General features: G+C 45.2%; 3 protein-coding genes across 4 annotated transcripts in view; 1 reads left to right on the top strand and 2 right to left on the bottom strand.

The window, feature by feature from the left end:
* Positions 1-40,053: 40,053 nt before the first annotated feature.
* ndufv3 (NADH:ubiquinone oxidoreductase subunit V3) lies at positions 40,054-72,893 on the bottom strand. The gene is made up of 4 exons (XM_041210627.1): positions 72,778-72,893; positions 69,108-69,189; positions 59,860-60,642; positions 40,054-40,338 (listed from the first exon to the last, which is right to left on the bottom strand). Exons 1-4 carry the CDS (start codon positions 72,820-72,822, stop codon positions 40,151-40,153), a joined length of 1,098 nt encoding a protein of 365 aa, XP_041066561.1. The 5' UTR covers positions 72,823-72,893; the 3' UTR covers positions 40,054-40,150.
* A 267-nt stretch (positions 72,894-73,160) lies between these two features.
* wdr4 (WD repeat domain 4) lies at positions 73,161-84,956 on the top strand. 2 transcript variants are annotated; one of them, XM_041211651.1, is made up of 11 exons: positions 73,161-73,271; positions 73,471-73,509; positions 74,088-74,231; positions 74,358-74,514; positions 75,025-75,137; positions 75,868-75,928; positions 77,822-77,911; positions 78,529-78,596; positions 81,583-81,757; positions 83,105-83,174; positions 84,608-84,954. In XM_041211651.1, the coding sequence occupies exons 1-11, from the start codon at positions 73,192-73,194 to the stop codon at positions 84,781-84,783; spliced, it is 1,173 nt and encodes a 390-aa protein (XP_041067585.1). In that variant the 5' UTR covers positions 73,161-73,191; the 3' UTR covers positions 84,784-84,954. The 2 variants fall into 2 exon arrangements, with proteins under 2 accessions (XP_041067585.1, XP_041067586.1); XM_041211652.1 differs by lacking the exon at positions 73,471-73,509 and having other exon boundaries at positions 73,178-73,271; positions 84,608-84,956.
* Positions 84,957-117,290: 32,334 nt separating this feature from the next.
* The window catches only part of pde9a (phosphodiesterase 9A), a 58,682-nt gene continuing 31,793 nt past the window's right edge, over positions 117,291-144,179 (bottom strand). The window contains exons 6-10 of the mRNA XM_041211937.1: positions 141,721-141,834; positions 137,392-137,496; positions 132,424-132,552; positions 118,324-118,419; positions 117,291-117,341 (exon numbers count right to left, since the gene is read on the bottom strand). Coding sequence (XP_041067871.1) covers positions 117,291-117,341; positions 118,324-118,419; positions 132,424-132,552; positions 137,392-137,496; positions 141,721-141,834 — 495 coding nt within the window. The remainder of the gene's footprint in view (positions 117,342-118,323; positions 118,420-132,423; positions 132,553-137,391; positions 137,497-141,720; positions 141,835-144,179) is intronic.

Genomic DNA, 144,179 nt, shown 5'->3' with positions numbered 1-144,179 from the left:
TCACCGATATTACAGGCTCTCTGTTAGCCTAGTGCTGGAGAAACTGCCATTAGAGTCTCTCCCTTAGATTAGTACTGGGGTCACTGATATTACAGCCTCTCTGTTACATCAGTGCTGGGTCATTGATATTACAGTCTTTCTATTAGATTAGTGCTGGAGTCACTGATATTACAGTCAATTAGATCAGTGCTGGAGCCAATGATATAACATCCTCTCTATTAGATTATGTTAGATTAGTGTTGGAGTCAGTTGTATTACAGACTCCCTATTAGATTAGTTCTGGAGTGACTGATATTATAGGCTCTCTATTAGATTAGCGCTGGAGTCATTGATACAACAGCCTCTCTATTAGATTATGTTAGATTAGTGTTGGAGTCACTTGTATTACAGACTCCCTATTAGATTAGTTCTCAAGTCACTGACATTACAGCGCCTCGCTTAGATTAGTGCTGGAGTCACTGATATTACATCCTCTCTATTAGATTATACTCGATTAGTGTTGGAATCACTGATATTACAGTCCCTACCTTAGATTAGTACTGGGGTCACTGATATTATAGCCTCTCTATTACATCAGTGCTGAGTCACTGGCATTATAGTCTCTCTATTACATTAGTGCTGAATCACTGACCTTACAGTCTTTCTATTAGATTAGTGCTGGAGTCACTGATATTACAGGCTCTCTGTTAGTCTAGTGCTGGAGTCACTGCTATTACAGTCTCTCCCTTAAATTAGTAATGGGGTCACTGATATTACAGCCTCTCTATTACATCAGTGCTGGGTCATTGACATTATAGTCTCTCTATTAGATTAGTGCTGAATCACTGACATTACAGTCTTTCTATTAGATTCGTGCTGGAGTAACTGATATAACAGTCAATTAGATTAGTGCTGGAGTCACTGATATTGCAGCATCTCTATTACATTAGTGCTGAGTCAGTGATATTACAGTCTCTCTATTACATTAGTGCTGGAGTCACTGATATTACAGGCTCTCTGTTAGCTTTGTGCTGGAGTCACTGCCATTAGAGTCTCTCCCTTAGATTAGTACTGGGGTCACTGATATTACAGCCTCTCTGTTACATCAGTGCTGGGTCATTGACATGATAGTCTCTCTATTACATTAGTGTTGAGTCACTGACATTACAGTCTTTCTATTAGATTAGTGCTGGAGTCACTGATATTACAGCCTCTCTATTACATTAGTGCTGAATCACTGATATTACAGCCTCTCTATTACATCAGTGCTGGGTCTTTGACATTATAGTCTCTCTATTACATTAGGGCTGAGTCACTGACATTACAGTCTCTCAATTAAATTAGTGCTGGAGTGACTGATATTACAGGCTCTCTATTAGATTAGCGCTGGAGTCACTGATACAACAGCCTCTCTATTAGATTATGTTAGATTAGTGGTGGAGTCACGTGTATTACAGATTCCCTATTAGATTAGTTCTGGAGTCACTGACATTACAGTCCCTTGCTTAGATTAGTGCTGGAGTCACTGATATTACAGCCTCTATGTTAGATTATACTAGATTAGTGTTGGAATCACTTATATTACAGTCCCTACCTTAGATTAGTTCTGGGGTCACTGATATTATAGACTCTCTATTACATCAGCGCTGAGTCACTGACGTTATAGTCTCTCTATTACATTAGTGCTGAATCACTGACATTACGGTCTTTCTATTAGATTAGTGCTGGAGTCACTGATATTACAGCCTCTCTATTACATCAGTGCTGGGTCTTTGACATTATAGTCTCTCTATTACATTAGTGCTGAATCACTGACATTACAGTCTTTCTATTAGATTAGTGCTGGAGTCACTGATATTACAGCCTCTCTATTACATTAGTGCTGGAGTCACTGCTATTACAGTCTCTCCCTTAGATTAGTACTGGGGTCACTGATATTACAGCCTCTCTATTAGATTAGTGCTAGATTTACTGATATTACAGCCTCTCTATTACATTAGTGCTGGAGACACTGATATTACCGGCTCTCTGTTAGATTAGTGCTAGAGTCACTGATATTGCAGCCTCTGTAGTAGATTAGGGCTGGAGTCTCTGATATTACTGTCTTTCTATTAGATCAGTGCTGGAGTCACTGATATTACAATCAATTAGATTAGTGCTGGAATCACTAATATGACAGCCTTGTTATTAGATTAGGGCTGGAGTCACTGATATTATAACCTCTCTATTAGATTAGAGCTAGAATCACTGATATTACAGTGAATTAGATTAGTGTTGGAGTCACTGATATTACATCCTCTCTATTACATTAGTGCTGAGTCACTGATATTACAGTCTCTCTATTAGATTAGTGCTGAGTCACTGACATTACTGTCTTTCTATTAGATTAGTGCTGGTGTCACTGATATTACAGTCTCTCTATCAGATTAGTGCTGGAGTCACTGATATTACAGCCTCTCTATTAGATTATGTTAGATTACTGCTGGAGTAACTGATATCACAGCCTTTCTATTCGATTAGTGCTGGAGACATTGACATTACGGTCCCTTTCTTAGATTAGTGCTGGAGTCACTGCTATTACATTCCCTTTCTTAGATTTTTACTAGAGTCACTGACATTACAGTCTCTCTATTAGATTAGTGCTGGAGTCATTGATATTACAGTCTCTCTATTAGATTAGTGCTGGAGTCACTGATATTACAGTCTTGCTATTAGATCCGTGCTTGACACACTACTACTACAGTCCCTCTCTTTGATTAGTGCTGGAGTCACCGATATTACAACCTTTCTATTAAATTATATTAGATTAGTGCTGGAGTCAATGATATTACAGTCCCTCTCTTTTATTAGTGCTGGGGTCACTGATATTACAGCCTCTCTATCAGATTAGTGCTGGAGTCACTGATATTACAGCCTCTCTATTAGATTATGTTAGATTACTGCTGGAGTAACTGATATCACAGCCTTTCTATTCGATTAGTGCTGGAGACATTGACATTACGGTCCCTTTCTTAGATTAGTGCTGGAGTCACTGCTATTACATTCCCTTTCTTAGATTTTTACTAGAGTCACTGACATTACAGTCTCTCTATTAGATTAGTGCTGGAGCCATTGATATTACAGTCTCTCTATTAGATTAGTGCTGGAGTCACTGATATTACAGTCTTGCTATTAGATCCGTGCTTGACACACTACTACTACAGTCCCTCTCTTTGATTAGTGCTGGAGTCACCGATATTACAACCTTTCTATTAAATTATATTAGATTAGTGCTGGAGTCAATGATATTACAGTCCCTCTCTTTTATTAGTGCTGGGGTCACTGATATTACAGCCTCTCTATTAGATTAGTGCTGGAGTCACTGATATCACAGTCCCTCTCTTAGACTAGTGCTGCAGTCATTGATATTGCAGTCTCTCTATTAGATTAGTGTTGGAGTCACTCATATTGCCGCCTCTCTATTAGATTACCGCTGGCGTCACTGATATTACAGTCCCTATATTAGATTATACTAGATTAGTGACAGAATCACTGCTTTTACTGCCTCTCTATTAGATTAGTGCTGGAGTCACTGATATTACAGTCCCTCTCTTACATTAGTGCTGGAGCCCCTAATATTACAGTCTCTCTATTAGATTAATGCTGGAGTCACTGACATTACATTCCCTCACTTCGATTAGTGCTGGGGTCACTGATACTACAGCCTCTCTATTACATTAGTGCTGAGTCAATGACATTACAGACTTTCTATTAGATTAGTGCTGGAGTCACTGATATTACAATTAGATTAGTGCTGGAGAAACTGCTATTACAGCCTCTCTATTAGATTACAGTAGATTAGTGCTGGAGTCACTGACATTACAGTCCCTCCCTTAGATTAGTACTGGCGTCACTGATATTACAGCCTCTCGAATACATCAGAGCTGAGTCACTGACATTATAGTCTCTCTATTACATTAGTGCTGAGTCATGATATTACATTCTTTCTATTAGATTAGTGCTGGAGTCACTGATATTACAGTCAATTAGATTAGTGCTGGAGTTACTGATATTACAGCCTCTTTATTACATTAGTGCTGGGTCACTGATATTACAGGCTCTCTATTACATTAGTGCTGGAGTCACTGATATTACAGCCTCTCTATTAGATTGGTGCTGGAGTCACTGATATTATAGTCTACTAGATTAGTGCTGGAGTCACTGATATTACAGTCTTTCTATTAGGTCAGTGCTAAAGTCGCTGATATTACGGTCACTCTATTAGATTAGTGCTGGAGTCACTCTTATTTTAGCCTCTCTATTACATTAGTGCTGAGTCACAGACATTACAGTCTCTCAATTAGATAAGTGCTGGAATCACTGATATTACAGTCAATTAGATTAGTGCTGGAGTCACTGATATTATAGGCTCTCTATTAGATTAGCGCTGGAGTCACTGATATGACAGCCTCTTTAGTAGATTATGTTAGATTAGTGTTGGAGTCACTTGTATTACAGACTCTCTATTAGATTAGTTCTGGAGTCACTGACATTACAGTCCCTCGCTTAGATTAGTGCTGGAATCACTGATATTACAGCCTCTCTATTAGATTATACTAGATTAGTATTGGAATCACTGATATTACAGACCCTTCCTTAGATTAATACTGGGATCACTGATATTATTGCCTCTCTATTACATCAGTGCTGAGTCACTGACATTACTGTCTTTCTATTAGATTAGTGCTGGAGTCACTGATATAAGTCAATTAGATTAGTGCTGGAGTCACTGATATTACAGCCTCTCTATTACATTAGTGCTGGGTCACTGATATTACAGTCTCTCTATTACAACATTGCTGGAGTCACTGATATTACAGGCTCTCTGTTAGATTAGCGCTTGGGTCACTGCTATTACTGTCTCTTCCTTAGATTAGTACTGGGGTCACTGATATTACAGCCTCTCTATTACATTAGTGCTGAGTCACTGAAATTACAGTCTCTGTATTACATAAGTGCTGCAGTCACTGATATTACAGGCTCTCTGTTAGATTAGTGCTGGAGTCACTGCTATTACAGTCTCTCTGTTATATTAGTACTGGGGTCACTGATTTTACAGCCTCTCTATTACATCAGTGCTGGGTCATTGACATTATTATCTCTCTATTACATTAGTGCTGAGTCACTGACATTACAGTCTTTCTATTAAATTTTGCTGAAGTCACTGATATTACAGTCAATTAGATTAGTGCTGGAGTCATTGATATTACAGCCTTTCTATTAATTTAGTGCTGAGTCACTGATAATACAGTCTCTCTATTAGATCAGTGCTGGAGTCACTGATATTACATGCTCCCTATTAGATTAGCGCTGGAGTCACTGATACTACAGCCTCTCTATTAGATTATGTTGGATTAGTGTTGGAGTCACTTCTATTACAGACTCCCTATTAGATTAGTTCTGGAGTCATTGACATTACATTCCCTCGCTTAGATTAGTGCTGCAGTCACTGATATTACAGCCTCTCTATTAGGTTATACTAGATTAGTGTTGGAGCCACTGATATTACAATCCGTCCATTAGATTAGTGCTGGAGTCACTGATATTACAGTCAATTAGATTAGTGCTGGAGTCACTGATATTACAGCTTCTCTATTACATTAGTGCTGAGTCACTTATATTACAGTCTCTCTTTTACATTAGTGCTGAAGTCACTGATATTACAGGCTCTCTCTAAGATTAGTGCTTGAGTCACTGATATTACAGCCTCTCTATTACATTAGTGCTGGCGTCACTGATATTACCGGATCTCTGTTATAATAATGCTGGAGTCACTGATATTATAGTCAATTAGATTAGTGCTGGAGTCACTGATATTACAGCTTCTCTATTACATTAGTGCTGAGTCATTTATATTACAGTCTCTCTATTACATTAGTGCTGGAGTCACTGATATTACAGGCTCTCTCTAAGATTAGTGCTGGAGTCACTGATATTACAGCCTCTCTATTACATTAGTGCTGGCGTCACTGATATTACTGGATCTCTGTTATAATAATGCTGGAGTCACTGATATTATAGTCAATTAGATTAGTGCTGGAGTCACTGATATTACATCTTCTCTATTACATTAGTGCTGAGTCACTGATAGTACAGTCTCTCTATTAGATTAGTGCTGAGTCACTGACATTATCGTCTTTCTATTAGATTAGTGCTGGAGTCACTGATATTACAGCCTCTCTATTAGATTATGTTAGATTAGTGCTGGAGAAACTGATATGACAACATTTCTATTCGATTATTGCTGGAGTCATTGACATTACGGTCCATCTCTTAGATTAGTGCTGGAGTCACTCCTATTACATTCCCTTTCCTAGATTAGTACTGGAGTCACTGATATTACAGCCTCTCTATTACATCAGTGCTGAGTCACTGACATTACAGTCTCTCTACTAGATTATTGCTGGAATCATTGATATTGCAGTCTCTCTATTAGATTAGTGCGGGAGTCACTGATATTACAGTCAATTAGATTAGTGCTGGAGTCATTAACATTACAGTCTATTAGATTAGTGCTGGTGCCACAATATTACAGCCTCTCTATTAGATTAGTACTGGAGTCACTGATATTACAGTCTCGCTATTAGATCCGTGCTTGACACACTACTATTGCAGTCCCTCTCTTTGATTAGTGCGGGAGTCACCAATATTACAGCCTTTCTATTAAATTATATTAGATTAGTGCTGGAGTCAATGATATTACAGTCCCTCTCTTTGATTAGTGCTGGATTCACTGTTATTACAGCCTCTCTATTAGATTAGTGCTGGAGTCACTGATATCACAGTCCCTCTCTTAGATTAGTGCTGCAGTCACTGATATTACAGTCTCTCTATTAGATTAGTGTTGGAGTCACTCATATTGCCACCTCTCTATTAGATTACCGCTGGCATCACTGATATTACGGTCCCTATATTAGATTATACTAGATTAGTGACAGAGTCACTGCTTTTACCGCATCCCTATTAGATTAGTGCTGGAGCCCCTAATATTACAGTCTCTCTATTAGATTAGTGCTGGAGTCACTGACATTACAGTCCCTCGCTTAGATTAGTGCTGGGGTCACTGATACTACAGCCTCTCTTTTACATTAGTGCTGAGTCACTGACATTACAGTCTTTCTATTAGATTAGTGCTGGAGTCACTGATATTACAATCAATTCGATAAGTGCTGAAGACACTGCTATTACAGCCTCTCTATTAGATTATACTAGATTAGTGCTGGAGTCACTGACATTACAGTCCCTCCCTTAGATTAGTACTGGGGTCACTGATATTACAGCCTCTCGATTACATCAGAGCTGAGTCACTGACTTTACAGCCTCTATATTACATTAGTGCTGAGTCACTGACATTACAGTCTCTCAATTAGATTAGGGCTGGAGTCACTGATATTACCGTCAATTAGATTAGTGCTGGAGTCACTGATATTACAGGCTCTCTATTAGATCAGTGCTGGCGTCACTGATATTAGAGGATCTCTATTAGATTAGCGCTGGAGTCACTGATACTACAGCCTCTCTATTAGATAATGTTAGATTAGTGTTGGAGTCACTTGTGTTACAGACTCCCTATTAGATTAGTTCTGGAGTCACTGACATTACAGTCCCTCACTTGGATTAGTGCTGGAGTCACTGATATTACAGACTCTCTATTAGATTATACTAGATTAGTGTTGGAGTCACTGATATTACAGTCCCTCCCTTAGATTTGTAATGGGGTCACTGATATTATGGCCTCTCTATTACATCAGTGCTGAGTCACTGACATTATAGTCTCTCTATTACATTAGTGCTGAGTCACTGACATTACAGTCTTTTTATTAGATTAGTGCTGGAGTCACTGATATTACAGTCTCTCTATTAGATTAGTGCTGGAGTCACTGACATTTCAGTCTTTCTATTAGGTCAGTGCTAAAGTCACTGACATTACAGCCTCTCTATTAGATTAATGCTGGAGTCACTCTTATTATAGCTTCTCTATTACATTAGTGCTGAGTCACTGACATTACAGTCTCTCTGTTACATTAGTGCTGAATCACTGACATTACAGTCTTTCTATTTGATTAGTGCTGGAGTCACTGATATTACAGTCAATTAGATTAGTGCTGGAGTCCCTGATATTACAGCCTCTCTATTACATTAGTGCTGGAGTCACTGAAATTACAGCCTCTCTATTAGATTGGTGCTGGAGTCACTGATATTACAGTCTACTAGATTAGTGCCGGAGTCACTGATATTGCAGTCTCTCTATTAGATTAGTGCTGGAGTCACTGACATTACTGTCTTTCTATTAGGTCAGTGCTAAAGTGGCTGATATTACAGTCTCTGTATTAGATTAGTGCTGGAGTCACTCTTATAGTAGCCTCTCTATTACATTAGTGCTGAGTCACTGACATTACAGTCTCTCAATTAGATTAATGCTGGAGTCACTGATATTACAGTCAATTAGATTAATGCTGGCGTCAGTGATATTACAGGCTCTCTATTAGATTAGCGCTGGAGTCACTGATGCTACAGCCTCTCTATTAGATTATGTTAGATTAGTGTTGGAGTCATTTGTATTACAGACTCCCTATTAGATTAGTTCTGGAGTCACTGACATTACAGTCCCTCGCTTACATTAGTGCTGGAGTCACTGATATTACAGCCTCTCAATTAGATTATACTAGATTAGTGTTGGAGTCACTGACATTACAGTCCCTCGCTTAGATTATTACTGGGGTCACTGATATTGTAGCTTCTCTATTACATCAGTGCTGAGCCACTGACATTATAGTCTCTCTATTACATTAGTGCTGAGTCACTGACATTACAGTCTTTCTATTAGATTAGTGCTGGAGTCACTGATATAACAGTCAATTAGACTAGTGCTGGGGTCACTGATAAAACAGCCTCTCTATTACATTAGTTCTGGAGTCACTGATATTACAGGCTCTCTGTTAGATTAGTGCTGGAGTCACTGCTATTACCGTCTCTCCCTTAGATTAGTACTGGGGTCAGTGATATTATAGCCTCTCTATTACATCAGTGCTGAGTTACTGACATTATAGTCTCTCTATTAGATTAGTGCTGGAGTCACTGACATTACAGTCTTTCTATTAGGTCAGTGGTAAATTCGCTGATATTACAGTCTCTCTATTAGATTATTGCTGGGGTCACTCTTATTATAGCCTCTCTATTACATTAGTGCTGAGTCACTGACATTACAGTCTCTTAATTAGATTATACTAGATTAGTGTTGGAGTCACTGATATTACAATCCCTACCTTAGATTAGTACTGGGGTCACTGATATGATAGCCTCTCTATTACATCAGTGCTGAGTCACTGACATTATAGTCTCTCTATTACACTATTGCTGAATCACTGACATTACAGTCTTTCTATTAGATTTGTGCTGGAGTCACTGATATTACAGCATCTCTATGACATGAGTGCTCAGTCACTGATATTACAGTCTCTCTATTAGATTAGTGCTGGAGTCACTGATATTACAGACTCTCTGTTAGACTAGTGCTGGAGTCACTGCTATTACAGTCTCTCCCTTAGATTAGTACTGGAGTCACTGATATTACAGCCTCTCTAATACATCAGAGCTGAGTCATTGACATTATAGCCTTTCTTTTACATTAGTGCTGAATCACTGTCATTACAGTCTTTCTATTTGATTAGTGCTGGAGTCACTGATATTACAGTCAATTAGGTTAGTGCTGGAGTCCCTGATATTACATCCTGTCTATTATATCAGAGCTGAGTCACTGACACTATAGTCTCTCTATTACAATAGTGCTGAATCACTGACGTTACAGTCTTTCTATTAGATTAGTGCTGGAGGCACTGATATTACAGTCAATTAGATTAGTGCTGGAATCACTGATATTACAGCCTCTCTATTATATTAGTGCTGAGTCACTGATATTAAAGTCTCTCTATTACATTAGTGCTGGAGTCACTGATATTACAGTCAATTAGATTAGTGCTGGAGTCACTGACATTATAGACTTTCTAGTTGGACATTGCTAAAGTCCCTGATATTACAGTCTCTCTCTTTGATTAGTGCTGGAGTCACTCTTATTACTGCCTCTCTATTACATTAGTGCTGAGTCACTGACATTATAGTCTCTCAGTTAGATTAGTTCTGGAGTCACTGATATTACAGTCAATTAGATTAGTGCTGGAGTCACTGATACTACAGGCTCTATTACATCAGTTCTGGAGTCACTGATATTACAGCCTCTCTAATACATCAGTGGTGGGTCATTGACATTATAGTCTTTCTATTACATTAGTGCTGAAACACTGACATTGCAGTCTTTCTATTAGATTAGTGCTGGAGTCACTGATATTACAGTCAATTAGGTTAGTGCTGGAGTCACTGATATTACATCTTGTCTATTACATCAGAGCTGAGTCACTGACATTATAGTCTCTCTATTACAATAGTGCTGAGTCACTGACATTACAGTCTTTCTATTAGATTAGTGCTGGAGTCACTGATATTACAGCCTCTCTATTAGATTGGTGCTGGAGTCACTGATATTACAGTTTACTAGATTAGTGCTAGAGTAACTGAAATTACAGTCTCTCTATTAGATTAGTGCTGGAGTCACAATTATTATAGCCTCTCTATTACATTAGTGCTGAGTCACTGACATTACAGTCTCTCAGTTAGATTAGTGCTGGGGTCACTGATATTACAGTCAATTAGATTGTGCTGGAGTCACTGATATTACAGGCTCTCTATTAGATCAGTGATGGCGTCACTGATATTACATGCTCTCTATTAGATAAGCACTGGAGTCACTGATACTACAGCCTCTCTATTACATTATGTTTGATTAGTGTTGGAGTCACTTGTATTACAGACTCCCTATTAGATTAGTTCTGGAGTCACTGACATTACAATCCCTCGCTTAGATTAGTGCTGGAGTCACTGATATTACAGCCTCTCTATTAGATTATACTAGATTAGTGTTGGAATCACTGATATCAAAGTCCCACCCTTAGACTAGTACTGGAGTCACTGATATTGTAGCCTCTCTATTACATTAGTGCTGAGTCACTGACTTTACAGTCTTTTTATTAGATTAATGCTGGAGTCACTGAAATAAATCAATTAGATTAGTGCTGGAGTCACTGATATTACAGCCTCTCTATTATATTAGTGTTGGAGTCACTTTTATTACAGGCTCTCTGCTAGATTAGTGCTGGAGTCACTGCTATTACAGTCTCTTCCTTAGATTAGCACTGGGGTCACTGATATTACAGTCTCTCTATTACATCAGTTCTGGGTCATTGACATTATAGTCACTCTATTACATTAGTGCTGAGTCACTGATAATACAGTCCCTCTATTAGATCAGTGCTGGAGTCACTGATATTACAGGCTCACTATTAGATTAGCACTGGAGTCACTGAAACTACAGCCTCTCTATTAGATTATGTTAGATTAGTGGTGGAGTCACTTGTATTACAGACTCCTTATAAGATTAGTTCTGGAGTCACTGACATTACAGTCCCTTGCTTAGTTTGGTGCTGGAGTCACTGATATTACAGCCTCTCTATTAGATTATACTAGATTAGTGTTGGAGTCACTGATATAACAGTCAATTAGATTAGTGCAGGCGTCACTGATATTACAGCCTCTCTATTACATTAGTGCTGAGTCACTGATATTACAGTATCTCTATTACATTAGTGCTGGAGTCACTGATATTACAGGCTCCCTGTTAGGCTAGTGCTGGAGTCACTGCTATTACAGTCTCTCCCTTAGATTAGTACTGGGGTCACTGATATTACAGCCCCTCAATTACATCAGTGCTGGGTCATTGACATTATAGTCTCTCTATTACATTAATGCTGAGTCACTGACATTACAGTCTTTCTTTTAGATTAGTGCTGGAGTCACTGATATTACAGTCAATTAGAATAGTGCTGGAGTCACTGATATTACAGCCTCTCTATTACATTAGTGCTGAGTCACTGATATTACAGTCTCTCTATTACATTAGTGCTGGAGTCACTGATATTACAGGCTCTCCCTTAGATTAGTGCTAGAGTCACTGATATTAGAGTCTATTAGATTAGTGCTAGAGTCACTGATATTACAGCCTCTCTATTACATTAGTGCTGGAGTCACTGATATTACCGGCTCTCTGTTGGATTAGTGCTGGAGTCACTGATATTATAGTCTATTAGAATAGTCCTTGAGTCACTGACATTACAGCCTCTCTACTAGATTAGGGCTGGGGTCTCTGATATTACTGTCTTTCTATTTGATCAGGGTTGGATTCACTGATATTACAGTCAATTAGATTAGTGCTGGAGTCACTAATATGAGAGCCTCTTTATTAGATTATGGCTGGAGTCACTGATATTACAACCTCTCTATTAGATTAGGGCTAGAATCACTGATATTACAGCCTCTCTATTAGATTAGTGCTGAGTCACTGACATTACCGTCTTTCTATTAGTTTAGTGCTGGTGTCACTGATATTACAGTCTCTCTATCAGATTAGTGCTGGAGTCACTGATACTACAGCCTCTCTATTAGATTATGTTAGATTAGTGCTGGAGTAACTGATATGACAGCCTTTCTATTAGATTAGTGCTGGAGTCACTGACATTACGGTCCCTCTCTTAGATTAGTGCTGGAGTCACTGCTATTACATTCCCTTTCTTAGATTAGTTCTGGAGTCACTGATATTACAGCCTCTCTATTAGATTAGTGCTGGAGTCATTGATATTACAGTCTCTCTATTAGATTAGTGCTGGAGTTACTAACATTACAGTCTAATTGATTGGTGCTGGAGTCCCTGATGTTACAGCCTCTCTATTAGATTAGTGCTGGAGTCACTGATATTACAGTCTCGCTTTAGAATCATGCTTGACACACTACTATTACAGTCCCTCTCTTTGATTAGTTCTTATTACCGCCTTTTTATTAAATTAAATTAGATTAGTGCTGGAGTCAATGATATTACAGTCCCTCTCTTTGATTATTGCTGGAGTCACTGATATTACAGTCCCTCTCTTTGATTAGTGCTTGAGTCATTGTTATTTTGCCTCTCTATTAGATTAGTGCTGGATTCACTGATATCACAGTTCCTCTCTTAGATTAGTGCTGCAGTCACTAATATTACAGTGTCTCTATTAGATTAGAGTTGGAGTCACTCATATAGCCGCCCCTCTATTAGATTAGCGCTGGTGTCACTGATATTACAGTCCCTATATTAGATTATACTAGATTAGTGACAGAGTGACTGCTTTTACCACCTCTCTATTAGATTAGTGCTGGAGTAACTGATATTACAGTCTCTCTATTGGATTAGTGCTGGAGACACTAATATTACAGTCCCTCTATTAGATTAGTGCTGGAGCCATGATATTACAGCCTCTGTATTAGATTAGTGCTGGAGTCACTGATATTACAGTCTTGCTATTAGATTCTTGCTTGACACACTACTATTACAGTCCCTCTCTTTGATTAGTGCTGGAGGCACCGATATTACAGAGTTTCTATTAGATTATATTAGATTAGTGCTGGAGTCACTGATATTACAGTCCCTCTCTTTGATTAGTGCTGGAGTCACTGATTTTACAGTCCCTCTCTTTGATTAGTGCTCGAGTCACTGTTGTTACAGCCTCTCTATTAGATTAGTGCTGGAGTCACTGATATTACAGTCCCTGTCTTAGATTAGTGCTGCAGTCACTGATATTACAGTCTCTCTATTAGATTAGCACTGGCATCACTGATATTATAGTCCCTATATTAGAGTATATTAGATTAGTGATAGATTCACTGCTTTTACCGCCTCTCTATTAGATTAGTGCTGGAGTCACTGATATTACAGGCCCTCTCTTACATTAGTGCTGAAGCCACTAATATTACGGTCTCTCTATTAGATCAGTGCTGGAGCCAATGATATTACAGTATCTCTATGAGATTATATTAGATTAGTGCTGGAATGACTGCTATTACAGTCCGTCTCTTTGATTAGTGCTAGAGTCACTGTTATTACAGCCTCTCTATTAGATTAGTGCTGGAGCCACTGAAATTACAGTCCCTCTCTTAGCTTAGTGGTGCAGTCACTGATATTACAGTGTCTCTATTAGATTAGTGCTGGAGACACTAATATTACAGCCTCTCCAATAGATCAGTGCTGGAGAAACTAATATTACAGTCTCTCTATTAGATTAGTGCTGGGGTCACTGATATTACAGTCCCTCTATTAGATGATATTAGATTAGTTACAGAGTCACTGCTTTTACCACCTCTCTATTAAATTATTGCTGGAGTCACCGATATTACAGACTCTCTATTAGATTAGTGCTCTAGACACTGGTATCACCGCCTTGCTATTAGATTAGTGCTGGAGTCACTGATATTACAGCCTCCCTATTAGATTATACTAGATTAGTGTTGGAGTCACTGATATTACAGTCCCTACCTTAGATTAGTACTGGGGTTACTGATATTATAGCCTCTCTATTACATCAGTGCTGAGTCACTGACATTATATTCTTTCTATTACATTAGTGCTGAGTCACTGACATTACAGTCCTTCTATTAAATTAGTGCTCATGTCACTGATATAAATCAATTAGATTAGTGCTGGAGTCACTGATATTACAGCCTCTCTATTACATTAGTACTAGTCACTGATATTACAGTCTCTCTATTACATTAGTGCTGAGTCACTGATATTACAGTCTCTCTATTACATTAGTGCTGGAGTCACTGATATTACAGGCTCACTGTTAGATTAGTGCTGGAGTCACTGCTATTACTGTCTCTCCCTTAGACTTGTACTGCTGTCACTGACATTACAGCCTCTCTATTACATCAGTGCTTGGTCATTGACATTATAGTCTCTCTATTACATTAGCGCTGAGTCACTGCCGTTAGAGTCTTTCTATTAGATTAGTGCTGAAGTCACTGATATTACAGTCAATTAGATTAGTGCTGGAGTCACTGATATTACAGGCTCTCTATTAGATTATGTTAGATTAGTGTGGGAGTCACTTGTATTACATACTCCCTATTAGATTAGTTCTGGAGTCACTGACATTACAGTCCCTCGCATAGATTAGTGCTGGAGTCACTGATATTACAGTCCCTCCCTTAGATTAGTACTGGGGTCACTGATATTATAGCCTCTCTATTACATCAGTGCTCTGTCACTGACATTACAGTCTTTCTATTAGATTAAAGCTGGATTCACTGATATAACAGTCAATTAGATTAGTGCTGGAGTCACTGATATTACGGTCTCTCTATTACATTAGTGCTGAGTCACTGATATTACAGGCTCTCTGTTAGATTAGTGCTGGAGTCACTGATATTACAGGCTCTCTGTTAGATTAGTGCTGGCGTCACTTCTATTACAGTCGCTCAATTAGATTAGTACTGGGTTCACTGATATTACAGCCTCTCTATTACATCAGTGCTGGGTCATTGACATTGTAGCCTTTCTATTACATTAGTGCGGAGTCACTGACATTACAGTCATTCTATTTGATTGGTGCTGGAGTCACTGATATAAGCCAATTAGGTTAGTGCTGGAGTCACTGATATTACAGCCTCTCTATTACATTAGTGCTGAGTCACTGATAATACAGTCCCTCTATTAGATCAGTGCTGGAGTCACTGATATTATAGGCTCTCTATTAGATTAGCGCTGGAGTCACTGATACTACAGCCTCTCTATTAGATTATGTTAGATTAGTGTTGGAGTCACTTGTATTACAGACTCCCTATTAGATTAGTTCTCGAGTCACTGACATTATAGTCCCTCGCTTACATTAGTGCTAGAGTCACTGATATTACAGCCTCTCTATTAGATTATACTAGATTAGTGTTGGAGTCACTGATATTACAGTCCCTCCCTTAGATTGGTACTGGGGTCACTGATATTATAGCTTCTCTATTACATCAGTGCTGAGTCACTGACATTATAGTCTCTATTACATTAGTGCTGAGTCACTGACATTACAGTCTTTCTATTAGATTAGTGCTGGAGTCACTGATATAACAGTCAATTAGATTAGTGCTGGAGTCACTGATATTATAGTCTCTCTATTACATTAATGCTGAGTCACTGATATCACAGTCTCTCTATTACATTAGTGCTGGACTCACTGACATTACAGGCTCTTTGTTAGACTAACGCTGGAATCACTGCTATTACAGTCTCACCTTTAGATTAGAACTGGGGTCACTGATATTACAGCCTCTCTATTACATCAGTGCTGGGTCATTGGCATTATAGTCCCTCTATTACATTATTGCTGAGTCACTGACGTTACAGTCTTTCTATTAAATTAGTGCTGGAGTCAATAATATTACAGTCAACTAGATTAGTGCTGGAGTCACTGATATTACAGTCTCTCTATTACATTAGTGCTGGAGTCACTGATATTACAGTCTCTCTATTACATTAGTGCTGGAGTCACTGATATTGCAGGCTCTCTGTTAGAATAGTGCTGGAGTCACTGCTATTACAGTCTCTCAATTAGATTAGTACTGGGGTCACTGATATTACAACTTCTCTATTACATCAGTGCTGGGTCATTGACATGATAGCCTCTCTATTACATGAGTGCGGAGTCACTGACATTACTGTCTTTCTATTACATTAGTGCTGAGTCACTGAAAATACAGTCCCTCTATTAGATCAGTGCTGGAGTCACTGATATTACAGACTCTCTATTAGATTAGCACTGGAGTCACTGATATTACAGCCTCTCCATTAGATTATGTTAGATTTGTGTTGGAGTCACTTGCATTACAGACTCCCTATTAGATTATTACTGGGGTCACTGATATTATAGCCTCTCTATTATATCAGTGCTGAGTCACTGACATTATAGTCTCTCCATTACATTAGTGCTGAGTCACTGACATTGCAGTCTTTATATTGGATTAGTACTGGAGTCACTGAAATAACAGTCAATTAGATAAGTGCTGGAGTCACTGATATTACAGCCTCTCTATTACATTAGTGCTGAGTCACTGATATTACAGTCTCGCTATTACATTAGTGCTGGAGTCACTAATAGTACAGGCTCTCTCTAAGATTAGTGCTGGAGTCACTGATATTACAGTCTATTAGATTAGTGCTAGAGTCACTGATATTACAGCCTCTCTATTACATTAGTGCTGAGTCACTGATAATACAGTCCCTCTATTAGATCAGTGCTGGAGTCACTGATAATATAGGCTCTCTATTAGATTAGCGCTGGAGTCACTGATACTACAGCCACTCTTTTAGATTATGATAGATTAGTGTTGGAGTCATTTGTATTACAGACTCCCTATTAGATTAGTTCTGGAGCACTGACATTATAGTCCCCCACTTACCTTAGTGCTGGAGTCACTGATATTACAGCCTCTCTATTAGATTATACTAGATTCGTGTGGGAGTCACTGATATTACAGTCCGTCCCTTGGATTGGTACTGGGGTCACTGATATTATAGCTTCTCTATTACATCAGTGCTGAGTCACTGACATTACAGTCTTTCTATTAGATTAGTGCTGGAGTCACTGATATTATAGTCTCTCTATTACATTAATGCTGAGTCACTGATATCACAGTCTCTCTATTACATTAGTGCTGGACTCACTGACATTACAGGCTCTTTGTTAGACTAACGCTGGAATCACTGCTATTACAGTCTCACCTTTAGATTAGAACTGGGGTCACTGATATTACAGCCTCTCTATTACATCAGTGCTGGGTCATTGGCATTATAGTTCCTCTATTACATTATTGCTGAGTCACTGACATTACAGTCTTTCTATTAAATTAGTGCTGGAGTCAATAATATTACAGTCAACTAGATTAGTGCTGGAGTCACTGATATTACAGTCTCTCTATTACATTAGTGCTGGAGTCACTGATATTACAGTCTCTCTATTACATTAGTGCTGGAGTCACTGATATTGCAGGCTCTCTGTTAGAATAGTGCTGGAGTCACTGCTATTACAGTCTCTCAATTAGATTAGTACTGGGGTCACTGATATTACAGCTTCTCTATTACATCAGTGCTGGGTCATTGACATGATAGCCTCTCTATTACATTAGTGCGGAGTCACTGACATTACTGTCTTTCTATTACATTAGTGCTGAGTCACTGAAAATACAGTCCCTCTATTAGATCAGTGCTGGAGTCACTGATATTACAGCCTCTCCATTAGATTATGTTAGATTTGTGTTGGAGTCACTTGCATTACAGACTCCCTATTAGATTATTACTGGGGTCACTGATATTATAGCCTCCCTATTATATCAGTGCTGAGTCACTGACATTATAGTCTCTCCATTACATTAGTGCTGAGTCACTGACATTGCAGTCTTTATATTGGATTAGTACTGGAGTCACTGAAATAACAGTCAATTAGATAAGTGCTGGAGTCACTGATATTACAGCCTCTCTATTACATTAGTGCTGAGTCACTGATATTACAGTCTCGCTATTACATTAGTGCTGGAGTCACTAATAGTACAGGCTCTCTCTAAGATTAGTGCTGGAGTCACTGATATTACAGTCTATTAGATTAGTGCTAGAGTCACTGATATTACAGCCTCTCTATTACATTAGTGCTGAGTCACTGATAATACAGTCCCTCTATTAGATCGGTGCTGGAGTCACTGATATTACAGGCTCTCTATTATATTAGCACTGGAGTCACTGATACTAAAGCCTCTCTTTTAGATTATGATAGATTAGTGTTGGAGTCATTTGTATTACAGACTCCCTATTAGATTAGTTCTGGAGCACTGACATTATAGTCCCCCACTTACATTAGTGCTGGAGTCACTGATATTACAGCCTCTCTATTAGATTATATTAGATTCATGTGGGAGTCACTGATATTACAGTCCGTCCTTGGATTGGTACTGGGGTCACTGATATTATAGCCTCTCTATTACATCAGTGCTGAGTCACTGACATTATGGTCTCTATTACATTAGTGCTGAGTCACTGACATTACAGTCTTTCTATTAGATTAGTGCTGGAGTCACTGATATAACAGTCAATTAGATTAGTGCTGGAGTCACTGATATTACAGCCTCTCTATTACATTAGTTCTGAGTCACTGATATTACAGTCTCTCTATTACATTAGTGTTGGAGTCACTGATATTACCGGCTCTCTGTTGGATTAGTGCTGGAGTCACTGATATTACAACCTCTCTATTAGATTAGGGCTACAATCTCTGATATTACAGTCAATTAGATTAGTGCTGGAGTCACTGATATTACATCCTCTCTATTACATTAGTGCTTAGTCACTGATATTACAGTCTCTCTATTAGATTAGTGCTGAGTCACTGAAATTACATTCCCTTTCTTAGATTATACTGGAGTCACTGATATTAGAGCCTCCCTATTACATCAGTGCTGAGTCACTGACATTACAGTCTCCCTATTAGATTAGTGCTGGAGCCATTGATATTACAGTCTCTCTCCTTGATTAGTGCTGGAGTCACTGATATTACAGTCCCTCTCTTTGATTAGTTTTGGAGTCACTGTTATCACAGCCTCTCTATTACATTAGTGCTGAGTCACTGATATTACAGTCTTTCTATTAAATTAGTGCTGAGTCACTGACATTACCGTCTTTCTATTAGATTAGTGCTGGTGTCACTGATATTACAGTCTCTCTATCAGATTAGTGCTGGAGTCACTGATATTACAGCCTTTCTATTAGATTATGTTAGATTAGTGCTGGAGTAACTGATATATCAGCCTTTCTATTAGATTAGTGCTGAGTCACTGACATTACCGTCTTTCTATTAGATTAGTGCTGGTGTCACTGACATTACAGTCACTCTCTTAGATTAGTGCTGGAGTCAATGCTATTACATTCCCTTTCTTAGATTATTCCTGGAGTCACTGATATTACAGCCTCTCTATTACATCAGTGCTGTGTCACTGACATTACAGTCTCTCTATTAGATTAGTGCTGGAGTCACTGATATTACAGTCTATTAGATTAGTGGTGGAGGCACTGATATTACAGTCTATTAGATTAGTGCTAGAGTCACTGATATTACAGCCTCTCTATTACATTAGTGCTGAGTCACTGATAATACAGTCCCTCTATTAGATCAGTGCTGGAGTCACTGATATTACAGGCTCTCTATTAGATTAGCGCTGGAGTCACTGATACTACAGCCTCTCTTTTAGATTATGATAGATTAGTGTTGGAGTCATTTGTATTACAGACTCCCTATTAGATTAGTTCTGGAGCACTGACATTATAGTCCCCCACTTACATTAGTGCTGTAGTCACTGATATTACAGCCTCTCTATTAGATTATACTAGATTCGTGTGGGAGTCACTGATATTACAGTCCGTCCCTTGGATTGGTACTGGGGTCACTGATATTATAGCCTCTCTATTACATCAGTGCTGAGTCACTGACATTATGGTCTCTATTACATTAGTGCTGAGTCACTGACATTACAGTCTTTCTATTAGATTAGTGCTGGAGTCACTGATATAACAGTCAATTAGATTAGTGCTGGAGTCACTGATATTACAGCCTCTCTATTACATTAGTTCTGAGTCACTGATATTACAGTCTCTCTATTACATTAGTGTTGGAGTCACTGATATTACCGGCTCTCTGTTGGATTAGTGCTGGAGTCACTGATGTTACATCCTCTCTATTACATTAGTGCTGAGTCACTGATATTACAGTCTCTCTATTAGATTAGTGCTGAGTCACTGAAATTACCGTCTTTTTATTAGATTAGTGCTGGTGTCACTGATATTACTGTCCCTCTCCTAGATTAGTGCTGGAGTCACTGCTATTACATTCCCTTTCTTAGATTATACTGGAGTCACTGATATTAGAGCCTCCCTATTACATCAGTGCTGAGTCACTGACATTACAGTCTCCCTATTAGATTAGTGCTGGAGCCATTGATATTACAGTCCCTCTCTTTGATTAGTTTTGGAGTCACTGTTATCACAGCCTCTCTATTACATTAGTGCTGAGTCACTGATATTACAGTCTTTCTATTAAATTAGTGCTGAGTCACTGACATTACCGTCTTTCTATTGGATTAGTGCTGGTGTCACTGATATTACAGTCTCTCTATCAGATTAGTGCTGGAGTCACTGATATTACAGCCTTTCTATTAGATTATGTTAGATTAGTGCTGGAGTAACTGATATATCAGCCTTTCTATTAGATTAGTGCTGAGTCACTGACATTACAGTCACTCTCTTAGATTAGTGCTGGAGTCAATGCTATTACATTCCATTTCTTAGATTATTCCTGGAGTCACTGATATTACAGCCTCTCTATTACATCAGTGCTGTGTCACTGACATTACAGTCTCTCTATTAGATTAGTGCTGGAGTCACTGATATTACAGTCTATTAGATTAGTGGTGGAGGCACTGATATTACAGCCTCTCTATTAGATTAGTGCTGGAGTCACTAACATTACAGTCTATTAGATTAGTGCTGGAGCCACGATATTACAGCCTCTCTATTAGATTAGTGCTGGAGTCACTGATATTACAGTCTCGCTATTAGATTAATGCTTGACACACTACTATTACAGTCCCGCTCTTTGAGTAGTGCCGGAGTCATCGATATTACAGCCTTTCTATTAAATTATATTAGAGTAGTGCTGGAGTCAATGATATTATAGACCCTTTTTTTGATTAGTGCTGGTGTCACTGATATTACAGTTCCTCTCTTTGATTAGTGCTGAGTCACTGACATTACCGTCTTTCTATTAGATTAGTGCTGGTGTCACTGATATTACTGTCTCTCTATCAGATTAGTCCTGGAGTCACTGATATTACAGCCTCTCTATTATATTATGTTAGATTAGTGCTGGAGTAACTGATATGACAGCCTTTCTATTAGATTAGTGCTGGAGTCACTGACATTACTGTCCCTCTCTTAGATTAGAGCTGAGTCACTGCTATTACATTCCCTTTCTTAGATTAGTACTGGAGTCAATGATATTACAGCCTCTCTATTACATCAGTGCTGAGTCACTGACATTACAGCCTCTCTATTAGATTAGTGCTGAGTCACTGACATTACCGTCTTTCTATTACATTAGTGCTGGAGTCACTGACATTACTGTCTCTCTATCAGATTAGTGCTGGAGTCACTGACATTACAGCCTCCCTATTAGATTATGTTAGATTAGTGCTGGAGTAACTGATATGACAGCCTTTCTATTAGATTAGTGCTGGAGTCACTGATATTACTGTCCCTCTCTTAGATTAGTGCTGAGTCACTGCTATTACATTCCCTTTCTTAGATTAGTACTGGAGTCACTGATATTACAGCCTCTCTATTACATCAGTGCTGAGTCACTGACATTACAGTCTCTCTATTAGATTAGTGCTGAGTCACTGACATTACCGTCTTTCTATTAGATTAGTGCTGGAATGACTGATATTACAGTCTATTATATTGGTGCTGGATTCACTGATATTACAGCCTCTCTATTAGATTAGTGCTGCAGTCACTAATATTACAGTCTCACTATTAGTTTTGTGCTTGACACACTAATATTACAGTCCCTCTCTTTGATTAGTTCTGGACTCACCGATATTACAGCCTTTCTATTAAATTATATTAGATTAGTGCTGGAGTCAATGATATTACAGTTCCTCTCTTTGATTAGTGCTGGAGTCACTGATATTACAGTCCCTCTCTTTGATTAGTGCTGGAGTCACTGTTATCACAGCCTCTTTATTAGATTGGTGCTGGAGTCACTGTTATCACAGCCTCTCTATTACATTAGTGCTGAATCACTGATATTACAGTCTCTCTATTACATTAGTGTTGGAGTCACTGACATTACCGGCTCTCTGTTAGATTAGTGCTGGAGTCACTGATATTACAGTCAATTATATTAGTGCTGGAGTCACTAATATGACAGCCTCTTTATTAGATTAGGGCTGGACGCACTGATATTACAACCTCTCTATTAGATTAGGGCTAGAATCACTGATATTACAGTCAATTAGAATAGTGCTGGAGTCACTGATATTACAGCCACTCTATTAGATTAGTGCTGAGTCACTGACATTACCGTCTTTCTATTAGTTTAGTGCTGGTGTCCCTGATATTACAGTCTCTCTATAAGATTAGTGATGGAGTCACTGATATTACAGCCTCTCTATTAGATTATGTTAGATTAGTGTTGGAGTAACTGATATGACAGCCTCTCTATTACATTAATGCTGGAGTCACTGATATTACAGCCTCTCTATTAGATTATGCTAGATTAGTGCTGGAGTAACTGATATGTCAGCCTTTCTATTAGCTTAGTGCTGGAGTCACTGACATTACAGTCATTCTCTTAGATTAGTGCTGGAGTCAATGCTATTACATTCCCTTTCTTAGATTAGTACTGGAGTCACTGATATTACAGCCTCTCTATTCCATCACTGCTGAGTCACTGACATTACCGTTTTTCTATTAGATTAGTGCTGGTGTCACTGATATTACAGTCTCTCTATCAGATTACTGCTGGAGTCACTGATATTACAGCCTCTCTATTAGATTATGTTAGATTAGTGCTGGAGTAACTGATATATCAGCCTTTCTATTAGATTAGTGCTGAGTCACTGACATTACCGTCTTTCTATTAGATTAGTGCTGGTGTCACTGACATTACAGTCATTCTCTTAGATTAGTGCTGGAGTCAATGCTATTACATTCCCTTTCTTAGATTATTCCTGGAGTCACTGATATTACAGCCTCTCTATTACATCAGTGCTGTGTCACTGACATTACAGTCTCTCTATTAGATTAGTGCTGGAGTCACTGATATTACAGTCTATTAGATTAGTGGTGGAGGCACTGATATTACAGCCTCTCTATTAGATTAGTGCTGGAGTCACTAACATTACAGTCTATTAGATTAGTGCTGGAGCCACGATATTACAGCCTCTCTATTAGATTAGTGCTGGAGTCACTGATATTACAGTCTCGCTATTAGATTCATGCTTGACACACTGCTATTACAGTCCCTCTCTTTGAGTAGTGCCGGAGTCACCGATATTACAGCCTTTCTATTAAATTATATTTGAGTAGTGCTGGAGTCAATGATATTATAATCCCTTTCTTTGATTAGTGCTGGAATCACTGATATTACAGTTCCTCTCTTTGATAAGTGCTGGAGTCACTGATATTACAGCCACTCTATTAGATTAGTGCTGAGTCACTGACATTACCGTCTTTCTATTCGATTAGTGCTGGTGTCACTGATATTACTGTCTCTCTATCAGATTAGTGCTGAAGTCACTGATATTACAGCCTCTCTATTAGATTATGTTAGATTAGTGCTGGAGTAACTGATATGACAGCCTTTCTATTAGATTAGTGCTGGAGTCACTGGCATTACTGTCCCTCTCTTAGATTAGAGCTGAGTCACTGCTATTACATTCCCTTTCTTAGATTAGTACTGGAGTCACTGATATTACAGCCTCTCTATTACATCAGTGTTGAGTCACTGACATTACAGTCTCTCTATTAGATTAGTGCTGGAGCCATTGATATTACAGTCTCTCTATTAGATTAGAGCTGGAGTGACTGATATTACAGTCTACTATATTGGTGCTAGATTCACTGATATTACAGCCTCTCTTTTAGATTAGTGCTGGATTCACTGATATTACAGCCTCTCTTTTAGATTAGTGCTGGAGTCACTGATATTACAGCCTCTCTATTAGATTATGTTAGATTAGTGCTGGAGTAACTGATATGACAGCCTTTCTATTAGATTAGTGCTGGAGTCACTGACATTACTGTCCCTCTCTTAGATTAGAGCTGAGTCACTGCTATTACATTCCCTTTCTTATATTAGTACTGGAGTCACTGATATTACAGCCTCTCTATTACATCAGTGCTGAGTCACTGACATTACAGTCTCTCTATTAGATTAGTGCTGGAGCCATTGATATTACAGTCTCTCTATTAGATTAGTGCTGGAGTGACTGATATTACAGTCTATTATATTGGTGCTGGATTCACTGATATTACAGCCTCTCTATTAGATTAGTGCTGGAGTCACTAATATTACAGTCTCACTATTAGTTTTGTGCTTGACACACTAATATTACAGTCCCTCTCTTTGATTAGTTCTGGACTCACCGATATTACAGCCTTTCTATTAAATTATATTAGATTAGTGCTGGAGTCAATGATATTACAGTTCCTCTCTTTGATTAGTGCTGGAGTCACTGATATTACAGTCCCTCTCTTTGATTAGTGCTGGAGTCACTGTTATCACAGCCTCTTTATTAGATTGGTGCTGGAGTCACTGTTATCACAGCCTCTCTATTACATTAGTGCTGAATCACTGATATTACAGTCTCTCTATTACATTAGTGTTGGAGTCACTGATATTACCGGCTCTCTGTTAGATTAGTGCTGGAGTCACTGATATTACAGTCTATTAGATTAGTGCTAGAGTCACTGATATTACAGCCTCTCCACTAGATTAGGGCTGGGGTCTGATATTACTGTCTATCTAATAGATCAGTTCTGGAGTCACTGATATTACAGTCAATTAGATTAGTGCTGGAGTCACTAATATGACAGCCTCTTTATTAGATTAGGGCTGGACGCACTGATATTACAACCTCTCTATTAGATTAGGGCTAGAATCACTGATATTACAGTCAATTAGATTAGTGCTGGAGTCACTGATATTACAGCCACTCTATTAGATTAGTGCTGAGTCACTGACATTACCGTCTTTCTATTAGCTTAGTGCTGGTGTCCCTGATATTACAGTCTCTCTATAAGATTAGTGATGGAGTCACTGATATTACAGCCTCTCTATTAGATTATGTTAGATTAGTGTTGGAGTAACTGATATGACAGCCTCTCTATTACATTAATGCTGGAGTCACTGATATTACAGCCTCTCTATTAGATTATGCTAGATTAGTGCTGGAGTAACTGATATGTCAGCCTTTCTATTAGCTTAGTGCTGGAGTCACTGACATTACAGTCATTCTCTTAGATTAGTGCTGGAGTCAATGCTATTACATTCCCTTTCTTAGATTAGTACTGGAGTCACTGATATTACAGCCTCTCTATTCCATCAATGCTGAGTCACTGACATTACCGTCTTTCTATTAGATTAGTGCTGGTGTCACTGATATTACAGTCTCTCTATCAGATTACTGCTGGAGTCACTGATATTACAGCCTCTCTATTAGATTATGTTAAATTAGTGCTGGAGTAACTGATATATCAGCCTTTCTATTAGATTAGTGCTGAGTCACTGACATTACCGTCTTTCTATTAGATTAGTGCTGGTGTCACTGACATTACAGTCACTCTCTTAGATTAGTGCTGGAGTCAATGCTATTACATTCCCTTTCTTAGATTATTCCTGGAGTCACTGATATTACAGCCTCTCTATTACATCAGTGCTGTGTCACTGACATTACAGTCTCTCTATTAGATTAGTGTTGGAGTCACTGATATTACAGTCTATTAGATTAGTGGTGGAGGCACTGATATTACAGCCTCTCTATTAGATTAGTGCTGGAGTCACTAACATTACAGTCTATTAGATTAGTGCTGGAGCCACGATATTACAGCCTCTCTATTAGATTAGTGCTGGAGTCACTGATATTACAGTCTCGCTATTAGATTCATGCTTGACACACTGCTATTACAGTCCCTCTCTTTGAGTAGTGCCGGAGTCACTGATATTACAGCCTTTCTATTAAATTATATTAGAGTAGTGCTGGAGTCAATGATATTATAGTCCCTTTCTTTGATTAGTGCTGGAAACACTGATATTACAGTTCCTCTCTTTGATAAGTGCTGGAGTCACTGATATTACAGCCTCTCTATTAGGTTAGTGCTGAGTCACTGACATTACCGTCTTTCTATTCGATTAGTGCTGGTGTCACTGATATTACTGTCTCTCTATCAGATTAGTGCTGGAGTCACTGATATTACAGCCTCTCTATTAGATTATGTTAGATTAGTGCTGGAGTAATTGATATGACAGCCTTTCTATTAGATTAGTGCTGGAGTCACTGACATTACTGTCCCTCTCTTAGATTAGAGCTGAGTCACTGCTATTACATACCCTTTCTTAGATTAGTACTGGAGTCACTGATATTAAAGCCTCTCTATTACATCAGTGCTGAGTCACTGACATTACAGTCTCTCTATTAGATTAGTGCTGGAGCCATTGATATTACAGTCTCTCTATTAGATTAGTGCTGGAGTGACTGATATTACAGTCTATTATATTGGTGCTGGATTCATTGATATTACAGCCTCTCTTTAAGATTAGTGCTGGATTCACTGATATTACAGCCTCTCTTTTAGATTAGTGCTGGAGTCACTGATATTACAGCCTCTCTATTAGATTATGTTAGATTAGTGCTGGAGTAACTGATATGACAGCCTTTCTATTAGATTAGTGCTGAAGTCACTGACATTACTGTCCCTCTCTTAGATTAGAGCTGAGTCACTGCTATTACATTCCCTTTCTTAGATTAGTACTGGAGGCACTGATATTACAGCCTCTCTATTACATCAGTGCTGAGTCACTGACATTACAGTCTCTCTATTAGATTAGTGCTGGAGCCATTGATATTACAGTCTCTCTATTAGATTAGTGCTGGAGTGACTGATATTACAGTCTATTATATTGGTGCTGGATTCACTGATATTACAGCCTCTCTATTAGATTAGTGCTGGAGTCACTAATATTACAGTCTCGCTATTAGTTTTGTGCTTGACACACTAATATTACAGTCCCTCTCTTTGATTAGTTCTGGACTCACCGATATTACAGCCTTTCTATTAAATTATATTAGATTAGTGCTGGAGTCAATGATATTACAGTTCATCTCTTTGATTAGTGCTGGAGTCACTGATATTACAGTCCCTCTCTTTGATTAGTGCTGGAGTCACTGTTATCACAGCCTCTTTATTAGATTGGTGCTGGAGTCACTGTTATCACAGCCTCTCTATTACATTAGTGCTGAATCACTGATATTACAGTCTCTCTATTACATTAGTGTTGGAGTCACTGATATTACCGGCTCTCTGTTAGATTAGTGCTGGAGTCACTGATATTACAGCCTCTCTATTAGATTAGTGCTGAGTCACTGACATTACCGTCTTTCTATTAGTTTAGTGCTCATGTCACTGATATTACAGTCTCTCTATAAGATTAGTGATGGAGTCACTGATATTACAGCCTCTCTATTAGATTATGTTAGATTAGTGTTGGAGTAATTGATATGACAGCCTCTCTATTACATTAATGCTGGAGTCACTGATATTACTGGCTCTCTGTTGGAATAGTGCTGGAGTCACTGATATTACAGCCTCTCTATTAGATTATGCTAGATTAGTGCTGGAGTAACTGATATGTCAGCCTTTCTATTAGCTTAGTGCTGGAGTCACTGACATTACAGTCACTCTCTTAGATTAGTGCTGGAGTCAATGCTATTACATTCCCTCTCTTAGATTAGTACTGGAGTCACTGATATTACAGCCTTTCTATTCCATCAATGCTGAGTCACTGACATTACAGTCTCTCTATTAGATTAGTGCTGGTGTCACTGATATTACAGCCTCTCTATTTGATTATTTTAGATTAGTGCTGGAGTAACTGATATTACAGTCTATTATATTGGTGCTGGATTCACTGATATTACTGCCTCTCTATTAGATTAGTGCTGGGGTCACTAATATTACAGTCTCGCTATTAGTGTTGTGCTTGACACACTAATATTACAGTCCCTCTCTTTGATTAGTGCTGGAGTTACTGATATTACAGCCCCTCTCTTTGATTAGTGCTGGAGTCACTGTTATCACAGCCTCTCTATTACATTAGTGCTGAATCACTGATATTACAGTCTCTCTATAAGCTTAGTGCTGGAGTCACTGATATTACCGGCTCTCTGTTGGATTAGTGCTGCAGTCACTGATATTACAGCCTCTCTATTAGATTATGTTAGATTAGTGCTGGAGTCAATGCTATTACATTCCATTTCTGATATGTCAGCCTTTCTATTAGATTAGTGCTGGAGTCACTGACATTACAGTCACTCTCATAGATTAGTGCTGGAGTCAATGCTATTCCATTCCATTTCTTAGATTAGTACTGGAGTCACTGATATTACAGCCTCTCTATTACATCAGTGCTGAGTCACTGACATTACAGTCTCTCTATTAGATTAGTGCTGGAGTCATTGATATTACTGTCTCTCTATTAGATTAGTGCTGGAGTCCCTGATATTATGGTCTCTTAGATTAGTGGTGGAGTCACTGATATTACAGCCTCTCTATTAGATTAGTGCTGGAGTCACTAACATTACAGTCTATTAGATTAGTGCTGGAGCCACAATATTACAGCCTCTCTATTAGATTAGTGCTGGAGTCACTGTTATTACAGTGTTGCTATTAGAGTCATGCTTGACACACTACTATTACAGTCTCTCTCTTTGATTAGTGCTGGAGTCACCGATATTACAGCCTTTCTATTAGATTATATTAGATTAGTGCTGGAGTCAATGATATTATAGTCCCTCTCTTTTATTAGTGCTGGAGTCACTGATATTACAGTCCTTCTCTTTGATTAGTGCTGGAGTCACTGTTATTACAGCCTCTCTATTAAATTAGTGCTGGAGTCACTGATATCACAATCCCTGTCTTAGATTAGTGCTGCAGTCATTGATATTTCAGTCTTTTAGATTAGTGTTGGAGTCGCTCATATTGCCGCCTCTTTATTAGATTAGCGTTGGCTTCACTGATATTACAGTCCCTATATTAGATTATACTTGATTAGTGACAGAGTCACTGCTTTTACCGCCTCTCTATTAGATTAGTGCTGGAGTCACTGATATTACAGTCCCTCTCTTAGATTAGTGGTGCTGTCACTCATATTACAATCTCTCTATTAGATTAGTGCTGGAGACACTAATATTACAGTCCCTCTCTTACATTAGTGCTGGAGCCACTAATATTACAGTCTCTCTATTTGATTAGTGCTGGAGTCAGTGATATTACAGTCTTGCTATTAGATTCATACTTGACACACTACTATTACAGTCCCCCTCTTTGTTTAGTGCTGGAGTCACCGATATTACAGTGTTTCTATTAGATTATATTAGATTAGTGCTGGAATGACTGATATTACAGTCCCTCTCTTTGATTACTGCTAGAGTCACTGTTATTACAGCCTCTCTATTAGATTAGTGCTGGAGTCACTGATATTACATTCCCTCCCTTAGATTAGTGGTGCAGTCACTGCTATTACAGTCTCTCTATTAGATTAGTGCTGGAGACATTAATATTACTGTCCCTCCATTAGATTAGTGCTGGAGCCATGATATTACAGCCTCTCTATTAGATTAGTGCTGGAGTCACTGATATTACAGTCTTGCTATTAGATTCGTACTTGACACACTACTATTACAGTCCCTCTCTTTGAATAGTGCTGGAGTCATTGATATTACAGCGTTTCTATTAGATTATATTAGATTAGTGCTGGAGTCACTGATATCACAATCCCTCTCTTAGATTAGTGCTGCAGTCACTGATATTACAGTCTCTGTATTAGATTAGTGTTGGAGTCACTGATATTGCCGCCTCTCTATTAGATTAGCGTTGGCATCACTGATATTACAGTCCCTATATTACATTATACTAGATTAGTGACAGAGTCACTGCTTTTACCACATCTCCCTTAGATTAGTGCTGGAGTCACTGATATTACAGTCCCTCCCTTACATTAGTGCTGGAGCCCCTAATATTACAGTCTCTCTATTGGATTAGTGCTGGAGTCAGTGATATTATAGTCCCTCTATGAGATTATATGAGATTAGTGCTGGAATGACTGCTATTACAGTCCCTCTCTTTGATTAGTGCTAGAGTCACTGTTATTACAGCCTCTCTATTAGACTAGTGCTGGAGCCACTGAAATTACAGTCCCTCTCTTAGCCTTGTGGTGCAGTCACTGATATTACAGTCTCTCTATTAGATTAGTGCTGGAGACACTAATATTACAGTCTCTCTATTAGATTAGTACTGCAGTCACTGATATTACAATCCCTCTCTTAGATTAGTGCTGGAGTCACTGATTTTACAGTCTCTCTATTAGATTAGTACTGCAGTCACTGATATTAGAATCCCTCTCTTAGATTAGTGCTGGAGTCACTGATATTACAGTTTCTCTTTTAGATTAATGCTGGAGTCACTGATACTACAGCCTCTCTATTACATTTGTGTTGGAGTCACTGAAATATTACAGCCTCTCTTTTAGATTAGTGCTGGAGTCACTGATATTACAGCCTCTCTATTAGATTAGTGCTGGAGTCACTGATATTACAGTCTCTCTATTAGATTAGTACTGGAGTCACTGATATTACAATCCCTCTCTTAGATTAGTGTTGGAGTCACTGATATTACAGCCTCTCTATTAGATTAGTGCTGGAGTCACTGATATTACAGCCTCTCTATTAGATTAATGATGGAGTCACTGATATTACAGCCTCGCTATTAAATTGGTGCTGGAGTCACTGATACTACAGTCTCTCTTTTAGATTAGTGATGGAGTCACTGATATTACCGTCTATTAGATTAGTGCTGGAGAGGGAGGATTTATCCCTGAGTTATTTGGAACAATTAACTAAGGATAGGTTAATCGCATTAGCAGAAAAGTTGGAGTTGAAAGCAGGGGCTAAGAATACAGAAATTATTGAGGTAACAGCATAGCATCTGGCGTTGGAATTAGAAATAGTTAATCCAGATAGCAATTTAGTTAAATTAGCCAGAATTCAGTTGCAGATAGATCAGCTTGAGTTAGAAAGAGGTAGAGAAATCAAAAAAACTTGAACTTGGAAAAAAGGAAAAATAAAAACGGAAAGGAGAAGGCTTCAACTTGAATTCCAGAGAGAATGGCTTCAGCTTGAATTCCAGAGAGAAGGGCTTCAGCTTGAATTCCAGAGAGAATGGCTTAAGAGAAACTGTTTCAGTCAATAAAAATAATATTGCAGAGAAGAAACATGATTGAAAGAAACTAGCATGTTTTCATTGCCGTAAGACAGGGCATATAAAAGTAAATTGGTGGAAGCTGCATGGTAAATCAGTGTCAGTAACAAGGATGCCTAATGAGTCTTTAGAAAAGGATGTACCTGAAAAAGAAATGGGTGTTAAAGTGGTGTTTACAGTATAAGTGAAACGTGTTCCCTCAGAACCTACAATAATGGGGAACGAGGCTCAGGACAGTCAAGGGAATTCCTCCTTGAATACTGCTAAAGTGAAGCAGGTTGCTGAAGTTGTAGTGGCTTTGTCTCGCAGGGGGAAGTGTTCCCTTACTCCATCAGCAAAACAAATAAACAAATTAACGTCTTCAGAGCTACTGGGTCAGATCAGTCATTGATGGTAAGTGATGATACCATTTGTGTCCAAGTAGTTTGAAGAAAGAGAAAGTATTAATAGGGGATCTTTGTGGAATTTATGAACCTGCTCCCTTGTGTAAAGTTAACTTACAAAAGTGAGTTAGTAAGCAGAATTGTTACAGTGGGAATTGTTCTAAGTTTAGCTATGGAAGGGGTAGATCTTATATTGGGTAATGATCTGGCAGGTTTGCAATTCTTGCCATCTCCGAGAGTTTTGAGAGAGCCAGATGAGGTGAGAGAATCAGAGATTTTGCAAGAGGAATATTCTGGGCTGTTTTCCAATTGCCTAGTAGCTAGAGTCTGAGCTCATAAAGCAAGACAAGATGAAGTGAAAAAAACCACAAGCCCAGGACCAAGAAAAGTTCATATCAGAAATGCAGGAATGTCAGAGGCTGCGTGATCAGTTAGGCTTGGGTAAGGAAATACTGATCAGTGTGGAGATCTAACTTTCACTTGTTTAGATGGAGGGCATGAAATGATAGATGCCGAATGTCAACCAATGATGAGTGTAGGACTGAAGGGTCTCAAGATGGGCCAGTGATATGCTTGGAGTGTTTGTGACTACCTGAGGGAAATGCCTGTCTTGTGTCCACTGGCATTCTAGGAAATGGCCTACTCCTGCTTCTATGTTCCTAAATCTCAGGAGAAATGAATGCATTATGTCCTAGGTCCAATCATCTTTAGCTGCTTCATCAATGACCTTCCTTCCATCATAAGGTCAGAAGTGGGGATGTTTGCTGATGATTGCACAATGTTCAGCACCATTCGCGACTCCTCATATACTGAAGCAGTCCATGCCCAAATGCAGCAAGACCTGGACAATATCTAGGCTTGGGCTGACAAACGGCAAGTAACATACGCACCACACAAGTGTCAGGCAATGACCATCTCCAACAAGAGAGAATCTAACCATTGCACCTTGATATTTAATGGCAATCCTTCCCTAACAGCTCTGTTGGTGTACCTACACCACATGGACTGCAGCAGTTCAAGAAGGCAGCTCACCACACCTTCTCAAGGGGCAATTAGGGATGGGCAATAAATGCTGGCTGAACCAGGGAAGCCCACATCATGTGAAAGAATAAAAAAACAAATGAAATTGAATGCTATAATTAAGACCTTGAGTTATTTGATCCTTAGACCCTGCCTGAACAGTCTAAACTATTCAGTTGTAAAGTGCTTTGAGATGTCCAGTGATCATGAAAAGTGCTTTGAAATACAACTCTTCCTTTTTATTTTTTACCCAGAAAACATCAGCAGCGATTTATGAGGAAACGGCACCAGCATTTTGGTTCCTGAACACTCAAAGGTTTACAGTGGCAGCAAAAAATGAGTAATGGTTCATTGATGTTTTCAGACTGGAAGAAAGTTGGAAGTGGAGTTCCCCAGGAGCCAGTGACAGGACTCCTGCTCTTCCTGATTATATTGTTGACCGAGATCTTGCTGTGCAGAGCACAATTTCAAAATCTGCAGAGGATGTGAAACTTAGAAATACGGTGAACTGAGAGAAGGATAGTGTAGGACTTCAAAAGGATATCAACAGGTTGGTGGAATGGGCAGATAAATGACCACAGAGAAGTGTGAAGTGATGCATTTTGGTAGAAAGAACGTGGAGAGACAGTATAAAAGGGTAAAATTCGAAAGGGGGTGCAGGAGCAGAGGGGCCTGGGTGTATATGTACATAAGTAATTGAAGGAGGACGGACAGGTTGAGAAAGGGTTTAATAAAGCATACTGCATCTTAGGATTTATTAATATGGACATTAGCCAAAGCAGTCCATGTCCAAATGCAGCAAGACCTGGGCAATTTCCAGGCTTGGACTAACTAGTGACCAGTAACAGCCATGCCACACAAGTGCCAGGCGATGACTATCTTGAACAAGCGAGTATCTAACCATTGCCCCATGACATTCAATGGCATTACCATCGCTGAATCCTCCACTATCAACAACCTGGGGGTTACCATTGACCAGAAACTGAACTGGACTAGCCATATAAATACTGTGGCTACAAGAGCAGGTCAGAGGCTAGGAATCCTGCGGCGAGTAACTCACCTCCTGGTTCCCAAAAGCCTGTCCACCATCTATAAGGTACAAATCAGGAGTGTGATGGAATACTCCCCACTTGCCTGGATGAGTGCAGCTCCAACAACACTGAAGAAGCTTGACACCATCCAGGACAAAGCAGCCCACTTGATTGGCACCACATCCACAAACATTCACTCCCTCCACCACCGATGCACAGTAGCAGCAGTGTGTACCATCTACAAGATGCACTGTAGGAATTCACCAAGGCTCCTTAGACAGCACCTTCCAAACCCATGACCACTATCGTCTAGAAGGACAAGGGCAGCAGATAGATGGGAACACCATCGCCTGGAGGTTCCTCTCCAAGCCACACACCATCCTGACTTGGAAATATATTGCCATTCCTTCACTGTCACTGAGTCAAAATCCTGGAACTCTCTCCCTAACAGCACTGTGGGTGTACCTACACCACATGGACTGCAGCGGTTCAAGAAGCCTGCTCACCACCACCTTCTCAAGGGCTATAGGGATGGGGAACAAATACTGGCCCAGCCAGTGACACCCACACCCAATAATTAAAAAAATCTGAGAAGGATAGAGTAGAACATCAAAAGGACACAGACAAGTTTTGTTTCATGGGATGTGGGCATCACTGGCAAGGCCAGCATTTGTTGCCCATCCCTAATTGCCCTGGAACCAAGTGTCTTGCTGAGCCATTTCAGAGGCAGTTAAGAGTCAACCACATTGCTGTGGGTCTGGAGTCACATGTAGGCCAGGCAAGGGCTGCAGATTTCCTTCCCTAAAGGGGTATTAGTGAACCATATTTTTTTTTACAACAATCAATGATTGTTTCATGGTCACCATTATGGAGACGAACTTTTAATTCCAGATTAATTAACTGAATTTAAACTCCACTAGTGGCTATGGTGGGATTTAAACCTGTGCCCCCCCACCCCCATCCCCCCCACTCCCCAGGTCTCTGGATTACTATTCACTGACATTACCACCACACCACCATTTTCCCATCATTGGTGGAATGGGCTGACAGGTGGTAGATGATGTTCAATGCAGAAAAACGTGAAATGATTCATTTTGGTAGAAAGAACATGGAGAGACAATATAAAATAGGGACCCGGGTGTATATGTGCATAAGTCATTGAAAGTAGCAGGGCAGGTTGAAAAAACAATCAATAAAGTGAACAGTATCCTAGGTTTTATTAATAGGGGCATGGAGTACAGGAGCAAGGAAGTTACGTTGAAATTGTATAAGACACTAGTTTGGCCTCAGCTGGAGTATTGTGTCCAATTCTGAGTGCTGTACTTTAGGAAGGATGTGAAGGCATTGGAGAGAGTACAGAAAAGATCCACAAGAATGGTTCCAGGGATGAGTAATTTCAGTTATGAAGATAGATTGGAGAAATTGGGACTGTTTTCCTTAGAAAAGAGAATGTTGAAAAGAGATTTAATTGTGATATTCAAAATCATGAGGGGTCTGGACAGAGTGGATAGAGAGAAATTATTCCCACTCGTGAAAGGATTGAGAACCAAAGGGCACAGATTTAAAGTACTTAGTGAAAGAAGCAATAGTGAAATGAGAAAAAGCTTTTTCACGCAGCGGGTGTTGAGGGTCTGGAATGCACTGCCTGAGAATGTGATAGAGGCAGGTTTAATTGAAGGATTCAAAAGGGAATTAGACTATTATTTGAAAAGAAAGAATGTGCAGGGTTAAAGGGAGAAGGTGGGAGAATGGAACTAGATGAGTTGCTCATTTGGAGAGCCTGTGCAGATGGGCCATATAGCCTCTTTTTGCATGTAACAATTCTGAGATTCAAATGAGGGAGTCTTGCGTCTCCCTTGTCATTGGCTCTTGCAATCAAGCCCACAGGCATATAACCATTAGCTTCCAAGTCTCGCTCCTCCTCAAAGGAGGTGGTGCAATCAATGTGGTTGTCCAACCCCAATGCAACTCCTTTTCGATGTGCCAGCTTGCGCAGAGAGCAGCAGACTGCAATGACTGGGAGGCCATTGATGGCACATATTGCAGGGCTCCCCCACAAAGCATCAGAACCTCATTGTCAGAAGCTGAATTGCCAGTGCGATGGTTGCCCTTGTCGTCACATGGTAACAGTTGTAGGTTTTCTCTGTATCTGTGTTCAGGTTCTGCACAGATATAAGCAGCCTTTCCTTCAGTAGAAGTCCCTGGTCACCTAGGATCCATACACGTAGGCATTCAGATGGTCTGAAGAGCTAAGGCACCTAAGACTGTCTCAGGATATACGATTCACAGCAACTTCCTGGGAACCTTGCAAACACCTGGAGGTTTTCGGGTGATCACAGGCAATTAGAAAATTGAGCAAGTAGAACCCCTTCCTATTCCCCTTCATGTCTGACTGCTGAGGGAGACCTATTGCCACATGCATGCAGTCTATAACCCCCTGGACATGAGGGAATCCAACCATGATACTGGATCCGATTGCCCTCTCGGCCTGATTGGTGCAACAACTGATGTATTGCTCTGCACTGTGGAACAGGGCAATTATCACCTGCTTGATGTGCTGATGGGTTACTAACTGGGGATTCTCACAAATGTCTCCAGGTGATCCCTGGAACGAGCCTGATTTGAAAAAGTCGAGTGTCACGGTCACCATCACTAGCACAGGCAATGGGTAGCCAGCACATCCCAGTGACCGCAATCGTCTTATTCTGATCAGTGTCCACCTGTCCTGAGAGACAGCCTTCATTCACTGATGTTCCAATCTCTCCATAAAACTAAGCCTCTTTCTGTAAACCCTTTGAAGTGGGAGTCAGAAATATATAATTTTCATAATGTTATTGGCATTTATTATATAGTAATGCTGGGGTGTGTGTGTGGGTGTATGTGAGTGTGTGAGACTTAATTGAATTAAAGGCAGCTGGTCTGAAGGTTTAATAATCAGAAGATAAGCTAGGTTTGAAATGTTAAGTAGGTAAACATGGGTGAAGTTTTAGAATGAAAGGTGTAAGGGAACATTTGCATTTTTTAAATAAACCAGACTAGCTTGAATCCAAAGAGGGGGTGAAATGTTTCACCTAGCTAGAAGTTAAGAAACAATGTGTTTATTTTTCCCAAAGATTACTGATAAAATTGGTACTATGATAGATTTTTATTATTAGAGAGGTAAAGTCCAAAGACATAGTGCAACAACGGGAATTTGCATTTTAAGGGGAAACCTTTACAAAGGAGATGAGGTTGTGTGTAGGAAGAAGGAATTTTAAGATCTAACAAGTGTGAAAAGTCTCCAACATCTAAGCCTAAAGCTGCTATCTAAAGAAACTGAAGTTAAGAGAACTCATTTTGAAGTTGGCTGTTCAGGGAATTGTGTTACTTTGCCTGGGTCTTTTAAAATTTATGTGTTTTTACTGTTGCCTTAACGGATGTGTAACTGGGAGTTACATTAATTAGGGGAGCTAGGAGTTATCATAGTAATAATTTGTAAACCTATGTATGTGCTTAAAATCATTTTTTATTAATAAAGGTTTAATTTAGTTTTGTAAGAAACCTATAAGACTCAGTCATCTTATTACTACTGAATTCAAGGCACGCATCTTGAAATATACACAAATTGCAAAACAGTTGTGGCAGTTGTTTCAAGTTTCCCTTTGAGATTTGAGCAGCTCAGCGTTTACCATAACAGAGGGTAACACCCTCTTTGCCCATTTGCCTGCCTGACTGGCCCAATGCTTCTTCCTCATCTGTGACCCATCAGTGTCCTGCAGTGGTGTCCCTCTGTCTGCTGCTGCCCCTCCCTGAGTGGCTGATGCAATCCATCGCTCCTCAAACTCCGGGAACAGAACACCCATCTCCCTTTAGAGCCTTCACAGTGCAACAGCTCTGACCACCTTTTGCATTGCCTACACTGGGAGACACCCTTCCTTTAACAGTCCTCCACTATGGCCTCAAACTCTTCAATCCCTCTGAAGCTCCAGCCTTTGATTCTCTGACCTGAGCCTTTCTACTTATAAAAGCAGAAGTTGATGGTTTCCAGTTTCAGCCAATACTCACCTGTCGCTGAGTTATCAGCTCCTTTGAGTACTTGAGCCGCTGACACTCATACATTAAAGAATGCTCCAAGGGCAATAACAGACGGAAGGACCATCCCAACTCGTTCATAAACTGATGAACTCTCCCAGGGCACTAATAGACTGAAGAACATGGTGATAGACCTTCAGGTTGGGGGATCAATTTTTCTGTGAGGGGTTCCACTCTGATCCAGTCTCAGGGAATCTACTCTTGCTGGCCTGATGTTAAGGCTGTGGTGGAATTTCCTCAACATTATTTTAGTTCCAATGGTAGAAGTGTTTAATATTAGGAATAAAGGAATAAGAGGATGTCCTTCACTATCAACTCCCCTCTGCAATTCAATAATTCAAAGTTGATCTGCATCTTCATTCCATTTACACATCTTGCTTCCATACCCCTGACTATCCTTACCTAACAATCTTAGATTTGAAAATGTCAATTGACCCCCCAGCTTTTTGGGGAGACAGTTCCAGATTTCTACTCCACCGTGTGTGAAGTGCTTCCTGACAACACCCCTGAATGGCTCCTAATTTTAAAGTTCTGTCCACATGTTCTGGACTCCCCGCTAGAGGAAATAGTATCTTTCTGCCCTAACAAATCTTTTCAATATTTTCAACAAGACCCCTTCATCTTTTAAACACAAGGGGAAAAAGCCTCATCTGTGCAATCTGTCTGTGTAATTTCAAAGAGGTATATTGGACCTAAAACACTAATTCTGTTTCTCTCTCCACAGATACTTTTCATTCATTCATGGATGTGGGCTTCGCTGGCTAGGCCAGCATTTATTGCCCATCCTTAATTGCCCTTGTTCAGAGGGCATTTAAGAGTCAACCACATTGCTGTGGGTCTGGAGTCACATGTAGGCCAGACCAGGTAAAGACATTGCATTTCTTTCCCTAAAGCACATTAGTGAACCAGATGGGTTTTTTTTATGACAACTGACAACTGTTTCATGGTCATCATTGGACTTTTAATTCCAGATTTTTATTGAATTCAAAATTTGCCGTGATGGGATTCGAACCCAGGTCCCCGAATATTACCCTGGGTCTCTGGATTACTACTGGTCCAGTGACAATGAGATCTGCTGAGTTTTTCCAGCACTTAATTTTTATTTCAAATCTCCAGCATCTGCAGTATTTTTCTTTTATCTCATAATTTATCCTTTAGCTTTGACCTTGTTCTGGTGATTCTCCTCACCAAAGAAACAAAACACTTCAGACCTGATGGTGAGGCTCCATGAACAGGACACTGCTGTCCAGAGTCAGTCCATTACTAAACCTGTCAATTTAATATTAATGTATTCTAGCTATAGAAATCAGTCCATGTCCTGAGAGTTGCATCCCAGTGAGGGGCTGTTCCTCACAATTCTCCCTCCTGGGGGAGGGGAAAGAATTTGCCCTTTTTCCAGTGAGCAGTGGTATGGGCCTGGGAGGAGCTGCTCACTCAGCAACATGCAGAAAAATACTGAACCAGGAGGAAGGTTGTAGATATTAAACAGACATTTCAACATGTGATTTTTATTTAGATTTAGCTCTATCTTGTGTTCTGTATATATTGTTGCCTACTTGAGGCACCAGCTGACCACAAAGTGCGAAGATTCAGTGGCGAGGAGACATCCTTCCTGAGGAGGGCTGAGGTAACCTGTACTTTGCCATCTCCACGTCCAGATCTACAAAGGTTAGTGGAGTGTAATCATGGTGCTGCGTGTTCTTGTAGGAGGAAGTGTCCAACACTTCCACCTCGACAGACTCCTCGGCAGACTCTTGGAAAGGCTTTCTCACTGACTCTGCACAGATACAAAAAAAATTAACTTTCAGAAAATGTTCTTAACCGACACCGAGTATTCCTGCCCCTGGGAGTATCCCAGATTCCCAGAGTTTTTATTATTTATTTGTTCACAGGGTGTGGGCGTCACTGGCTAGGCCAGCATTTATTGCCCATCCCTAACTGCCCTTGTTCAGAGTGTCAACCACATTGCTGTGGGTCTGGAGTCACATGTAGGCCAGACCAGATAAGGACATTAGTGAACCAGATGGGTATTTTTTTTATGACAATTGACAATGGTTTCATGGTCATCATTAGACTTTTAATTCCAGATTTTTATTGAATTCAAATTTCACCATCTGCCGTGGTGGGGTTCGAAACCCAGGTCCCCAGGTCTCCAGAATACTAGTCCTGTGACAATACCACTATGCCACTACCTCCCCTCAGCTTCCCAGAGTATCCCTGCCTCCGGGAGGATCCCAGCTTCCCAGAGTATCCCTGCATCTGAAAGTATCCCAACTTCCCAGAATATCCCTGCCTCCAGGATTATCCCAGCCTGCTGTATCCTGTGTGTGATTCCCAAGCTGGGCCTGAGCATAAAAGAACACTAGAGGTGCCACCAATTGGCTTAGGAGGGAGCTGAGATGGATCATGTTGACTCTGCTCAATCTAGCCACAGTTGATTGATTCACCTTTCCTGTTGGGTTTTTGTTTGGTAGAAATTCTGCATTCTGGGGCAGCTGGGACCTGTACAAAATGAGCGGGTTGCACCTTACCAGGGCTGGGACTAACATCCTTGCAGGGAGATTTGCCAAACCTTTTGAGGAGGGTCTAAATTACATTTGTAGGGGGGTGGGAACATGAGTGGAAGCTCAGACTGGAGGGAAGCAAAACCGGTAACAGGAAGTAGAAAAGTAGTAAGAGAAATTAGAAGGCAGATGAAGCGAAGGCAAGCATCAAATAGGATCAGAATGCAGAATAATATTAAAAAGACAAAGTTAAGGGCACTCTATCTGAAAACATGTGGCAATCTCAACAAGGTAGATGATTTAAAGGCACAAATAGAGGTAAATTGGTATGATTTAATTGTCATTATGGAGGCACGGTTACAAGGTGACCAAGAATGGAAACTGAATATTCAAGGATATTCCTCATTCAGGAAGAATAGGTAAAAAAGAAAAGGTGGGGTAGCACTGTTAATAAGGGTTGAGATCAGTACATTTGTGAGAGACAATCTCAGATTGAAGGATCAAGATGTAGAATCAGTTTGGATGGAGCTCAGAAACAGCAAGTGGCAGCAAACATTGTTTATAGGGAGTGGTTTATGGGCCACCAAATTGTAGTGGTAATGTTGGGCACAGTATAAATCAGGAAATCAGAGTTGCATGTAGCATGGGTAAAACAGTAATAATGGGCGACTTCAATTCACATATAGTCTGAGTAAATCTAATTAGCACTAATGCTGTGGAGGATAAATTCCTGGGAGTGTACACAAGATGGGTTTCTGGAACAGAATGTTGAAGAACCAACTATGGATCGGGCTATTTTAAATTTAGTTTATGTAACGAGAAAGGACTAATCATTAACTTTGCTCTAAAGGAACCTTTCAGAAATAGTGACCATAAATCATTGAATTTTACATTAAGTTTGAAAGTGATATAATTAATTCTGAAACTATGGGCTTATATCTGAACAAAAGAAACTATAGTCATTTGGTGATTAGTACTTGGATATTGCTGAAAAAGGACGTTGTTGAAGCTTTTCGTCTTGCACTCATCAGGACAATTCACAAGAATACCAAATTTAATGGGAACAACAATTTCTACTTCATGAGAAGAAAGTGCTGATTAGTTGGCAAGTGGGCTCTGATTGGTAGAGGCATTGCCATGGAGAATGCACCAGTTAACTGATGAATAACATTTAATTGCCAAGTTTTGTTTAAACTCAAACCAGGCAGGCTGACTCTGATTGGTCAAGGCATTACCCTGGGGAATGAACCAGGGAATGGCTGTCACTTACTTATTTTGTTTAGCTCAAACAGGTGCAACAAAAGGACATGTTCTTTCTGTCTGCAAAGGACAGGGCCCTGTGTGTGAATATATGTGGCTTCCAGCACACGTAAGTGAGTCACACTGTGAGCCCAACTGATAATCTTAAATTGGTTGTCAGCATAATTTTTAGCACACTCAGGATTGTTTAGCAAATGCGGAATCACATCTAATGTTGGACACTGTGCTTTGAGTTTCGCAAGCACAGGCTAGTTGGGTACGGTCTGTACCCTGCCCGCTGTGAACAGCGGCTGTCTGATGCGATCCTCCAGTATTTGGGAGGTATGGCCTACATACCTCACACCGGCACTGGAATTCACGTGCCACGTTACTCATTTGTGTGTGACAGGCTTTTTGGTTTGATGGCAGCATCCTGTTAGTGCCGAATACCACTTGTGTTGCTGCTGCATCGTAGCAGTGTGAAATGGCTAGCTTCATCTGCTGCTCAAAATTTTGAGATACTTTGTCCTTCTGGTGTAATCTGAGATTAACTGGGCACGTTTCAGGACCAAATGTGGCAGTTTTAGGCCCATTCATGAGTTGTGTGATATACAGTGAGCAGCAATCTGATTGGGATAGCCATTATCCTACAGGTGCCTTACTTCAGCATCAAGCTTTCATGGTGAGCAAAAGGCTCAAACCCTATTTACAAGGTTGCCGATAAGACCAATCTTACAGTATGTGGAACTGTAGGAATCACAACACGTGTATTGACTAGCGAAGGTAGCCTTGGTAGACCGTGGTAGAGAAGCCCTTGGTAGATTTCTCAACGAGCACGTAAAGGAAAAGGAGGTCATTTGACTGCCCCATTTCAAAGGTGAACTTTAGCACAGAATTGAGCCTATTAAGGTGCGAAAGGAAATTCTTACATACCGCTGTGGATTCAAATATAGTAAACGTATCATCTAAATATTGGAAATACAGAAGGGGTAGGAAGTTGGGTGTCATTCCATCAAAGACATGTTTCTCGTGGAAACCAACGGAGATGTTTGAGAGACCTGGGCCTAGAGGGGATCCCATGGCAACACCATTTGGGCATACATGGTGTTGTTAAAACTGAATTCAACTGAGCACGCTGCTGAGTTCATAAGTTCAATGAATACTGATTCAGACAATGGCAGCATGTCTAGATCATCAGGATATAGTGCTGCATTGCAAATCTCTTTGGCTTCCTTTAGCAGTTCATTGATGAATAGGCTAGCAATGTCAATGAGCACATGGACACAGGATTGCTATTGAAATGCAAGGCTTGTGACAAGAAGCTTTGACGCGCATTTTCAGCATTGGAGTACTGCTTTGGGCTGCATTAGAGTGCTTAAGTTGGAGTTTGGTAATAAAGATTTTTAAGGGTGAATTTCTATCTAAAGTCTAGTCTTTCTTTAATTTAGAAATGAACTAAAAGTTGCTGTTTGGTTTGGGAGAAGGTGAGTTTTAGTCCAGCTTTGAAACAGGGGTTTTTCAGGCTCTGCTTGCAGCTGCAGCTAGTTAATTAGATAACTGACTTAAACAGGAGCTTTTCAGACAGCATAAAAGCAGGCCATCTACAGTGCTGTCTTGTCTGCATGGGAGTGCTGCTCTGGGCTGCATTAGAGTGCTTAAGTTGAAGTTTGGTGAGAGAGGGAGTTCACTGAAGAGGGAAGGAGGTGCTCCTTTCATTTTCTACCTTTCCTCAGAAAGAGCAGCAGCAGCCTTGGTAAGTAGGACCTGATGAGTATTTCTACGGCCCTTAATATTCTCTAAACTACAGAAAGTAAAAGTAAAGGGAATAATTTAAGTGTAAGTCATGGCAGAACAGCTCAGCCACACGGAATGCTCTTCCTGTGCTATGTGGGAAATCAGGGGCACTTCCAGTGTCCAGGGTGACAATGTGTGCAGGAAGAGTCTCCAGCTGCAGCTGCTCAAAATCTGCGTTTCAGAGCTAGAACTGTGGCTGGAGTCTCTATGGAGCATCCACAAGAATGACATCTTCCTGGAAACATGTACAGTGAGGTGGTCACACCACAGGTAAAGACAGCAGAGGCAGAAAGGGAAGGGTGACCACCCAACAGGGTAAAAGTACTAGGCAGGTAGTGTAGGAGTCTCCTGCATCTTTCTTTCTCTCTAACAGATTTTCCGTTTTGGATACTGCTGGGGGAGATTGTTTCTCAGGGAAATGCAGCAAGAGCCAAGTCCGTGGCACCATGAGTGGTTCAGCTGCACAGAGGGGGAGAAAAAAATGTGGAAGAGCAATAGTGATAGGGAATTCTATCATAAGGGGAATGGATAGACATTTCTGTGGCCGCAGGCATCACACCAGGATGGTGTGTTGCCTCCCTGGTGCCAGGGTCAAGGATGTCACTGAGCAGCTGCAGGACATTCTGAAGGGGGAGGGTGAACAACCAGAGGTTGTGGTCCATATCAGTACCAATGACAAAAGTAAAAAGTCAGATGAGGTCCTGAAAGCAGAATATAGGGAGCTAAGAAACAAATTAAAAATCAGGACCTCAAAGGTAGCAATCTCAGGATTACTCCCAGTGCCACATGCTAGTAAGATCAGGAATAGGAGAATAAGGAAGGATATACTTGCCATAGAGAGAGTGCAACGCAGGTTCACCAGATTAATCCCTGGGATAGCAGGTTAGTCTTATGAGGAGAGATTGAGGAAACTGGGACTGTATTCTTTAGAGTTTCAAAGAAAGAGAGGTGATCTCATTGAAACTTACAAAATTCTTACAGGGTGTGACAGGGTAGATGTGGATAAAATGTTTCCCCTCCCAGTGAGTCTAAAAACCAGACATAATCTCAGAATTAGGAACAGGCCATTTAAGACTGAGATGAGGAGGAATTTCTTTACTCGAGAGGGAGGTGAATCTTTGGAATTCTCCCAGAGGGCTGTGGAAGTTTAATAATTGAGCAGGTTCAAGATAGATATCAATAGATTGCTGGAGACTAATGACATCAATGGATATGGGGATAGTGCAGGAAAGTGGCATTGAGGCAGATGGTCAGCCATAATCAAATTGAATGATAGAGCAGGCTCGATGGGCTGAATGGCCAACTCAAGTTCCCATGTTCAGAGCCTCAACATAATGGCTCCCAAACTTTTCCAAGACTGGTGATTTTCCCCATTTCATGTCTGGGTCTGTTATAGGCTAATTGATTGAAATTGATCGACGCGATCAGTCAATAACTATTATCATTGTATGATGATACAAAGCTAGGTGGGAATATAAATTGCGGGAAGGACACAGAGGGAGGCTGCAAAGAGATATAGACAGATTAAGTGAATCGGTAATAAGATGGTAGATGCAATATATTATGGAGAAGTGTGAGGATGTTCACTTAGGCTGCAAAGCAGAATATTTTTTAGAAAGTGTGGAACTTATAAGTGTTGATGATGGGTGTGCTTTTACATGGAACAATAAAATGGCATACAGGTGCAGCAAGCAATTAGGAAAGCAAATGGCATGTTGACCTTTATTGCAAGGGGAATTCTCTTATTCATTTATGCGATGTGGGCTTTGCTGGCTGGGCCAGCATTTATTGCCCATCCCTAGCTGCCCTGGAGAAGGTGGTGGTGAGCTGCCTTCTTGAATCGCTGCAGTCCCTGTGGTGGGGGTACACTCACGGTAATGTAAGGAAGGGAGTTCCAGGATTTTGACTCAGTGACAGTTAAGGAACGGCAACATATTTCCAAGTCAGGATGGTGAGTGACTTGGAGGGGAACTTCCAGGTGGTGGTGTTCCCATGTGTCTGCTGCCCTTGTCCTTCTAGATGGCAGTGATCTTGGGTTTGGAAGGTGCTGTCGAAGGAGCCTTGGTGAATTCCTGTACTGCATCTTGTAGATGGTTAACACTGCTGTTACTGTGCATCGGTGGTGGAGGGAGTGAATGTTTGTGGATATGGTGCCAATCAAACAGGCTGCTTTGTCCTGGATGGTGTCAAGCTTCTTCAGTGCTGTTGGAGTTGCACTCATCCAGGCAAGTGGGGAGGATTCCATGACACTTGTGACTTGTAGATGGTGGACAGGCTTTAGGGGGTCAGGAGGTGAGTTACATATCACAGGATTCCTAGCCTCTGACCTATTCTTGTAGCCTGAAGGGGTTTGATAGGGTTGACGCTGAGAGGTAGTTTCCTCTGGTCGGGAGTCTAAAACATGAGGGCACAGTCTCAGGATAAGGGGCCGATCATTTAGGTCTGAGATGAGGGGAAATTTCTTCACTCAGAGCGTGGTGAATCTTTGGAATTCTCTACCGCAGAGGGTTGTGGATGCTCCATCGTTGAATACATGTAAGGCTGAGATAGAGAGATTTTTAGTCTCTCAGGGAATCGAGGGATATGGAGAGTGGGAGGGAAAATGGAGTTGAGGAAGAAGATCAGAGGCAGAATGTGCAGCAGACTTGAAGGGCTGAATGGCATACTCCTGCTCCTATTTCTTATGTTCTTATCATACAATTACCAAGACAGTAGAAGGCAAACTGGGTGGAAGTTGCTTTTCTTATTTCTAACACTTTATATATTGCTGTGTATCCCAGTGAGAATCGATGCCTTCAAGAAGGAAGGTAAAGCAGAGAAGAAACAAGGTCAGCAGAATAATCCAACCATCCTAGTCCTTTAAATCAGTCCAGATAATTATCAGCTACCTAATAATCAAATGGAGGCTCAGCAATTGACTGTCTGATGCACAGACAACTCAAGGATTTTAAACACATTATAATCAGCTCCACATCAGCAGATGGGCAAAAGCACGATGAGCTGAAAAAAAAAACTGTGCTACAGCACACACAGTGGTATATTCACTGGACATTATATCTGTGACTGTGCTACAGCACACACAGTGGTATACTCACTGGGCATTATATCTGTGACTGTGCTACAGCACACACAGTGGTACACTCACTGGGCATTATATCTGTGACTGTGCTACAGCACACACAGTGGTATACTCACTGGGCATTATATCTGTGACTGCTACAGCACACACAGTGGTATACTCACTGGGCATTATATCTGTGACTGTGCTACAGCACACACAGTGGTATACTCACTGGACATTATATCTGTGACTGTGCTACAGCACACACAGTGGTATACTCACTGGGCATTATATCTGTGACTGCTACAGCACACACAGTGGTATAGTCACTGGGCATTATATCTGTGACTGTACTACAGCACACACAGTGGTATACTCACTGGGCATTATATCTGTGACTGTGCTACAGCACACACAGTGGTATACTCAGTGGGGATTATATCTGTGACTGTGCTACAGCACACACAGTGGTATAGTCACTGGGCATTATATCTGTGACTGTGCTACAGCACACACAGTGGTATACTCACTGGGCATTATATCTGTGACTCTGCTACAGCACACACAGTGGTATAGTCACTGGGGATTATATCTGTGACTGTGCTACAGCACACACAGTGGTATAGTCACTGGGCATTATATCTGTGACTGTGCTACAGCACACACAGTGGTATACTCACTGGGCATTATATCTGTGACTGTGCTACAGCACACACAGTGGTATAGTCACTGGGGATTATATCTGTGACTGTGCTACAGCACATACAGTGGTATACTCACTGGGCATTATATCTGTGACTCTGCTACAGCACATACAGTGGTATACTCACTGGGCATTATATCTGTGACTGTGCTACAGCACATACAGTGGTATACTCACTGGGCATTATATCTGCGATCTCTGAAATCCTCCTTTGGATATTCAGTTATCACTGACCCAAGTATGAACTAGGATAATTCATTAAAACACTAGCAAACACTCCACTCAAATACATTCATGCAGACTGTGTCACTCCATTCAATATATTAGTGAAAACTGAGTTACGTCTTTGATATATTAGTGAAAACTGAGATACTCCATTTGATATATTAGTGAAAACTGAGTTACTCCATTTGATATATTAGAGAAAACTAAGTTACTCCATTTGATATATTAGTGAAAACTGAGTTACTCCATTCAGATATATTAGTGAAAACTGAGAGACCCCATTCAGATATATTAGTGAAAACTGAGTTACTCCATTTCATATATTAGTGAAAACTAAGTTACTCCATTTGATATATTAGTGAAAACTGAGTTACTCCATTCAGATATATTAGTGAACACTGAGTTACTTCATTCGATATATTAGTGAAAACTGAGTCACTCCAATCAGATATATTAGTGAAAACTGAGTTACTCCATTCGATATATTAGTGAAAACTGAGTCACTCCATTCAGATATATTAGTGAAAACTGAGTTACTTCATTTGACATATTAGTGAAAACTGAGTCACTCCATTCAGATATATTAGTGAAAACTGAGTCATGCCATTCAGATATATTAGTGAAAACTGAGTCACTCCATTCAGATATATTAGTGAAAACTGAATCACTCCATTCAGATATATTAGTGAAAACTGAGTCACTCAATTCAGATATATTAGTGAAAACTGAGTCACTCCATTCAGATATATTAGTGAAAACTGAGTTACTCCATTCAGAAATATTAGCGAAAACTGAGTTACTCCATTCAGATATATTAGTGAAAACTGAGTCAATCCATTCAGATATATCAGTGAAAACTGAATTACTCCATTCATATATATTAGTGAAAACTGAGTCACTCCATTCAGATATATTAGTGAAAACTGAGTCACTCCATTCAGATATATTAGTGAAAACGGAGTCACTCCATTCAGATATATTAGTGAAAACTGAGTCACTCCCTTCAGATATATTAGTGAAAACTGAGTCACTCCATTCAGATATATTAGTGAAAACTGAGTCACTCCATTCAGATATATTAGAGAAAACTGAGTCACAACATTCAGATATTTTAGTGAAAACTGAGTCACTCCATTCAGATATATTAGTGAAAACTGAGTTACTCCATTCGATATATTAGTGAAAACTGAGTCACTCCATTCAGATATATTAGTGAAAACTGAGTTACTCCATTCGATATATTAGTGAAAACTGAGTCACTCCATTCAGATATATTAGTGAAAACTGAATTACTCCATTCGATATATTAGTGAAAACTGAGTCACTCCATTCAGATATATTAGTGAAAACTGAGTCACTCCATTCAGATATATTAATGAAAACTGAGTCACTCCATTCAGATATATTAGTGAAAACTGAGCTACTCCATTCGATATATTAGTGAAAACTGAGTCACTCCATTCAGATATATTAGTGAAAACTGAGTCACTCCATTCAGATATATTAATGAAAACTGAGTCACTCCATTCAGATATATTAGTGAAAACTAAGTCACTCCTTTCAGATATATTAGTGAAAACTGAGTCACTCCATTCAGATATATTAGTGAAAACTAAGTTACTCCATTCGATATATTAGTGAAAACTGAGTCACTCCATTCAGATATATTAGTGAAAACTGAGTTACTCCATTCGATATATTAGTGAAAACTGAGTCACTCCATTCAGATATATTAGTGAAAACTGAGTCACTCCATTCAGATATATTAATGAAAACTAAGTCACTCCTTTCAGATATATTAGTGAAAACTGAGTCACTCCTTTCAGATATATTAGTGAAAACTGAGTCACTCCATTCAGATATATTAGTGAAAACTAAGTTACTCCATTCGATATATTAGTGAAAACAGAGTCACTCCATTCAGATATATTAGTGAAAACTGAGTTACTCCATTCGATATATTAGTGAAAACTGAGTCACTCCATTCAGATATATTAGTGAAAACTGAGTCACTCCATTCAGATATATTAATGAAAACTAAGTCACTCCATTCAGATATATTAGTGAAAACTAAGTCACTCCTTTCAGATATATTAGTGAAAACTGAGTCACTCCATTCAGATATATTAGCGAAAACTGAGTTACTCCATTCAGATATATTAGTGAAAACTGAGTCACTCCATTCAGATATATTAGTGAAAACTGAGTCACCCCATTCAGATATATTAGTGAAAACTGAGTCACCCCATTCAGATATATTAGTGAAAACTGAGTTACTCCATTCGATATATTAGTGAAAACTGAGTCACTCCATTCAGGTATTTTAGTGAAAACTGAGTCACTCCATTCAGATATATTAGTGAAAACTGAGTCACTCCATTCAGATATATTAGTGAAAACTGAGTCACTCCATTCAGATATATTAGTGAAATCTGAGTTAATCCATTCAGATATATTAGTGAAAACTGAGTCACTCCATTCAGATATTTTAGAGAAAACTGAGTTACTCCATTCGATATATTAGTGAAAACTGAGTCACTCCATTTAGATATATTAGTGAAAACTGAGTTACTCCATTCGATATATTAGTGAAAACTGAGCCACTCCATTCAGATATATTAGTGAAAACTGAGTTACTCCATTCGATATATTAGTGAAAACTGAGTCACTCCATTCAGATATATTAGTGAAAACTGAGTTACTCCATTCGATATATTAGTGAAAACTGAGTCACTCCATTCAGATGTATTAATGAAAACTGAGTCACTCCATTCAGATATATTAATGAAAACTGAATTACTCCATTCGATATATTAGTGAAAACTGAGTCACTCCATTCAGATATATTAGTGAAAACTAAGTTACTTCATTTGACATATTAGTGAAAACTGAGTCATTCCATTCAGATATATTAGTGAAAACTGAGTCACTCCATTCAGATATATTAGTGAAAACTGAGTTACTTCATTCGATATATTAGTGAAAACTGAGTCACTCCAATCAGATATATTAGTGAAAACTGAGTTACTTCATTCGATATATTAGTGAAAACTGAGTCACTCCATTCAGATATATTAGTGAAAACTGAGTTACTTCATTCGATATATTAGTGAAAACTGAGTCACTCCAATCAGATATATTAGTGAAAACTGAGTTACTCCATTCGATATATTAGTGAAAACTGAGTCACTCCATTCAGATATATTAGTGAAAACTAAGTTACTTCATTTGACATATTAGTGAAAACTGAGTCATTCCATTCAGATATATTAGTGAAAACTGAGTCACTCCATTCAGATATATTAGTGAAAACTGAGTCACTCCATTCAGATATATTAGTGAAAACTGAGTCACACCATTCAGATATTTTAGTGAAAACTGAGTTACTCCATTCAGATATATTAGTGAAAACTGAGTCATTCCATTCAGATATATTAGTGAAATCTGAGTTACTCCATTCGATATATTAGTGAAAACTGAGTCACTCCATTCAGATATATTAGTGAAAACTGAGTTGCTCCATTCGATATATTAGTGAAAACTGAGTCACTCCATTCAGATATATTAGTGAAAACTGAGTTACTCCATTCGATATATTAGTGAAAACTGAGTCACTCCATTCAGATATATTAGTGAAAACTGAGTCACTCCATTCAGATATATTAGCGAAAACTGAGTGACTCCATTCAGATATATTAGTGAAAACTGAGTCACTCCATTCAGATATATTAGTGAAAACTGAATTACTCCATTCAGATATATTAGTGAAAACTGAGTCACTCCATTCAGATATATTAGTGAAAACTGAGTCACTCCATTCAGAAATATTAGTGAAAACTGAACCACTCTATTCAGATATATTAGTGAAAACTGAGTCACCCCATTCAGATATATTAGTGAAAACTGAGTTACTCCATTCGATATATTAGTGAAAACTGAGTCACTCCATTCAGATGTTTTAGTGAAAACTGAGTCACTCCATTCAGATATATTAGTGAAAACTAAGTTACTCCATTCGATATATTAGTGAAAACTGAGTCACTCCATTCAGATATATTAGTGAAAACTGAGTTACTCCATTCGATATATTAGTGAAAACTGAGTCACTCCATTCAGATATATTAGTGAAAACTGAGTCACTCCAATCAGATATATTAGTGAAAACTGAGTTACTCCATTCGATATATTAGTGAAAACTGAGTCACTCCATTCAGATATATTAGTGAAAACTGAGTTACTTCATTTGAGATATTAGTGAAAACTGAGTCACTCCATTCAGATATAATAGTGAAAACTGAGTCACTCCATTCAGATATATTAGTGAAAACTGAGTTACTTCATTCGATATATTAGTGAAAACTGAGTCACTCCAATCAGATATATTAGTGAAAACTGAGTTACTCCATTCGATATATTAGTGAAAACTGAGTCACTCCATTCAGATATATTAGTGAAAACTAAGTTACTTCATTTGACATATTAGTGAAAACTGAGTCATTCCATTCAGATATATTAGTGAAAACTGAGTCACTCCATTCAGATATATTAGTGAAAACTGAGTCACTCCATTCAGATATATTAGTGAAAACTGAGTCACACCATTCAGATATTTTAGTGAAAACTGAGTTACTCCATTCAGATATATTAGTGAAAACTGAGTCATTCCATTCAGATATATTAGTGAAATCTGAGTTACTCCATTCGATATATTAGTGAAAACTGAGTCACTCCATTCAGATATATTAGTGAAAACTGAGTTGCTCCATTCGATATATTAGTGAAAACTGAGTCACTCCATTCAGATATATTAGTGAAAACTGAGTTACTCCATTCGATATATTAGTGAAAACTGAGTCACTCCATTCAGATATATTAGTGAAAACTGAGTCACTCCATTCAGATATATTAGCGAAAACTGAGTGACTCCATTCAGATATATTAGTGAAAACTGAGTCACTCCATTCAGATATATTAGTGAAAACTGAATTACTCCATTCAGATATATTAGTGAAAACTGAGTCACTCCATTCAGATATATTAGTGAAAACTGAGTCACTCCAATCAGATATATTAGTGAAAACTGAACCACTCTATTCAGATATATTAGTGAAAACTGAGTCACCCCATTCAGATATATTAGTGAAAACTGAGTTACTCCATTCGATATATTAGTGAAAACTGAGTCACTCCATTCAGATGTTTTAGTGAAAACTGAGTCACTCCATTCAGATATATTAGTGAAAACTAAGTTACTCCATTCGATATATTAGTGAAAACTGAGTCACTCCATTCAGATATATTAGTGAAAACTGAGTTACTCCATTCGATATATTAGTGAAAACTGAGTCACTCCATTCAGATATATTAGTGAAAACTGAGTCACTCCAATCAGATATATTAGTGAAAACTGAGTTACTCCATTCGATATATTAGTGAAAACTGAGTCACTCCATTCAGATATATTAGTGAAAACTGAGTTACTTCATTTGAGATATTAGTGAAAACTGAGTCACTCCATTCAGATATAATAGTGAAAACTGAGTCACGCCATTCAGATATATTAGTGAAAACTGAGTCACTCCATTCAGATATATTAGTGAAAACTGAATCACTCCATTCAGATATATTAGTGAAAACTGAGTCACTCAATTCAGATATATTAGTGAAAACTGAGTCACTCCATTCAGATATATTAGTGAAAACTGAGTTACTCCATTCAGATATATTAGCGAAAACTGAGTTACTCCATTCAGATATATTAGTGAAAACTGAGTCAATCCATTCAGATATATCAGTGAAAACTGAATTACTCCATTCAGATATATTAGTGAAAACTGAGTCACTCCCTTCAGATATATCAGTGAAAACTGAGTCACTCCAATCAGATATATTAGTGAAAACGGAGTCACTCCATTCAGATATATTAGTGAAAACTGAGTCACTCCATTCAGATATATTAGTGAAAACTGAGTCACTCCATTCAGATATATTAGTGAAAATTGAGTCACTCCATTCAGATATATTAGTGAAAACTGAGTCACTCCATTCAGATATAGTAGTGAAAACTGAGTTACTCTATTCGATATATTAGTGAAATCTGAGTCACACCATTCAGATATTTTAGTGAAAACTGAGTCACTCCATTCAGATATATTAGTGAAAACTGAGTCACTCCATTCAGATATATTAGAGAAAACTGAGTCACACCATTCAGATATATTAGTGAAAACTGAGTCACACCATTCAGATATATTAGTGAAAACTGAGTTACTCTATTCGATATATTAGTGAAAACTGAATCACTCCATTCAGATATATTAGTGAAAACTGAGTCACTCAATTCAGATATATTAGTGAAAACTGAGTCACTCCATTCAGATATATTAGTGAAAACTGAGTTACTCCATTCAGATATATTAGCGAAAACTGAGTTACTCCATTCAGATATATTAGTGAAAACTGAGTCAATCCATTCAGATATATCAGTGAAAACTGAATTACTCCATTCAGATATATTAGTGAAAACTGAGTCACTCCATTCAGATATATCAGTGAAAACTGAGTCACTCCAATCAGATATATTAGTGAAAACGGAGTCACTCCATTCAGATATATTAGTGAAAACTGAGTCACTCCATTCAGATATATTAGTGAAAACTGAGTCACTCCATTCAGATATATTAGTGAAAATTGAGTCACTCCATTCAGATATATTAGTGAAAACTGAGTCACTCCATTCAGATATAGTAGTGAAAACTGAGTTACTCTATTCGATATATTAGTGAAATCTGAGTCACACCATTCAGATATTTTAGTGAAAACTGAGTCACTCCATTCAGATATATTAGTGAAAACTGAGTCACTCCATTCAGATATATTAGAGAAAACTGAGTCACACCATTCAGATATATTAGTGAAAACTGAGTCACACCATTCAGATATATTAGTGAAAACTGAGTTACTCTATTCGATATATTAGTGAAATCTGAGTCACACCATTCAGATATTTTAGTGAAAACTGAGTCACTCCATTCAGATATATTAGTGAAAACTGAGTCACTCCATTCAGATATATTAGAGAAAACTGAGTCACACCATTCAGATATATTAGTGAAAACTGAGTCACTCCATTCAGATATATTAGTGAAAACTGAGTTACTACATTCGATATATTAGTGAAAACTGAGTCACTCCATTCAGATATATTAGTGAAAACTGAGTTACTCCATTCGATATATTAGTGAAAACTGAGTCACTCCATTCAGATATATTAGTGAAAACTGAATTACTCCATTCGATATATTAGTGAAAACTGAGTCACTCCATTCAGATATATTAGTGAAAAATGAGTCACTCCATTCAGATATATTAGTGAAAACTGAGCTACTCCATTCGATATATTAGTGAAAACTGAGTCACTCCATTCAGATATATTAGTGAAAACTGAGTCACTCCATTCAGATATATTAATGAAAACTGAGTCACTCCATTCAGATATATTAGTGAAAACTAAGTCACTCCTTTCAGATATATTAGTGAAAACTGAGTCACTCCATTCAGATATATTAGTGAAAACTAAGTTACTCCATTCGATATATTAGTGAAAACTGAGTCACTCCATTCAGATATATTAGTGAAAACTGAGTCACTCCATTCAGATATATTAATGAAAACTAAGTCACTCCTTTCAGATATATTAGTGAAAACTGAGTCACTCCATTCAGATATATTAGCGAAAACTGAGTTACTCCATTCAGATATATTAGTGAAAACTGAGTCACTCCATTCAGATATATTAGTGAAAACTGAATTACTCCATTCAGATACATTAGTGAAAACTGAGTCACTCCACTCAGATATATTAGTGAAAACTGAGTCACTCCATTCAGATATATTAGTGAAAACTGAATTACTCCATTCAGATGCATTAGTGAAAACTGAGTCACTCCACTCAGATATATTAGTGAAAACTGAGTCACTCCATTCAGATATATTAGTGAAAACTGAACCACTCCATTCAGATATATTAGTGAAAACTCAGTCACCCCATTCAGATATATTAGTGAAAACTGAGTCACCCCATTCAGATATATTAGCGAAAACTGAGTTACTCCATTCGATATATTAGTGAAAACTGAGTCACTCCATTCAGGTATTTTAGTGAAAACTGAGTCACTCCATTCAGATATATTAGCGAAAACTGAGTGACTCCATTCAGATATATTAGTGAAAACTGAGTCACTCCATTCAGATATATTAGTGAAAACTGAATTACTCCATTCAGATATATTAGTGAAAACTGAGTCACTCCATTCAGATATATTAGTGAAAACTGAGTCACTCCATTGATATATTAGTGAAAACTGAACCACTCCATTCAGATATATTAGTGAAAACTGAGTCACCCCATTCAGATATATTAGTGAAAACTGAGTTACTCCATTCGATATATTAGTGAAAACTGAGTCACTCCATTCAGATGTTTTAGTGAAAACTGAGTCACTCCATTCAGATATATTAGTGAAAACTAAGTCACTCCATTCAGATATATTAGTGAAAACTGAGTCACTCCATTCAATATATTAGTGAAAACTGAGTCACTCCATTCGATATATTAGTGAAAACTGAGTCACTCCATTCAGATATATTAGTGAAAACTGAGTCACTCCATTCAGATATATTAATGAAAACTGAGTTACTCCATTCAGATATATTAGCGAAAACTAAGTCACTCCATTCAGATATATTAGTGAAAACTGAGTCACTCCATTCAATATATTAGTGAAAACTAAGTCACTCCTTTCAGATATATTAGTGAAAACTGAGTTACTCCATTCAGATATATTAGTGAAAACTGAGTCACTCCATTCAGATATATTAGTGAAAACTGAATTACTCCATTCAGATATATTAGTGAAAACTGAGTTACTCCATTCAGATATATTAGTGAAAACTGAGTCACTCCATTCGATATATTAGTGAAAACTGAGTTATTCCATTCAGATATGTTTGTGCAAATTTTGTTCTGCCCCGCCCTATCAATTCAGTATTGTGCTAATTTTTGCAACTTTCAATATACTGTAAATATGCCCCAGCTTCCAGCTAGACTTGGAGGTATACCAGTCAAACTGCCAGCAGGGGTACAGGGAGCACCAACAACTGTTCCATATTCTCTGGTTTTTGTAGAGCCACAAGTACTACTCACTAAAACTACTTATTCCTTCACAGGATGTGGGCTTCGCTGGCTGAACATTGTACAATCATTAGCCAAGATCCCCACTTCTGACTTTATGATGGAAGGAAGGTCACTGGTGAAGCAGCTGAAGATGGCCGGGCCGAGGACACTACCCTGAGGAACTCCTGCAGTGATGTCCTGGGACTGAGATGACTGACCTCCAACAATCACAGCCATCTTCCTTTATGCTAGGTATGACTCCAACCAGCGGAGAATTCCACCCCCCTACCCAATTCCCATTGACTCTAGTTTTGCTAGGGCTCCTTGATGCCACACTCAGTCAAATGCTGCCTTGATGTGAAGGGCAGTCACTCTCACCTCATCTCGAGAGTTCAGCTCTTTTGTCCATGTTTGAACCAAGGCTGTAATGAGGTCGGGAGCTGAGTGGCCCTGGCGGAACCCAAACTGAGCATCAGTGAGCAGCTAGGTATTTGCTTAGCAAGTGCCGCTTGATAGCACTGTTGCTGACCCCTTCCATCACTTTACAGATGATCAAGTGTAGACTGATGGGGCAGTAATTGACCGGGTTGGATTTGTCCTGTTTTTTGAGTACAGGACATACCTGGGCAATTTTCCACATAGCCAGGTAGATGTTTGTGGATGTGGTGCCAATTAAGCGGGTCTGCTTTGTCCTGGACGGTATCAAGCTTCTTCAGTGCTGTTGGAGCTACATTCATCCAGGCAAGTGGAGAGTATTCCATCAGATTCCTGACTTGAGCCTTGTAGATGGTGGATAGGCTTTGGGGAGTCAGGAGGTGAGTTACTTGTTGCAGGATTCCTAGCCTCTGACCTGCTCTTGTAACCACAGTATTTATATGGCTAGTCCAGTTCAGTTTCTGGTCAATGGTTACTCCCAGGATGTTAGTAGCAGGGGATTCAGTGATGGTAATGCCATTGAATGTCAAGGGGTGATGGTTAGTGTTCAACATGGAGGAGCACTGATTCAGCAGCTGAGGGAGGGTGGTATGTGGTAAGCAGCAGGAGGTTTCCTTGCCCATGTTTGACCTGATGCCATGAGACTTCATGGGGTCCGGAGTCGATGATGAGGACTCTCAGAGCAACTCCCTCCTGACTGTGTACCATTGTGCTACCACCTCTGCTGGGTCTGTCCTGCTGGTGGGACAAGACATACCCAGGGATGGTGATGATGGTGGTGGTGTCTGGGACATTATCTGTAAGGTATGATTCCGTGAGGATGACTATGTCAGGCTGTTGCTTGACTAGTCTGAGACAGCTCTCCCAATTTAGCCCCCAGAAGTCAGTAAGGGGGACTTTGCAGGGTCGACAGGGCTGAGTTTGCCATTGTCATTTTCGGTGTCTAGGTCGATGCCGGATGGTCCGTTTGGTTTCATTCCTTTTTTGTGACTTTGTAGTGGTTTGATACAACTGAGCGGCTTGTTAGGCCATTTCAGAGTCAACCACATTGCTGTGAGTCTGGAGTCACATGCAGGCCAGATAAGGTAAGAATGGCAGATTTCCTTAGCTTGCCCGATGTCATCACGCACTATTTTGCTCTCATTCTGCCCTTTTTGTGCAATCCAGATCCTAATCACTCGCTGCATAAAAAAAGATTTTCCTCGCCTCCATTGCTTCTTTTGCCAATCACCCTAAATCTGTGCCCTCTCGTTTTCGTCCCTTCCACCAATGGGAACAGTTTCTCCCAATCTACTCTGCCCAGACCCCTCGTGATTTTGAATATTTTATTAAATCTCCTTTCAATCTTCTCTTCCCCAAGGGGAACAGTCCTAACTTGTCCAATTTGTCCATTTAACTGAAGTCCTCGTCTTTGGAACCATTCTCCTGAATCTTTTCTGCATCTCCTCTAATGCCTTCACATCCTTCCTAAAGTGTGGTGCACAGAATTTGATGCAATGCTCCAGCTGAGGCTGAACCAGAGTTTTATACAGGTTTAATATAGCTTCCTCCAATTTTTACAGTCACTCACCAACCGCCAACCCTCCCTCCCCCAACAACTGACTGTTACTGCTGATGTTACTATCTCCATCCAAAGAGCATTTCAAATCCCAAATGAAAGTTTATTCCTGCTGTCAGGCAAGAACTAAGCAAAACTCCAGAACATCTCAGCTTACCCACAGTGTACACGTTATGTGATTCTGACTCTCACTCTCCACAACTTGCCTCAGCATTCTGATGTAGGGTCATAGAGCTGAAACATTAACTCTCTTTCTTTCTCCACAGATGCCAAGAATTTCCAGCATTTTGTTTTTATTTCAGCAATCGTTCACCTCTGATTCTGTCACCCTCAGCCCTGTCGCTACTCAGGCACTGTATTAGCTCGACAATATCCACAAAAACCCCTCTGATACTAAAATTGCAAATGGCTGCTTAATTCTATACTCATTCTCTCATTCAGCTCACTGTTCCTTTAGACAGTGCCTGTCCTCTCAGGATTTTAAGAGTCTGTATGAAGTGCTTTCTAAATCTTTTTGAACATTCACTTTTGGATGCTGCCCTCACTCTTCCCTGGTGACCATCAGTGAATAGAGCCCACTCTGGAGGTAGAAACAGCTGAGTACCCTGTGTTGTCTCGGCTAAAGCTGGGGCAGTAGGTTCTGGAGTTCCCTTCTGAGCTGACACGTGCTCTGGATCCGGAGTCTCATCTTGTGCTGGGAGCACCCATTCTTTCGGTGAGCTGCTTACTGTGGTGTCTTGAGTTATGGATTTGGCTTTTGGTGGAGAACTTGCTCCTGGTTTTGTTACTGGAGTTATGGCTCCAGCACAGATTTCACTGCTTGACAACACAGGGCTCCCGTGTGTTGTTGATTCCAGATGGGCAGCTTGTGCTCCTTTCTCCTCCCCCTTGCCCAGCTCTGACGGAGCCGAGTTCTTGGAAACTAGCACTTTGACATCGCCGGAGACTTCCTGTGGCTTCCTGACCAGTTCTCCTCGGTATGCCTCTTCTCTTCCCCGTGTCCACTCAGCACCCCTGTATTGGGTGCAGGAAGCAGGATCACGCTTTGGAAATTCAACTGGAGTCTTCACAACATATTCAGTCACAGTTTCTTCATCCGAGTCTGAACTGGAGTCTGAGCTCGAGCTGGACTCTTCCTCAGCAACTGACTTATCAGCCACAGGTTCACTGATGGCATGCGAGTAATTGGCTGCCACTGACTTCTCCCCACCTTCTGGAATGCTCTGTGCAGACCAGAGTCTCTCTCCCAATAATGGCATTGGGCCAGGATCCTTCCTGGGAAAAAGCAGCACTGTTTTCTTGGATAAAAGGTTTGCTCGTTCTGTGCTGGTTATCTCTGAAGTTTGAATACGGCAATCTCTGTTCCTGATCTCAGCAGCCTCAGCTCCTGTGTGACAGACAGTGAAGGACAAGGGTCAGCACACAGCACTGCCATCTCATTGCTCAGCAGTCCAGCTCTATCTACTGCCACCACCACAGCTTTGTCATTTAAGGGAAGCACAAACAGGAACAAATGCATTCTTTTCTTTTATTAATTCACAGGATGTGAGCATTACTGACTGGACCAGCATTTATTGCCCACACCTAGCTGCCCTTGAGAAGGTGGTGGTGAGCTGCCTTCTTGAACTGCTGCAGTCCATGTGGTGTAGGTACACCCACAGTGCTGTTAGGGAGGGAGTTCCAGGATTTTGACCCAGCGACAGTGAAGGAGCGGTGATATATTTCCAAGTCAGGATGGTGAGTGACTTGGAGGGGAACTTCCAGGTGGTGGTGTTCCCATTTATCTGCTGCCCTTGTCCTTCTAGATGGTAGTGGTCATGGGTTTGGAAGGTACTGTCTAGGGAGCCTTGGCAAATTCCTCCAGTGCATCTTGTAGATGGTACACACTGCTCCTACTGTGCATCGATGGTGGAGGGAGTGAATGTTTGTGGATGGGGTGCCAATCAAGTGGACTACTTTGTCCTGGATCGTGTCCAACTTCTTGAGTGTTGTGGGAGCTGCACTCATCCAGGCAAGTGGGGAGTATTCCATTACACTCCTGACTTGTGCCTTATAAATTGTGCACAGGCTTTAGGGAGTTAGGAGGCGAGTTACTCGTCACAGGATCCCCAGCTCCTGACGTGCTCTTGTAGTCACAGTATTTATATGGCTGGTCCAGTTCAGCCTCTGGTCGATGGTAACTCCCCAGGATGTTGATAGTGGGGGATTCAGTGATGGTAATGCCATTGAATATCAAGGGGTACCGGTTAGATTCTCTCTTGTTGAAGATGGTCATTGCCTGACACTTGTGTGGGAGTGAATGTTACTTGCCACTTGTCAGCCCAAGCCTGGATATTGTCCAGATCTTGCTACATTTGGACATGGACTGTTTCAGTATCTGAGGAGTCGCGAATGGTGCTGAACATTGTGAAATCATCAGCAAACATCCCCACTTCTGACCTTATGATGGAAGGAAGGTCATTGATGAAGCAGCTGAAGATGGTTGGACCTAGGACACTACCCTGAGGAACTCCTGCGGTGATGTCCTGGAGGTGAGATGACTGACCTCCAACAACCACAACCATCTTCCTTTATGCTAGGTATGACTCTAACCAGTGGAGAGTTTCCCCTGATTCCCACTGACTTCAGTTTTGCTAGGGCTCCTTGATGCCACACTCGGTCAAATGCTGCCTTGATGTCAAGGGCAGTCACTCTCACCTCACCTCAGGAGTTCAGCTCTTTTGTCCATGTTTGAACCAAGGCTGTAATGAAGTCAGGAGCTGAGTGGCCCTGGCAGAACCCAAACTGGGCATCAGTGAGCAGGTTATTGCTAACAAGTGCCGCTTGATAGCACTGTTGATGACCACTTCCATTACTTTATGGACGATGGAGAGCAGACTGATGGGGCGGTAATTGGCTGGGTTGGATTTGTCCTGCTTTTTGTGTACAGGACATACCTGAGCAATTTTCCACATAGCCGGGTAGATGCCAGTGTTGTAGCTGTACTGGAACAGCTTGGCTAGGGGCACGGCAAGTTCTGGAGCACAAATCTTCAGTACAATTGCCGGAATATTGTCAGGGCCCATAGCCTTTGCAATATCCAGTGTCTTTAGCCATTTCTTGATATCATGTGGAGTGAATCGAATTGGCTGAAGACTGGCATCTGTGATGCTGGGGTCCTCTGGAGGAGGCCAAGATGGATCATCCACTCGGCACTTCTGGCTGAAGATTGTAACAAATACTTCAGCCTTATCTTTTGCACTGATGTGCTGGGCTCCTCCATCATTGAGGATGGGGATATTTGTGGAGCCTCCTGCTCCAGTGAGTTGTTTAATTGTCCACCACCATTCACGACTGGATGTGGCAGGACTGCAGAGCTTAGATCTGATCCATTGGTTGTGGGATCACTTAGCTCTGTCTATCATTTGCTGTTTAGTTTGTTTGGCACGCAGGTAGCCTTGTGTTATAACTTCACCAGGTTGACACCTCATTTTTAGGTGTGCCTGGTGCTGCTCCTGGCATGCCCTCCTGCACTCTTCATTGAACCAGGGTTGATCCCTGGCTTGATGGTAATGGTAGAGTGGGGGATATGCTGGGCCATGAGGTTACAGATTGTGTTCGAGTACAATTCTGCTGCTGATGGCCCACAGTGCCTCATGGATGCCCAGTCTTGAGTTGCTAGATCTATATGAAATATATCCCATTTAGCACGGATTACTAGTCCAGCGACAACACCACGAGAGAGAGAGAGAGAGAGAGTGAGCTAGCACAAGAGAGCAACTGTGAGGGGGTGGGGGAGAGAGAGAGAGGCTGCAAGAGAGAGAGAGAGCGTGAAGGGAGGCAGTGGGAGAGAGAAAGAAGGCAGTTGATAAAGTGCCATGCAGGAGATTTATTAAGTAGGTGGAAGCCCATGGACTCAAGGGAAAATGGTGGTTAAGGAGAGAGAATTCGTTTAATGACAGAAAGTAAAGGGTGATGGTGGTGATGGTTTTTGGATTGGGAGGTGCTCTGCAGTGATGTTCTCCAGGGGTCACATTTGGGTCTCTTGCTCTTTTTAACTCTTATAAAGTGACTAGATTTGGGTGGAGAGAAGCAGCTGTTAGGAAACTTCGCAATGTAGCAGTTAATGAAGAGAGTCCTTATAGATTCCAGAATGTCATAGTCAAGATGGCGAAATGTACAGAAGAATGGACGATGGATTTCCATGCAGTGATGTGTAAAGTGATGCCCTTTGGGTGATGAATATGGAAGCACATTACACTATTAATGTAGATTAGCAGAAAGACCTTGGTGTCCATAAACACAAAACCTTAAAGGTGGAGGACAAGTTGATAAGATGGTGAAACCAGCACATGGGATTCCTGGGTTTGTAAATAGAGGGATAGAATCTAAAAGCAAAGAGCTCATGCTCGGACTTTAAAGATCACTGGTTAGGCCTCAGCTAGTGTATTGTGGAAAATTCTGAGCAGCACACTCCAGGAATGGTGTAAAAGCCTGAGAAAGGCTACAGAGGAGATTTACCAGGAAGTTGCCAGGAATCAGGGACTTCAGTTATAGGAGATATAATGGAAAAGTTAGAACTGTTCTCCTTTGAACAGAGAAGGTTCAGAGAGAGGTACCTGATGATGGAAGTTTTTAATTTTAAAATGACGAGAGCTTTTGATTGAGTACACAGAGGAAATCTATTCTCTCTAGGGAATGAGTCTATAACCAGAGAATATGGATTTAAAATCATTGGAAAAAAATCTAGAGGGGAGAAGAGAGAATTTTTCACTCAGAGAATTGTCAGGGTTGGAGCAGTTGACCTGAAAAGATAGTAGAAGCTGATTCCATAAATAATTTTAAAAGGCAGTCAGAGAGGGATTTGAGAATGAGGAACTGACCGGGTTATGGACAAAGAGCAGAGATGATGGACTAAACCCTTTCAAAGAATCAGCTCAGGCACAGTGGGCTGAACGGTGATTATTAAGCCAATGAAAGCGTTTTCATCAGTTTCAGAATCAATATGTAACCTAGAAGCAGAAACCAATCACTGGACCATCCCACTAAGCACTCCCTGAGATTACAATCAGAATATTAAACTGTACAGACTGCACAATGAGAGGAAACACTCACACAGCTTGGTGCCCACAAGTGACATTGCAACAAGCATGTGGAGGAACAGGAGCATGATGGTAATGTTACTGCACAGGTAATACAAAGGCCCTGACTAATGCTGATCAATTAACACTCACATTGTCCTTCAGGGTAGGAAATCTGCCAACCTTACCTGATCTGGCCTACGTGACTCCAGATCCACAGCAAGGTGTTTGACTCTTAAATGCCCTCTGAAATGGCCTAGCAAGCCACTCAGGTGTATCAAACTGCAGGAACGTTGAGTAAGAATCAAACTAGGTCAAAATCCTGGAACTCCCTCCCTAACAGTACTGTGGGTGTACCTACACCACATGGACTCCAGCGGTTCAAGAAGGCAGCTCACCACCACCTTCTCAAGGGCAACTAGGGATGGGCAATAAATGCTGGCCCAGCCAGCGATACCCACATCCCATGAACACATTAAGGAAAATGTTCTCCATTTCTAAAATTAAAGACATATCATTGCTAAAGTACAAACAGTAGTTCCAGACCACGAAACTGTAACCAATAAACCCTAGACCAATAACTAGGGGAAACATCCAGCATTTCACAGAGCTACCTACACACACACACACACACACACACACAGACACACATCCACACGTGCACACATACACAGACAGACAAAGACATACACACACATACAAAGACACACACACAAAGATACACACACATGTACAGACAAAGATAGACACACACACAGACAAAGACAGACACACACACAGACAAAGACAGGCACACAGATACACAGACAAAGACAGGCACACACACAGACAAAGGCAGATAGACGCACACACAGACAAAGACAGACACACACACACAGATACAAGACAGACAGCCACATACAAAGACAAACATACGCACACACATACAAAGACAGACACACACACACTCACACAGGCAAAGATAGACATACACAGACAGACAAAGACAGACAGATGCACATAGAGAGACAAAGACAGATTGACAAAGACAGACAGACACACAGCACATATTTTCACCCCTTTTTTAAAATTCCTTCATAGGATGTGGGAGTCGCTGGCTGGGCCAGCATTTATTGCCCATCCCTAGTTGCCCTTGAGAAGGTGGTGGTGAGCTGCCTTGAACTGCTGCAGTCCCTGTGGTGTAGGTACACCCACAGTGCTGTTAGGGAGTTTCAGGATTTTGACCCAGCGACAGTGAAGGAAAGGTGATATATTTGCAAGTCAGGATGGTGAGTGACTTGGGGGGAACCTCCAGTTGGTGGTGTTCCCATGTATCTGCTGCCCTTATCCTTCTAGATGGTAGTGGTTGTGGGTTTGGAAGGTGCTGTTGAAGGAGCCTTGGTGAGTTGCTGCAGTGCATCTTGTAGATGGTACACACACTGCTGCTACTGTGCGTCGGTGGTGGAGGGAGTGAATGTTTGTGGAGTACTTGAGTGCGATTTACTGTAGAGTGCCAGAGTTGAGTGCTTCGGGGAGTTAAGCGGAGGAAGGGAAAGAGGTGTTCGGCTGCTTTTGCCTAAACTTTTTCAGCCTCGAGGAATTGATTCTTGCTCTGCTACTGGAGAAGAAGCTGGTTAATTGGTGAGTATCTGGTAAGTGATTAAGGTTTATTCTATTACTAAGGCTCAAAATTGTATATTTTGAGCGGGAGAGGATAAAAGGCTTGGATTGAGAGTCCTAACCGCAGTGAAGCCAGTGGCGGAGAGACATCACAAACAACAACGAAAGCAGCTGATTGGTGAGTAGGATTGGTGAGTATTTCTAGTCTTTAAAGTAAAAGTAAGGCCTTTAGTCTGTGTCTAATCTCTAGTCTTTTTTTCTTAGAAATAGCTTTTAAGTATAAGATCGATACTGGTATAAAAAAAATTAATTACAATAAAGTGTAGAGAGCAGGAATACTAGAATAATGAATTAATAAATTAAATAAAATATGATAGTGATGGCAAGATGGGTGCTGTGTTGCTGCTGCAGCATGTGGGATCTGCTGGACACAAGGTGATCCAGAGCAAACACATCTGTACCAAGTGTTTCCAGCTCGAAGAGCTTCAGATCCAAGTTAAGGAGCTGGAGTCCGAGCTGACATTGCGCCGCATCAGGGAGGGGGAAAGTTACCTGGACACTTTGCCCCAGGAGGTGGTCACACCCCTCAGATTAGGGAATTAAATTAGGTCTGTGATCAGTGACAGGAGGGTGTGACTGCAGTTGAGGCAGGTTTGGGGGCCCAGGGGTTAGTGGTCAAGGAGCCTCGAACCCTGCAACTGTCCAACAGCTACAAGGTTCTTTGGAGCTGTGTGGACAAGAGCTGGGACTGCAGGGAGGATGAGAGAACTGATCATGGCACCGTGGTACAGGGAGCCATTCAAGTCAAGGGAAGAAATAAGAATGTAGCAGTGGTAGGGGACAGTATAATTAGGGGGATAGACACTGTTCACTGCAACCATGAGCATGAGTCCTGAAGGCTGTGTTGTCTGCCTGGCGCCAGGGTTAGGGACATCTCAGGGCTAGAGAGGAACTTGGAGTGGGAGGGGAGGGATCCAGTTGTTGTCGTCCATGTTGGTACCAATGACATTGATAGGACTAGAAAGGAGGTTCTGCTGAGAGAATTTGAACAGTTAGGAGCTAAATTACAAAGCAGAACCTCCAAGGTAATAATCTCAGAATTACTACCTGAACCACAGGCAAACTGACACAGAGTAAATAAAGTCGAGGAGTTAAATGTGTGGCTCAGAGATTGGTTCTCTTTTGTTGGAGATGGTCATTGCTTGGCACTTGTGTAGTGCGAATGTTACTTGTCAATTATCAGCCCAAACCTGGATATTGTCCAGGTCTTGCTGCATTTGGACATGGACTGCTCAGTACCTGAGTAGTCGTGAATGGTGCTGAACATTGTGCCATCATCAGCGAACATCCCTACTTCTGACCTTATGACGGAAGGAAGATGAAGCAGTTGAAGATGGTTGGGCCGAGGACACTACCCTGAGAAACTCCTGCAGTGATGTCCTGGAGCTGAGATGACCAACCACAACCATCTTCCTTTGTGCTAGGTATGACTCCAACCAAGAGTTTTCCCCTGGTATAATAGAATCTATTAGAAAGGATGTGATAAATGGACACTGGGATAATAATGATCTGATTGGACATAATCAACATGGATTTGTGAAAGGGAAATCATGTTTGACGAGCCTGTTGGAGTTTTTGGAGGATGTTACTAACAGAATTGATAAAGGGAAGTCAGTGGATGTAGTGTACTTGGATTTTTAGAATGGTTTTGAAAAAGTCCTCCACAGGAGGTTGGTTAGAAAAATGAAAGCATATGGGATCAGAGGTAATATACTGGCACAGATTAAGAACAATCAGAAAACAGAGATTAGGAATAAATGGACCATTCTCATGTTGGCTGGCTGTGACTAGTGGGGTACCACAGGGATCAGTACATTTTTTTTACTTGGGCCCCAGCTGTACACAATATATATCAATGATTTGGATGTAGGGGCCAAATGTAATATTTCCAAGTTCATGGATGACACAAAGCTAGCTGGGAATATGTGTTATGAGGAAGATGCAAAACTGCTTCATGAGGATTTGGACAGACTTAGTGAGTGTTGCAGATGGAATATGATGTGGAAAAATGTGAGGTTATCCACTTTGGTAAGGGGAACAGATGTGCAGAGTATTTCCTAAATGGTAAGAGGTTAGAAAGTGTAGATGTACAGAGGGACCTGGGTGTCCTTGTCCATAAGTCACTGAAAGCTAACATGCAGGTGCAGCAGGTAATTAGGAAGCTAATGGAATGTTAGCCTTTATCACAAGAGGATTTGAGTACCGGAGTAGTGACGTCTGGCTTCCATTGTATAGAACCTTGGTTAGACCACACCTGGAGTACTGAGTGCAGTTTTGGTCCCCTTACCTCAGAAAGGATATTATTGCCATAGAGGGAGCGCAATGAAGGCTCACCAGACTTGTTCTGGGGATAGTGGGACTGTCTTATGAAGAGAGATTGGGGAAACTGGGCCTGTATTCTCTACAGTTTTGAAGAATGAGAGATGATCTCATTGAAACCTACAAAATGCTTAAAACAATAGACAGGGTAGTTGCAGGTATAATGTTTCCCCTATTCAGGGAGTCTAGAACCAGGGGACACAATTTCAAAATAAGAGGGAAGACATTTAGGACTGAGATAAGGAGAAATTTCTTTATTCAGAGGGTTGTGAATCTTTGGAATTCTCTACCCCAGAGGAGTGTGAATGTTTAAAACCGAGACTGACAGGTTTTTAAATACCAATGATATAAAGGATATGGGGATAATGTGGGAAAAAGGCATTGAAATGGATGATCAGCCAGGATCATGCTGAAAGGTGGAGCAGGCTCGATGGGCTGAATGGCCTACTCCTGTTCCTATGTTCCCATTGACTCTAGTTTTGCTAGGGCTCCTTGATGTCACACTCGGTTAAATGCAACCCCGATGTCACGGGCAGTCACTCTCACCTCACCTCAGGAGCTCAGCTCCTTTGTCCATGTTTGGCTCAAGGCTGGAATGGGGTCAGGAGCTGAGTGACCCTGATGGAACCCAAACTGAGCGTCAGTGAGTGCAGTGTTGTCAGGTTTCCATGCTGTGTGTTTTGGTGGAGAAGTTTTTTTTTAGCTCTTTATTTATAATACAAATAGTTTACTTGCAGAACCTGGAGGTTAGATTGTCTCCGGTGCCCAGTGTGAGGAACAGACCCTGGCTATGAATAATATTCACATCCCTTACCCCTAACTTTCTTCTTCTTCTGTGGTCCGGTTGCCTTGGTGGTGAGAGTCATTGCTTGAAGCCCCGGCCGCTCCATTAGCACCTGTGATTCAAAAAGAATCAAGTGTTTCATTGATGTTAGAATCTAGAACATATTGCTGCAAAGAGACATTGACCTGGATTTCCAAGCTGGAGGCAGATAGGGGTAGTCGGGCAAATTCCTGGCCTGGCCCACCTGCATCAGAAGTGCCCACAAAGACACATCTTCATTGCTGGGGAGTGGTTGCAGGCTGCAGGCATAATGGTGCTGTCACTGGGCTAGTAATCCAGAGGCCCAGGCTAACGCTCTGGGGACGCAGGTTCAAATCCCACCACAGCAGCTGCTGGAATTTCAATTCAATTAATAAGTTTGGAATATAAAGCTAGTCTCAGTAATGGTGACCATGAAACTATCATCGATTGTTCTAAAAACCCACCTGGTTCACTCATGTCCTCAAGGGAAGGAAATCTGCCATTTCTTCATCCCTATATGTGACTCCAGATCCATATTAATGTGCTTGACTCTGAAATGGCCTAGCAAGCCGCTCAGTTCAAGGGCAATTAGGGATGGGCCTACATCCCATGAAAGAATATTTAAGCCGACGGGGGCAGAAGTTTGGAGACAGTCACAGGGGCTGCTGGGTATGGAGGCAGGCCTGCCTCAGTGCTGTGGGACTTTGTCCCAGCTAAAATACAAATACAAAGGCCCTTCAGACTCCAAGCACTCCACATACCTCATCCATGCCACCTCATGCCCCTCCACCTGTCCCCTCATATCCCCTATGCCAAGCTCTGTCTTTCCATCTATCCTGATGGCTCCCCATGCCAAGCTATGTCACTTCCATCCCTAATGGCCCACTGTACACTTTCTAGAACCAATGAATTCCATAGTGTAAAGTGGGATTTTTAAAAAAATCAGCTGGGGAAAAAAATCATTTATTGGGAAGTTTTTCCTCTTGAAAAAAAGTCTAAATTACAAGTTAATAACAGTGTAAATCATCCAGGCCCTTCGAAGTCTCAAAAATCACAAATCCTTGAAGCCACTTAACTTGAGCCAACAAACATTGTGAAATTGATAAAAGCAAAATACTGCGGATGCTGGAAATCTGAAACAAAAACAGAAATAGCTGGAAAAACTTAGCAGGTCTGACAGCATCTGTGGAGAGGAAGACAGAGTCGATGTTTCGAGTCTGTATGACTCTTCTTCAGAATTAAAGAAATCAGGTGAAATATAAGCCGGTTGAGGGGGGTGGGACAGGTAGAGCTGGATAGAGGACCAGTGATAGATGGAGGCAAAGAAGAGATTGCCAAAGATGTCATAGACAAAAAGACAAAGAGGTGTTGACGGTGGTGATATTATCAAAGGAATGTGCTAATGGTGACATTAAGGGTAGAAAGCAGGACAAGCTTGTGAGAGATGGCCCTAGTGGGGGTGGGGTGGGGGAAGGAATCGAAATGGGCTAAAAGGTGGAGATAAAACGATAGATCGAAATAAATTTAAAAATAGGTGGAAAAAGAAAATTATATATAAAAAATATAAATTATTGGACAAAGGGGGATGGGAAAGGGGGTGGGGATGGAGGAGAGAGTTCATGATCTAAAATTGTTGAGCTCAATATTCAGTCCGGAAGGCTGTAAAGTGCCTAGTCGGAAGATGAGGTGCTGTTCCTCCAGTTTGCGTTGAGCTTCACTGGAACATTGCAGCAGGCCAAGGACGGACATGTGGGCATGAGAGCAGGGTGGAGTGTTGAAATGGCAAGCAACAGGGAGGTCTGGGTCATGCTTGCGGACAGACCGAAGGTGTTCTGCAAAGCGGTCACCCAGTCTGCTTTTGGTCTCTCCAATGTAGAGGAAACCGCATTGGGAGCAGCGAATGCAGTAGACTAAATTGAGGGAAGTGCTGATTCACTTGAAAGGAGTGTTTGGGCCCTTGGACGGTGAGGAGGGGGGAAGTAAAGGGGCAGATGTTGCACCTTCTGCGGTTGCGTGGGAAGGTGCCATGGGAGGGGGTTGAGGTGTAAGGGGTGATGGAGGAGTGGACCAGGGTGTCCTGGAGGGAATGGTCCCTGCAGAATGCCACCGGGGGGTGGGGGGGGGGGGGCGGGGGGGGGGGGTTGAAGGGAAGATGTGTTTGGTAGTGGCATCATGCTGGAGTTGGCGGAAATAGCGGAGGATGATTCTTTGAATGCGGAGGCTGGTGGGGTGATAAGTGAGGACAAGGGGGACCCTATCATGGTTCTGGGAGGGAGAGGAAGGTGTGAGGGCAGATGCACAGGAGATGGGCCGGACACGGTTGAAGGCCCTGTCAACCACCATGAGTGGGAAGCCTTGGTTAAAGAAGGAGGAGGACATGTCAGAGGAACTGTTTTGGAAAGTGGCATCATCAGAACAGATGCGACAGAGGCGAAGGAACTGAGAGAATGGGATGGAGTCCTTACAGGAAGCGGGGTGTGAGGAGCTGTAGTTGAGGTAGCTGTGGGAGTCGGTAGGCTTGTAATGGATATTGGTGGACAGTCTATCACCAGGAATTGAGACAGAGAGGTCAAGGAAGGGAAGTGTCAGAGATGGACCATGTGAAAATGATGGAAGGGTGGAAATTGGAAGCAAAATTAATAAATTTTTCCAGGGAAATTGACCTCAGAGAGCCTGACCTGTCAATCAAACAATGTTTCCTCTGGGGAGCAGGCGTTCTCTTATTGTAATAGATGTCTGGGTTCTCAGCCAGGCATACATAATGAGGCTTGGCTGAGAGCCCAGATTGCTTTTAGAAATAGAGTCATAAGAGTTATACTGCACTGAAACCGGCCATTTGGCCTATCATGTGTGCACCCATCTATTATAATCCCATTTTCCAGCACTTGTCCTGTAGGCCTGTATGCTGTGGCATTTCCAGTGCTCATTAAATATTTCTTAAAAGTTGTGAGGCAACCCACCTCCACCACCCTCCCAGGCAGTGCATTCCAGACTGTCACCACCCTCTGGGTAAAAACCATTTTCCTCACATCCCCCCTAAATCTCCTGCCCCTCACCTTGAACTTATGTCCCCTTGTGACTGATCCTTCAACTAAGGGGAACAGCTGCTCCCTATCCACCCTGTCCATGCCCCTCATAATCTTGTACACCTCGATCAGGTCACCCCTCAGTCTTCTCTGCTCCAACAAAAACAACCCAAATCTATCCAACCTCTCTTCATAACTTAAATGTTTCATCCCAGGCAACATCCTGGTGAATCTCCTCTGCACCCCCTCCAATGCAATTACATCCTTCCTATAATGTGGTGACCAGAACTGCACACAGTACTCCAGCTGTGGCCTCACCAAGGTTCTATACAACTCCAACATGACCCCGCCGCCCCGTGAACACAGGACATTCTCTCGGCCCCCAGCCCAGACCAGCCCCCCAGTGACTCTCCCACAGGCTGAACAAGAAACAAACAGTCCAAATTAGGGCCAAGCGCAGAAAGGGCGGGACAGCCGCTCACTGCACAGCAAGATCCCACACACAGCAAGGTGACGATGACCTGCGTCATCAGTTGGTTTAATGTCGATTCCGCTCCGGGTGCAGTCATATTAATTCACTGGGACCGTGTCCAGCACGGAGCGGACGGGCCGAATGTCCTTCCCGGGGCCCCCACCCCCGGCCGGCCCTGTACCTGCCGCAGGCCGCGGACTCCGAGCCCGAGCGCCAGCATCGCCATCTTCCCGTCTCCGGGCGGAACAGACACCGGGAGGACCGGAAACCCGGGACACCGAGGCAGGGGGGACAGGAAACCCGGGACACCGAGGCAGGGGGGACAGGAAACCCGGGACACCGAGGCAGGGGGGACAGGAAACCCGGGACACCGAGGCAGGGGGGACAGGAAACCCGGGACACCGAGGCAGGGGGGACAGGAAACCCGGGACACCGAGGCAGGGGGGACCGGAAACCTGGGACACCGAGGCGTGGGAGGGGGACCGGAAACGCGGGACACCGTGGGGACTGGAAACCCCGGACACCGGGAGAGGGGGAACCTAATACCCGGTACACCGGGGTCAGACGGCATTACCCCGGAAGTGAAGTGGGGAAGATGGCGTTGGGGTGCTGTGGCTCTCTCGTGTTTCTCGCCGGCGGCTCCCGGATCTTGGGCCTCAACTTGGGGGAGAGCGGGTGAGAGAGAGCGGCCGGACCGCCCCTGTGCGCCCCCCCCTCCACTCCCCTCCCGTGTCCCCATGTCCCCCCTCCCCCCCCCCCCCCGTGTCCCCCCTCCCCGGTGACCCCCCTCCCCCCCTTCCTCTCTTCCCCCCCCCCCCTTCACTTTCTCTGTTGAAGGTTTTATTAATGAATGTTTGTTGTGTTTTTTCCACAGGGAGCCTTTTGTTTATGATTGCTCCACTCAAACTGAAAGGTAAAGGTAAAGTCGAGTGCAGAGACTGCCCTGTGCACAGGAGGAAGCCAAACATCCCAGAACTTCCTCCCCAGTCATGGGTTATTACAGATTCTCCATTGCTCAGTGGTTGTGTTCTGGCCTCTGGTTCTCCTTTTGTTCTTCAGCAGTTGCAGTTTCTGCATCTACAGGAGCAGTGCCTGAAAGTGTTTGTGATTGAACAGCGAGTTTGAAATGAGTGCAGTCCCTCACTGAGACACTGTCTGGGAAGAGACGTCAGCTGGAATAGTTTTCGTTAGCTCTGGGAAGCCAGTGCCCAGAGTAGACAGTGGCAGTGCTGGGACAGCAGCTCCACATGCAGTTTAATTGTCTGCTTTTGAAGAGATTCTCACTGTTGTAATGTAGGAAACACAGGAGTCAGTTTGCACACAGCAAGATCCCGCAAACAGCAATGTGATAACGACCAGATAATGCAGCTGTGGGCTGGGTGGTAAGGTTGGGGGGGATGGGACTGCGTGAGGGTGTCAGTTGCTCTGTTGATTATTTCTGTTATTCCCTGTCTGTTGCACAGTAGACTGAGGAGAGTCTTTGTGTTTCAGGCAGGATGGGTCATCTGGTGACAAGGAAAGCAATGGGGTTGTGGCCTTTGCCTTCTCCCCTTCTGGGACCTACGTTGCTGTGACTGTGGACAACAAGCAGCTGCTGCTGTTTCGTACCAGACCCTGGGAGTGTGTCAGCGTCCGGTAAGTCACCACTCACCTCAATAGAGGGACATCCTCCTCTATCTCTCACTCTCTCTTTTGTATACACACTCACGCTCTTGTGCTCACAGTTTTTCTTCCTCGTTCTCTCCCGTTCTGTCACTACAGCTCTGCGCTTCGTCGATCCACCTCACTGGCTATCACAGGAACAGAGGACCAGATCCTGCTGGCTGATAAATCTGGGGATGTCTACAGCTTCTCCATCAGCGAGCCACACAGCCCAGGGCAACTCCAACTTGGGCACCTCTCCATGCTGCTGGCTGTGGTAAGATGGGGGATTGTGTTTGGAGGTGGGGATGTAAGGAGGGGGGGAAGGACATAAGGAGTATGGGTGATTCAGTATGTATAGGGCCTGTAATAGACACACTAGCCCTACAGTATTGTCATGCCAGGATTTTAAATCCTACAAAATGTTATAAAGAAACATCCAAAGCCTCCAGATCAATCTCTGACTGCTGATCTCTACCCCTCCACCTTTTGAGCCCAGGCCCTGTACATCCACTAAGATAAAAACAAAATACTGTAGATGCTGGAAATCTGAAGCAAAAACAAAAATAGCTGGAAAAATTCAGGTCTGACAGTATCTGCGGAGAGGAACACCAATGCTGGAGGTTGCTGGAAGGAGTGTACATGGGAGATTTCACTCAGTGAACTTTTGAACTGAAAAGCCAGCTGAAAGAGAGCAGTGTACACAGACTGCATGAGGGTGGAGGGGAGGGAAATGGGTGCTGTACCCACGAGCTGCTGTGAGTAACTGTTCTGCTTCCCTCAACAGGCAGTTAGTCCAGACAGTCGACATGTTATTACAGCCGATCGGGATGAGAAGATTCGAGTCAGTTTACTGGAGCAGCCGTACGTCATTGAGGCATTCTGCCTGGGACATCGCGAGTATGTTCACAGTCAGCCTTTAAACGTGTGATGAAATCAGCACAGAGGGTCTGATGCTGCTGGGCTGGGATCTATGAGCAGGTTCCTCAGGGTTTCCCAGGGCTGGAATCTCTGAGCAGGTTCCTCAGGGTTTCCCAGGGCTGGAATCTCTGAGCAGGTTCCTCAGGGTTTCCCAGGGCTGGAATCTCTGAGCAGATTCCTCAGGGTTTCCCAGGGCTGGGATCTCTGAAAAGGCTCTTCCGCCAACAGATTTCCCTGAGCCCAAGTGCATCATCCCTGTCGATCCAGTAGCTGTTATAACCTCACTGTGTCTCCACATCAACTTTCCACTTGGAGCCATGTGGGGGGTCAGCGCTTCGAGGCGGGGGTTGGGGGTCTGTGTGGGGAGGCGGGAGAGGGGGGGTCCGGGGTGGGGGGGGGGGCATCCGGGTGGGGAGGCGGGGGCGGGGTCCTACTCCATGTGATGTGCTGAACACCTTATCAGAATGGAGAGGATTGGTGTAATTGTTGTGGGCCATGGATCTGGATGGACAGTGTGAGGAGATGTTGGAATGGTGACACGTAAGATAAAGTATGCAAAATAAAGAATGGAAGGGTTTTATTCAAACTGTCACCCAAGGCTCCAGTTTTGAATGTAGCTGGCAGTCAGGTCCTACTGGAGTTTGGGACCCTGAAAACAGGTTCTAGTACCCAGATCAAAGAATGAAGCAAAATGTTTCTCTCTCCACAGGTTTGTTAGTGAGCTTTCCATTCCTCCAAATCATCCACAACTGCTGGTATCTGGCTCTGGGGTAGGTAATGTAGTAATATCACTTCCCTCTGGAACATGTAATATCGTCTCTTTGGACTGAACGGGAGTGTTGGCCAGGATTGTGTGCTCAAGTCTCTGGAGTGGGACCTGAACCCAGAACCTTGTGACTCAGACAAGGGTGCCTTAACTCACTGGGGCAAGGATAACACCTCAAATTTTATTGTAAATGTAGTTGTATGGATGGAGAGGTGAGGGAATATTTAAGCTTGCAATGCAGTATCCCTGAGATCTATTCTGAAATTGGTTTGGTTCCCCATTCCTTTAAATACTGAAGAATTGGACACCAGGAAAATTATATTGAAGGTAACTGATTGCAAGTTAGGGGGGGTGGGGCTGGCGCTTAGCATTTGGAATAAAGAAAAGTGAACACAAGTGCATTTATAAAAGATGACAGCGTAAGAATGAAGCAAAGTGTGAGCTTGGTACAGGTGGATAAGATCGTAGAGGGGGTGGGGATCTTGGTTTATACACTGCGACAGTGAATACAAAAGGAAGCGAGATGAAATTGTACAGACCATTGCTTAGAGTGCAGCTGGAATAGTGTGTGCTGTTCAAGACACCCCATTGTCAGGAAGATATTGGAGCCATAGGACTGGGATAGTGAAGGTTCACTGGAATGGACCAAACATAAGGTTACAATAATGGAGAAAGGCCTGAAAAATTAGAGGTTTATTTTCATTTGACCAGGAGAAATCGAAGAGGTTTTCAAAATTAGACAAATTCCATCTTGAGAAGTTCAATAGTGAGAGGTTGTTTCAGTAACTAGGGACACATTGAGGACTGTCACTAGCTAGTTTAATCTTCCTGTCGAAGGGTCATGAGGACTCGAAACGTCAACTCTTTTCTTCTCCGCCGATGCTGCCAGACCTGCTGAGTTTTTCCAGGTAATTCTGTTTTTGTTTTGGATTTCCAGCATCCGCAGTTTTTTTGTTTTTACACATTGAGGATTGTCACTAGCTAGTTAATCAGTAACTAGGTACACATTGAGGATTGTCACTAGCTAGTTAATCAGTAACTAGGGACACATTGAAGATTATTAAAGTGGTGGGATTTTTAAAAATCATAATACAATCAGACGAAGTCAACATGATTTTGTGAAAGGGAAATTGTTTGACAAATTTATCAGATTTGTTTTATTTTATTATATTTATTTTATTATAAACTAAATTTACAAAGGTGCAGAAAAGATTCACAAGAGTGGTTCCAGGGGTAAGGAACGTCAGCTGCCTAAAATGGAAAAACTGGGGAGTTTCTACTAAGAAGAGAAGGTTGAGAGGAGATCTGATAGACATATCCAAAATCAAGAAGGGTCTGGTCAGAGTAGGTAGGGAGAAACTGTTCCCATTGGTGCAATGATCAAGAGCCAAAGGATGCCAATTTAAGGTGTTTGGTAAAAGAAGCAATGGTGACATGAGGGAAAATATGTCTTAGTGCAGTGAGTGGTTAGAATCTGTGAGTGTGGTGGAGGCATATTCAATCATTGCTTTCAAAAAGAAATTGGATCATTACCTGAAGAAGAAAAGATTACAAGGCTACTGGAATCGGGTGAGGTGGTGGCACTAGGTAACTTGTTCTTGCAGGTAGCCAGAACAGCCTCGATGGGCCAAATGGCTTCCTGTTCTGGAACCATTCTATGATTATTGCTGGAAGAATGTAGGTGGGAGTTTGATGAAATGTTTTCACATGGTGGGGAGGATATTGGAATAGGGCCTGTACTCTGAGGGTCACTGAAGCAGAGACGCTAACACCATTTAAAGGGGGGAGTGGTGTGTGAGAGAACACTAGACAGCCCCTGTTAGCACTTTGACCTGTTCTGTATATCCTGAGATTTTGTAACCTTTGGATGTTATATTAAACTCCTTCTGACCTGCAGGACGGGACTGTCAGGTTGTGGGAATATGAAAATGGAACGCAGCTGCACTGCCTTGAACTGAGTGAGCTACAGCCTTCTGGGTGTCAGAAGGTAAGTACTGTCTGCAGGCTGCACCTCCCCCTGTCCATTTGTCCATGGCTTGAGGGGTCTGGCCCTGTGCCAGCTCTGCCTCACTACCCCCTCTCTCAGCTCCCCCACTGTTGCTAAATTATCAGACTGCTTATCCCACATCCGGTACTGAAAGAGCAGAAATTCCCTCCAGTTAGATATTGGGAAGACTGAAGCCATTGTTTTCAATCCCACCTCCACACTCCATCCCCAAGCTCCAGCCTCCATCCCTCTCCTTGCTAACGGTCTCACATTATAGCAGCCTGTTCAAAACCTTGGGTTCACACTCAGCTGCTGTTATGACACAGCAGTTGGTAAAGGCTGAGTTGTTTGAATCCCAGAGGGAAACATGAACATCTGTCATAACTGATATTTTCAATTGGTATGTGTGAGATGCAGCTCTGAGTTCAATAATAAAACCACCAAGCTTCAAGAGGTTTTATATAAAACTAAATCAAACATTTATTAATTGAACAGCAAATTAAACACTTTCACATGCCTACAAATTACTTAGGTAAGTTGTCTGACCTTGTTCTAACTTGCCACTGATGTTGCTGGATGTTGTAACCCCAGCACTAACCTACTTCTCTCTGTTGCAGGCCCGACGTGCTGTCGTGCGGCTAGCCCATTGCAGAGGGGCAAATTTCTTTGCTGTTTTGTGTGATACGTAAGTATGACTACAGAATGACTCCCCTGAATCCTCTGTCGATTCTAGGATTCACCTCTTTGAATGGGGCTGATGTTCCCAGTGCTGGGAACTGCTCCAGTTGGTCATTGTGCTGAGATTGGTTGAATTTGAGCAGTTCTTCCAAGGCTGGATCTGACACTAAGATAAAAGCAAAATACTGCAGATGCTGGAAATCTGAAACAAAAAGAGAAAATGCTGGAAAAACTCAGCAGGTCTGACAGCATCTGTGGAGAGAAAAAAAACAGTTAACGTTTCTAGTCCTTATGACTCTTCAGAGCTAAAGAGAAGTAAAAATGTGATGAAATTTATACTGTTTAAGGAGGGTGGAGCAAGTGAAGCTGGATAGAAGGCCAGGGATAGGTGGAGGCAAAGGAGAGATTGCCAGAGACGTTGTGAACAAAAGGACAAAGGGTTGTTAATGGTGGTGGTAAAGGGGGTGTTAATGGTGGTGGTAAAGGGGGTGTTAATGGTGGTGGTAAAGGGGGTGTTAATGGTGGTGGTAAAGGGGGTGTTAATGGTGGTGGTAAAGGGGGTGTTAATGGTGGTGGTAAAGGGGGTGTTAATGGTGGTGGTAAAGTGGGTGTTAATGGTGGTGGTAAAGGGGTTGTTAATGGTGGTGGTAAAGGGGTTGTTAATGGTGGTGATAAAGGGGTTGTTAATGGTGGTGGTAAAGGGGGTGCTAATGGTGGTGGTAAAGGGGGTGCTAATGGTGGTGGTAAAGGGGGTGTTAATGGTGGTGGTAAAGGGGGTGTTAATGGTGGTGGTAAAGGGGGTGTTAATGGTGGTGGTAAAGGGGGTGTTAATGGTGTTACTAAAGGGGGTGTTAATGGTGGTGGTAAAGGGGGTGCTAATGGTGGTGGTAAAGGGGGTGTTAATGGTGGTGGTAAAGGGGGTGTTAATGGTGGTAAAGGGGGTGTTAATGGTGGTGGTAAAGGGGGTGTTAATGGTGTTACTAAAGGGGGTGTTAATGGTGTTACTAAAGGGGGTGTTAATGGTGTTACTAAAGGGGTGTTAATGGTGTTACTAAAGGGGGTGTTAATGGTGGTGGTAAAGGGGGTGTTAATGGTAGTGGTAAAGGGGGTGTTAATGGTGGTGGTAAAGGGGGTGTTAATGGTGGTGGTAAAGGGGGTGTTAATGGTGGTGGTAAAGGGGGTGTTAATGGTGGTGGTTAAGGGGGTGTTAATGGTGGTGGTAAAGGGGGTGTTAATGGTGGTGGTAAAGGGGGTGTCAATGGTGGTGGTTAAGGGGGTGTCAATGGTGGTGGTAAAGGGGGTGTTAATGGTGGTGGTTAAGGGGGTGTTAATGGTGTTACTAAAGGGGGTGTTAATGGTGTTACTAAAGGGGGTGTTAATGGTGATGGTAAAGGCTAAAGGAGGTGCTGATGGTGGCATTAAGATCAGAAAGGAGAATGTGGTAATAGCAGGACCAGGGTAAGCACTCTGGAAAGAACAACATGAACAAGTGACCGATGGCCCTAGTGCGGGTGGGGTGGGGGGAGGGGACAGTGGTGGGAAAAATGATTGAAAATAGGATAAAAGGTGGGGATAAAACAATGAATAAAAATGAAAATAAGAATAATAAAAATAAAAATGTGGATAAAGATTAGAAAATGAAAAAATAAAAATTAAGAAATGAGAATGAATATTAGAAAAAGGGGATAAAGAAGGGGTGGGATGGAGGAGAGAGTTCATGATCTAAAATTGTTTAACTCAATATTCAGTCCGGAAGGCTGTAAAGTGCCTAGTTGGAAGATGAGGTGCTGTTCCTCCAATTTGCCTTGAGCTTCACTGGAACATTGCAGCAGACCAAGGATGGGCATGAGAGCAGGGTGGGGCGTTGAAATGGCAAGTGACAGGGAGGTCTGGGTCATGCTTGCGGACAGACCGCAGGTGTTCTGCAAAGCGGTCACCCAGTCTGCGTTTGGTCTCTCCAATGTAGAGGAAACCGCATTGGGAGCAGTGATATCTCACGGTGTTTAAGTTGACTCCATATGGCACAGAACTTGCCATCTCACTCAGGACACAGGACAACTGCTGTGGGGAGTGGAAATCTTAGTATAATATAATGCCATCAGAGTCAAATTTACTCTATAACCCTGTGCTGTACCTGTCCTGGGAGTGTTTGATGGGGACAGTGTAGAGGGAGCTTTACTCTGTATCTAACCCTGTGCTGTACCTGTCCTGGGAGTGTTTGATGGGGACAGTGTAGAGGGAGCTTTACTCTGTATCTAACCCCGTGCTGTACCTGTCCTGGGAGTGTTTGATGGGGACAGTGTAGAGGGAACTTTACTCTGTATCTAACCCTGTGCTGTACCTGTCCTGGGAGTGTTTGATGGGGACAGTGTAGAGGGAACTTTACTCTGTATCTAACCCCGCGCTGTACCTGTCCCGGGAGTGTTTGATGGGGACAGTGTAGAGGGAGCTTTACTCTGTATCTAACCCTGTGCTGTACCTGTCCTGGGAGTGTTTGATGGGGACAGTGTAGAGGGAGCTTTACTCTGTATCTAACCCCGTGCTGTACCTGTCCTGGGAGTGTTTGATGGGGACAGTGTAGAGGGAACTTTACTCTGTATCTAACCCCGCGCTGTACCTGTCCCGGGAGTGTTTGATGGGGACAGTGTAGAGGGAGCTTTACTCTGTATCTAACCCCGCGCTGTACCTGTCCTGGGAGTGTTTGATGGGGACAGTGTAGAGGGAGCTTTACTCTGTATCTAACCCTGTGATGTACCTGTCCTGGGAGTGTTTGATGGGGACAGTGTAGAGGGAGTTTTACTCTGTATCTAACCCTGTGCTGTACCTGCCCTGGGAGTGTTTGATGGGGACAGTGTTGAGGGAGGTTTACTCTGTATCTAACCCCGTGCTGTACCTGCCCTGGGAGTGTTTGATGGGGACAGTGTAGAGGGAGGTTTACTCTGTGCTGTGTGATATTACCCTATGTTTCCTGTACTGAAGCCCCGGTTGCTCAGTTTCTCCTCAGTGTATGTCCTGGAGCTGGATGTGGAATCTTTGAGACTGGTTCACCGGCAGACAATCACAGTGAAACAGCGCGCCTGCGATATGTCGTTCGATGACTCTGGGGGGCTCTGGATCCTGGATGGTGAGGTGGCTGTTCTGTACCAACTGCAGGAGGGGTTGTGGCAGGTGAGTGGTTGAGGGGGATGGGGCTGCTGCTCATTCATATTCGACAGTGGAGGGTTGGGGGGGGGCAGGATCGTAGGTCAGTGACCTCTTGAAGCTTACTAAATTCTGACAGGGTAGATGTGGGTAGGAGGTTTTCCCTGGCTGATGAGCCTAGAACCAGGGGACACAGTCTCGGGAATTTCTTCACTCAAAGGGAGGTGAATCTTTGGGATTCTCTATCCCGGAGGACTGTGGAAGCTCAATCCTTGAGCAGGTTCAAGATAGAAATCGATAGATGGCTAGATACCAATGACATCAAGGGATATGGGGATACTGGAGAAAAATGGCCTAAGAGGTGAAGATGGTACACTCTCCAATCCTGCAACAACCCCCAGAGATTCAGGCTTCCTTTTTACCGGTTTTATTCAAGCATATGCAAGGGAGCCGCAAACATACCTAAGAATGAAGACCCAGCTCCCAGATTGATTACATTTCATTACTTTTGTACTTTTTCTTATCATAACACATTTGATTACATCCAGTCGGAACCGACACACCGGTCCCATGCTAACTCTATCCTATTGAGTACATAAACAGGTGATTTTGCTAATCAATTATTCTAAAGAGTGTACGCATAATTTTGATTGCGTACATGTTTTAATTATATTATCCAAAGACCTTGGTTCTCACAACTCAAGACTGTGTGTGTTTCATCAAAGTCCCCTCTTTGTCCTTTGTTTGTCTTCCCATATCTAAGCTAAAACCATCTGCCCCTTCCCTATGTGAGAGGGGAGTACACCTTAATCTAATTTATATTATACTTTTTGTCTCCAGTCTGACTCTCAAGGCTGTGCAATGTTCATCTGGTAATCTTCAACTTTTAATATATTTAGCAGCCAGGAGATTAAGGGTTTTTCAATAAATTCTTACTGTATTCTCTTTTAGCATTTTGAATTTCCCCCTAACAGAGGTAAATGGTCAACCATGATCTGTTTGAATGACAGAGTGGCTTGATGGGATGAATGGCCCACTCCTCCTATTTCTTATGTTCCTGTGTGACAGGATGGAGTCTGTGAGCAGTGATGGGGCAGTGTGAGAGGAGAAGTGAAATTGGGAAGGTAGAGATTCTCCCCATTTATGGAATAAATTAGCTGCTCAGATTGTGACCTCAGGCAAAGAATATCAAAATGTTCCAGAGTTTACAGAACTGAAGGCGCTCATACCTCAGTAAATTCACACTCTACTGGGACAGGCCCTGAGGCTCAAGAATTCGGGGAACCCTTAACTCAACCGTTGCTGTGACAGCCAATCTCACATCAACATTTTGTAAACCGTGTGAATACTAAAATCCGCTCATCTCTTCAACAGGAAATTCCAGATCATCCAGATCAGATGAGGATCAAAGAGGTCATTCGTGCCAACTGGCCAGTATTCCAGGGTAGGTAAATCTACCCCAGGGCGGGTTGGTGCCAGCGGGACCCGTACCCCAGGGGGGGTTGGTGCCAGGGGGACCCGTACCCCGGGGGGGGTTGGTGCCAGGGGGACCCGTACCCCAGGGGGGGTTGGCGCCAGCGGGACCCGTACCCCAGGGAGGGTTGGTGCCAGTGGGACCTGTACCCCAGGGAGGGTGGCTGTGAGTGGGACCCGTATCCCAGGACCAAAAACGGCTCTTATCAAAATCACAAATGACAACTTGTGTGACTGTGACAAAGGTAAACTTTCCCTTCCCCATCCCCAAATCTTTCTCGACCTGTTTGCAGCCTTTGACACAGTTTGACCACACCATCCTCCCCACTGTTGTCCAGCTGGGTGGGACTGCTCTCACCTGTTCCATTCTTATCTATCTAATCGTGGCCAGAGATTCTGCTGCAATGGCTTCTCTTCCTGCTCCCACCCCATTACCTCTGGTATCCCTTAACATAGGAACAGGAGGGGGTCATTCAGCCTGTCGAGCCTGCTCTGCCATTCAGTTGGATCCATAGCTGATCATCTACCTCAATAATACTTGCCCACGCCATCCCCGTACCCCTTGAGGATCTCCCCTTAGCCACTCCTATTTCTCATCTACTTAGTGCTCCTCAATGACATCACCTGAAGACAGCATTAGCTTTCACATGTACACCGAGGACACCCAGCTCGACCTCACCACCACCTCTCTCAACTCCTCCACTCTTCCTAAAGGATCAGACTGCTTATCCGACATCCAGTACTGGATGAGCCAGAATTTCCTTTCCCACCACTGGCTCCACCCCTCGTCCTGGTAACAGTTTGAGACTGTCTGCAATCTTGTAACTTCCTATTTGTGCTGTCACTAAAACCACCTCCTGTCCTCTCATCGGCTGCTAAAACCCTCATTCCTGCCTTTGTTACCTCTGGGCTTGACCATTCCAACATGTTCCTGGCTGATCTCCCTCCGTAAACTTGACATCATCCAAATCTCAGAAACCCGTGTCCTAACTCACCTCTCACCTCTGTGCTCACTGACCCACATTGGCTCCTGATTAAACAAGGCCTCAATTTTAAAATTCTCATGCTTGTTTTCAAATCCCCCATGGCCCCCCCCCCCCACCTTCCAAAGCATCCTACCTCTAATCTCCAGCCCCACAATTCCCCAATATCTCTGCACTTGTTGAATTCCAGCCTCTTGAGCATCCCCGATTTTAATCGTGCCATCATTGGTGACAGTGCCTTCAGCTGCCTGGCCCCATAAATACAAGTTGTAATTCTATATATAGACTACTCTGAGCCACTCGATTAGATTCCCAGTCTGTAGCTCACTCCTGGGTATCTGTTGCTCTAGATATAAACCCCATAATCCCCCTCGATCAGACTACCACCTTTAACTGTCATTCTTTATTGTCCCCCTGGCAGGCTCAGCCACTGAAATTAGCTGCAGTAATTTGTACAAAATGAGCATCGATAACATGGCCGAGTATCAGCTGAAGAAACAACAGAGAATTCACCAGAGACGGAGCAAAAAGAAATTGGAGACACTGGAATTGAGAGCAGACAGCAAAAGGCTGAGAAAGGGAGAAGCTGCTGTGTGAGGCTGTGGTGATGCAGTGCACTCGACTCAACTGTGGCTGTGGGCTTCTTTCTGGTGACTGCAGGCCTTTCCTGAAATGTCGTGTGAACCCACAGAACTGGCTGGCTGGGGAGCTGCATGTGTGGAAGGTGGCCATGAGGGGGCTGCAGCTCGTTGTGGGGGGGTGGGGGGTAAATCGGAGCTGGCTGTTAATGGATGGTGGGCATGAGGGGGCTGCAGCTCGTTGTGGGGGGTAAATCGGAGCTGGCTGTTAATGGATGGTGGGCATGAGGGGGCTGCAGCTCGTTGTGGGGGGTAAATCGGAGCTGGCTGTTAATGGATGGTGGGCATGAGGGGGCTGCAGCTCGTTGTGGGGGGGGTGGGGGGTAAATCGGAGCTGGCTGTTAATGGATGGTGGGCATGAGGGGGCTGCAGCTCGTTGTGGGGGGGTGGGGGGTAAATCCGAGCTGGCTGTTAATGGATGGTGGGCATGAGGGGGCTGCAGCTCGTTGTGGGGGGGTGGGGGGTAAATCCGAGCTGGAGAAGTGGAAGGATGAACAATGTTGAAGATTGATTGATAGAATGAACAGGTGTTGATCAGACCACTTCCCATTCTGCACCGTCTTGCCCAGTGAGAGGGTTTATCTCACAATTCAGAAATAGGAGGGGGCCATTTAGACCCTGAATCCTGCTCCACCAGTCAGAGCGATCATAGCTGACCTGGGTCTGAAGCATATAACCTACCCACATTGCTTCATTATCCATTAATTCCCTTGGCTGGCAAAAATCTATTGATCTGAGATGTGAAGTTATTAAGATGATCACTCGCTCAGCTAAATGAGGGCAGCTCCAGGCCAGTGGGCTGGGTTTAGCCGTGTATTGTGCTGCTTTTGATTTTGTTCAATCTTTTGCTGCCTGAGGGGGTGGGGGCGGGTGCAGCGGGGGTGGTGGGGGGGTGGTGACAGGAATCTGCTGCCTGGTTGGGTGTGGGAGAGGGTGGGGCAGGAATTTGCTGATGATTGGAATCTGTTTAAATACATCACTTGCAGTCAATCTCACACATTCCAATAAAGCAACAACGCTCGGTCAGCCTGATACAGAACAGTTAACACCGTCTAAAATAAATAGGAATGTGGTGTCTCAGCATTCTCATGCTGAAAGATTTCTTATAACATGAGCACCAACTATTGAGAGTGAAAGCTTCAGCTTCACTTGCAAATGAACCAATTTGCTAAAGTAAACTTCACAATTGGAAAAAATGGAACTTTGGAAATGGTTGTAATAAAACAGGAATTGAAAGTAATTGGGGAAAAACTAGAATTATTTTTGTTAATTGGGGTAAATTTGACATTTGGTCTTTCAATCATTGATGGGATGTGGGTGTAACAGGCAAGGCTGCTGCTTATTCCCCATACTGAGGTGTGTGAGAGCAGCCATGTTATATAAACAACAAAAAAACTGCGGATGCTGGAAATCCAAAACAAAAACAGAATTACCTGGAAAAACTCAGCAGGTCTGGCAGCATCGGCGGAGAAGAAAAGAGTTGACGTTTCGAGTCCTCATGACCCTTCGACAGAACTTGAGTTCGAGTCCGGGAAAGAGCTGAAATATAAGCTGGTTTAAGGTGTGTGTGTGGGGGGGCGGAGAGATAGAGAGGTGGAGGGGGTTGGTGTGGTTGTAGGGACAAACAAGCAGTGATAGAAGCATCATCAAAAGATGTCAACGACTAGTACAATAGAACACATAGGTGTTAAAGTTAAAGTTGGTGATATTATCTAAACAAAGTGCTAATTAAGAATGGATGGTAGGGCACTCAAGGTATAGCTCTAGTGAGTTTTTTTTTTAATAATGGAAATAGGTGGGAAAAGGAAAATCTTTATAATTTATTGGAAAAAAAAAAGAAGGGGGAAACAGAAAGGGGGTGGGGATGGGGGAGGGAGCTCACGACCTAAAGTTGTTGAATTCAATATTCAGTCCGGAAGGCTGTAAAGTCCCTAGTCGGAAGATGAGGTGTTGTTCCTCCAGTTTGCGTTGGGCTTCACTGGAACAATGCAGCAAGCCAAGGACAGACGTGGGCAAGAGAGCAGGGTGGAGTGTTAAAATGGCAAGCGACAGGGAGGTTTGGGTCATTCTTGCGGACAGACCGCAGGTGTTCTGCAAAGCGGTCGCCCAGCTTACGTTTGGTCTCTCCAATGTAGTGGAGACCACATTGGGAGCAACGAATGCAGTAGACGAAGTTGGGGGAAATGCAAGTGAAATGCTGCTTCACTTGAAAGGAGTGTTTGGGTCCTTGGACGGTGAGGAGAGAGGAAGTGAAGGGGCAGGTGTTGCATCTTTTGCGTGGGCATGGGGTTGTGCCATAGGAGGGGGTTGAGGAGTAGGGGGTGATGGAGGAGTGGACCAGGGTGTCCCGGAGGGAACGATCCCTACGGAATGCCGATAAGGGGGGTGAAGGGAAGATGTGTTTGGTGGTGGCATCATGCTGGAGTTGGCGGAAATGGTGGAGGATGATCCTTTGAATGCGGAGGCTGGTGGGGTGATAAGTGAGGACAAGGGGGACCCTATCATGTTTCTGGGAGGGAGGAGAAGGAGTGAGGGCGGATGTGCGGGAGATGGGCCGGACACGGTTGAGGGCCCTGTCAACGACCGTGGGTGGAAAACCTCGGTTAAGGAAGAAGGAGGACATGTCAGAGGAACTGTTTTTGAATGTAGCATCATCGGAAAGGATGCGACGGAGGCGAAGGAACTGAGAGAATGGGATGGAGTCCTTACAGGAAGCGGGGTGTGAGGAGCTGTAGTCGAGATAGCTGTGGGAGTCGGTGGGTTTGTAATGGATATTGGTGGACAGTCTATCACCAGAGATTGAGACAGAGAGGTCAAGGAGGGGAAGGGAAGGGAAGTGTCAGAGATGGACCACGTGAAAATGATGGAGGGGTGGAGATTGGAAGCAAAATTAATAAATTTTTCCAAGTCCTGACGAGAGCATGAAGCGGCACCGAAATAATCATCGATGTACCGGAGAAAGAGTTGTGGAAGGGGGCCGGAGTAGGACTGCAACAAGGAATGTTCCACATACCCCATAAAGAGACAGGCATAGCTGGGGCCAATGTAGGTACCCATAGCCACACCTTTTATTTGGAGGAAGTGAGAGGAGTTGAAGGAGAAATTGTTCAGCGTGAGAACAAGTTCAGCCAGACGGAGGAGAGTAGTGGTGGATGGGGATTGTTCGGGCCTCTGTTCGAGGAAGAAGCTAAGGGCCCTCAGACCATCCTGGTGGGGGATGGAGGTGTAGAGGGATTGGACGTCCATGGTGAAGAGGAAGCGGTAGGGGCCAGGGAACTGGAAATTGTTGATGTGACGTAAGTTGTCAGAGGAATCACGGATGTAGGTGGGAAGGGACTGGACAAGGGGAGAGAGAAGGGAGTCAAGATAACGAGAAATTAGTTCTGTGGGGCAGGAGCAAGCTGAGACGATCGGTCTACCAGGGCAGTTCTGTTTGTGGATTTTGGGTAGGAGATAGAAGCGGGCAGTCCGAGGTTGGGCGACTATCAGGTTGGAAGCTGTGGGAGGGAGATCCCCAGAGGAGACGAGGTCAGTGACAGTCCTGGAAACAGTGGCTTGATGTTCAGTGGTGGGGTCATGGTCCAGGGAGAGGTAGGAGGAAGTGTCTGCGAGTTGACGCTCAGCCTCCGCGAGGTAGAGGTCAGTGCGCCAGACAACAACAGCACCACCCTTGTCAGCGGGTTTGATGACAATGTCAGGGTTGGACCTGAGAGAATGGAGTGCAGTAAGTTCAGAGAGAGACAGGTTAGAATGGGTGAGAGGAGCAGAGAAATTGAGACGACTAATGTCGCGCCGACAGTTCTCAATGAAAAGATCGAGAGAAGGTAAGAATCCAGAGGGAGGGGTCCAGGTGGAGGGAGAATATCCTATGGCACAACCCATGCCCACGCAAAAGATGCAACACCTGCCCCTTCACTTCCTCTCTCCTCACCGTCCAAGGACCCAAACACTCCTTTCAAGTGAAGCAGCATTTCACTTGCATTTCCCCCAACTTAGTCTACTGCATTCGTTGCTCCCAATGTGGTCTCCACTACATTGGAGAGACCAAACGTAAGCTGGGCGACCGCTTTGCAGAACACCTGCGGTCTGTCCGCAAGAATGACCCAAACCTCCCTGTCGCTTGCCATTTTAACACTCCATCCTGCTCTCTTGCCCACATGTCTGTCCTTGGCTTGCTGCATTGTTCCAGTGAAGCCCAACGCAAACTGGAGGAACAACACCTCATCTTCCGACTAGGGACTTTACAGCCTTCCGGACTGAATATTGAATTCAACAACTTTAGGTCGTGAGTCCCCTCCCCCATCCCCACCCCCTTTCTGTTTCCCCCTTCTTTTTTTTTTCCAATAAATTATAAAGATTTTCCTTTTCCCACCTATTTCCATTATTAAAAAAAAAACTCACTAGAGCTATACCTTGAATGCCCTACCATCCATTCTTAATTAGCACATTCGTTTAGATAATATCACCAACTTTAACTTTAACACCTATGTGTTCTATTGTACTATTGTCGTTGACATCTTTTGATGATCTGCTTCTATCACTGCTTGTTTGTCCCTATAACCACACCAACCCCCTCCACCTCTCTCTCTTTCTATCTCTCCGCCCCCCACACACACACCATAAACCAGCTTATATTTCAGCTCTTTCCTGGACTCGAACTCAAGTTCTGTCGAAGGGTCATGAGGACTCGAAACGTCAACTCTTTTCTTCTCCGCCGATGCTGCCAGACCTGCTGAGTTTTTCCAGGTAATTCTGTTTTTGTTTCAGCCATGTTATATCCCTGCACTCCGTATGGTGATGGCCATAGCACTTTCTTCAAGCCAACCGAGTGTCTTGCTCGGCCCTTTAAGAGTCAACCACGTTGCTGTGGGTCTGGAGTCACATGTAGGCCAGACCAGGTAAGGACAACAGATTTCCTTCCCTAAAGGGCATTAGTGAACCAGATCAGTATTAAGACAATCGATGATAGTTTCATGGTCACCATTACCGAGACTGGCTTTATATTCCAGATTTATTAATTTAAATGAATTAAAATTCCACCAGCTGCCATGGGATGTGAGCCCATGTCTCTGGATCTTCTCGTGATTACCAAGTTCAGTGACATTACTGCAATGCTACTGTACCAGTATAAATAGGTGCAGCAGCCTTCTGTTCACCATCTAATCATCTTTTCCATTGGGGGGACCAAAACAAGTTAAACATCAGCTTAAATATACAGAAACAGCCCCAGTGTGCTTCACAGGGGCATTATAAAACAAAAATTAACACCGAGCCACAGAAGGAGGCAGGACGCTTACAGAAGATGAACAAAAGCTGGGTTAAAGAGGTAGGTCTAAAAGAGCAAAGAGAGGCTGAAGGAGGGAATTCCAGTGCTTAGAGCCTTGGCAGCTGAAGCTGTTGCTTCAGAGCATTGTTAGTGCAGAAGGAGGCCATTCAGCCCGACATGACCGTACAGGCTCTCCGAATGAGCAATTCACCTGGTACCACTCCCCTACCTTCTCCCTGTAACCCTGCACATTCTTCATTTTCAGATAACAGACTCATTTCCTTTTGAAAGCCTTGATTGACCCTGTCTCCAACACACACTCAGTGCATTCCAGACCCTAACCGCTCGATTGACCCTGTCTCCAACACACTCTCAGTGCATTCCAGACCCTAACCACTCGATTGACCCTGTCTCCAACACACTCTCAGTGCATTCCAGACCCTAACCACTCGATTGACCCTGTCTCCACCACACTCTGAAACAGTGCATTCCAGACCTTAACCACTCGATTGACCCTGTCTCCACCACACTCTCAGGCGGTGTATTCCAAACCCTACATGGAAAAGTTTCTCCTCATATCACTTTTTTGCTTCTTTTACTAATTACTTTAAAACTGTGCCCTCTCGTTTTCGATCCTAAAGTGTGGCGCCCAGAACTGGAACAATACTCCAGCTGAGGCTGAACTAGTGATTTATACAAGTTCAACATAACCTCCCTGCTCTGTACTCTATGCCTCTATTGGACGAGTGTAGCAATCTTTTAGGGTAGGAGGAGGTTGTAGCAGTAAGCAGGGACCAGGCCATGAAACAGGGTTAAATATAACAAATAACTGACAGGACTTTTTTGGTGATTAGGGAGATGGTGGTGTAGTGGTAATGTCACTAGGCCAGTAATCCAGAGGCCCAGGCAAAGGCTCTATGCTCTGGGAGCAAGAGTTCAAATCCCACTGTGGCAGCTGGTTCAACTGATTAATAAAAAATCTGGAATTCAAAGCCAGTCTCGGTAATGGTGACCATGAAATTATCATCGATTGTCGTAAAAACCTACCTGGTTCACTAATGTCCTTCAGGAAAGGAAATCTGCTGTCCTTACCTGGTCTGGCCTACATTTCACTCCAGACCCAAAGCAATGTGGTTGACTCTTAAATGCCCTCTGAAATGGCCTAGCCACTCAGTTGTATCAGACTGCTGCTGAAAAGTCAAAAAGGAAAAAAAAAACTGAACTAGAAATTGCAAGGGCACACCTAGCCCTGTCGATCCTGCAAAGTCCTCCTTGTTAACATCTAGGGGCTAGTGCCAAAATTGGATGAGCTGTCTCACAGGCTGGTCAAGCAATAGCCTGACATAGTCATACTCACAGGATCATACCTTACAGGTAATGTCCCAGACACCAACATCACTGGGTATGTCCCACCAGCAGGACAGACCCAGCAGAGGTGGGGGCACAGTGATATACAGTCAGGAGGGAGTTGCCCTGGGGGTCCTCAACATTGACTCTGGACCCCATGAAGTCTCATGGCATCAGGTCAAACATGGGCAAGGAAACCTCCTGCTAATTACCACGTTGCGCCCTCCCTCAGCTGATGAGTCAGTGCTCCTCCATGTTGGAGGAAGCACTGAGGGTGGCAAGGGCACAGAATGTACTCTGGGTGGGGGACTTCTATGTCCATCACCAAGAGTGGGTGGTTGCACCACTACTGACTGAGCTGGCCAAGTCCTAAATGACATAGCTGGGTCTGTGGTAGGTGGTGAGGGAACCAACAAGAGGGAAAAACATACTTGACCTTATCCTCACTGACCTGCCTGTCACAGATGCATCTGTCCATGACAGTATCGGTAGGAGTGACCACCTCAGAGTTGTCATGGAGACAAAGTCCCACCTTCACATCCAGGATCCTCTCTACCATATTTAGGGCACTACCATCGTGTTAAATGGGATGGATTTCGAGCAGATCTTGCAACTCAAGGCTGGGCATCCATGAGGTGCTGTGGGCCATCAGCAGTAGCAGAATTGTATTTAAACACAATCTGTAACCTCATGGCCCAGCATATCACAGAATTTCAACGGCGCCTATCGTGTCTGCACCAGCTCTCCAAATGAGCATCTTGACCTAGTGCCATTGCCCTGCCTTTTCCCTGTACCCCTGCACATTGTTTCTATTCAAATAATCACCTAATACCCTCTTGAATGCCTCAATTGAACCTGCCTCTACCACACTTCCAGGCTGTGCATTCCAGACCCAAATCACTAATTGTGTGAAAAAGCTTTTTCTCACCTCACATTTGTTTCTTGTGTAAATCACTTCAAATCTGTGCCCTCTCATTCTTGATCCTTTTACAAGCGGGAACAGCTTCTCCCTATCTATTCTGTCCAGCCCCCTCATGATTTTGAATGTCTCCATCTAATCCCCTCTCAGCCGCCTTCTCTCCAAGGAGAACAGTCCCAACCTCTCCAATCTATCCTCATAGCTGAAGTTTCTCATCCCTAGAACCATTCTTGTAAACCTCTTCTGCACTTTCTCCAACGTGTTCACATCCTTCCTATAATGTGGCTCCCAGAACTGTACACAATATTCCAGCTGAGGTCTAATGAGTGTCTTATATAAATTCAGCATAACCTCCCTGCTCCTGTACTCTCTGCCCCTATTAATAAAGCCCAGGATACTATATGCTTTATTAACTGCTCTATCCACCTGTCCTGCCACCTTCAATGATCGATGCACATATACACCCAGGTCTTTCTGCTCCTGCAATCCCTTCAAGATTTCACTCCTTATTTTATATTGTCTGTCCACGTTTTTCCTACCAAAATGCATCACCTCACACTTCTCCACGTTGAACTTCATCTGCCACCTATCTGCCCACTCTACCAATTTGTCTACATCCTCTTGAAGTTTCACACCATCCTGTTCGCAGTTTACAACACTCCCAAGCTTCGTATCATCTGCAAACTGGATTTCTTGTTGGACTGGCCACGTACTACTGTAGAAAATTTTCATGAACAAATATAGGGACTTCTGCCCCTCTCCACCCTTTACACTACCACTGTCCCAGTTTACATTCGGGTAATTAAACTCACCCATTATAACTATTGTATAATGTTTGCATCTCTCTAATTTCCCTGCAGATTTGTTCCTCGACATCCCACTAGTTGGGGGTCTATAGTCAACACTGAGCAAGGTAATTTAACCCTTTTTGTTCCTTAGCTTTGGCCAAATTGATTCTGTCCTTGAACCCTCTGGGACATCCTCTTTCTCCAGCACTGCAATGCTCTCCTTAACCAATACGGTCACCCCTACTCCTTTCCTATCTCTTTTGAACACCTTGTACCCAGGAATACTTAACACCCAGTTCTGTCCTTCCTTGAGCCAGGTCTCTGTTATCGCCACAACATCATATTTCCACATGGCAATCTGCACCTGTAACTCCCCAATCTTATTTACTATGTTCCATGCATTCACATACATGCATAGTAACCCTGATTTGGATTTTGTTACTTTCTCCCTTACCCCGACTTTACCTATTAACTTACTATTCTCTGTACTGGTGCTATCTGTCCCTCCCAGTATTTTGTGCACCCTGGTATTCCTCTCTAAGATTTTCTCTTGGTTCCCACACCCCTGCCGAGTTAGTTTAAAACCCTCCCAACAGCACTGGCAAAGCACCACACAAGGCACTCAGTCCCAGCTCTGTTCAGGTGCAACCCGTCTGGCTTGTACAGGTGCCATCTCCCCCAGAGCCAGTCCCAGTGTCCCAGGAATCTGAAGCCCTCCCTCCTGCACCATCTTTCCAGCCACGCATTCATCTGCCTTATCCTCCATCTCTGTACTCACCGGCACGTGGTACTGGGAGCAATCCGGAGATTACCTCATTAGAGGTCCTGCTTGCTAATTTTCTACCTAGCTCTCTAAATTCTGATTGCAGGATCACATCCCCCTTCCTACCTAAGTCATTGGTCCCAGTATGGATCACGACCTCTGGCTGTTCACCCTCCCCAGAAGAATGTCCTGTAGCCGCTCTGTGATATCCTTGATCCTGGCGCCAAGGAGGCAACACACCATCCTGGAGTCACGTGTACAGCCACAGAAACACCTGTCTTGTCCCCTAACCAATGAATCCCCTATCACTATAGCTCTTTCTTTCTTTTTCCTCCCCTCCTGTACAGCTGAGCCGCTCGTGGTGCCACAAACCTGGTTCTGACTGCGCTCCTCTGAGGAACCAGTGCCCTCACCAGCTTCCAAAACGGAAAACTGGTTTGTGAGCAGGACCCCATGGGACCCCTGCACTACCTGCCTACTTCTCTTGGACTGCCTGGTGGTCACCCATTCCCTCTCTGTCTCTGGGCTCTTGAGCTGTGGTGTGACCACCTCTCTAAACGTTCTATCCACGTAGCTCTCAGCCTCGTGGAAGCGCCACAGTGACTCCAGTCGCCACTCGAGTTCTGAAATCTGGAGCTCAAGTTTCTGCAGCTGACGGGACTTCCTGCACATGTGGTCGTCTAGGACACTGGTAGTGTCCATGACTTCACACATATTACAGGACACGTGACTGAGCTGCCCTTCCATGTCTTAACTCTACTTCCCTTATGTTAACTTTGGATTATTTAGATTACTTTATTATATTGGCCCTAAATAATCCTTATTCCTGGCGCTTCTCAGTTAAATCCAAGTATAGCAACTTGTTTAAAAATATTACACTTTTCTAATTTACTCACCAGGTCCTACTTACAAGGCTCTTCTCTTTGAGGAAAGGTAGAAAAAGAAAGGAGCACCTCCTCCCTTCTTCCTGAACTCCCTCAGTCACCTCTGCTCTCAAACTCTCACTGCTTCTCACACTGTTTTTATAGCTCCTCTGCTTTCCTCCAGGTGCTGCTGACTGCCTGTCTCAGGGTCCTCCTCTCACACTCTCCTCTCGGTAATCCCCCACTTTACCTTTACTATCAAACCCTGGTTCAATGAAGAGTGCAGAAGAGCAGAACCAGGCACACCTAAAAATGAGGTGTTTACCTGGTGAAGCTATGACACAGGACTACTTGCATCCCAAACAACATAAGCAGCAAGTGATAGAGCTAAGCGATCCCACAACCAACGGAGCAGATCTAAGCTCTGCAGTCCTGCCACATCCAGTCGTGAATGGTGGTGGACAATTAAACAGTTCACTGGAGGAGGAGGCTCCACAAATATCCCCATCCTCAATGATGGAGGAGCTCAGCACATCAGTGCAAAAGATAAAGCTGAAGCATTTGCATCTATGATCCAATTCAGCCTCCTCCAGAGATCCCCAGCATCACAGATGCCAGTCTTCAGCCAATTCAATTCACTCCACGTGATATCAAGAAATGGCTGAAGGCATTGGATACTGCAAAGGATATGGGCCCTGACAATATTCCAGTAACAGTACTGAAGACTTGTGCTCCAGAACTTGCTGCACCCCTGGCCAAGCTGTTCCAATACAGCTCCAACATGGCATCTACCCGGCTATGTGGAAAATTATCCAGATATGTCCTGTACACAAAATGCAGGACAAATCCAACCCGGCCAATTACTGCACCTTCAGCCTATGCTTGATCATCAGTAAAGTGATGGAAGGGGTCATCAACAGTACTTTTAAGCGGCATTTGCTTAGCAATAACCTGCTGAAACAGCTGAGCTCCTGAGGTGAGGTGAGAGTGACTGCCCTTGACATCAAGGCAGCATTTGACCGAGTGTGGCATCAAGGAGCCCTAGCAAAACGAGTCAATGGGAATCAGCGGGGTAAAACTCCCCACTGGTTGGAGACATACCTAGCACAAAGGAAGATGGTTGTGGTTGTTGGAGGTCAGTCATCTCAGCTCCAGGACATCACTGCAGGAGTTTCTCAGGGTAGTGTCCTCGGCCCAACCATCTTCAGCTGCTTCATCAATGACCTTCCTTCCATCATAAGGTCAGAAGTGGGGATGTTCGCTGATGATTGCACAATGTTCAGCACCATTCATGACTCCTCAGATACTGAAGCAGTCCATGTCCAAATGCAGCAAGACCTGGACACGCCGAGACACTGCTGCTATGGTGCGTCAGTGGTGGAGGGAGTGAATGTTTGTGGATGTGGTGCCAATCAAGCGGGGCTGCTTTGTCCTGGATGGTGTTCAACTTCTTGAGTGCTGTTGGAGCTGGACTCATCCAGGCAAGTGGGGAGTATTCCATCCCACTCCTGACTTGTGCCTTGTAGACAGGCTTTGGGGAGTTGCTGGCTATCCCCTTGTCAATGAGCATTTAAGAGCCAACCACATTACTCTGGGTCTGGAGTCACATGTCAGCCAGACCAGGTAAGGATGGCAGACTTCCTTCCCTGAAGGACATTAGTGAACCATCGGCAATAGTTTTATGGTCATCATCAGACTTTCACTGAATTCTAACCTGTATCTCAGAGCAATATCCTGGGTTTCTGGAATATCAATCCAGTGACAATACCATTGCATCATCGCCTTTCCCCCTCCGGCAAGTGGCAAGTAACATTTGCACACACAAGTGCCAGGCAATGACCATCTCCAACAGGAGAGAATCTAACCGTCACCCCTTGATGTTTAATGGCATTACCGTTACTGAATTCCCCACTACCAACATCCTGGGTGTTACCATTAACCAGAAACTGAACTGAACTAGCCAAATAAATACTGTGGCTACAAGAGCAGGTCAGAGGCTGGGAATTCCGTGGCGAGTAATTCACCCCTGAGTCTCTAAAGCCATCTACAAGGCACAAGTCAGGAGTGTGATGGAATACTCCCCACTTACCTGGATGAGTGCAGGTCCCACAACACTCAAGAAGCTTGACACCATCCAGGACAAAGCAGCCCTACTTGATTGGCACCCCATCCACAAACATTCACTCCCTCCACCCCTGACACACAGTAGCAGCAGTGTGCACCATCTACAAGATGCACTGCAGAAGTTCACCAAGGCTCATTTTGCAGTACCTTCCAAACCCATGACCACTACCATCTGGAAGGACAAGGGCAGCAGAGAGATGGGAACACCACCACCTGGAAGTTCCCCTCCAAGTCACTCACAGAATCAAAGAATTTTAACAGCACGAAAGGAGGCCATTTGGCCCATCGTGTCTGCACTGGCTCTCCAAATGAGCATTTTGACCTAGTGCCATTGCCCAGTTTTTTCCCTGTACCCCTGCACATTGTTTCTATTCAAATAATCATCTAATACCCTCTTGAATGCCTCAATGGAACCTGCCTCCACCACACTTCCAGGCTGTGCATTCCAGACCCAAACCACTTGTGTGAGAAAGCTTTTTCTCACCTCACACTTGCTTCTTTTGCAAATCACTCATTGTACAGGAACCCTTTGTTCTTGATCCTCACCATACTTGGAAATATATCGCCGTTCCTTCACTGTCGCTGGATCAAATCCTGGAACTCCCTCCCTAACAGCACTGTGGGTGTACCTACACCACATGGACTGCAGCTGTTCAAGAAGGCAGCTCACCCCCACCTTCTCAAGGGCAATAAATGCTGGCCCAGCCAGTGACACTTACATCCCGTGAATGAACTAAGAATAGATTAGATTCTCAGGAGACAATGGATTGCGTGCGGTGTGTACGTTACTTCTGGACTGGACATCGTCTGTTGTGGCTGTAGAGGCCAATTTGCATTTGGCAGAGTTCCTTCCACAGCAGGCACAGATGAATGTTTTTGGCCCAAAGTTTATTGATATTTTTTCCTTCTGGTGGGCTCTATTTTCGGCCACTTGGTCATTTATTTTGTCCTCTGCTTTTTCCATGTGCTTTCTGACTGCTTGTGTCCAGGACAGACACATTCCCAGAGAAATGCTCACTGGCAAGCTGGCTATCAGCACAAGACCAACAGCTCCTCCCTGTCAGACCATAAGATGTAGGAGCAGAAATAGGCCATTCAGCCCATCGAGTCTGCTCTGCCATTTAACAAGATCATGGCTGATCTGATAATCCTCAACTCCACTTTCCTGCCTTGTCCCCATACCCCTTGATTCCCTTACTGATTAAAATCTGTCTCAGCCTTAAATATACTTAACAACCCAGCCTCTACAGCCCTCTGCGGTAAAGAATTCCACAGATTCACTACCCTCTGAGGGAAGAAATTCCTCCTCATCTCTGTTTTAAATGGGCGATCCCTTACTCTGAGATTATCCCTCTGGTCCTAGACTCTCCCACAAGGGGAAACAACCTCTCAGCATCTACCCTGTCAAGTCCTCTAAGTATCTTATAAGTTTCAATAAGGTCACCTCTACAGGCCTAACCTACTCAACCTCTCTAAGAAAATCTCTCCAGACCCGGGATCAACCTAATGAACCTTCTCTGGACTGCCTCCAATGCCAGCATATCTTTCCTTAGATAAGGGGACCAACTGTTCACAGTATTCTAGGTGTGGTCTAACGCCGGCTGTTGAGTTTGGTGTAGATGGTCCTCGAAACACGCTGAAGCAAATTTCAGTGCTTGCCTCCACATATACACTCATAGAGCACAGAAGAAGGCCATTCGGCCCATTCTGTCCACGCTGCTCACAAAGTTCTAACTACACTAATCCCATTATCCAGCGCTTGGCCCATAGCCCTGGAGGCTAAGGCAATGCAAGTGAACATTTTAATAGTGCCTTGTATAGTTTTAGCAAGACTTCCCTATTTTTATATTCCATTCCCTTTGAAATAAAGGCCAACATTCCATTTGCCTTCCTATTACCTGTTGAACTTGTATGTTAGCTTTTTGAGATTCATGCATGAGGACCCCCAAATCCCTCTGTGCTGCAGCTTTCTGCAGTCTTTCTCCATTTAAATAATATTCAGCTCCTCTATTCTTCCTGCCAAAGTGCATAACCTCTCATTTTCCCACATTATATTCCATCTGCTACTTTTTTGCCCACTCACTTAACCTGCTTATATCCCTCTGTAGAATCTGTGTCACCCTAACCACTTGCCTTCCCACCTGTTTTTGTGTCATTGGCAAACTTGGCGATAGTACATTCATTTCCCTCATCCAAGTCATTAATATATGTTGTAAATAATTGAGGCACCAGCACTGATCCCTGTGACACTCCACTAGTTACAGGTTGCCATCCTGAAACTGCCCCCCTTATCCCAACTCTCTGTCTTCTATTATTTAGCCAATCCTCAACCCATGTTAATATATTTCTCTGTGATACAAAGATGCCTTCAAGTGAGACTTCAAGTTGACTGGGATCGGAGTTGATACTTGGGAAGTCCACCTCCATAACATCGCCCAATTTCACCCTGTCTCAGTTCACCAGCTGCTGAAATTCTCATTCATGCCTTTGTTATCTTTAGATGTAGCTATTCTCCTACCTGGCACCAAGTCCTGGTGCCTTATCATCCACAACAGGAGAAGCAGCCCAACCATGGCTAGCAAAAGAAATTAAAGATAGTATTCGACCCAAAGAGGAGTCTTATAAAGTTGCTAGAAAAAGTAGCAAACCTGAGGATTGGGAGCAGTTTAGAATTCAGCAAAGGAGGACCAAGAGATTGATTAAGGGGAGAAAAATAGAGTATGAGGGTAAACTTGCAAGGAACATAAAAGCGGACTGTAAAAGCTTCTATAATTATGTAAAGAGAAAAAGATTAGTGAAGACAAATGTAGGTCCCTGACAGTCTGAAATGGGAGAATTTATAATGGGGAACAAGGAAATGGCAGAGCAATTAAACAACTACTTTAGTTTTGTCTTCACAGAGGAAGACACAAATAAGTTCCCAGAAATACTAGGGAACCAAGGTTCTAGTGAGAAGGAGGAATTGAAGGAAATGAGTATCACTAAAACAATAGCACTGGAGAAATTAATGGGACTGAAAGCTGATAAATCCCCAGGGCCGATAATCTACATCCCAGGGTATGAAAGGAGGTGGCCATGGAAATAGTGGATGCGTTGGTTGTCACCTTCCAAAATTCTGTAGATTCTGGAACAGTCCTGGCAGATTAGAGGGTGGAAATGTAACCCCACTATTTAAAAAAGGAGGGAGGGAGAAAACAGTGAATTACAGACCGGTTAGTCTAACATCAGTGATAGGGAAAATGCTAGAGTCTCTTATAAAGGATGTGATAACAAGACACTTAATAATATCAACGGGATTAGACAAAGTAAACATGGATTTATGAAAGGGAAATCATTTTTGACAAACCTACTGGAGTTTTTTGAGGATGTAACTAGCAGAATAAATAAGGGAGAACCAGTGGATGTGGTGTATTTAGATTTTCAGAAAGTTTTGATAAATCCCACATAAGAGGTTAGTGTGTAAAATTACAGCACATGGGATTGGGGGTAATATATTGGTGTGGATTGAGAATTGGTTATCAGACAGGAAACAGTAGGAATAAATGGGTCTTTTTCAGAGTGGTAGGCAGTGACTAGTGGGGTACCGCAGGGATCAGTGCTTGGGCCCCAGCTATTCACAATATATATCAATGATTTGGATGAGGGAACCAAATGTAATATTTCCAAGTTTGCTGATGACACAAAAATTGGTGGGAATGTGAGCGGTGAGGAGGATGTTAAGAGGTTTCAAGGTGATATAGACAAGTTGAGTGAGTGGGCAAATACATGGTAGATGCAGTATAACGTGGATAGTGTGAAGTTATCCACTTTGGTTGGAAAAACAGAATGGCAGAATATTATTTAAATGGTGATAGATTGGAACCAAGCATGCAGGTGCAGCAAGCAGTTAAAAAGGCAAATGGTATGTTGGCCTTCATTGCGAGAGGACTTGAGTACAGGAGCAAGGATGTCTTACTGCTCAATCTCTCCTCAAACGACAATCCTGTCATCCTAGGAATCAGTCTGGTGAACCTTCGCTGCACTTCCTCTATGGCAAGTATATCCTTTCTTAGGTAAGGAGACCAAAACTGCACACAATACTCCAGATGTGGTCTCACCAAGGCCCTGTACAGCTGCAGTAAGACATCCTTGCTCCTGTACTCAAGTCCTCTCTCAATGAAGGCCAACATACCATTTGCCTTTTTAACTGCTTGCTGCACCTGCATGTTTGCTTCCAATCTATCACCATTTAAGTAATATTCTGCCATTCTGTTTTTCCAACCAAAGTGGATAACTTCACACTATCCACGTTATACTGCATCTGCCATGTATTTGCCCACTCACTCAACTTGTCTATATCACCTTGAAACCTCTTAACATCCTCCTCACCGCTCACATTCCCACCAAGTTTTGTGTCATCAGCAAACTTGGAAATATTACATTTGGTTCCCTCATCCAAATCATTGATATATATTGTGAATAGCTGGGGCCCAAGCACTGATCCCTGCGGTACCCCACTAGTCACTGCCTACCACTCTGAAAAAGACCCATTTATTCCTACTGTTTCCTGTCTGATAACCAATTCTCAATCCACACCAATATACTAGCCCCAATCCCATTATGTGGGATTTATCAAAACTTTCTGAAAATCTAAATACACCACATCCACTGGTTCTCCCTTATTTATTCTGCTAGTTACATCCTCAAAAAACTCCAGTAGGTTTGTCAAACATGATTTCCCTTTCATAAATCCATGTTCACTTTGTCTAATCCCGTTGATATTATTAAGTGTCTTGTTATCACATCCTTTATAAGAGACTCTAGCATTTTCCCTATCACTGATGTTAGACTAACCGGTCTGTAATTCACTGTTTTCTCCCTCCCTCCTTTTTTAAATAATGGGGTTACATTTCCACCCTCCAATCTGCCAGGACTGTTCCAGAATCTACAGAATTTTGGATGGTGACAACCAACGCATCCACTATTTCCATGGCCACCTCCTTTCATACCCTGGGATGTAGATTATCGGCCCTGGGGATTTATCAGCTTTCAGTCCCATTAATTTCTCCAGTGCTATTGTTTTAGTGATACTCATTTCCTTCAATTCCTCCTTCTCACTAGAACCTTGGTTCCCTAGTATTTCTGGGAACTTATTTGTGTCTTCCTCTGTGAAGACAAAACTAAAGTAGTTGTTTAATTGCTCTGCCATTTCCTTGTTCCCCATTATAAATTCTCCCATTTCAGACTGTCAGGGACCTACATTTGTCTTCACTAATCTTTTTCTCTTTACATAATTATAGAAGCTTTTACAGTCCGCTTTTATGTTCCTTGCAAATATATTCAGTGACTTGGCCTCCACAGCCTTTGTGGTAGAGAATTCCACAGGTTCACCATCCTCTGAGTGACAAAGTTTCTCCTCATCTCAGTCCTAAATGGCCTGCCCCGTATCCTGAGACTGTGACCACTGGTTCCAGACCCCCCAGCCAGAGGAAACATCCTCCTGATGTACAGATTTCAGGGATTTCTACCCATTTTTTTCCTTCATACCGTTATTGTTACAGTCTAGATTGGGATTATTGAAGTTCCTCATTAGCAGTTGTATCTTGAGCTGGCAAACAGAAAACATCATTGAAAGGAGTGCTAACGGATATTAGTAAAGCATTTGACTGTGTGATCATAACATCACCAATAAACAATTTCCTTCCATTGGGAGTGAGCCTGTCATGTGTACATTGGATCTCAGACTTTCTCAACAGTTAACAAAATGTTCAGTTAGAATCAAGTGCTTTCAGTTGGATAACGCTGGTGCCATATCATATCTTTTAAATTTATATTTTTCACTATTATAAACAACGCCTGTATTGATATCACCATGTCTATTCATCATTATAAAAACGTGGATGACCTGATCCTCTTGTCGTACTCAGGCCAACACATCTCACATGCAATGGGCGATCACTTTATTGACTGAATGGGCAACAGCGAATCAAATGAGGCTGAGCCCCCAAAAGGGGATTCAACAACTCACCAAGGCTCCTTCGACAGCACTTTCCAAACCCATGACCACTACCATCTGGAAGGACAAGGGCAGCAGATAGATGGGAACACCACCACCTGGAAGTTCCCCTCCAAGTCACTCACTATCCTGACTTGGAAATATATCGCCATTCCTCCACTGTCGGTGGGTCAAAATCCTGGAACTCCCTCCCTAACAGCACTGTGGGTGTACCTACACCACATGGACTGCAGCGGTTCAAGAAGGCAGCTCACCACCACTTTCTCAAGGGCAACTAGGAATGGGCAATAAATGCTGGCCCAGCCAGTGACACCCACATCCTGTGAACGAATATTAAAAAGATAGGGTTACCAAGTTTGTGAAATGCTTGAGAGAAAATGGAAGACTTGACATGCTACATCTTCTCAAGCATCACATTGTATCTCAAACAGAGCTGTTCACTGTGTTTAATAGTCACATCATTGAAGAAACAGTGCCTGTTTGGAATGCTGGACTTAGTAAAGAGTGTCTGAACATAGGAATTAGGAGCAGGAATAGGCCACTCAAGTCTGCTCTGCCATTCAGTAAGATCAAGGCTTGAAAGCATTACGAAATGAGCATTGAAACTGTTCCTGGATAACATGTACCCAAGCTACTCTGACACAATTAAACTAGTAAGTCTGTGTCCCCTTTCAGAAAGGCTGAAAAAGCTCTGTCTAGACTCTGCTAGAAAACAGTTGAATCCCACCTCCCGTTGCCGCTCTCTCTCATGACAACCAAATGAAATTAAATGTGCAATGGAATTAAGGAGAAAAGACACATTCTTTAAATAAGATATAGAACAAATAAACTGCAAGACAGCCAAATCCACTATTTTAAACTCAAATATTTAACAAACTCAACTTGACAACATGTGATCTTTGGACTTTAACACAAAGATGCAGAGTATGGTAGACCTTTCATTTTTATTCTGTAAATTGATGAAACCTTCATTTTGCAAAATACTGTAATTATTTGTATGCTTCAATGTTCATAGTTGTGTAATCCTTTTATTATTTTATACTTTAATGATTGTCTATAAGTATGTTATGAATTATGATTATTGTTTTATTTGTATTGTCACAATTCAGCACCTGCCACCATGAGGATTTTAAAATAAACTAGTTATCTACCTATCTACTCAGTATCACTGTTCTATAGTCAGGGATTTTCTGTAACTTGCCTGCAAATTTACGCCTCTATATCCTCCCCACTAGTTGGTGATCTGTAGTTTACACAAAATAGCATTTCCATTGTTCCTTAATTCTAACCAAATAAACTTTGTTTCTGAATCCTCAACTACCCCATCCCTCTCTTGTGCTATAATAGTTTCTTTGATCATTGCTGCTACCATTGGGGTTTCTTCTTTCCCTGTCCCTCCCAAATAACTGTAGCCAGGAATATAAAGTTCCAAATCCTCTCGGCTGTCAGAAGGGGATTTGACAGGGTGGATGCTGAGAGGATGTTTCCCCTTGTCGGGTAATCTAGAATTAGGGAACACAATTTAAAAATGAGGAGTCTCCCATATAAGAGCGAGAGGGTGATAATGTTTTTCTCTCAGAGGGTTATTAGTCTCTGGAATTCTCTTCCCCAGAGAGCAGTGGAGGCCGGGCCATTGAATATATTCAAGGCTGAGTTAGACTTTTAATTGATGAAGGAGTCAAGGGTTACAAGGGGCAGACAGTCAGATCAGCAATGATCTTATTGAATGGCAGAGCAGACTGGAAGGGCCGAGTGGCTTGCTCCTGATTTTGTGATCTGTCCCGGCATTTTCTTAAAAGTCTAACTGTTCATGTGATTGTGTTAAGTATGTTCTTAGTTTAGAATCCTCTTACTCAAATTTATTGTTTAACTATTTATGTATGCCAGATTTTTCAAATGGCCCAAGTTGCATTAGATAATGAGGGAACCCTCTACTTGGTTCAATTTAATTTTAACCCTTTAGATGTAATTAATTACTGATTATTGAAATATTTACTCATACATAAATTAACATCCCCAGTTATGTGATTTGGTGACAACATTTTTGTTATGAGTCTCTAATTCACTGATCAGGACCATGAGACATCCCCTGCATTCTCAAACATTTTGTGGATGTGCATTCTGTATCCAGAAAACTGTTGTCAGAAATTTTGTAACACATTTACATCGTTTCGATACAAACATTTTTACAATAATATTTCTCCATGTAAACAGTCATCCATCACAGTTTGTTGCTAAATCACTCAAAATTCTTTCTGAAACAAATTTTAGCCACAAATTTATTTTCAGTAATTGAAATTTCTAATGTCCAAAATAATGTTTGAAACAACACTTTTTAAAAATCCCAAAAAGTACAAACTTCAAAATAACATCATGGGAAAAATTTTCCTCCCATTGGCGGGGAAGTGCAGGAACAGGCATGGGCAGGCACGCCTCCGATTGGCATCCCCGATTGGGGGCGTGGCCCCATTTTACGTGGGTGGGCCAATTAAGGCCCACCCAGCGTGACGTTCGCCAGGAAGTGCTATGCACTCCCTGTGTGGGCGGTGGGGTGGTTGCAGGGATTCCCTTAGCCGAGAGTGCGCACTTCTGCGCATGTGTGTGAAAGAGCGACTCATCCCCCTGAGGCTAAGTGCTGCCTCAGGGAGATCAGCTCCAAATTTAAAAAGGTTAAAGAGACGATATCAAAATTTCCCTAATATGTCCCCTCATGTGACACTGTCACATAAGTTGGGACGTGTCCATCACTTTCAGGGGGTCAGTCCCACTGGCCAGGTGCCACCACAGTGAGGGTAGAATGGGCCCACCTGGGAAATCCTGCCTGGAAAATGACCCCAACACCCCCCACCCCCACCCAGAGGGAGAGAGAGAACATGGAGAGAGAGAGAGCAAGCGAGCAGAGACCGAGAGCAGAGGGAGAGAGCAGAGAGTGAGAGGAAGAGCGAGTAGAGACAGAGAGAGAGCGAGCAGAGAGGGAGAGAGAGAGAGAACTGAGCGAGAGAGTGAGCAGGGTGAGAGGGAGAGAGAGAAGATTGAGAGGGAGAGAGAGCAGATTGAGAGAGAGAGAGCAGAGCAAGATAGGGAGGAGAGAGGGGGGAGAGCAGAGAGAGCAAGAGCAGAGAGAGAGAAAAGGGAGATAGAGAGACAGCGAGAAAGCAGAACGAGAGAGAGAGAGCAGAGAGAGAGGGAGGAGAGAGGGCAGAAAGAGAGAAAGAGAAGCAGAGAGAGATAGAGAGAGGGAGCAGAGACAGAACAGAGAGAGGGAGAGAGCAGAGTGAGAGAGGGAGTGCCGAGAGAGAGAGAGAGAGAGAGCAGAGAGAGAGAGCAGAGTGTGAGAGAGAGTGCAGAGCAAGAGAGAGAGAAAGAGTGAGAGAGAGTGTGAGAGAGAGCAGAGCGAGAGAGAGAGCAGAGCGAGAGAGAGAGCAGAGCGAGAGAGAGAGCAGAGCGAGAGAGAGAGCAGAGCGAGAGAGAGAGCAGAGCGAGAGAGAGAGCAGAGCGAGAGAGAGAGCAGAGCGAGAGAGAGAGCAGAACAAGAGAGAGCGAGAGAGAGAAAAGAGAGAGTGCAGAGAGAGAGCAGCATGGGAAGAGACACAGAGAGCAGAGAGAAAGAGAGCAGAGAGAGAGCAGAAAGAGAGAAAGTGAGTGAGAGCATGCAGAGATTGCGAGAGAGAACAGAGAGATCGCAAAGAGAGAGAGTGAGCAGAGAGAGAGAGAGAAATAGTGAGTGAGCAGAGAGAGCGAAAGGGCAGAGAGAGCAGAAAGAGAGAGAGAGCAGAAAGAGAGACAGTGAGTGAGAGCATGCAGAGAGTGTGAGAGAGCAGAGAGAGATCAAGCAGCGAGAGAGAATGAGCAGAGAGAGAGAAAGCAGAGAAAGAGAGAGCAAGCAGAAAGAGAGAAAAAGCAAGCAGAGGGAGAGCGAGAAAGAGGGGGAGAGAGAAAGAGTGAGTGAGCAGATGAGAAAGCGAGTGAGCAGAGAGAGAGGGAGCAAGAGAGCAGAGAGAGAGAGAACAGGGAGAGAACAGGGAGGGAGAGGAGAGAGAGAGCAGAGAGAGAGGAGAGATAGAGAGAGCAGAGAGAGAGAAAAGAGAGAGATCAGAAGGAGAGAGCAGAGAGAGAGCAGAAAGAGAGACAGAGGGAGACAGAGGGAAACAGAGGGAGACAGAGATAGGGAGCAGAGAGCGAGACCAGAGAGCGGGACCAGAGAACGAGAGCAGAGAGCAAGAGCAGAGAGCAAGAGCAGAGAGCAAGAGCAGAGAGCAAGAGCAGAGAGCAAGAGCAGAGAGCAAGAGCAGAGAGCGAGAGGGAGAGCAGAGCAAGGGAGAGAGCAGAGTGAGTGAGTGAGAGAGATCAGAGTGAGACAGAGAGAGAGCAGAGTGAGCAAGAGCGGGGAGAGAGGGGAGAAAGAGAGAAAGAAAACGGTGAGAGAGAGAGCAGAAAGAGAGAGAGGATGAAGAGAGAGAGAGAGGATGGAGAGAGAGAGAGAGGATGGAGAGAGAGAGGGAGGGGGCAGAGCAAGAGAGGGAGGGGGCAGAGCAAGAGAGGGAGGGGGCAGAGCAAGAGAGAGAGAGGGGGCAGAGCGAGAAAGAGGGGGGCAGAGCGAGAGAGGGGGACGAGAGATGGGAGAAAGAGAGAAAGCGAGCAGAGAGAGCAGAGAGTGAGTGAGAGCGAGCAGAGAGCAGACGGAGGGGGAGAGCAGAGAGAGGGGGAGAGCAGAGAGAGGGGGAGAGCAGAGAGAGGGGGAGAGCAGAGAGAGGGGGAGAGCAGAGAGAGGGGGAGAGCAGAGAGAGGGGGAGAGCAGAGAGAGGGGGAGAGCAGAGAGAGGGGGAGAGCAGAGAGAGGGGGAGAGCAGAGAGAGGGGGAGAGCAGAAAGAGGGAGAGAGCAGAAAGAGAGAGAGAGCAGAAAGAGGGAGAGAGCAGAAAGAGGGAGAGAGCAGAAAGAGGGAGAGAGTAGAGAGAGCAGAAAGCAGAGAAGAGAGAGCAGAGAGAGAGCAGAGAGAGAGAGCAGAGAGGGAGAGAGCACAGAGGGAGAGAGCACAGAGGGAGAGAGCAGAGACGGAGAGAGCAGAGAGTCTGAGGGAGAGCAGAGCAAGAGAGAGCAGAGCGAGAGAGAGAGCAGAGCGAGAGAGAGAGCAGAGCGAGAGAGAGAGCAGAGCGAGAGAGAGAGCAGAGTGAGAATGAGTGAGCGAGAGAGACAGAGAGAGCAGAGTGAGAGAGGGAGAGAGAGGGGAGAAAGAGAGAAAGAGAACAGAGAGGGAGAGCAGAGAGACAGAGAGAGAGCAGAGCAAGAGAGAGACAGAGCAGAGTGAGAGAGAGAGATAGCAGAGTGAAAGAGATGAGTGGGAGAGCGGAGAATGAGAACAGAGAGGGAGAACAGAGAGGGAGGATGGAGAGAGGAGAGAGAGAGCAGAGTGAGAGAGCAGAGAGAGACCCAAGCGAGAGAGAGAGAGAGCAGAGCGAGAGAGAGAGCAGAGCGAGAGAGAGAGCAGAGCGAGAGAGAGAGCAGAGCGAGAGAGAGAGCAGAGCGAGAGAGAGAGCAGAGCAAGAGAGAGAGCAGAGCAAGAGAGAGAGCAGAGCAAGAGAGAGAGCAGAGCAAGAGAGAGAGCAGAGCAAGAGAGAGCGAATGCAGAGCAAGAGAGAGAGAGCAAGCAGAAAGAGAAAAAGCAAGCAGAGGGAGAGAGAGCGAAAGAGGGGGGAGAGAGAAAGAGTGAGTGAGCAGAGAGAGAGAGAGTGAGTGAGCAGACAGAGAGAGCGAGTGAGCAGACAGAGAGAGAGCAAGAGAGCAGAGACCATAAGACCATAAGACACAGGAACAGAAATTAGGCCATTCGGCCCATCGAGTCTGCTCCGCCATTCAATCATGGCTGATAAGTTTCTCAACCCCATTCTCCCGCTTTCTTCCCGTAACCTTTGATCCCCTTACCAATCAAGAACCTATCTGTCTCAGTCTTAAATACCCTCAATGACCTGGCCTCCACAGCCTTCTGTGGCAATGAATTCCATAGATTCACCACTCTCTGGCTAAAGAAGTTTCTCCTCATCTCTGTTCTAAAAGGTCTTCCCTTTACTCTGAGGCTGTGCCCTCGGGTCCTAGTCTCTCCTACTAATGGAAACATCTTCCCCACGTCCACTCTATCCAGGCCTTTCAGTATTCTGTAAGTTTCAATCAGATCCCCCCTCATCCTTCTAAACTCCATCGAGCATAGACCCAGAGTCCTCAAACGTTCCTCATATGTTAAGCCTTTCATTCCTGGGATCGTTCTCGTGAACCTCCTCTGGACCCTCTCTAGGGCCAACACATCCTTCCTGAGATACGGGGTCCAAAATTGCTCACAATATTCTAAATGTGGTCTGACCAGAGCCTTATAAAGCCTCAGCAGCACATCCCTGCTTTTATATTCTAGTCCTCTCAAAATAAATGCCAACATTGCATTTGCCTTCCTAACTACCAACTCAACCTGCAAGTTAACCTTAAGAGAATCCTGGACTAGGACTCCCAAGTCCCTTTGCACTCCAGATTTCTGAATTCTCTCCCCATTTAGAAAATAGTCTATGTCTCTATTCTTTCTACCAAAGTGCATGACTTCACACTTCCCCACGTTATATTCCATCTGCCACTTCTTTGCCCATTCTCCTAACCTGTCTAAATCCTTTTGCAGCCTCCCCACCTCCTCAATACTACCTGTCCCTCCACCTATCTTTGTATCATCTGCAACCTTAGCCAGAATGTCCTCAGTTCCTTCATCTAGATCATTAATGTATAAAGCGGAAAGTTGTGGTCCCAACACTGACCCCTGAGGAACTCCACCAGGCACCGGCCGCTATCCTGAGAAGGATCCCCTTATCCCCACTCTCTGCCTCCTGCCAGACAGCCAATCTTCTATCCATACTAGTACCTTCCCTCTAGCACCATGGGCTCTTATCTTACTGAGCAGCCTCCTGTGTGGCACCTTGTCAAAGGCCTTCTGGAAGTCCAAGTAGATAACATCCATTGGCTCTCCTTTGTCTAACATATTCGTTACCTCCACAAACAATTCTAACAGATTTGTCAGGCATGACCTCCCCTTGATGAAACCATGCTGACTTTGCCCTATTTTACCATGCACTTCCAAGTATTCTGAAATCTGATCCTTAATAATGGACTCTAAAATCTTACCAACGACCGAGGTCAGGCTGATCGGCCTGTAATTTCCCATCTTTTGCCTCACTCCCTTCTTAAACAGGGGGGTTACATTAGCGATTTTCCAGTCCTCTGGGACCCTCCCTGACTCCAGTGCTTCCTGAAAGATTTCCACTAACGCCTCCACTATCTCTTCAGCTATCTCCTTCAGAACTCTGGGGTGTGATTCATCTGGTCCAGGTGATTTATCCACCTTCTGACCTTTCAGTTTTCCTAGCACCTTCTCCTTGGTAATGGCCACCATTCTCACCTCTGCCCCCCAACTCTCTTGAACTTTGGGGATGTTACTCATGTCTTCCACTGTGAAGACTGATGCAAAGTACCTATTCAGTTCCTTCGCCATTTCTTTGTTCCCCACTACTACTTCTCCAGCGTCATTTTCCAGCGGCCCAATGTCCACTTTTGCCTCTCTCTTACCCTTTATATATCTAAAAAAAACTCTTGCAATCTTCTTTTATATTACTGGCTAGTTTACCCTCATATTTAATCTTCTCCCTCCTCATTTCTTTTTTAGTTGTCCTCTGTTGGTCTTTGTAGGCTTCCCAATTCCTTACAAATTCTGCACCATCCAAACCCCTAGCACTGTGATTCCCAATCAATATAGGGAAAGTTAAAATTATCCACCACAACAACCCTATTGCTTTACATCTTTATATCAGATCTTTTATCATCTCAGGAAGGCTTCCTGAGACAATATGTAGATAGTCCAACTAGGGAAGGGGCAATACTGGACCTGGTATTAGGGAATGAACCCGGCCAGGTGGTCGAAGTTTCAGTAGGGGAGCATTTTGGGAAAAGTGACCATAATTCAGTAAGTTTCAAGGTTCTGGTGGATAAGGATAACAGGAGTCCTCGGGTTAAGGTGCTTAATTGGGGGAAGGCTAATTATAACAATATTAGGCAGGAACTGAGGTATCTAGACTGGAGGCGGATGTTTGAGGGCAAATCAACAACTGACATGTGGGGGGCTTTCAAACGTCAGTTGATAAGAATTCAGGACCGGCAAGTTCCTGCCAGGATGAAGGATAAGCATGGCAAGTTTCAGGATCCTTGGATAAGGAAGGATATTGTGAGATTAGTCAAAAAGAAAAGGGAAGCATTCATAAGGGCTAGAAGGCTGGGAACAGATGAAGCCTATGGAGAATATAAAGAAAGTAGGAAGAAACTTAAGCAAGGAGTCAGGAGGGCTAAAAGGGGTCATGAAAAGTCACTGGCAACCAGGATTAAGGAAAATCCCAAGGCCTTTTATACATATGTAAAAAGCAAGAGGGTAGCCAGGAAAAGGGTAGTCCCATTCAGGGACAGAGGTGGGAATCTGCGTGTGAAGCCAGAAGAAATGGGCGAGATACTAAATGAATACTTCTCCTCAGTATTCACCAAAGAGAAGGACTTAGTGGTCGATTTGTCTGGGGAAGATGTGTAGATAGCCTGGATCATGTTGAGATCAAAAAGAGGAGGTCTTAGGCGTCTTGAAGAATATTAAGGTGGATAAGTCCCCAGGGCCAGATGGGATCTACCCCAGAGTACTGAGGGAGGCAAGGGAGGAGATTGCTGGGGCCTTGACAGAAATCTTTGTATCCTCACTGGCTACAGGTGAGGTCCCAGAGGACTGGAGAATGGCTAATGTTGTTCCATTGTTTAAGAAGGGTAGCAGGGATAATCCAGGAAATTACAGGCCGGTGAGCCTTACATCAGTGGTAGGGAAATTATTGGAGAAGATTCTTCGTGACAGGATTTACTACCATTTGGAAGCAAATGGGCGAATTAGTGAGAGGCAGCATGGTTTTGTGAAGGGGAGGTCGTGTCTCACTAACTTGATCGAGTTTTTCGAGGAAGTGACAAAGATGATCGACGATGGAAGGGCAGTGGATGGTATATACATGGATTTCAGTAAGGCCTTTGACAAGGTCCCTCATGGCAGATTGGTACAGAAGGTAAAGTCGCATGGGATCAGAGGTGAGCTGGCAAGATGGATACAGAATTGGCTTGGTCATAGAAGACAGAGGGTAGCAGTGGAAGGGTGATTTTCTGAATGGAGAGCTGTGACTAATGGAGTTCCGCAGGGATCAGTGCTGGGACCTTTGTTGTTTGTAGTATACATAAATGATTTGGAGGAAAATGTAACTGGGCTAATTAGTAAGTTTGCAGACAACACTAAGGTTGGAGGAGTTGCAGATGGTGAAGAGGATTGTCAAAGGATACAATGGGATATAGATCGGTTGGAGACTTGGGCGGAGAAATGGCAGATGGAGTTTAATCCAGACAAATGCGAGGTAATGCATTTTGGAAGGTCTAATACAGGCAGGAATTATACAGTAAATGGCAGAACCCTTAAGTGCATTGACGGGCAGAGGGATCTGGGTGTACAGGTCCACAGGTCACTGAAAGTGGCAACGCAGGTGGATAAGTTAGTCAGGAAGGCATATGACATGCTTGCCTTCATTGGCAGGGGTATTGAGTATAAAAGCTGGGAAGTCATGCTGCATCTGTATAGAACCTTGGTTAGGCCACACTTTGAAAATTGCGTGCAATTTTGGTCACCACATTACCAGAAGGATATGGAGGCATTGGAGAGGGTGCAGAGGAGGTTTACCAGGATGCTGCCTGGTCTGGAGGTTATTAGCTATGAGGAGAGGTTGGAGAAACTTAGATTGTTCTCACTAGAGCGATGGAGATTGAGGGGCGACTTGATAGAAGTTTACAAAATTATGAGTGGTTTGGACAGAGTAGATAGTCAGAAGCTTTTTCCCAGGGTGGAAGAGTCAATTACTAGGGGATGTAGATTTAAGGTAGGAGGAGAAAACTATAGAGGAGATGTGCAGGGAAAGTTTTTTACGCAGAGGGTAGTGAGTGTCTGGAATTCGCTGCCAGAGGAGGTGGTGGAAGCAGGTATGATAGTGGTGTTTAAGAGGCAGCTTGACAAATACATGAATAGGATGGGAATAGAGGGATATGGACCCCGGAAGTGCAAAATGTTTTAGTTGATGGGCAATATGATCAGCGGAGGCTTGGAGGGCCGAAGGACCTGTTCCTGTGCTGTACTTTTGTTCTGTCGAAGGGTCATGAGGACTCGAAACGTCAACTCTTTTCTTCTCCGCCGATGCTGCCAGACCTGCTGAGATTTTCCAGGTAATTCTGTTTTTGTTTTGTACTTTTCTTTGTTCTTTGTTCTTAACCCCACTGCTCTTTGCTGCATTGTATGCTTTCTCTTTAGCTTTTATGCTGTCCCTGACTTCCCTTGTCAGCCATGGTTGCCTCGTCCTTCCTTTAGTATGCTTCTTCTTCCTAGGGATGAATTTTTGCTGTGTCTCCCAAATTACTCCCAGAAACTCCTGCCATTGCTGTTCCACTGTCTTTCCTGCTAGGCTCATCTCCCAGTCAATTCTGGCCAGCTCCTCCCTCATGCCTCTGTAGTTGCCTTTATTCAACTGCAATACCGTTACATCAGATTCCAGCTTTTTCCTCTCAAATTGCAGGGTAAATTCTATTATATTATGGTCACTTCCTCCTAAGAGTTCCTTCACCTTAAGCTCCCTTATCAAATCTGCCTCATTACACATCACTAAATCTAGAATTGCCTGTTCCCTAGTGGCTCCACCACAAGCTGCTCCAAAAAGCCATCTCGTAGACATTCCACAAATTCCTTTTCTTGGGATCCATTACCAACCTGATTTTCCCAGTCTACCTGCATAATGAAATCCCCCATGATCACTGTAACCTTGCCTTTCTTACGCACCTTTTCTATCTCCTGGTGTATCTTGTGCCCCACATCCTGACTAGGATGTTTGGAGGCCTGTACATAACTCCCATTATGGTTTTTTTTAACTTTGCGGTTCCCACGAAATGGAACCCCTCTTTCCCACATCACTCCTTTAGCTACGTGTTTACTTCCCTTATTCTCGCGGCCCTATGCCAGTTTGCACATGGCTCGGGTAGTAATCCGGAGTTTATAACCCTTGAGGACCTGTTCTTTAATTTAGTTCCTAGTTCCTGATAATCCCCAAACAGGTTCCAAACAGATTCTACATCATCTGACCCTACATCATTTCTTGCTATCGATTTAATTTCATTTCTTACTAACAAAGCAACCCCACCCCCTCTGCCAACCTGCCTATCTTTTCGATAGGATGTTTATCCTTGGATATTTAGCTCCCAGTCCTGATCCCCTTGCAGCCATGTCTCCGTGATGCCCACCACATCATACCTGCCAATTTCAATCTGCGCCACAAGCTCATTTACCTTATTTCGTACACTGTGTGCATTCAGATACAACACCTTCAGTTCTGTAAACAAAAACAGAATTACCTGGAAAAACTCAGCAGGTCTGGCAGCATCGGCGGAGAAGAAAAGAGTTGACGTTTCGAGTCCTCATGACCCTTTGACAGAACTGAGTGAATCCAAGAAAGGGGTGAAATATAAGCTGGTTTAAGTGGGGGGGGGGGGTGGTGTTTGGGTGGGGGGAGAGAAGTGGAGGGGGTTAGTGTGGTTGTAGGGACAAACAAGCAGTGATAGAAGCAGATCATCAAAAGATGTCACAGACAACAGAACAAACGAACACATAGGTGTTAAAGTTGGTGATATTTCCTGTCCCCTTTCTCATTGTCGTCCCTTTATCTGATGTGCTTGAAGTTAGATTCCTAGCCCTTTCCAAACACTCTGTCCTATTTTGTGTTCTGGAGACTTTAATAGCCTTTCCTGGGCTTTCCTTTCCTTTCAGTTTTTTCATAATTTTCCATGAAGTTGAATCCACCCCGCCACACGCTAACCTGCTGCTTTGTTTCAGAGAGAGGGAGTAGAGAGAGAGAGCAGAGATACATTGAGAGAGAGCAGAGAGAGAGCAGAGAGTGGGAAGAGAGAGGGAGAGCAGAGAGAAAGAGAGCAGTGAGAGAGAGAGCAGAGTGAGAGTCAACAGAGAGTGAGACAGCAGAGAGTGAGAGAGAGAGAGCAGAGAGAGAGAGACAGCAGAGAGAGAGAGAGCAGAGAGAGTGCAGAGAGAGAGAGAGAGAGAGCAGAGAGGGAGAGTGCGAGCAGAGATAGAGAGAGAGTACGAGAGAGCAGAGAGAGAACAATCAGAGAGAGAGTGTGCAGAGAGAGAGAAAGAGAGAGAGAAATAGCGGGAGAGCAGAGAGAGAGAGCAGAGAAAGAGCAGAGAGAGATCAAGCAGAAAGAGAGAAAGAGCGAACAGAGGGAGAGATAAAGAAAGAGAGGGAGAGAGAATGACCGAGTGAGCAGAGAGAGAAAGTGCGAGTGAGCAGAGAGAGGGAGCAGAGAGAGAGAGAGCAGGGAGGTGGAGGAGAGAGAGAGCAGAGATAGAGAGAGCAGAGGTAGAGAGCAGAAATAGAGAGCAGAGAGCAGAGAGACAGAGAGAGAGACAGAGAGAGAGACAGAGAGAGAGACAGAGAGAGAGACAGAGAGAGAGACAGAGAGAGAGACAGAGAGAGAGACAGAGAGAGAGACAGAGAGAGAGACAGAGAGAGAGACAGAGAGAGAGACAGAGAGAGAGACAGAGCAGAGAGGGAGAGAGATTGAGAGAGAGCAGAGAGGGAGAGAGATTGAGAGAGGGCAGAGAGGGAGAGAGAGAGAGAGAGAGAGCAGAGAGGGAGAGAGATTGAGAGAGAGCAGAGAGGGAGAGAGATTGAGAGAGAGCAGAGAGGGAGAGAGATTGAGAGAGAGCAGAGAGGGAGAGAGATTGAGAGAGAGCAGAGAAGGAGAGAGATTGAGAGAGGGCAGAGAGGGAGAGAGAGACAGAGAGAGCAGAGAAGGAGAGAGATTGAGAGAGAGCAGAGAGGGAGAGAGATTGAGAGAGGGCAGAGAGAGAGACAGGGGGATAGATAGAGAATTTTTCTGAGCTTAGTTTGGTTTCTCCCCCAAACCCCACCAAAAAACAGATGAAGAAATAGTTGAATTTTGAAAGTCTAATGATCGTCTGGATGAGGGTATGAGAGGGATGGAATTTGAGAATTGTTATATTATTTTGATGAAGCAAATAAACAGGAAACTATAAAGAAAAAAATTATTGTAACTGATTAAAAATTAATGTAAAAATCAATAAATATATAACATGATTTAAACAGCCGATCAGATGAAGCTGATAGTAATCTTTACTTCAGCATCAAATAAAGTTTAAAGAATTTGATCAATACCAAACAAGATAAATAAACTATAACAAATAAAATGTCCATTTTCACAGCGTTTTTTGCAACTTATCGATCTGTGTAACAGCCGCCTGCATTACAAAGTGAGTAAAGGGCTAAAAACAGGGCCCGGGCACAGTAAATGCTCACAGACCCTGCAGCCTGATGGGAAGCTGAATTATTTTTTTAAAGAAATATAAGCTAAAAATGCAGATGTTAAACGCATACACTATAAAACAAAGCAGGTTAAAGGGAAAATGTTCTGGTGGGAAGTTGTGAGAAACCAACAATCTCAACAGTAAATGAGGTTTTATAGCCTCATTTTGTTCACTTGGTGTTTTTGACACCACGGCCTCCACACCACCAGCAGAAAAGTTTCAAACTGCATCAGTCCAGAACATTCAAATCAAATAATATCAGAAAAATCCTGGGAGCAGCATTGGCAGAAGTGAGAATTGATCAGGGAATGTTGCCTGACTCCTGGTGCAGCCACAATGAAGTCTTGTTACTGGGGAAATGACCCACTCCCCTGTCTGGAGCTGCCCAGGGGGATGTGATAGCTTCAAAGCAGCCACTGCTGCAGACGGAGGCACAGTAATCCTTCCCACATGGAATCCTCGAGGGAAGAAGGATTATTCCCTGTGGATTCATAGAATGTCCTTCAATTATAGAGACAACATAAGAGACAACATATTAAACTCGTTCCAGGAACAAAGAATCCCATAAAATAGAGAAACAGACATTCCAAGAGACAGACAGACCTCCCCCCCTACCCCCGGGACATAGAGACAGACACCAACCCCTCCCCTCACTCCCCACCCCCCAGAGACAGAGGCACCCCCAGGGACAGACACCCAGCAGAGACAGACAAACCGACAGACACCACGCCACTTGCTGTTCTACTCTCACCCTCTGCCCCCTGGACACTGGTCTGACGATAGCAGGGTTGATATGAATTACTCTCTGCAAGCCCAACAAAACCCCCCCTTGTTAAACCACGGAGGGTAGAATGAATGAGAATATTCCGTTACTGAAATTCCAGATCTGATTCCCAGTGAGCTGCTCACCTCAGACTATTCCCATTCCAGCTTCACTTCTTCTTGTTGCCAGTGGTTACAGGTTCGTGCTTTTTCTTATGAATCTAAAAATGAAAATATTCAGGAAGTTTAAAATCAGCCAGGATTGAACTGACCTAAGGGAGTCTGTCATTGGCTGACTGATCACTAGACAATGTTACTCAACCAATCAGATGAACAGCACAAGATGCACCAAAAAAACATGAATTAGCAAATTGGACAGAACAGGAAAGGGTGGGACAGCGAGACTTGGGAGCTGGACAATAACAGGTGGAGGGCGATAGTGAATGGGAGGGGGAAGGGAGGGAAGTGGAGGGGAAGGGGAGGGGAGGGGAAGTGGGAGGGAGGGGAGGGGAAGTGGAGGGAGGGGAGGGGAAGTGGAGGGAGGGGAGGGGAAGTGGAGTGGAGGGGAGGGGGAAGGGAGGGAAGGGGAGGGAAGGGGAGGGGAGGGGAAGTGGGGGGAGGGGAGGGGAGGGGAAGTGGAGGGGAGGGGGGGAGGGGAAGTGGAGGGAGGGGAGGGGAAGTGGAGGGGAGGGGGAGGGGAAGTGGAGTGGAGGGGAGGGAAGGGGAGGGGAGGGGAAGTGGGGGGAGGGGAGGGGAGGGGAAGTGGGGGGAGGGGAGGGGAAGTGGAGGGGAGGGGAGGGGAGGGGAAGTGGAGGGGAGGGGGAGGGGGAGGGGGAGGGGATGGGGGGGGAGGGGAGGGGGGGGGGAGGGGAGGGGGGGAGGGGGGGGAGGGGAGGGGGGGGAGGGGAGGGAGGGGAGGGGGGAGGGGAGGAGGGGGGAGGGGAGGGGGAGGGGAGGAGGGGGGGGAGGGGGAGGGGAGGGGAGGAGGAGGGGAGGAGGGGAGGAGGGGAGGGGAGGGGAGGAGGATGGGAGGAGGGGAGGGGAGGGGAGGGGGAGGAGGAGGGGGAGGGGAGGAGGAGGGGAGGAGGGGAGGGGAGGGGAGGGGAGGGGAGTAGGTGAGGAGGGGGGCGGGGGAGTGATGGGAGTGGAGAGAAAGGGAAGGAGGGAGACAGGGAAGGGGAGGAGGGGGCAGATTAATTGTACCTCAGTGGCAGCATCATCAATTTGCTTTAACTCCTGATAGCGGTCACGTGAATCTCGGAGGGGCTGCACCATCATTTCTTCAATCTGAGGGAAGAGCTGAATTCAGAGGGATCGAGTCAGCAACAGTTAATCGACGGAAAGAGAGAATCTCTCTGTATGTTTGTGAAAGTCTCAGTGGGATTCACAGCCCCTCATTACTCATGTTCCCAATCCCTAAACACAGGCCGGGATCTACCCCCTCACGCTGGGATCTACCCCCTCAGGCCGGGATCTACCCCCTCAGGCCGGGATCTACCCCCTCAGGCCGGGATCTACCCCCTCAGGCCGGGATCTACCCCCTCAGGCCGGGATCTACCCCCTCAGGCCGGGATCTACCCCCTCAGGCCGGGATCTACCCCCTCAGGCCGGGATCTACCCCCTCAGGCCGGGATCTACCCCCTCAGGCCGGGATCTACCCCCTCACGCTGGGATCTACCCCCTCAGGCCGGGATCTACCCCCTCAGGCCGGGATCTACCCCCTCAGGCCGGGATCTACCCCCTCAGGCCGGGATCTACCCCCCTCAGGCCGGGATCTACCCCCTCAGGCCGGGATCTACCCCCTCAGGCCGGGATCTACCCCCTCAGGCCGGGATCTACCCCCCTCACGCTGGGATCTACCCCCTCAGGCCGGGATCTACCCCCTCAGGCCGGGATCTACCCCCTCAGGCCGGGATCTACCCCCTCAGGCCGGGATCTACCCCCTCAGGCCGGGATCTACCCCCTCAGGCCGGGATCTACCCCCCTCAGGCCGGGATCTACCCCCTCACGCTGGGATCTACCCCCTCGGGCCGGGATCTACCCCCTCAGGCCGGGATCTACCCCCTCAGGCCGGGATCTACCCCCTCAGGCCGGGATCTACCCCCTCAGGCCGGGATCTACCCCCTCAGGCCGGGATCTACCCCCTCAGGCCGGGATCTACCCCCTCAGGCCGGGATCTACCCCCTCAGGCCGGGATCTACCCCCTCAGGCCGGGATCTACCCCCCTCAGGCCAGGATCTACCCCCTCAGGCCGGGATCTACCCCCTCAGGCCGGGATCTACCCCCTCAGGCCGGGATCTACCCCCTCAGGCCGGGATCTACCCCCTCAGGCCAGGATCTACCCCCTCAGGCCGGGATCTACCCCCTCAGACTGGGATCTACCCCCTCAGGCCGGGATCTACCCCCTCAGGCCGGGATCTACCCCCTCAGGCCGGGATCTACCCCCTCAGGCCGGGATCTACCCCCTCTGGCCAGGATCTACCCCCTCAGGCCGGGATCTACCCCCTCAGGCCAGGATCTACCCCCTCAGGCCGGGATCTACCCCCTCAGGCCAGGATCTACCCCCTCAGGCCGGGATCTACCCCCTCAGGCCGGGATCTACCCCCTCAGGCCGGGATCTACCCCCTCAGGCCGGGATCTACCCCCTCAGGCCGGGATCTACCCCCTCAGGCCAGGATCTACCCCCTCAGGCCGGGATCTACCCCCTCAGGCCGGGATCTACCCCCTCAGGCCGGGATCTACCCCCTCAGGCTGGGATCTACCCCCTCAGGCTGGGATCTACCGCCTCTGGCCGGGATCTACCCCCTCAGGCTGGGATCTACCCCCTCAGGCTGGGATCTACCCCCTCTGGCCAGGATCTACACCTCAAGCCAGGATCTACCCCTCAGGCCGGGATCTACCCTCACAGGCCAGGATCTACCCTTGAGGTCGGGATCTTGCCCTCAGGCTGGGATCTACGCCTCAGGCTGGGATCTACTCCTGTGGCTGGGATCTATCCCTGAGGGATCTGTTCCTGAGGTAGGGATTAGGTTTGTCGATCTAGGCCCAGTAGAGTGAGTGGAGATAAACAAGGAGAGAAGATAATTACTCAGAAAAACAAGAGAATCTGGAATTTTCAGAAATATCTGACCTACACCCTGTACCATATGAACATGAGAAACAGGAACAGGAATAGGCCATTCGGCCCCTCGAGCCTGCTCCGCCATTCAATAAGGCCATGGCCGATCTTCTTGTGTTTTGATTTCCACATTCCCATCTACACCTGATAACCTTTGATTCCCTAACAAGAATCTATCTACCTCTGCTTCAGAAGGCAGTGGTGATGGGTCACTGAATATTTTTAAGGCAGAGAGTCCCAAAGTCACACAACCCTCTGAGAGAAAAAAATTCTCCTCATCTCTGTCCTAAAAGGGTGATCCCTAATTTTAAAACACTGCCCCTAGTTCTGGACTCGCCCACAAGAGGAAACATCCTTTCCACATCCACCTTGTCAGGACCATTCAGGATCTTGTAAACTTCAATCAAATCACCCCTCACTCTTCTAAACTCCAGTGGAAACAAGCCCAGTCTGTCCAACCTTTCCTCATAAGACAATCCACTCATTCCAGGTATCAATCTAGTAAACCTCCTCTGAACCACCTCCAACACATTTACATCCTTCCTTAAATAAGGAGACCAAAACTGCACACGGTATTCGAGGTGCGGTCTCACCAATGCCTTGTATAACTGAAGCATAATATCCTTACTTTTATGTTCAATTTCTGTCATAATAAATGATAGCATTCCATTAGCTTCAATCAGCAATCGAACATCAGATCTACTAACTGACATTACCCAGCAGATAATCTTAAGATCAAAAATTCTCATTACTGACTGTATACCAGTGATTGTGTAATCACTTGTGGGAATGAATGAGTGAGTGTTTAACTGTCTGAGTGAGTATATGCATGGGGTGTGCATGTGGATGGGGGGTGTGTGGGTGAAGGTTGTGGGTGGGGGTGTATGGGTGGGGGGTAGGCGTATGTGGGTGGGGGTGGGGATGTCTGTAGGTGGGTGTGGGTTTGGGGGTTGTGGGGGTGAGGATGTATGTGTGGGTGGACGTATGCGGTTGGAGGGTTAATTGGGTGGAATTGTTGGTGTGGGGGGTATGTGTGGGTGGGGGGGCGGTGTCGGTGGGGGGTGGGGGGGTATGTGGGTGGGGGTGTGTGGGTGTGTGTGTGTGTGTGAGAGCACTGGTTATCAGAGGAGCGCAGTCAGAACCAAGTTTGTGGCAGCATGAGCTGTACAGGAGGGGAGGAAGAAGAAAGGAAGAGCTATAGTGATAGGGGATTCATTGGTTAGGGGAGCAGACAGGCATTTCTGTGGCTGTACACGTGACTCCAGGATGGTGTGTTGCCTCCTTGGTGCCAGGATCAAGGATATCACAGAGCGGCTACAGGACATTCTTCTGGGGGAGGGTGAACAGCCAGAGGTCGTGATCCATACTGGGACCAATGACTTAGGTAGGAAGGGGGATGGGATCCTGCAATCAGAATTTAGAGAGCTAGGTAGAAAATTAGCAAGCAGGACCTCTAATGAGGTAATCTCCGGATTGCTCCCAGTACCACGTGCCGGTGAGTACAGAGATGGAGGATAAGGCAGATGAATGCGTGGCTGGAAAGATGGTGCAGGAGGGAGGGCTTCAGATTCCTGGGACACTGGGACTGGCTCTGGGGGAGATGGCACCTGTACAAGCCAGACGGGTTGCACTTGAACAGAGCTGGGACTGAGTGCCTTGTGTGGTGCTTTGCCAGTGTTGTTGGGAGGGTTTTAAACTAACTCGGCAGGGGTGTGGTAACCAAGAGAAAATATTAGAGAGGAATACCAGGGGAGGGAGGGACAGATAGCACCAGTACAGAGAATAGTAAGTTAATAAGTAAAGTCGGGGTAAGGGAGAAAGTAACAAAATCCAAATCAGGGTTACTATGCATGTATGTGAATGTATGGAACATAGTAAATAAGATTGGGGAGTTACAGGTACAGATTGCCATGTGGAAATATGATGTTGTGGTGATAACAGAGACCTGGCTCAAGGAAGGACAGAACTGGGTGTTAAATATTCCAGGGTACAAGGTGTTCAGAAGAGATAGGAAAGGGGGAGGGGTGGCAGTATTGGTTAAGGAGAGCATTGCAGTGCTGGAGAAAGAGGATGTCCCAGAGGATTCGAGGACAGAATCAATTTGGCCAAAGCTAAGGAACAAAAAGAGTTAACTTACCTTGCTCGGTGTTGTCTATAGATCACCAACTACTGAGAAGGATGTAGAAGAACAAATTTGCTGGGATATTACAGAGAGATGCAGGCATTATAGAGTAGTTATAATGGGGTCCTTAATTACCTGAATGTAGACTGGGACAGTGGTGGTGTAAAGGGTGGAGAGGGGCAAAAGTTCCCACATTGTGTTGAAGAGAATTTTTGACAGCAGTATGTGTCCAATCCAACAAGAAAAGGCACTGTTAGACCTGGTTCTTGAAATGAGGTGAGCCAGGTAGATTAAGTGTTATTGGGGGAACATTTAGGAGACAGTGATCATTGTATTGTATGTTTTAGGATTATGATAGAAAAGGATGATGGGAAATCCAGAGTAAAAATAATTAACTGGACAAGAGCTGACTTAATGGGGAAGAATGGAGCTGGGCCAAAGCTGGACTGGAACGAAAGAATGGCAGGAAAAACTGTAGCTGAACAATGAGCTACCTTCAAAAAAGAATTGGTTCGGGCACAGTCAAGGTATAATCCATTGATAGGGAAAGGTAGGACAAACAAATCCAGAGCTCCCTGGATGAAAAAAGGAGATTGAAATTAAGATAAATAAGAAAAAGTGTGCTTATGACAGGTGTCAGGTAGAAAATACAATTGAGAACCAAGAGGAATACAGAAGGTCCAGAGGGGAGGTGAAAAAGTATATTAGAGAAGCGAAGCGAAGTTTTCAGAAAAGACTGGCAGCCATCATAAAGGGGAATCCCAAAGTCTGAAACGAAGAATCTGAAGAAGTGTCATACGGACTTGAAACATTATCTCTGTCTCTCTCTCCACAAATGCTGTCAGACCTGCTGAGTTTTTCTAGCATTTTTTGTTTTCGTTTCAGATTTCCAGCATCCGCAGTACTTTGCCTTTATTTTAGTGTATCCCAAAGTCTTCTATAGGCATAATAGGCATATAAATAGTACAAGTGTGGTAAAAGGAGGAGTAAGGCCAAGTAGAGACCTAAAGGAAATTTACACATGGAAGGGGCCATGTCTGAGGTATTAAATGAATACTTTACATCAGTCTTTACCAAGCAGATAGATGTTACTCAGGCCATGGTGACAGACGAGGAAACTCTGTCACTAGAAGGATTCAAAATTGATAAGGAGGAAGTGTTGAATGGACTGTTGGTACTTAAAGTTGACAAAGCACTGAGACTGGATGAGCTGCATTCAAGGCCATTGAAGGAAGTAAGAGCAGAAATTGCAGGGGCACTGGCCATAATCCTTCAGTCTTCCCTAGACTCAGGAGTGGTGCCAGAGGACTGGAGAATTGCAAACATTTTGCCCTTATTCAAAGAAGGTTGTAAGGATAAGTCCAGCAATTACAGACCAGTCAGTTTAACTTCAGTGGTGGCCAAGATTCTAGAAACAATTATTCGGGACAGAATTAGTAGTCACATGGAAAAATATGGCTTGATAAGGAAGAGCCAGCGTGGATTTCTAAAGGCGAAATCATGTTTAACTAACTTGCTGGAGTTTTTTGAAGAGGTAATGGAAAAGTTCGATGAGGATAATGCTGTTGATATGATGTACAAGGACTTTGGAAAGGCATTTGATACAGTGCCACACAACTGACTTGTGAGAAAAGTTATTGCTCATGGAATAAAGGGGACAGTAGCAACATGGATGCAAAATTGGCTGAAAAATAGGAAGCAGAGAGTAATGTGTGTGGGGGTGTGTGTGGGGGTGTGTGTGGGAGTGTGTGTGGGGGTGTGTGTGGGGGTGTGTGTGGGAGTGTGTGTGGGGGTGTGTGTGGGGGTGTGTGTGGGGGTGTGTGTGGGAGTGTGTGTGGGGGTGTGTGTGGGGGTGTGTGTGGGGTGTGTGTGGGGGTGTGTGTGGGGTGTGTGTGGGGGTGTGTGTGGGGTGTGTGTGGGGGTGTGTGTGGGAGTGTGTGTGGGGGTGTGTGTGGGGGTGTGTGTGGGGTGTGTGTGGGGGTGTGTGTGGGGGTGTGTGTGAAGTGTGTGTGTGGGTGTGTGTGGGAGTGTTTGTGGGGGTGTATGTGGGGTGTGTGTGGGGGTGTGAGGGAGTGTGTGTGTGGGTGTGTGTGTGGGTGTGTGTGTGGGGGTGTGTGGGGCTGTGTGTGAAGTGTGTGTGTGTGGGTGTGTGTGGGGATGTGGGGGTGTGTGTGGGAGTGTGTGTGGGAATGTGTGTGGGGGTGTGTGTGGGGGTGTGTGGGTGTGTGTGTGGGTGTGTGTGTGGGAGTGTGTGTGGGGGTGTGTGCGGGGGTGTGTGTGGGAGTGTGTGTGGGAATGTGTGTGGGGGTGTGTGTGGGGGTGTGTGGGTGTGTGTGTGGGTGTGTGTGTGGGAGTGTGTGTGGGGGTGTGTGTGGGGGTGTGTGGGAGTGTGGGTGTGTGTGGAGTGTGTGTGGAGTGTGTGTGTGGTGGTGTGTGGGAGTCTGTGTGGGGGAGTGTGTGTGGGGGTGTGTGTTGGGGTGTGTGTGGGAGTGTGTGTGGGGGTGTGTGTGGGAGTGTGTGCGGGGGTGTGTGTGGGGGTGTGTGTGGGAGTGTGTGTGGGGGTGTGTGTGGGGTGTGTGTGGGGGTGTGTGTGAAGTGTGTGTGTGGGTGTGTGTGGGGGTGTGTGTGTGGGTGTGTGTGGGTGTGTGTATGGGGGTGTGTGTCGGGGGTGTGTGTGGGGGTGTGTGTGGGGGTGTGTGTGGGATTGTGTGGGGGAGTGTGTGTGGGGATGTGCGGGGTTGTGTGTGGGAGTGTGTGGGGATGTGTGTGGGAGTGTGTGTGGGTGTGTGTGTGGGGATGTGTGTGGGGGTGTGTGCGGGGGTGTGTGTGGGGGTGTGTGTGGGAGTGTGTGTGGGAGTGTATGTGGGAGTGTGTGTAGGAGTGTGTGTGTGGGTGTGTGTGTGGGAGTGTGTGTGGGGGTGTGTGTGGGGGTGTGTGGGGGTGTGTGTGGGAGTGTGTGTGAGGGTGTGTGTGGGGGTGTGTGTGGGGTGTGTGTGGGGGTGTGTGTGGGGGTGTGTGTGAAGTGTGTGTGTGGGTGTGTGTGGGAGTGTTTGTGGGGGTGTATGTGGGGTGTGTGTGGGGGTGTGAGGGAGTGTGTGTGTGGGTGTGTGTGTGGGGGTGTGTGGGTGTGTGTGTGGGTGTGTGTGTGGGGGTGTGTGTGGGGGAGTGTGTGTGGGGGTGTGTGTGAAGTGTGTGTGTGTGGGTGTGTGTGGGGGTGTGTGTGGGGATGTGGGGGTGTGTGTGGGAGTGTGTGTGGGGGTGTGTGTGGGGGTGTGTGTGGGGGTGTGTGGGTGTGTGTGTGGGTGTGTGTGTGGGGGTGTGTGGGAGTGTGGGTGTGTGTGGAGTGTGTGTGGAGTGTGTGTGTGGTGGTGTGTGGGAGTGTGTGTGGGGGAGTGTGTGTGGGGGTGTGTGTTGGGATGTGTGTGGGAGTGTGTGTGGGAGTGTGTGTGGGATTGTGTGTGGGAGTGTGTGTGGGGGTGTGTGTGGGGTGTGTGTGGGGGTGTGTGTGAAGTGTGTGTGTGGGTGTGTGTGGGGGTGTGTGTGGGGGTGTGTGTGTGGGGGTGTGTGTGAAGTGTGTGTGGGGGTGTGTGTGGGATTGTGTGGGGGAGTGTGTGTGGGGATGTGCGGGTTTTTGTGTGTGGGAGTGTGTGGGGATGTGTGTGGGAGTGTGTGTGGGTGTGTGGGGATGTGTGTGGGGGTGTGTGCGGGGGTGTGTGTGGGGGTGTGTGTGGGAGTGTGTGTGGGAGTGTATGTGGGAGTGTGTGTAGGAGTGTGTGTGTGGGTGTGTGTGTGGGAGTGTGTGTGGGGGTGTGTGTGGGGGTGTGTGTGAGGGTGTGTGGGGGTGTGTGTGGGGGTGTGTGTGAGGGTATATGTGGGAGTGTGTGGGGGAGTGTGTGTGGGGGAGTGTGTGTGGGGGTGTGTGTGGGAGTGTGTGCGGGTGTGTGTGGGGGTGTGTGTGGGGATGTGTGTGGGGGTGTGTGCGGGGGTGTGTGTGGGGGTGTGTGTGGGAGTGTGTGTGGGAGTGTATGTGGGTGTGTGTGTGGGGGTGTGTGTGGGATTGTGTGTGGGAGTGTATGTGGGGGTGTGTGTGGGAGTATGTGTGTGGGGTTGTGTGTGGGAGTGTGTGTGGGGGTGTGTGTGTGGGTGTGTGTGTGGGAGTGTGTGTGGGGGTGTGTGTGGGAGAGTGTGTGGGAGTGTGTGTGGTGGTGTGTGAGGGGGTGTGTGTGTGGGGGTGTGTGTGGGGGAGTGTGTGTGGGGGTGTGTGTGGGGGTGTGTGCGGGGGTGTGTGTGTGGGAGTGTGTGTGGGGGTGTGTGTGGGAGTGTGTGTGGGAGTGTGTGTGGGGGTGTGGGGCTGTGTGTGGGGGAGTGTGTGTGGGAGAGGGTGTGGGACTGTGTGTGTGGGAGTGTGTGTGGGGGAGTGTGTGTGGGGGTGTGTGTGGGGGTGTGTGTGGGAGTGTGTGTGGGGGTGTGTGTGGGGGTGTGTGCGGGGGAGTGTGCGGGGAATGTGTGTGGGGGGGGTGTGTGGGGGGGTGTGTGTGGGGGTGTGTGGGGGTGTGTGTGGGGGAGTGTGTGTGGGAGTGGGTGTGGGGGTGTGTGGGGGAGTGTGTGTGGGGGTGTGTGTGGGAGTGTGTGTGGGGGTGTGTGTGGGGGTGTGTTTGGGGGTGTGTGCGGGGGTGTGTGCGGGAGTGTGTGTGGGGGTGTGTGGGGGAGTGTGTGTGGGGGTGTGTGTGGGGGTGTGTGTGGGAGTGTGTGCGGGGGTGTGTGTGGGGTGTGTGTGGGGGTGTGTGTGGGGTGTGTGTGGGGGTGTGTGTGGGGGTGTGTGTGAAGTGTGTGTGTGGGTGTGTGTGGGAGTGTTTATGGGGGTGTATGTGGGGTGTGTGTGGGGGTGTGAGGGAGTGTGTGTGTGGGTGTGTGTGTGGGGGTGTGTGGGTGTGTGTGTGGGTGTGTGTGTGGGGGTGTGTGGGGGTGTGTGTGAAGTGTGTGTGTGTGGGTGTGTGTGGGGGTGTGTGTGGGGATGTGGGGGTGTGTGTGGAGTGTGTGTGGGAATGTGTGTGGGGGTGTGTGTGGGGGTGTGTGGGTGTGTGTGTGGGTGTGTGTGTGGGGGTGTGTGGGTGTGTGTGTGGGTGTGTGTGTGGGGGTGTGTGGGTGTGTGTGTGTGGGTGTGTGTGGGGGTGTGTGTGGGGGTGTGTGTGGGGATGTGGGGGTGTGTGTGGGAGTGTGTGTGGGAATGTGTGTGGGGGTGTGTGTGGGGGTGTGTGGGAGTGTGGGTGTGTGTGGAGTGTGTGTGGAGTGTGTGTGTGGTGGTGTGTGGGAGTGTGTGTGGGGGAGTGTGTGTGGGGGTGTGTGTGGGAGTGTGTGTGGGAGTGTGTGTGGGAGTGTGTGTGGGGGTGTGTGTGGGGTGTGTGTGAAGTGTGTGTGTGGGTGTGTGTGTTGGGTGTGTGTGTGGGTGTGTGTGTGGGGGTGTGTGTGGGATTGTGTGGGGGAGTGTGTGTGGGGATGTGTGGGGTTGTGTGTGTGGGAGTGTGTGGGGATGTGTGTGGGAGTGTGTGTGGGAGTGTGTGTGGGTGTGTGTGTGGGGATGTGTGTGGGGGTGTGTGCGGGGGTGTGTGTGTGGGTGTGTGTGTGGGAGTGTGTGTGGGAGTGTATGTGGGAGTGTGTGTAGGAGTGTGTGTGTGGGTGTGTGTGTGGGAGTGTGTGTGGGGGTGTGTGTGGGGGTGTGTGTGGGGGTGTGTGGGGGTGTGTGTGGGGGTGTGTGTGAGGGTATATGTGGAGTGTGTGGGGGAGTGTGTGTGGGGGAGTGTGTGTGGGGGTGTGTGTGGGAGTGTGTGCGGGTGTGTGTGGGGGTGTGTGTGGGGATGTGTGTGGGGGCGTGTGCGGGGGTGTGTGTGGGGGTGTGTGTGGGAGTGTGTGTGGGAGTGTATGTGGGGGTGTGTGTGGGGGTGTGTGTGGGAGTGTGTGTGGGAGTGTATGTGGGGGTGTGTGTGGGAGTGTGTGTGTGGGGTTGTGTGTGGGAGTGTGTGTGGGGGTGTGTGTGTGGGTGTGTGTGTGGGAGTGTGTGTGGGGGTGTGTGTGGGAGAGTGTGTGGGAGTGTGTGTGGGGGTGTGTGAGGGGGTGTGTGTGTGGGGGTGTGTGTGGGGGAGTGTGTGTGGGGGTGTGTGTGGGGGTGTGTGCGGGGGTGTGTGTGTGGGATTGTGTGTGGGGGTGTGTGTGGGAGTGTGTGTGGGAGTGTGTGTGGGGGTGTGGGGCTGTGTGTGGGGGAGTGTGTGTGGGAGTGGGTGTGGGACTGTGTGTGTGGGAGAGTGTGTGGGGGAGTGTGTGGGGGTGTGTGTGGGGGTGTGTGTGGGGGTGTGTGCGGGGGAGTGTGCGGGGAATGTGTGTGGGGGGGTGTGTGGGGGGGTGTGTGTGGGGGTGTGTGGGGGTGTGTGTGGGGCAGTGTGTGTGGGAGTGGGTGTGGGGGTGTGTGGGGGAGTGTGTGTGGGGGTGTGTGTGGGAGTGTGTGTGGGGGTGTGTGTGGGGGTGTGTTTGGGGGTGTGTGCGGGAGTGGGTGTGGGGGTGTGTGGGGTAGTGTGTGTGGGGGTGTGTGTGGGTGTGTGTGTGGGAGTGTGTGCGGGTGTGTGTGTGGGGGTGTGTGCGGGGGTGTGTGTGGGGGTGTGTGTGGGGGGTGTGTGTGGGGGTGTGTGTGTGGGGGTGTGTGTGGGGGTCTGTGTTGGAGTGTGTGTGGGTGTGTGTGTGGGAGTGTGTGTGGGGTGTGTGTGGGGGTCTGTGTTGGAGTGTGTGTGGGGGGGTTGTGGGAGTGTGTGTGGGGGTGTGTGTGGGAGTATGTGTGGGGGTGTGTGTGGGTGTGTGTGAAGGGGTGTGTGAGAGGGTGTGTGTGGGAGTTTGTGTGAGAATGTGTGTGTGTGGGGGAGTGTGTGTGGGTGTGTGGTGGGGTGTGTGTAGGGGTGTGTGTGGGAGTGGGTGTGCGGGTGTGTGTGGGAGTGTGCCTGGGGGTGTGTGTGGGAGTGTGTGTGGGGGTGTGTGTGGGAGTGTGTGTGGGGATGGGTGTGGTGGTGTGTATGTGGGTGTGTGTGGGAGTGCATGTGTGGGAGTGTGTGTGGGGGTGTGTGTGGGGGTGTGTGTGGGGGTGTGTGTTGGGGTGTGTGTGCGAGTGTGTGTGGGGGTGTGTGTGGGGTGTGTGTTGGGGTGTGTGTGGGGGTGTGTGTGGGAGTGTGTGTGGGGGTGTGTGTTGGGGTGTGTGTGGGAGTGTGTGTGGGAGTGTGTGTGGGCGTGTGTGTGGGGGTGTGTGTGGGATGTGTGTGGGGGTGTGTGTGAAGTGTGTGTGTGGGTGTGTGTGGGGGTGTTGGGGTGTGTGTGGGAGTGTGTGTGGTGGTGTGTGTGGGTGTGTTTGTGGGGGTGTATGTGGGGTGTGTGTGGGGGTGTGAGGGAGTGTGTGTGTGGGTGTGTGTGTGGGGGTGTGTGGGTGTGTGTGTGAAGTGTGTGTGTGTGGGTGTGTGTGGGGGTGTGTGTGGGTGTGGGGGTGTGTGTGGGAGTGTGTGTGGGATTGTGTGTGGGGGTGTGTGTGGGAGTGTGTGTGGGGGTGTGTGTTGGGGTGTGTGTGGGAGTGTGTGTGGGAGTGTGTGTGGGCGTGTGTGTGGGGGTGTGTGTGGGATGTGTGTGGGGGTGTGTGTGAAGTGTGTGTGTGGGTGTGTGTGGGGGTGTTGGGGTGTGTGTGGGAGTGTGTGTGGTGGTGTGTGTGGGAGTGTTTGTGGGGGTGTATGTGGGGTGTGTGTGGGGGTGTGAGGGAGTGTGTGTGTGGGTGTGTGTGTGGGGGTGTGTGGGTGTGTGTGTGAAGTGTGTGTGTGTGGGTGTGTGTGGGGGTGTGTGTGGGGGTGTGGGGGTGTGTGTGGGAGTGTGTGTGGGATTGTGTGTGGGGTGTGTGTGGGAGTGTGGGTGTGTGTGGGTGTGTGTGGAGTGTGTGTGTGTGTGTGTGGAGTGTGTGTGGAGTGTGTGTGTGGTGGTGTGTGGGAGTGTGTGTGGGGTGTGTGTTGGGGTGTGTGTGGGAGTGTGTGTGGGAGTGTTTGTGGGAGTGTGTGTGGGGGTGTGTGTGGGGGTGTGTGTGAAGTGTGTGTGTGGGTGTGTGTGGGGGTGTGTGTGGGAGTGTGTGTGGTGGTGTGTGTGGGAGTGTTTGTGGGGGTGTAAGTGGGGTGTGTGTGGGGGTGTGAGGGAGTGTGTGTGTGGGGGTGTGGGGGTGTGTGTGGGATTGTGTGTGGGGGTGTGTGTGGGAATGTGTGTAGGGGTGTGTGTGGGAATGTGTGTGGGGGTGTGTGTGGGGGTGTGTGGGAGTGTGGGTGTGTGTGGAGTGTGTGTGGAGTGTGTGTGTGGTGGTGTGTGGGAGTGTGTGTGGGGGTGTGTGTTGGGGTGTGTGTGTGGTGGTGTGTGGGTGTGTGTGTGGGGCTGTGTGTGGGACTGGGTGTGGGAGTTTGTGTGGGGGAGTGTGTGTGGGGGTGTGTGCGGGGTGGGTGTGGGGTTTTGTGTGGGGGAGTGTGTGTGGGGGAGTGTGTGTGGGGATGTGTGGGGGTGTGTGTGTGGGAGTGAGTGGGGATGTGTGTGGGAGTGTGTGTGGGTGTGTGTGTGGGGATGTGTGTGGGGGTGTGTGCGGGGGTGTGTGTGGGGGTGTGTGTGGGGGTGTGTGTGAGAGTGTATGTGGGAGTGTGTGTAGGAGTGTGTGTGGGGGGCTGTGTGTAGGAGTGTGTGTGGGGGTGTGTGTGTGGGTGTGTGTGTGAGTGTGTGTGGGGGTGTGTGTGTGGGGGTGTGTGGGGGTGTGTGTGGGGGTGTGTGTGAGGGTATGTGTGGGAGTGTGTGGGGGAGTGTGTGTGGGGGAGTGTGTGTGGGGGTGTGTGTGGGGGTGTGTGGGGGTGTGTGTGGGGGTGTGTGTGGGGATGTGTGTGGGGGTGTGTGCGGGGGTGTGTGTGGGGGTGTGTGTGGGAGTGTGTGTGGGAGTGTATGTGGGTGTGTGTGTGGGGGTGTGTGTGGGAGTGTGTGTGGGAGTGTGTGTGGGGGTGTGTGTGGGAGTGTGTGTGTGGGTGTGTGTGGGAGAGTGTGTGGGAGTGTGTCTGGGGGTGTGTGAGGGGGTGTGTGTGTGGGGGTGTGTGTGGGGGAGTGTGTGTGGGGGTGTGTGTGGGGGTGTGTGTGGGGGTGTGTGCGGGTGTGTGTGTGGGGGGGGTGTGTGTGGGGGTGTGTGTGGGGGTGTGTGTGGGGGAGTGTGTGTGGGGGGTGTGTGTGGGGGTGTGTGTTGGGGAGTGTGTGTGGGAGTGGGTGTGGGGGTGTGTGCGGGGGTGTGTGCTGGAGTGGGTGTGGGGGTGTGTGGGGGAGTGTGTGTGGGGGTGTGTGCGGGGGTGTTTGTGGGAGTGTGTGAGGAGTGTGTGTGGGGGGTGTGTGTGGGGCTGTGTGTGTGGGGGTGTGTGGGGGAGTGTGTGTGGGTGTGTGTGTGGGGGTGTGTGTGTGGGGGTGTGTGGGGATGTGTGTGGGAGTGTGTGCGGGGGTGTGTGTGGGAGTGTGTGTGGGGGTGTGTGTGGGAATGTGTGCGGGGTGTGTGGGGGGGTGTGTGTGGGGGTGTGTGTGGGGGTGTGTGCGGGGGTATGTGGGGGGGGTGTGTATGTGGGTGTGTGCGGGGGTGTGTGTGGGAGTGTGTGCGGGGGTGTGTGTGGGAGTGTGTGCGGGGGTGTGTGTGGGGGTGTGTGTGGGGGTGTGTGTGGGAGTGTGTGTGGGAGTGTGTGTGGGGGTGTGTGTGGGGGAGTGTGTGCGGGGGTGTGTGTGGGAGTGTGTGCGGGGGTGTGTGTGGGAGTGTGTGTGGGGGTGTGTGTGGGGGTGTGTGTGGGAGTGTGTGTGGGAGTGTGTGTGGGGGTGTGTGTGGGGGTGTGTGTGGGGGAGTGTGTGCGGGGGTGTCTGTGGGTGTGTGTGTGGGAGTGTGTGTGGGGGTGTGTGTGGGGCTGTGTGTGGGAGTGTGTGTGGGGGTGTGTGTGGGGGTGTGTGTGGGGGTGTGTGTGGGGGTGTGTGTGGGGGTGTGTGTGGGTGTCTCACTCACTTTCGCCACCGTCTCAAACATGGGGATGAGGACGAACTTGATGAATCCGATCTGAGCCGTGGCTTTGGTCACTTTGTCCCGATCCATGAATGGGGCAATCGGGAGACCCTCGGATTTCTCCCGGTCACTCTGTGAATATCAAAGGAGAGGTGGGAGGGATCGGGAACATGGCAGTGAGTAAATACGGCCAGGGGTCCAGTGGGAGGAAGGTGAGGGAGGGGTTTACATTGGGAGGGGGATTTCAGTGGGAGGGGGTGTTTACAGTGGGAGGGGGTGTTTACGGTGGGAGGGGTATTTACAGTGGGAGGGGGTGTTTACAGTGGGAGGGGGTGTTTACGGTGGGAGGGGTATTTACAGTGGGAGGGGGTGTTTACAGTGGGAGGGGCTGTTTACAGTGGGAGGGGGTGTTTACAGTGGGAGGGGTATTTACAGTGGGAGGGGGTGTTTACAGTGGGAGGGGATGTTTACAGTGGGAGGGGTATTTACAGTGGGAGGGGGTGTTTACGGTGGGAGGGGTGTTTACAGTGGGAGGGCTTGTTTACAGTGGGAGGGGGTGTTTATGATGGGAGGGGTGTTTACAGTGGGAGGGGGTGTTTACAGTGGGAGGGGGTGTTTACGGTGGGAGGGGGTGTTTACGGTGTGAGGGGGTGTTTACAGTCGGAGGTGTGTTTACGGTGGGAGGGGGTGTTTACGGTGGGAAGGGGTGTTTACAGTGAGAGGGGGTGTTTACAGTGGGAGGGGGTATTTACGGTGGGAAGGGGTGTTTACAGTGGGAGGGGGTGTTTATGGTGGGAAGGGGTGTTTACCGTCGGAGGGGTGTTTACAGTGGGAGGGGGTGTTTACGGTGGGAAGGGGTGTTTACGGTGGGAGGGGTATTTACAGTGGGAAGGGGTGTTTACAGTGGGAGGGGGTGTTTACGGTGGGAGAGGTATTTACGGTGGGAGAGGTGTTTACGGTGGGAAGGGGTGTTTACGGTGGGAAGGGGTGTTTATGGTGGGAGGGGCTGTTTACAATGGGAGGGGGTGTTTACGGTGGGAGGGGGTGTTTATGGTGGGAGGGGCTGTTTACAATGGGAGGGGGTGTTTACGGTGGAGGGGGTGTTTACAGTGAGAGGGGGTGTTTACGGTGGGAGGGGGTGTTTATGGTGGGAGGGGGTGTTTACGGTGGGAGGGGGTGTTTACGGTGGGAGGGGGTATTTACGGTGGGAGGGGGTTTTTACAGTGGGAGGGGTATTTACGGTGGGAGGGGGTGTTTACAGTGGGAGAGGTATTTACGGTGGGAGGGGGTGTTTACAGTGGAAGGGGGTGTTTACGGTGGGAGGGGGTGTTTATGGTGGGAGGGGGTGTTTACAGTGGGTGGGGGTGTTTACGGTGGGAGGGGGTGTTTACAGTGGGAGGGGTATTTACAGTGGGAGGGGGTGTTTACAGTGGGAGGGGGTGTTTACGGTGGGAGGGGTATTTACGGTGGGAGGGGGTGTTTACAGTGGGAGGGGTATTTACGGTGGGAGGGGGTGTTTACAGTGGGAGGGGCTGTTTACAGTGGAGGGGTATTTACGGTGGGAGGGGTGTTTACGGTGGGAGGGGGTGTTTACAGTGGGAGGGGGTGTTTACAGTGGGAAGGGGTGTTTACGGTGGGAGGGGGTGTTTACGGTGGGAGGGGGTGTTTACAGTGGGAGGGGGTGTTTACGGTGGGAGGGGGTATTTACAGTGGGAGGGGCTGTTTACAGTGGGAGGGGTATTTACGGTGGGAGGGGGTGTTTACAGTGGGAGGGGGTGTTTATAGTGGTGGGGGTATTTACGGTGGGAGGGGGTGTTTACGGTGGGAGGGGGTGTTTACAGTGGGAGGGGGTGTTTACAGTGGGAGGGGTATTTACTTTGGGAAGGGGTGTTTACAGTGGGAGGGGTATTTACAGTGGGAAGGGGTGTTTACCGTCGGAGGGGTGTTTACAGTGGGAGGGGGTGTTTACGGTGGGAAGGGGTGTTTACGGTGGGAGGGGTATTTACGGTGGGAGGGGGTGTTTACAGTGGAAGGGGGTGTTTACGGTGGGAGGGGGTGTTTACGGTGGGAGGGGGTGTTTACAGTGGGAGGGGTATTTACAGTGGGAGGGGGTGTTTACAGTGGGAGGGGGTGTTTACGGTGGGAGGGGTATTTACGGTGGGAGGGGGTGTTTACAGTGGGAGGGGTATTTACGGTGGGAGGGGGTGTTTACAGTGGGAGGGGCTGTTTACAGTGGGAGGGGTATTTACGGTGGGAGGGGTGTTTACGGTGGGAGGGGTGTTTACGGTGGGAGGGGTATTTACGGTGGGAGGGGGTGTTACAGTGGGAGGGGGTGTTTATAGTGGGTGGGGTGTTTACAGTGGGAGGGGGGTGTTTACAGTGGGAGGGGGTGTTTACGGTGGGAGGGGGTGTTTACGGTGGGAGGGGGTGTTTACGGTGGGAGGGGGTATTTACAGTGGAGGGGCTGTTTACAGTGGGAGGGGTATTTACGGTGGGAGGGGGTGTTTACAGTGGGAGGGGGTGTTTACAGTGGGAGGGGGTATTTACAGTGGGAGGGGCTGTTTACAGTGGGAGGGGTATTTACAGTGGGAGGGGTATTTACAGTGGGAGGGGGGTGTTTACGGTGGGAGGGGTGTTTACGGTGGGAGGGGTGTTTACGGTGGGAGGGGGGTGTTTACAGTGGGAGGGGTATTTACGGTGGGAGGGGGTGTTTACAGTGGGAGGGGGTGTTTACAGTGGGAAGGGGTGTTTACGGTGGGAGGGGTGTTTACGGTGGGAGGGGTGTTTACAGTGGGAGGGGGTGTTTACGGTGGGAGGGGGTATTTACAGTGGGAGGGGCTGTTTACAGTGGGAGGGTATTTACGGTGGGAGGGGGTGTTTACGGTGGGAGGGGGGTGTTTACAGTGGGAGGGGGTGTTTACGGTGGGAGGGGGTATTTACAGTGGGAGGGGCTGTTTACAGTGGGAGGGTATTTACGGTGGGAGGGGTGTTTACAGTGGGAGGGGGTGTTTACAGTGGGAGGGGTATTTACGGTGGGAGGGGGTGTTTACAGTGGGAGGGGGTGTTTACAGTGGGAGGGGGTATTTACAGTGGGAGGGGCTGTTTACAGTGGGAGGGGTATTTACAGTGGGAGGGGTATTTACAGTGGGAGGGGGTGTTTACGGTGGGAGGGGTGTTTACGGTGGGAGGGGTGTTTACGGTGGGAGGGGGTGTTTACAGTGGGAGGGGTATTTACGGTGGGAGGGGGTGTTTACAGTGGGAGGGGGTGTTTACAGTGGGAAGGGGTGTTTACGGTGGGAGGGGGTGTTTACGGTGGGAGGGGGTGTTTACAGTGGGAGGGGGTGTTTACGGTGGGAGGGGGTATTTACAGTGGGAGGGGCTGTTTACAGTGGGAGGGGTATTTACGGTGGGAGGGGGTGTTTACGGTGGGAGGGGGTGTTTACAGTGGGAGGGGGTGTTTACGGTGGGAGGGGGTATTTACAGTGGGAGGGGCTGTTTACAGTGGGAGGGGTATTTACGGTGGGAGGGGTGTTTACAGTGGGAGGGGGTGTTTACAGTGGGAGGGGTATTTACGGTGGGAGGGGGTGTTTACAGTGGGAGGGGCCGTTTACAGTGGGAGGGGTATTTACGGTGGGAGGGGTGTTTACGGTGGGAGGGGGTGTTTACAGTGGGAGGGGGTGTTTACAGTGGGAAGGGGTGTTTACGGTGGGAGGGGGTGTTTACGGTGGGAGGGGGTGGTTTACAGTGGGAGGGGGTGTTTACGGTGGGAGGGGGTATTTACAGTGGGAGGGGCTGTTTACAGTGGGAGGGGTATTTACGGTGGGAGGGGTGTTTACAGTGGGAGGGGGTGTTTATAGTGGGTGGGGGTGTTTACGGTGGGAGGGGGTGTTTACGGTGGGAGGGGGTGTTTACAGTGGGAGGGGCTGTTTACAGTGGGAGCGGTATTTACTTTGGGAAGGGGTGTTTACGGTGGGAGGGGGTGTTTACAGTGGGAGGGGGTGTTAACAGTGGGAGGGGTTGTTAACGGTGGGAGGGGGTATTTACAGTGGGAGGGGCTGTTTACAGTGGGAGGGGTATTTACGGTGGGAGGGGTGTTTACAGTGGGAGGGGGTGTTTATAGTGGGTGGGGGTGTTTACGGTGGGAGGGGGTGTTTACGGTGGGAGGGGGTGTTTACAGTGGGAGGGGGTGTTTACAGTGGGAGCGGTATTTACTTTGGGAAGGGGTGTTTACAGTGGGAGGGGTGTTTACAGTGGGAGGGGTGTTTACGGTGGGAGGGGGTGTTTACAGTGGGAGGGGTATTTACAGTGGGAGGGGGTGTTTACAGTGGGAGGGGGTGTTTACGGTGGGAGGGGTATTTACGGTGGGAGGGGGTGTTTACAGTGGGAGGGGTATTTACAGTGGGAGGGGGTGTTTACAGTGGGAGGGGCTGTTTACAGTGGGAGGGGTATTTACGGTGGGAGGGGTGTTTACGGTGGGAGGGGTATTTACGGTGGGAGGGGGTGTTTACAGTGGGAGGGGGTGTTTATAGTGGGTGGGGGTGTTTACAGTGGGAGGGGGTGTTTACAGTGGGAGGGGGTGTTTACGGTGGGAGGGGGTGTTTACAGTGGGAGGGGGTGTTTACGGTGGGAGGGGGTATTTACAGTGGGAGGGGCTGTTTACAGTGGGAGGGGTATTTACGGTGGGAGGGGTTGTTTACAGTGGGAGGGGGTGTTTATAGTGGGTGGGGGTATTTACGGTGGGAGGGGGTGTTTACGGTGAGAGGGGGTGTTTACAGTGGGAGGGGGTGTTTACAGTGGGAGGGGTATTTACTTTGGGAAGGGGTGTTTACAGTCGGAGGGGTGTTTACAGTGGGAGGGAGTGTTTATGGTGGAGGGGGTGTTTACAGTGGGACGGGGTATTTACTGTGGAGGGGGTGTTTATGGCAGGCGGGGTGTTTAAAGTTACAGGGGGGCAATGAGAGGGTTCTTTACCTGCATGAAATATTCTTGTAGCAAACAATCCACCCAGGGTTCTGCCACCTCCATCGGCCTCACCTCGTTCGAGATGTCACAGCATTTTATCAAAACCATCTTCAGCTACAAAGAGAGAGAGGGAGAATTTACATGGGCTCCGAAACTCTGCCTCCACAGGGCATGGCACACACATGAACATATGAACAAGGAGCAGGAGGAGGCCACTTGGCCCCTCAAGCCAGTTCTGCCAATTAATAAGGTCATGGCTGATCTGATTGTAACATTAACCCCACATTCCTGCCTACCCCACCCCCCCCACCCCATGGTAACCTTTCACCCCCTTGTTGATCCAGAATCTATCCAGCTCTGCCTTAAATCTATTCAAAGAATCTCTTCCTCAACAAGCAATGTTAACAGAGTTCCAAAGACTCACTACGCTCTGAGAAAAATTTTCCTCATCTCTGTCTTCAAGGTGTTTTTGCTGTTACTTCCCCTTTGTAAACAGTGGTGGATTCCCCAACCCATCAGGTTACTTCTGGTGCAATTTCTATCATTAACACCACAGCAAACTCGAGATAGGGTGAGCTCAAAGGGTTACTTTATTGTACACACACTCAAAACATAGGACGGGGTGATGCTACATCGCCTCCGGTACATTTATACAATAAAGGAGGGATAAGGGAAAGAAAGAGGTATAGGGCAAAGACCATGGGAAGGATAAGAATTATTATTTCACATGAGTCCAGAGTCCAGAATCAGAGTCCACTGGTGTGTTCCTTCACAGGGATTGGCAGGTTGAAGACTGATGCTGGATGATCCACTTTTGCAGTAGAGATGACTTCCCAGATGCGATAGGCCTACAGAGAAGGATCTTGTTGATGCTGGTGCAGAATTTCAAAAGTTCTCATAGAAACAGTGCAGATGAGGAACAGGCGATTTAAACCTGGACAGAGATCTGTTTCTGCTGCTGCTTTGTTGATGGAAGATGGCAAATGGCCTGGATTCAGCTCCACAAGGCAAGGTTACAGGTTCTAACAGCTTGCAGGGGTGTGGGGGGTGTGGTGGGGGTGGGTGGGGGTGGGGGGTGGGGAAGTTCAGGGGGTGGGATGTTGCCATGTGACATTACTCCCACTTCTCCACCTTGGTTTGGACAAAGGATATATATTCCTAGTCTGGATTCTTGAGATGGTTAATGTTTCAACCATTATTAAGTTCAGCAGAGGTTTCAGGTCCTTTAGTCCTCATGGATGGATCATCTTCATTGGGGCCTGACCTTAGAAATGTAAATGGCCTTTGTACAAGTTCTGGGGATTTGATCTCTGCAGTCACCGCTGCATTAACACCTCTTTAGAGATAACGAGTTTGCTGCTGTTCCAAAGGCCAAAAATTCCTTCAGTCAGTTTAAAGCCTTTGTCCAGTTTTAAGAAAAGTAATTTTATATATTAGCCAGGATGATATATTTTATAAAAATATAGAGTGAGGTCTTAGCCCCCTGACACCTCCTTACTTCTGTATGAAATTCCCCTTGCAAGAAACGATAACGTTCTATTAGCTTTGCTAATTACCTACTGAAACTGCATTCTAGCCTTTTGTGATTCATGCACTAGGACACCCAGATCCCTCTGCATCTCAGAGCTCTGCAATCTCTCACCATTTAGATAATAAGCTCCTTTATCATTCTTGCTGCCAAAATGAACAATTTCCTATTTTCTCACATTATACTCCAGGTCTTCTCCCACTCACTTAACCTATCTATAGGTAACCTCCTTATATCCTCTTCACAACTTACTTTCCTACCTGTCTTTGTGTCATTGGCACATTATTCCAAAGATAATCTAAGAATTCCTCATCTACGCTACCTTTGCCCATCTGATTTTTCCAGTATATATGTAGATTAAAATCCCCCATGATTATTGCTGTTAACTTTCTGACAGCCCCCCATAGATCTCTTCTTTCTCCTCTGTCCTACTGTTACAATTAGGGGGCCTGTACATCACTCCCACAAGTGACTTCTTGCCTTTATCATTCCTCATCTCAACACAAACCGCTTCTACATCCTGGTTTCCTGAACTTAGGACATCCCTCTCTAATATGCCAATCCCATCATTAATTATCAGAGACAGCCCTCCATCTTTTCTAACTTCCTGTCCTTCCTAATGTCACATACATTTCAATATTCAGGTCCCAATCTATGTCATCCTGTAACCATGTCTCTGTAAAGGCTATCAGATTGTACTTATTTAGTTCTATTCATGCTATCCGTTCATCAGTTTTGTTCCAAATGCTATGGGGATTCAGATATAGAGCATTTAGTTTTGCCCTTTTCTTAATTCTGTAACTTCTAGCCTTATCTGCTGATTTAATCTTAGATTTGTACTCTCTGTCCCTTCCTGTCACAGTCTGTTTATAATTTCCCATATTAATACCTTTCACTCTTGCCTTATCTCTACTTTTTGATTTACCACATATTTCCAAATTTGATCCCTTGCCCCCACTATTTAGTTTAAAACTGCCTCTACCTCCCTAGTTATGTGACTCACGGGAATACTGGACCCAGCATTGTTGAGGTATAGACCATCCCAACGGTACAGATCCCATTTTCCCCAGTGCTGGTGCCAGTGCCCCACGAACTGGAACCCACTTCTCCCACACCAGACTTTGAGCCACATATTCACCTCTAATTTTATTTACCCTATGCCAATTTGCATGTGGCTCAGATAATAATCCAGAGGTTATTTTCTTTGAGATTCTGTTTTTAAATGTAGTGCCTAGCTGCTCCTGCTCTGTGCAGAGTCTCTTTCCCAGTCTTACCGATGTTGTTGGTCTCTACATGGACCATGGCCACTGGATCCGCCCCCCCTCCACTCTTAAGTTCCTCTCCAGCCCTGAGCAGATGTCCTGAACCCTGGCACTTGCAGTCAACACAGCTGTCCAGGTTCACACTCTTGAGTGCAGAGAGCAGTATCTATTCACCTGGCTGTGCTGTCTCCCATCACTACCACATACCTCTTCACTTCCCCCATTTGAATGGCATCCTTCACCATGATGACATGGTCTGTCTGCTCATCCGCAGAGGTAGCAAGCACCTCATACCTGTTGGACAAAGTCAGGGGCTGAAGATCCTTTTACCTGCCCGACTCACAGTCATCCTCCTGTCCCTGACCATATTTCACCTCTAAAGTTCTGCCTAATCTAAGGGCAGTGACTGCCTCCAAAATGTCCAAGTTACTCTTCCCCTTCCCTCATGCCGCAGTTTCTCAGCCTCCAGTTTAGTAACTCGGAGCTGAAGTTGCCTAAGCTGCAGACAGGTTCTGTAGATCTGCTTGTCCAGGATTGCAGTGCATTTCACAGATTTCCACATGCTGCAGTTACAGCACACCACCAACCCTGCCATTTCTGCCCAGCTTAATTTATTTAATTAGACAATTAGTTAATAATTTACACAGATAAAATAATAGAAGGTTGCACTCGCCTACCTTGGATACAATGAAGGAAACTCACCATCCACTAGGGGCTGGAAAAAAGAGCACCTCTTTGTCCCTTTGCACTGAATTTCCACCTGAACCAAATTCTCAACTCCTCACAGTTACAGTCGGCACTTTAGACTGAAGCCTTTGGCACTTGTTCTCAGTGCTGCCGTCTTTCAGAATGGGGAGACTGATGGAGCTTCCTCCAGCCCCAAACCCAGCTCCCTCTGAGAATCATTGAATCATTCATCACAGAAGGAGGCCATTCATCCCAGTTGTCTGTGCTGGGTCTTTGAACGAGCTAGCCAATAAATTCCCCATTCTTACCCCATTACTCTGCAAATGTTTCCTTTTGAAGTACTATTCAATTCCCCTTTTGAAAGTTACTATTGAATCCACTTCCAGAGCACTATCAGGCAGCACCTTCCCGATCACAATACACTGGGTGAAAACAAATTCTCATGTTCTCCCTGGTTCATTTGCCAATCATGTTAAATCTGTGTTCTCTGATCACTGATCCTCCTGCCAGTGGAAACAGTTTCTCCTCATTTATTTTATCAAAACTCCTCATCGTTTTGAACACCTCTATTAAATCTTCCCTTAACCTGCTCTGCTCTAAGGAGAACAATCCCAGCTTTTCCAGATTAACTGAAATTCCTCATCCCTGGTCCCATTCTGGTGAATCTCCACCATAGCCTCTCCAAAGCCTTGATATCCTCCCTACAGTGCACAGCCCAGAACTGGAAACAATACTCCAACTGAGGGATAACCAGCGTTTTAGAAACAGTTTCATATAAACTTCTTTGCTACTTTATTTTCTGTCACAATTGAAAGGATCCCGTATATTTGATGTTATTAATCGTCTCAGATCGATGCTTACACAGGTCACATCTTCCTCATTAGAGAAATCAAAGTTGTCGACTTTCTGTTTGAAGGAGTCGAGGATCTCGCCATGTCTCGCCATGTCAGTCGCCAGGATCAGATTGATAATCCCCTGAAAGAGGCACATAAACAACAGACAAATGCTCAGTCGGTTGAGACTCCATCAAGGGAAGTTCTCTGAGTGCATTCTCCCCCTTCTGCTCCTGACCAAGCTAACTCTGTGCTGGGATACAGGCCAAAAGGCTGCCTGACACATGTCCACATCGTCACTCATGTCCCCACCCCCTCTCTCTAACTCAGGGATCACTGGACAGTGATCAGGAGCAGGAACCCTGGCTGATTTCCCCTCTCTCTCTAACCCAGGGATCACTGGACAGTGATCAGGAGCAGGAACCCTGGCTGATTTCCACTCTCCCTCTCTCTAACCCAGGGATCACTGGACAGTGATCAGGAGCAGGAACCTTGGCTGATTTCCACTCTCCCTCTCTCTAACCCAGGGATCACTGGACAGTGATCAGGAGCAGGAACCCTGGCTGATTTCTCCTCTCTCTCTAACCCAGGGATCACTGGACAGTGATCAGGAGCAGGAACCCTAGCTGATTTCCCCTCTCTCTAACCCAGGGATCACTGGAGAGAGATCTGTGGGGAGTAGGCTGATGTCAGTTGTATAGTTACCCAATATTTAGACAGGCTTTCTCCTGTCTAACATTTCCTGGGTAACTATTCTGATCAGTGAGTTGGAACCTCCGAAGTTTTTAATCTAACTCAGAATTGGAGATTTTTTCAAATGGTCCCAAGGAGCAGGAGAATTGCCTATTGGAAGTTTAAACTTTCCAGGCAATTACTGTGGAGGCTTTGGTTTGGGACTTCTGAGGGCTCCTCCAACACATCTGGCAGAGGATCTCCAGAGTCCAACCAACCAGAGACCAGAAAATCTGGCCCTCTTGACAAAATAAAGATAAGCAGGGCAGGCGATGCTGTAGTATGTCAGGGTTGGTGCTTACCAATGTGATCCACATCTGCAGAAAGTATTTGCAGTTGGAGGAACTTTGGCTCTGCATTGAGCTGGAGTCTGACCTTGGATACTGCAATTCCTCAGGGAGGGGGAAGTTACCTGGATTTAGTTAGTGGTCAGATGGGAGAGTGTGTGACTGTGAGACAGGCAGCTATGGGGATTGAGATGGTAGCAATGGAAGAGCCTCAGACCCTGCACAGGTTTGAGGCCTGAGTGGAGGGGAACAGGGGCTGCTACAGAGAGGATGACATCATGGTGCAGGGGCTATTCAAGTGCGGCAGTAAAAAGGAATGTAGTTTTAGTGGGGGACAGTACAGTTAGGGGAATAGGTACTGCTCTTTGCAACTGAGAGTGTGAGTCACAAAGGCTGTGCTGCCTATCAGGTGCCAGGGTTACGGACATCTCAGGCTGGAGAGGGGTTTGAACTTGCAGTGGGTGGGGGGGGAGGATCCAGCTGTGGTGGTCCATGTGGGTACCAATGACACAGGGAGAACTAGGAAGGAGGCTCTGCATAGGGAGTATGAACAGCTCAGAACTAAATTAAAAAGCAGAACCTCAAAGGTAATAATCTCTGGATTACTACCTGAGCCATGAGCAAAATGGCAAAGGGTAAATAAATTCAGAGAGTTGAATGTGTGTATCAAAGGCTGGTGTGGGAGGAATGGGTTTTGATCAATGGGCACAGGCAGCAGCACCGCTGGAACCAGTGTGCTGCAGATCATATAACTAGGGGGGATTTGGAAATTTAAAGAGAAAATACATGGCAATCGTGTAGGGTAACAATGCAGGTGATGGTAATCGGAATGCGATAGGGAGGGACAAGGCGGACAAACAGAGTGCAGTTGAGTGTCTTGGACTACAGGAAGATATAGACGGGATGGTCAAATGGGCAGATAAGTGGCAGATGGAATTTCACCCCGAAAAGTGTGAGGTGATACACTTTGGAAGGAGTAATTTGACAAGGAAGTATTCAATGAACGGCATGACACTAGGAAGTTCTGAGGAACAAAGGGACGTTGTCGTGTGTGTCCATAGATCTCTGAAGGCGGAGGGGCATGTTAGTGGGGTGGGGAAAAAGGAATAGGGGACACTTGTCTTTATCAATTGAGGCATAGATTACAAAAGTAGGGAGGTCATGTTGGAGTTGTATAGAACCTTGGTGAGGCCACAGCTGGAGTACTGTGTGCAGTTCTGGTCGCCACATTATAGGAAGGATGTGATTGCACTGGAGGGGGTGCAGAGGAGATTCACCAGGATGTTGCCTGGGATGAAACATTTAAGTTATGAAGAGAGGTTGGATAGACTTGGGTTGTTTTCGTTGGAGCAGAGAAGACTGAGGGGCGACCTGATCGAGGTGTACAAGATTATGAGGGCATGGAGACGGTGGATAGGGAGCAGCTGTTCCCCTTAGTTGAAAGGTCAGCCACGAGGGGACACAAGTT

This window comes from Carcharodon carcharias, chromosome 18, assembly GCF_017639515.1.
Source record: "Carcharodon carcharias isolate sCarCar2 chromosome 18, sCarCar2.pri, whole genome shotgun sequence".
Lineage (NCBI taxonomy): Eukaryota > Metazoa > Chordata > Chondrichthyes > Lamniformes > Lamnidae > Carcharodon > Carcharodon carcharias.
Note: the sequence above shows the minus strand (reverse complement) of the source record. Positions and strands in the feature narration are given on the sequence as shown.

What these genes read in the sequence shown, in the direction of transcription:
- ndufv3 (XM_041210627.1), bottom strand. Translation starts at nt 72,822, where the DNA reads ATGGCGATGCTGGCGCTCGGGCTCGGAGTCCGCGGCCTGCGGCAG. An exon ending in GAGTCCGCGGCCTGCGGCAG is followed by an intron (nt 69,190 to 72,777) that starts GTACAGGGCCGG and finishes TTTGAATCACAG; the next exon opens with GTGCTAATGGAGCGGCCGGG. An exon ending in TTTAGCCGAGACAACACAGG is followed by an intron (nt 40,339 to 59,859) that starts GTACTCAGCTGT and finishes GTATCTGTGCAG; the next exon opens with AGTCAGTGAGAAAGCCTTTC.
- wdr4 (XM_041211651.1), top strand. Translation starts at nt 73,192, where the DNA reads ATGGCGTTGGGGTGCTGTGGCTCTCTCGTGTTTCTCGCCGGCGGCTCC. An exon ending in TCTCCATGCTGCTGGCTGTG is followed by an intron (nt 74,515 to 75,024) that starts GTAAGATGGGGG and finishes TTCCCTCAACAG; the next exon opens with GCAGTTAGTCCAGACAGTCG. An exon ending in TTCTGCCTGGGACATCGCGA is followed by an intron (nt 75,138 to 75,867) that starts GTATGTTCACAG and finishes CTCTCTCCACAG; the next exon opens with GTTTGTTAGTGAGCTTTCCA.